Source organism: Marmota marmota, unplaced genomic scaffold (genome assembly GCF_001458135.2).
Source record: "Marmota marmota marmota unplaced genomic scaffold, marMar, whole genome shotgun sequence".
In the NCBI taxonomy this organism is placed as follows: Eukaryota; Metazoa; Chordata; class Mammalia; order Rodentia; family Sciuridae; genus Marmota; species Marmota marmota.
In genome coordinates this window covers 28,727,039-28,870,339 of record NW_026000082.1, presented here as the reverse complement: position 1 = coordinate 28,870,339, position 143,301 = coordinate 28,727,039, and the positions used below count along the sequence as shown (strand labels likewise).

At 50.1% G+C, this 143,301-nt stretch overlaps 2 protein-coding genes and 2 long non-coding RNA genes across 8 annotated transcripts; 3 read left to right on the top strand and 1 right to left on the bottom strand.

The window, feature by feature from the left end:
• The first annotated feature begins 35,595 nt into the window (after positions 1-35,595).
• LOC125620439 lies at positions 35,596-55,450 on the top strand. 2 transcript variants are annotated; one of them, XR_007352110.1, is made up of 3 exons: positions 35,596-36,730; positions 53,814-54,099; positions 55,032-55,450. It is a non-coding gene; the product is annotated as an uncharacterized LOC125620439 (long non-coding RNA). The 2 variants fall into 2 exon arrangements; XR_007352109.1 differs by having other exon boundaries at positions 35,609-36,730; positions 53,853-54,099.
• On the bottom strand, positions 42,758-119,423 carry LOC125620440. Of its 4 annotated transcripts, none has more exons than XR_007352111.1 (9): positions 119,268-119,423; positions 118,244-118,454; positions 108,020-108,189; positions 85,733-88,070; positions 68,144-68,237; positions 67,777-67,937; positions 65,787-65,862; positions 63,717-63,851; positions 42,758-44,441 (listed from the first exon to the last, which is right to left on the bottom strand). It is a non-coding gene; the product is annotated as an uncharacterized LOC125620440 (long non-coding RNA). The 4 variants fall into 4 exon arrangements; XR_007352112.1 differs by lacking the exon at positions 42,758-44,441 and adding an exon at positions 55,965-57,331; XR_007352113.1 differs by lacking the exon at positions 63,717-63,851.
• Positions 119,424-128,684: 9,261 nt separating this feature from the next.
• Positions 128,685-131,732, top strand: Gjb5 (gap junction protein beta 5). Its single transcript, XM_015484862.2, has 2 exons — positions 128,685-128,840; positions 130,605-131,732. The coding sequence occupies exon 2, from the start codon at positions 130,629-130,631 to the stop codon at positions 131,436-131,438; it is 810 nt and encodes a 269-aa protein (XP_015340348.1). The 5' UTR covers positions 128,685-128,840; positions 130,605-130,628; the 3' UTR covers positions 131,439-131,732.
• Positions 131,733-131,989: 257 nt separating this feature from the next.
• Positions 131,990-135,396, top strand: Gjb4 (gap junction protein beta 4). The gene is made up of 2 exons (XM_015485296.2): positions 131,990-132,990; positions 134,036-135,396. Exon 2 carries the CDS (start codon positions 134,341-134,343, stop codon positions 135,139-135,141), a length of 801 nt encoding a protein of 266 aa, XP_015340782.1. The 5' UTR covers positions 131,990-132,990; positions 134,036-134,340; the 3' UTR covers positions 135,142-135,396.
• Positions 135,397-143,301: the final 7,905 nt, after the last annotated feature.

Below are 143,301 nucleotides of genomic sequence, written 5' to 3'. Positions count from 1 at the left end.
CATCTCTCCCACTCTCTGCCTTCACGTTCGCCTTTCTTACTGTCTTACACACTTCAAGTCACCACTTACACCTCCACTTTTCCTGGAAACCTTCTTTGACTCCATGGACCTAGTTGATCCCATTTGACATCCTCAACAGTCCCTGCAATCCCTCCCTCGTAGCACTCATCATCCCCCGGGGGGGGGCGGGGGAACAACTTGTCCAAGTATCTATCTTCCCCACTGCACAATAGGCAGCAAGAAGGCAGTAGCCCACACACCCTGGAAGTATTCATTGAATAAATGAATGAATTTCTCTCTGAAACACAGGCATTGATTAGGACCTTGCTCTCCAAAACGCTCAGTCAGACTGCCTAGCCACAGAACACCAAAGGGAACTCCAGTCTGCATCTGCCTGTCCAGAAGTCAGCCTACCTTGTCCCCAGTTTGTCATGCTTAACTCACCCACGAGGTCTTGTTGGTCTCTTGGGGACTCCTATTTATGTCCTCTTATATCCTGTGTTGACTGCAGCAGGTTGCTCTTACCCTTTCTCTATCTTCTTTTCCTTGTGTCATTTTTAGCCTATTTTATTCCTTCTTATTATATTTTATTTATTACTATTTAGAAGAAAGTTCTATCGTAAGAAGGAATAACTAAGCAGCTGATTTGGCCTAAACAGGAACATTAAATGTCACTCACTCCCCATCTTCTCCCATTTGTCCCTACAAGCTAGCATCAAAGATCCATCTCCCCTGTCCACAGGCGTCAGTCTGGTCCAGTCCTGGGAGGTCCTGAGACTGCAATGCTTTTCCACAAGGGTGGTGAGATCTTTACCACCAAAGGTCACCACATCTGATCCCAAAGGAGAACAAGGTGCCAGGATTCCTGGCCCCACATAGTGAACAGGTTCAGTTTCAAACCCAACCCTGCAGTTAGGTGCGTCTGTCTGTACTTCCCCACAGGCAGGCTTAAGAACCTTCATCTCTAGAAAACATCTGGAAAGTGGATAAATTAAAAGAATGAATGAATGAGCGAGTGACAGAGTAGTTGGGAGAACGAGTAAGTGAATGGATGGACGATAGATGGAGGAACTCGTGAGCCACTGAATAAATAAATGAATGAATCAGTGAATGAATTGACGGGTGGCAGATGATGAATAAACAAATGGAGGGGAAGTGAAGGATGAAGAAGTGAATGAATGAACAAGTGGGGGAGTGAAGGAGTGAATTAGTGGGTGAGTGAAGCGATAGATCAATTAATAACTGAGCTAGAGCGAGCCCAGTAACCCCAGCGTCCACCAGGCCTGCTCTTGGGACTGGAAAATGGAGCTCAATATTAAAAATACAATAAAGTAATTAAAAACAAAAACCTGTGACATCAGAGCTTATTGATTAGCGTCCCCAAATCAATAGTCTCCTGGACCAGTCTTCGGCGTGGCTTCTTGACACGGCCCCCCTCTGCCCACGTGGACTGTCACTGGAGCTGTGCACAGTCTGGAAAAGACGGACTGAGGGAAAGCCTGCTGGATGTTGAGAGGTTTGTATGTTTGGCTCTTTTCCTTAGCTGTGCTTTGGAATCACCAGGGGAGCTTTTACGAGATAGTTCTGATTTACCTGGATTGGGAGCAGGTGGGGGGCAGAAGGCAGAAGGGAGGCAGGCAGGGTTTAGTTGTTTTGTTTTGTTTGTTTTTCAAATCTTTGTAAAGTTTCTCCCACGATTCCAATGTGCAGCCAGGATTGGAAACCACTAATTCCACCATAAGTGAAATGTGGATGTGGGTCCTTGGGCATCAGCATTTCCATACCAGTTATATCATCAGGTAACCAAACAAAAAATTAGAATTAGCCTTTCTGTTTTTCTTTTAACCAAGGAATATGTGGAATGAACACCCTCGGTCTACAGGGTTGATTTCATTGCCTACCCTACCTACAGAGGAGGGCTCATCCTCCTGCCTCAGCCCATACTCTGGCTGATTTTTCAGGACTGGACAGTAGGCCCAAGGGGCAGAGAGTTGGAGTAGGGCAAGACTCAGGAATATAGCCCAATCCCAAGAAAGAGTGAAACACAGGAGGAAAGAAACTTAAAGTCTAAAATACACATGACTTGGTTATTTAAAAAATTTTTTCTTACATTTTGATATAGTCCACATTGACATAGTAGTATCAGGGGCTGGGGGATAACTCAGTGGTAGAACGTGCTTAGCATGTTCAAGGCCCTCGGTTCAGTCCCCAGCATACACACTCACACACACAAAATAGTCAACATAAAATACCCCATCTGCCAAAATGTCACACTTAGAAGACAAGATCACAGACGAGTCTTTGCTAGGCAAGGAAACAACAAGATCCCTAACAGCCACCTGGCCAAAAGGCAGGCAGGAAATCAGGTGGCGAGCAAGCCAGCCACTTGGAAAAGGAATGTGGTGTTCTCGGGGCCTAGAAACCAGAGATCTGGGAGGAGCTGCTCTGCTTCCGTGGAGGGGCTTGAGCTTGGACACCTGACAATTTGTATTTGGTTTCTTTCTTGTCCGGGTTGCCCTCATTTTTAGGAAAGCTTTTCTTGGAAGGTCATTCTACTTCATACACTGTGCCAAGAAGAGATGAAAGGAAAGGCTTGGAGCCAAATGAGAACAGAGAAAACCAACAGGTCTCTTGGGATGAGGAAAACAGAGAAGCAGGACGGGGGTGGAACACGGGGAGCTGCTCACCCATTCCTGGGTGCTTGTTCCAGAGGAAGAGAAAGGAATGGGAAGGAGAGAGGCTGTGAATTTGACATTGGTAGGAGGTAAACTCGGGATCAATAAAAGGAAGTGTCCCTTCACTCGGCAGAGAACACGCTTGTAGAACTTCATGCCAAGGAGGGATGCAGATGAAAAAATAAAAATAAGATCCTAAAAGTCGCAGATAAGTGTTGGGTTATTGAAAGGAGATGAAGATGTTAAGGTGACATCTATTGCTCTCCCCTTCCTTGTCGATAGCCCTCTAGAATACGACCGGACGCTGGCTGTGGGCACCAAGGGGTGCTCCTAGAGGCCATGCAGGGGTCTCATGTTGATCTAGGGTTGCCAACTGCCACTAACTTCCTTGCTTCCTTCTTCCTCCCTAAGAAGCACCAGTGACAGGTTCCATCTGTTAAACACCTTCTATCTTCCAGACACCATTATTTTACACTCACTGTCTAATTTAAATCAAGCATCCAAAAACCACCCGTGAACACTGTTTTTCGGTACTCGCCACTTTACAAGATTCTATGGGTAGTGGAGAATTTATGCCTCCATCCAGGTCTTCAAGGAGTCAAAGAGACATTTGAGAAGCCCGAAGACATATGCATAACTTATTAAATAATTGATAGGCATTAAAAAAACCACTAGAAATGATTGACAGATATAGGAAAATACTGCACGTTTGAGATGACAAGATAAGGGAATCATGGGGGCTGAGGACTTAGCAATCCTGTGTTCAGGGCAGTGATGGTAAGTGACATCGGGTAAGGCCCTGGCTGAAGACACCCTACTTTCAAATCCCAGCTTTTCCAGCTATAAGCTGTGGAATCTGGGTAAGTTACCGCATCTCTCTAGACCTCAGTTTCTTTTATCTATAAAAGATGAATGACAATGTCTTTCTCATGGAGTTGTTGAAGGATTCGATGAATTGATGCATGCAAAATACTGACGACAGGACCTGAGACATGGTACATGCTCAGTAAGCATTAATTGTCAGTACTGTTATCTCTGGTAGGGGCCACCCTGAGGAGACAGGTGACCAGGAAGGCAGGCCATTGACCTCCCCTGCTGGGCGGCTACCTGGGGAATGAGACCCAGATTCCTTACCCAGCCTGCAGAGCTCCAGCCACACTGCCCAACTCACTCCCCGCTCTCTTCTCCTGCCATCCCTCCTGCCCACTGCCCTTCTCGCTGTTCCTTGACTATGACAACGAGCTCTTCTCCACCCGGAGTTTTCATGCGCCACTTCCTCCTGCCTGGAGTGTCTCTCCTCCCCCGTTCTTCACATGGCTGGCTCCCTCTCATCCCACAAGTCTCGCTTAAATGTCACTTCCTCAGAAAGGCTTCCCATTGCCATCTGTATTCATGGGGTCCTGGCGGGAAACAATGGCACTTTCACATTTGGATAATTCAAGGAGGCTGGATAAAAGGAGGATTCAAACAGGCAGGCAGCAAGAGGCAGGGAGACCACAAGGGACAGGGCCACCCCAAGGCAGGAGGGATTAAGCAAGACAATGAATGCAGCCATCCAAGGTGACCTGTATGGAGAGAGCTAGAATAAAGACCCCAGCCTCATCGCGTCTCGCCCTGCAATCTCCTGCAGGGGACTCTCTTTGGATGAACACTAGGGGAGCCAGATGACAAGAGGACCCATCTATGGGTTCTAACTAGTTCAGACCATCAGGGAAGAGATCCGGTAAAGAAGGGAAAGGAGACCTGGAGGAGTCAAATAAAGACACCTGGCCCACCATCCCACCCAGTGTGTGCTCCCTGTGCTACCCCCACAGAATCTCATTCTTTTTCATCACAGTTACCACAAATTACCTGTATTAAAGGTGCATCCCTCATAATTGCCACAGCACTGACCTATGATGGCCACACTAACACTGGGTCCCCAGGACCTAGTGGGCCACTGGGAACATAGTAGATACTTAGTAAATGTTTGAGACAAATGATTGAGTGACTAAGCTCACTGCTACCCGAGAAGTGATAGCCAAAGGTCCAAACTGGATTGTCCCAAGATGTGTTGCGATCTTAACCTTGGCCCAAACCAGTAGTCAAGGATATCAGTACACAAGTCCAGATCACATGGACAGGTGTGCCCTATAGGCACAGACTGTCCCTAGAGGGACAGAATACTTGTTCCAGGTCACTTGTCCACTTTTAACAAAGCCTCAGTCAACAGCTGAGAATAAAAGACCATCCAACCCCCCGGGAGGGAACCTGAAAAGAACCAAGAAGGGCGGCTGGAGTTCAAGCCCAGCCAGGAACTGGACTGCATGGGGAAAGAACCAAGTCCGCTTCTGCTACAAAGACTAACAAACCAGCCTCCTTCCATTCTTTACACCCAGCCAGGATGATTTGCAATTATAAATCTATCTGATCCTGCCATTCCCCAATGAGACAGTCCCACTCACTTTCTTAACAAACATTTATCCCATGCCTGTGATGTGCAAGTTTAAACTCCTTAATGTGGTTTATGAGTCCCTGCATATCCTGGCCCCTGATGGCTTCTCCAGCCTCATCTCATGGACACCCATGCACACACCTACATATTCAAATGCAGGCATGCACTCCTCTCCGCCCCCATCTCTCTCTCCATCTAAGTGTCTTTCTCCCTACTAGAAAATGACTTCATGAAGTTGGGACCTAGTCTGTCTTGTCCACCATATTATTAACACTTAGCCCAGGGCATAGCAGGGGCTCCAAATATTGCTGAATAATTGAGTGGATGGATGGATGGATGGGTGGGTGGATGGATGCTACGTGACTGATGTCAAGAGAAATATTTGATTCAGGGCAGTTCAGCAGAAAAATTAATAAAACATATTGAATAGTGGACCAAAGAGAGACAGAGAGAACTTGTCATCCCAGGTTCATCCATGGGATCAGATACTGAAAGGACCCCTGTCCTGATGGGACCCACCAGGGGAAATTGTATTGCCTATGGGTGCAGAGGGTCAGGGAGGGCCAGGCTGCTGTACTCAGGAAAGACTCTGCGAAAAAAGTGAATACCAGGAGTCAAAGGAAGTGAGGCACGGTGGTAATAATGCTGTCACTGCGTACATTATTAAACATTTATCTATGTCAGGCTCCAAGCTAAGAGTTTTATATATTTTATTTCGTGTAACTGACAGAGGCAGAATATGAACCCAAAGAGTCAGATTCCAGGGCTACATGCTTAATGAATATATTATAAAGTCTCTAAAGGCGTGGGCAGAGATGAAACAGGAAGATGTCCCAAGCAGAGACATCCAACAAAGACAAAAATGGCAATAGGCTGGTCCTGGACCAGCAGGGTGTCAGCTCTAGCAAGTATGGAGAAGCAGAGAGCAGAAGACAAGGGAAAAGATTGAAGGAGACGACTAGAAAGCAAGATTTTAGAGATGGCTGCGTGGGCCTTCAGAGGTGGGATGGAGTCACGGTTACCTGGCGCCTGAGATGGAGCTCTCCATGGGTAACGTTCTGGGTGGGTGAAAAGGGTCAGAAAGACAGGAGACCAGTTGGGAGGCTTCAGGGTGACCCAGGTGACAAATGACAAGTAACAACTTGGAAGATTTCCGGGGGAATAAAGGAGCCCTGGCAGAAGAACACAGCACCGTATCTGAGGAAGGGAGAGGAGTAGGCAGCCCCGTTCGGCCCAGTGGTTCTGTTTTTATTCTCAATGCAAACTGAAGTATTGACTCAGTTCTGGCTTCTGCCCCGGACCCAAAAGCTGCTTCTGTTTCCATTTGTCAACACAAGCAGAACGAAAGTCACCAACATTGGTTAATTGCCGTGCTGCCGCATGGAGGGTCCAGGGATCCCAAAGTCATTAGCCAGCGCTGGGTTTAGAGTCACCGACCTCCCGTCTCTCCAGGATACTGAGGGGGAAGCTTAATTTAATTGACCTGATTGAAAAAAACAATTTCTGTGATGACTTTCATGGAAATAGGCCACTAGCAGAGAGACCTTGGGGACAAATGAAAATTCAAATGCCTGAAGAGTTCCAACAGTCAACAGGTCTACCACTGTGAGCCTGATTCCCTTGCATTGGCTCCCTGGGGTACTAACCCTTCCCCCAAGTGAGCTCCTTGACCAAGGAGGGCCCACTCAGTAAGGAGACCACTTGGACTCAGAGGTGAAGGGCAGTGCTATATGGAAGGGCCTGGGAATCCTGTCCTCAGAGTCCAACTCCTGTCTGGCTCTCAACCTGAATTGCTCGGAGACACCACTCATTGTTTCATTGAGTTCTTCTCCAGGGATTCTGGAGGCCCTGGAGGTGAATTCAAAATCCTAAATGGAGCATACAGGGATTTGGGATAAAGGCCCAGGCTACCTCTGTAGCCCCATATAACCCTAACCCTCTGTGCGTCAGCACGGCGAGTGGCCCCCACATGACTCCCAGAGCACCCTTGATGCCCCCTCACTGCATCTGGGGGAGGAGGTCCCGGGTGTACCAGGCCTCCTATCAATGGGGCGAATGGGGCAGGAGCAAACTCCCATAGCTCCACGCTCCACCTTCTGTCCCATCCTTCTGTACTTATTGTCTGGGGCTGCTGTAGCCAATGACCACAAACTAGGGGCTGAAAGCAACAGAATTTTATTGGTGACCAGTTCTAGAAGCCAGAAGTCTGAAATCAAGGTGTCAGCAGGGTCCCGCACCCAACAAAGGTCCTAAGGAGGAAACTCCCTTGTCCCAACAGGCCTCGGTGTGTGACCGTATCACTCTGTTGTCCACCTCCACGTCCACATGGCCTCCGCCTCTCCTATCCCTGTGTCTTCCCTTCTTTTGTCTTTAATAAAGTCACTGATCATTGGACTTAAGGCCCACCCTGACAGTCCAAGATGATCTCATCCTGAGATTTTTAACTTAATCACATCTACAAAGCTCCTTTTTTTTTTTTTTTTTTTTCCCCAAATAAGGCCAGATTCACGGGTTGTGGGCTTAGGACATGAGTGTGTCTTTTGGGAACCTGATCAGAGAAGGGTGAGTTGGGTTAACTCTCCAACAGAAGATCTTCCTGGAAATACAAGCTCTGATGAGGTTAGGCAGTGCTCCACAGAGGGGACAGAGAGGGCAAAAGCACCAACCAAATTGTTCTCTAAAATGCACCCTAATTTTTCACTAAAACCCTGACAATCCCCAACCCCCAAGGAAACATGGAAGGCACCAGAAGTGGACCAGATCCTGAGGCCCGAGCAACCTGCCTCTGCTTCCTCTTGAACCGGAGCCCACATCACAGCCTGCTCATCATTCGCCCTGCTCTAAATGCTCTGAGATCCCACATCCTTCAGCCTATCCTAAAAACCTAAGGGAAGGAGCTTGGAGAGGGGAGAGACCCTACGCCTTGGAGTCTGCAGACTGGGTTTGAATCCTGGCCCTGTCATTCCCTGGTTGTTGTCCCCCAGGGCCATCAGGGCAAATGAAACATGAGCCTCTTGCCCAGCACATCATGGGAATTCTGAAAACAGCGGATCCTCTCATGGCCACCTATTCCTTCTGTCCACATCCAGGAAGGTTCCAAGCCCCCCCCCCACCCATCCTGCAGGTATCCTCTGATGGGGAGGCCTAAAAAGATCAGTGATCATAAAGAGAGGGAACTGTAACGGACCCTCCGCTTCAACAGCACCAAACAAGCCTGGATGAGACTCCTCCTTTGTTCTCCAGGACCCAGCGATGCTTCAGCCCTGCCGTCCTGCATTAAGCCATGTCTCGACTCTCTGTCATTCTTCTTCTACTCAACGGGGCTCCTGGGTGGAAGCCAGCACTCCCTGGGTCCCTCAGCCTGCTTTCCACTCCCCCCGCCTTCATGGTGGACCAGGACAGAGCTGTCTAGGTCCTACCCTTGGTATGAAAAAGTCTAGCAAGTCTCATATCCTTCGGGTATGACAGGTTCCAAAGATCACATAAGGTATTTGTGAACGAAGAGACAGAAGGGGACCCACCCGTGAGAAAAAAACATGACCAAATTGGGGGTGCAAACCCTCTGACCATCCACTTCCACGGTTCACTGCTCTGTACTGGGAAAGGTCACAGAATGAGGAGGTGGCTGACATTAGGAGGGCCTGTGCCATGTTGGACCATAGCTAAACAGCATCGCTTGGCAGGAGAGATGGATCCTGAACCCTATGGAACTCCTGGGGCAGATCATTCCCCTCTGGACTGGAGATGTCACATTGCCTACTGGCTCTTTGGTCCCACCAGCATCGTACCAGTTGCCAAGATACCATAAGCCAGAAAGTCTTTGTCATCATTACGCACTCCAGTGTCCCAGGGGCCATGGTGACTGAAAGGCAACCTAGCCCCAGTGATATAATGCGTGTTTACTGAGGGAACTCTAGACTGGACCCGTCAGACACGCCGGAGCCATTGGGGGTTGTTGGAGGGCGCTGCTACTGGGTACAGACCAAGGATGAAGCTAAATATCCCATAACACTTGGGACAGCCCCCACATCAAAGCAGCATCCAGCCCAAACTATCCATAGGCTGTGAGGTTAGAAAACTCCAGGCAAAACCCTTTACCACGACAACGCGGCAAGGAGGCTCTGAGGGGGCTGAACTCCCTCCCGCAGACAGGGTCATGCCATGCCATCTCAGGCTTATTGGGTGAGCTGGTTTCCCTCCTAGCACCAGGCCCACCCCTCTCCTGCCGGCAGCCCCACCCCCTGGGGACAGCATTCATGTGGCTAAGATGAAAGATTGGTGCCGCAGGCCCCCATGCCAACTCGCCACTTGATTGCTTTTAATTAATTCTCCTTGATTACAGCACATGGGAGTCGCATCGGAGAGATAAGACAGGCTCTTTATATTCTGTCTTCATTAAAAAGTTTGGATCTGGAAGCTTTTTCAAAGAGCTCTGTGTCTCCTTTACTTTTGTGTCATTTTTAATTGAAGAGGGCACAGGGAGATGCACTGAGCTGAGACTTTGCAAATGAAAGATGGAACATCTGAGGTCCCCTTTGGGGGACAAGGCAGTTAGACTGGGGTCCATTGATCCAGCGGAGATAGCCAGGACAGAGCCAGTCCACTATGGTGGGAAGAGAGGTGTGGGGAGGGAAGGGCGACCGCCAGCATCTCTTTTAGAACCTTACCAACAGCACATGGCATGGAGGAACAGGCTCAGAGTCCACGCCAGGTGTGAAGGACTGTGGGGGATGAGCCGGGAGATCGTGCAGTGGAGATAACAGAGAAGGGCAGGGGAGGTGGAGTCCCATCAATCATCTGTAGCCCTCTTCTCTGGCCAGGACCACCCCCTCCTTAGGGAACCTTGCCCGACTTCTCTCACTGCCGCCTCTACTCCTACGATAGAAAGCATCTTGTCTTTGCTGTCTGATGCTGCATAATAAGGTACCCCAAAACTTGGTGGCTTAAAACAACAAACATTTAAGATCTCAGAATTCCAGAGCATCAGGAATCCAGGTGGGCTGAACTCAGAGCATCTGCTTAGAGTCCCACACATCACTGTGAACGAGCACAGGACCCGGTTTTACTGGCGCAGCTGTTGGTGGGCCTCAGAAGATCCACTCCCACACTCATTCATGTGGCTATTGGCAGGCCGCAGGTCCACACTGGCTACTGGGCAGAGATAGCAGTTCATTGCCACATGGTCTCTCCATGGAAGAGTTCACAATATGGCAGCCCAGCTTCCTTCCAACCAAGGGAGCGAGGGAGAGAGGACAGTCCAAGTCAGGAGACAGAGTCCTATGGCCTTGGCTGTATTCTCTTTGTTTGAAGTGACTCCCTGGGACCAGCCTGCATACAACAGGGAGCTATCCCATTGGGTGTGAATACAGGGAGGTGGGGACCGTGGGGGGCTATCACAGAGGCTGGTTTGAGCATTGTCATAATCTGTCTCTTCTTCTAGAACAGTTGCTCCTTGAGGCTGGAACCCCTGTTTATTTACCTTGGAGTCTTCAGCACCTAACCTACTATCTGGGATGTGCTGGGCACCCACAGGGTGTTTGGTAGAATGAAAAAAATGCCTAAAGTCCGTGTCTGCATGCATGAATGGATGAGTGTACAAATGCAATAATTACTTTTTAAACCTTCTTTACTTGTCAAGCCAGCCTTCAACAACAAAAATAAAAAAAGAAAACTTGTTTGTCTCCAAAAATGCTATAGCAGGAGCCAATATATCCAGGTCAGCTAAAAGCCAATAGGTTATTTCGATGTAAATGTGAAATAACAGTACGCATTCATATTTTATTCTGTTTAACATGGGGCCATTACTATCCTCTCCTATTATGGTTGAATCCGAGTCCACTCTTAAAATATTTTCTCCTTGGAGACTAATGACTGATAGTAAATCGATAATGCTGAAAAAACTATGCTTTTCATTATTTTGAGCTGCTATCCGGGTGACACTAAACAGGATAGCAATGATCAGGAGCAGAGTAGTGGTGTCTAAACCTAGTTAGTGTTCCTGCAAGATCGATTGGGAGAGAAGCTTGAAACTCAGGAGCGGGGGTTTCAGAGGGACCTGGAGGGCTGGAACTGGAGGCCCAGCACACTGTTGGAGTGAGGGAAGAGCTGGCAGCTTAGTGTAGCCGAAGCTCATTGAGATAGGCCAGTCCACAGCCTGGGCGCCCTGGATCTAGAGACAGGCTAGCAAGTGGTCAATAAAGGAACAACTGTCCAAGGAAGCCCAGTCACAGGAAGGGTTAAGGGGCACTGAGAGCGTCTGCAGGTGAGTGGAACCTGCAAATGCCAAGAATCCAGCAGGGAGCAAGGACGCTTCAGGTTCCAGGACACTGGGGTCACAAGGATAGTCTGAACGAAAAGCCCTCGTGTTAGAAGGACTAGGGCACCAGGTCAGGGCATAAAAAAAGGAGGGGGGACACATAAAATAAGCTCCAGACATCAGGGTTACAAAGTTAGGCCTTGGCTTCAGGATTAAGCAGAGGAATCCTCATCAAGACCAGACTAAGTCCTTGAAGTCCCACAACAGGATTTTATATTTCCATTTCCTCAGAACTACATTGGTCCTCGAATCTGAAGACAGTGGGGAAGGGGATGCTCAGTGCTGGGGAGATCAGGGAACCGGTGCCTTCCGTCCACCTTGCTCCCCGTCTCCTGAAGCAAGGGGAATGCTCTGTCTAGGACCAGCATTGTGGACCACAGTCCCACTGAATGGGCTTCCAAGGGTCCAAGCCAACACTGTGGCCATTTAGTAGCCTATAACCCCAGCAGCTCAGGAGGCTGAGGCAGGAGGAGAGCAAGTTCAAAGCCAGCCTCAGCAAAAGCAAAGCACTAAGCAACTCAGGGAGACCCTGTCTCTAAATAAAACCCAAAATAAACTAGATTGTCTAAATAAAAAACAAAGTAAACTAGATTGCCAAACAAAATAGGGCTGGGGATGCGGCTCAGGGGTCAAGTGCCTCTGGGTTCAATCCCTGGTATGCCGCAGTCCGGCTGCAGCAAAATAATCGGGGGGTGACGAATAACTTGTGTACGTTGATACAGCAGGAGTAGGAGCCGTTTATTGCAGGACAGGAACAGTATTTATACATTCCACACAGCTTATCTAATTAGCATAAACTAGATACATCAGTCAACCAATAAGGAATCTCCACACTTAATGGCTCGCTTTTGTTACTTCTCAAACCACTCCCTCTGGCATTTTGCCAGGCACCATCCAGACTTGTTTACGAACTCTAACATTCCCCTGGCAAAATGCCAGGTGTTATTTTGACTTATTTACAGACTCTAACACTGGTACACCCCCCCCCAAAAAAAAACCTCTGGGCCAATCTGTCCTCACACTGAAATGGTTCAAGGTTGAGGTTGAAGACTTAAAGTGGAAGAAGATAAAGCACCAAAACATTTTAGGCTACTGATGCCAACATTGCTAAGGCAAAAGTGCCCCCCAACAGGTCAAGGCCAACTGACTGGTGCACAATATTGGGCTCCTGCACACAGAATGCCCTTGGGTTGTCCTGGGATCCCAGCCTAGGATCATCACACTCTCATATCTCAGGCACACCACGGTATTACATCCAGGAATCAAAGATACCTAACCCGTGTGCCCAGGAACCAATGTGGGAGGTAAGGAGGGCTCTGGAGTATGGAGTGAAATTGGCCATTATGGATTTAGATGGAGAGAGGCAGTTTATACAGAAGATCAAGAGCATAGAAGCCCACATGACCATCGTGTGGTATAAATAAAGGGTAAATCTTTTACAAGATGAGATAAACCCCATATATTGAATCCATCCCAAGGGAATTACTTTGGAGAAGTTAATTAGGATAGATCTTTGGGTGTGGGTTATTTATTTATTTATTTAACAACCCTCTATCGATGCCTGCCTGCAATATGGCGGACACAGCAGGGAATCTAAACATACTGAAGGTATGCTATGTGGCCTCAAAGGGGCATGTAATCCGGCAGGGGAGAGGAGCACCTATACAGTTGACCCAAGAGAGGAGGAGAGTAGGGACAGGAGGTGAGCATGTACCCAGCCAGCTGCAGGTTCCAGTTAGGGCCCTTGGGCTCAGATGTCAGCAACCAATTTCAAATTCCAACTCGGTAGCAGAGTTGATAAAACTCTTGCAGGTCTGCGGGTAGGGGAGCATCTGAGTATATGAGGAGCTTGGAAGCAAAGTGCCACATGGTTCCTGTCTGAACCTAGTTGCTCCCTGTAGATTCCGAGGTCATGTTGTACTGATGTGTGTAATATGTCTAAACGTCATTTTTGGCCAGAGAGGCGGTGAGTAAACTAGATTGTCAAACTACCTTGAAAACTGGGAACGGGGTCGGCATGCAGGAATGGAGAGCAAGGGGAAAGGATATTCAATCATCCATCCCTACAATATTTCTTACCTGGCAAAGTGAAAAAGATGGAAGAGATGGATATCGGTGATGGTCGCCCAATAATATGAATTACTTACTATCATAGAAATGTACTGTTAAAATGGTGAAGATGGTAAATTTTCTGCTGTATGTATTCCATCACAATAAAAAACTAGAAAAGTTTTTCTTGAGAAAATATGTTGCCAAGTGCTACATTATGTACTGGCCAGAGAAAAGTAGGTATAAGAGATGATGCTTGCCCTCAAGAAGCGCACACTCACCATCCAAATGAGGAAGGCAGGAAATAAGTCAGTCTTGCCTCTCCCACGAAGACAGTCACCACAAACCAAACAATCCTAAATTCATATCCCCATGACCTCTTTTATCTAACTCATACACACCATGGACAGAATTCCCCCTCCCTAAATCAACCTAGGGCCAGGTACCAACCAGACAACTAGGATAACTAACCAGACACGGGATAAGGGCTAAGTCGGTTTCTGATTCTCCCTCAGTAGTCTGTGATTGTTTGTTCCATAATTATCTTCATTTATTCAGCAAACATTTATTAAGTGAGGGGGTTAGGGTTATAAAACTAAAGGAGGCTCTCAAGGTAAAAGAGGAAACAGATATGCAGATGAATAGATGAAACGCACACACGTGCACACACATGGGCACACACACGTGCACACAACTCCTGCACCTCTCTGACCCACAGACTGAGCTTCTGAAGGTTGGGTGAGTGAGTGTTTGCTGCATGGGTAAATGGATGCATGAATAAAGAAATGAGTGTCTGTGGCATAGAGAAGGGAGTTCCAGACTGCATGGCCATTGTGTTAGTCAGCTTTCCAGCCCTGTGACAAAATACTCAAGAAAAACAAGGAGAGATTTATTTTGGCTTGTGGTCTCCGAGGTATTCGGTCCACGGTTGGCTGGCTCTATTGCTTTAGGCCTGAGGTGAGGCACAGCCTCATGGCAGAAGGGTGTGGGGAGACGGAGCTGCTCACCTCATGGCGGCTGGGAAAGAGAGAGGGAGGGGGAGGGGGGAGGGCACCAGGGGGGAGGTCAAGGGAGAGACTGGGGGACAAAATATACCTTTCAAAGGCCCATTCTTGATAACCTACTCCCTCCAACTACCCCCCACCTGCTAGAGTTTCCACCACCTCCAGTAGGGCCATCAGCTGGGGAGCAAGTTGATGACCCATGAGACTTGGGGTCACATTTTAAGATCTAAGCCTTCAGTGTCCAATGAGGATCCACAGGGGTGGTTTAAACTGGGCTTCGAAGGTGAAATAGAGGTGTGCATGGGAGGGGGATGGGAAAGCAATGCCAGGCAAGGGCATGGAAGTGGGAAGAACCGCAAGCCGGGGGATCTGATGACGAGGCAGAGGGAGTCTGAGGAGGAAGGTCACTGGTCAGTCCAACGAGTTTGTGTCTCTCATCATGGTCATTGGGAGCCGTTGGGGCTTCTGAGCAGAAGAAGTGGCCTTTTTAATTCAGTACGTTCACACTGCCATGGGTTGGAAGGAGCAAGAATGTGTCTGGAGAGGACAGTATTGGCTGAAAGGAAGAGCTGCTTAGGAAGTGTGGCCAAGGGGATTTGACAGCAAATTAGCCTGGAATTTATATTCATTTATGCAACAGATACTGATGGAAACTCAGCTATGGACGGCATCATTCTAGACACGGAGACTCTAATACTGAACAGGAAATGCCGCGTCTCTGCCCCTGTTGAACTTACATCATGGTGGGGGTGGTCAGGTAAATAGCACACACAAAGAAACGTGACAGAACCGCAAGCAAGGCGGGTGAGCCTGGGCAAACCGCTCAATTTTTCCTCACCTCCGTTTCCCCAACTGTAAAATGGGGACGTCATTGTACCCGCCCCACAGTCTCACTGCGAGAACTCGATGCGTGAATGGATGTGAAGCACTCTTCCCTAGAACTTGGGTTTGGGGCTCCTTCAACCATCATTAAGGTTGTAGCTCAAGAGAAAGGCACCCAGTTACATAAGGAAGGAGGACCATGCCTTTGCGGGCAGGGATGATGTCATATTCATCTCTAGTCCTGCTAATGCCCGGCTCAAGCCTCTGTACACATAATAGTTTCTCAATAAACAGCCATTGAATGAAGTTGCACAAACTGGGGCAAAAGGGTGAGCGTTGGGTCTGGGGCAGCCAGAATGAAAACCAGGCTTAGAACAGAGCCCAGGCCACAGTGAGCTGTAGGTAAGCATGAGCTATTAGATCAGCAAAAGCAACGGCAAAACACATTAGAGAGGAACTTCAGTAGCAGAGCTAGGGGGAAATTACCTTAGTTAGTAGAATAAGGAAAGGATTTCCAGGTTTTTTACTCTTTGAGCTGGAACCTAAATGATGGATGAAGGAGCCCAGAATACCAAGTCCTGGGGAAGAGCACTGGAGACAAGGGGAAGGTCCTGGGGCTGGGATCAGCTAGGAGCATGGAGAAAAAGCTGGAAGCAGTGAACAAGGGGTGGGGCAGAGGGATACCAGAGGTGGGCTGGGGCCAGACCGTGGAGAATGTGTGGGCCACAGAAGTAGAAAGGAAACCGCCGTGGGTTCTACATAGGTCGGATATCCTCTGATTCCAGCTTCTAAAACAACCCTCTGGATTCTGGTAGCAGCCTGAAAAAATATGGCTACCACTCTCTCCAGTCCCTGTATCACAACCTTTGCCAAATTGCCAGGCCCTCATCAAGAGGAAGAATCTGCTTCTCCACGCCCTGGGGTCCAAGTTGGACTTATGAGATTACTCTGACCAGCAGAAGACAGTGAGGTGATTTCGGGAGTTCCAAAGCTGGCCCTCAGCCCACACCCCACTCTTCCCCTCTTGCTTCTCTGTGCATTACTACTTTTTTAAACTTTCTCTATTTTATGAAGTTTGGGCATCGTCAGGAGACCTGGCAAGCTGGGGAGAGACCAGCCCTCCCAGGGCTGCCTAATCCCTAAAGACGGTCATCACAAACCAAACGATCCTAAATTCATATCCCCAAGGACCTCTTTTATCTAACTCACACACCACTGACAAAATCCCCCCACCCTAAATCAACCTAGGACCAGGTACTAACTAGGAACAACTCCAATGCCCCAAAGCCCACCAGAATCATTCCAACCTGCCAGTCCTACACTGTGGGCCCCACCTGCCCTGCCTTGCTCTTCTGCAGAAACCCAAGTAAAGCTGTGCTCTGTCCCTTCCCTGGCTTCTTGTTACCTCCTGGCCAACCTGGAGCCCTGTTGGCGCACCAGGCTGCTCGTCTCTAGGGGAAGTATAACATTCGACTGGTTTCAGTGGCAGTGACTTCTCCATGTCATCACCCTTCATAAACTAAAAGCTGGCATATGTCCCCTGCCATGTAAAGAAACCCAAGCTAGCTAACTGGAGGGTGACAGAATGCAGAAGAGACAAGCTGTCCCAGCTAAGGGTCCCTGGACCAATCAGTCCCAACTGATCTGTCAACTGATACAGCTAATTGAGTGGCCTAGAAAATAAGTCACCAAGCTGAACCTGGACCAAACTAGACCCACAGAACTCTGAGCAAATCAAAAAGTCATTGTTTTATACCAATTAAGTTTATGGAGCTTTGTTACACAGCAGTAGATAGCTGATACACCCCTCTATGGAGAAAGAGCTCTAGGGGAATAACAGGGAAGCCAGTGTTAGAAGGCACTGATCCAGGAAAGAACTGATGGGACTTGGCATGAGATGGTAGCAGTGGAGATGGAGAGAGGTGGCCTGAATCCATGTAAGGTTTGGAGATAACTATCCATAGTTGCTGATTAGATATGGGTGTGAGAGGAAAAGAGGATTCAAGAAAGAGGGCACATTTTTAGCCTGAGCAATCAAACTATGGTGGCATTAAAAACTTGCAGGGGAGTGGATGTGAGTTAGGTGTGGAGGGACACCATTCACTCTTGAGTGGGTTTAGTTGGAAATGTCTACCAAATACCCAAGTGGGAGGGCTGAGTTCTGAGTCAGACACCCACCTCAGAGCTAAGGGAGAGGTCGAGGCTGGAGATTTGTCTGTGAGTCGTTCCACTTATAGAAGGAATTGAAAGCCACGAACCCAATAGGATCACCTAAAAAGAGAACAGAAAGGGGAGCCAAAGGGGCCCAGGACCTGCAGGGTGTAGACGTGGACTGAGGAGTCGCAGCAGGCAAGGGAGAGAAAAAATCCGACTGGCGTGACAGATTGAGGCACTTGAAGGAGAAACTGGGAGGGGTTAGGTGGGATGAGAAAAGAGAAACTCTGGGCCAGGCAACCGGTGGGCTGCTGTTGACTGAGACTAGAGCAGTTGCAGTGGTATCGCGAAGACAGAGGCCAAGTTCAAGAATGTGGAGATGAGCACAGGAGAGATGCAAGTGAAGACGGTGAGCCCAGACACATCCTAGGAGTGTGTGAAAGACGGGCGACACCAGGGCAGGGCGCGGGGGTCAAGGGAAGGAACTTTTGCTTTACAGTTTCCTGAATGTGAAATGCAGTTGACATTGAAAAGAATAACTAGAGCAGATAAGCGCTCCTCCAAGGAAGCCATTCCTTGTCTTTTTTTCAGATGAGAGGGACCCTGGCATTTCGTATGCTAATGGGAACCAGCGAGCAGAGAAGAGAGGGCCTGTGCTGCAGGTAGGAGAACAAAGTCCTTGAGAAGGTGAGAGAGTATGGGATCCGGTTGCCTCTGTTAAGAGGAGGGGTGCGCATCCTCCATTGTCATAGGAGGTTTGTATTCGTGATGGGAAGACACGGGATTCCTTGTCTGACTGCTTCTCCGGCTCAATGAAGAATAAGGCAAGGTCATCGGCTGACGGCGAGGGAGGGGGTTTGAGCTGAGAGACTGCTGCCTCCGAGTGGGGAAGGAGCACAGGGAAGAAATGTCCTGGCACTGCTGGGCAGTGTCAAATGTCCATCTGAGGTCTGTGGTCATGAATTCAAAGTGAGATGGTCTGCAGCACACCAAGCTTGGTGCAGAGTCGGGGAAGACCCAGGGATGCGTTCCACGGGATTGGGCTTTACTAGGAAGGGAGTTTAGGGCATTTGTAAGGAAATGAGCAGGATGCCATAACGGGAGTGGTGACGACACAGGGGCCTCCAGGGAACTGAGAGCAAATCCCAGGTCTCTGCCACGCACCTCCAGCTGCCATGGACCAAAATACTATTCCCCTCTGGGAGAAAGTCCCGATCTGGGGAAGGAGAGCCCTGAGCTGTGATTCGAATCAGTGTCTCTGGCGATGTGGGTGCACAGGCTGCCTCTCCTCCCTTCGCCAGCTCCCCCCCTCACCTGCCCTGGGCCCCCACCTGGGCAGGTGGGAACCGGCCTCCACAGCCTTGGCGCCCACTGCCCCACCTGGGCAGCACGGCTTCCCTCCTTCTGCAGGAACCTGTCAGGGCCTGTTTGCTGGTCTTTTTGGTTTAATACATTTTAATCAGAAAATTAATCAGGAAACACCAGTTCAGCAGATAATTGAACAATGAGGAGACACGATAATTGCTGTTTAGTCTAATTAACTTTGTTAAGTCTTTATTGGTAACAGAGACTTCCTGAGTGAAACTTATTAAACGTGCTTCCATGGAAAACTCAATTCCTATTCTAAGGAAAAGCTGGACACCCTCTCTGCATGTGATTTCCAGAGTAAGGAGCAGCAGCCCGTGGGCGAAGGAGACCCATAAATCTTCCGTTGCCTCTGCCCGGTTCCCTTCTCCTTGGAATCATGGGCACTTCCTCAGGGAGGGACAGGGCTCACCGTCATCCATCCTGGAAACAATGTCTGCCTCTGCTCTCTCCAACCCCGTGACTCGCAGCCTATACATGCTGTTCTCCTTTAAGGTTCGGGGTCTTCTTGAATAGAGCTATTCAGAGTCACAGGCAGAGCCCACCTGGGCAAGTCACCTGTAGGTGTGAGCGGGCACACCTTACGTACCAACAGGCATCTGGCCCCCCGATGTTGACCTGAATTACCCAAATGAAATGCTGCTCCGTCCACGCAGCCCCCCCACCAAGACGATGGCGCCTTTGAGGGCTCTGAAAGTGCGTGAAGTGGTTGGTTCGTGCACTGTGGGTTTTCCTCCAGAGCGTCTCTTGCACTCTTCTCTGTGATCAGTTCTTATCGGTCCTCAGAGAGAATTTGCCTTTATTTGCTGCCTCTGTGCACACAGCTAACTCCAGCCCAAGAGCAGCGCCCCTGTCCCCCCATGGAGGACATTCCTGGGACCAGCTCTGGTGGACACAGTGGGGCATCGGGCACAGGGAGAGATTTACTGAGTGACTCACCATGGGATGCTGAAGACACATATCACCTGCCAAGCTCAAAAGTGGACATTCAGCATATACTTGGGTAAGAACAAGAAACACCAGATTCTACCATGGTGACAACCTCCTTTCATCCCCATGACAACAAATTCCTAGAGGACCTCAGGCCATCCTGCCCATTGCCCTGTTTTAGGGATGCTTGTTCTGGGAAGTCCCCTCCCATATCCCTCATGTGGGCTCTTGGCACCTGTGACTTTCAGCACCTGTTCATAAGAACTGAAGGGTCTGGGCTGTTGGAGAAAGTCTCTCGAGTGGTCTTGTTTCAGTGTTCTCTGTCATGTCCAACATCAACAGGCCAGACAGACGTTAAATTTACATAGATCCCAAATATCATTGGGGGAAAGGTGACAGTGAATTATTCCAGGACCAAAGGAACTAGGGACCATGACTGTGCAGTTTTGTTTAACAGGCAGAGAAATGCAGGATGACAGGAGGCTGGTTTTGCCTAATCCAGGAGAACCTCCCCTAAGGGCTGGAGGTTTGCCCTTCAACTGCCCTCCAGCTACTTCCAAGAGTTTCCAAAGACAGCCTTGAGTGCTCCAGAATGGGTCCCCTCCCCCCTCAAAGGTCTCAGCGAGGTCACCAAGCTGCTGACCCCAGCTGTCCTCTCCTGATGCACCACTGATGTCCACCTCCGGTGTCCTCCCTCAGAATTGGCTGCTCCTTTTAAACCTTGGGTTACCTCTCTCTCTCTCTTCACCAGTCCCTCACCCCCGTTCATGGCTGCTGAGAACCACTGTGACTGGAGCAAGATTCACAGAAGGCTTGGGACTCATGAAAGGAAAAGTGTGACATAAAGCAGAGTTTAGAGCTGCCACTCTCGGAACTCCCCGGCCTGAGCCCAACCCCAGACCGTCTTATCAGACAGCTTCCCTAACTGGTTGCCAGCCAGCCTGCCCTGCCTGGAGTCCAGACCTGCCTCCCAGATCCTCAAACCCGACCTCCCCACGCAGTGAAACTGACCCCCACCGACCCTCAAGGATGGGATCTTCCAACGGAGCAATAACTGCAGGAATCCCATGGTGGTATCCTTTCTGAAACCTGGGTCTCCAAAAGTACAGCCAGGGACAACTGCTCCCAGAATTTCTGCAACCTCGTACAAATGCAGCAATTTACAGGCACTGGGCAGTCTCGATCCAGAATTAGAAAGGAAACATTTCTCTAAAGGAAACATAATTTGCAGAGTCAGGGTTCCGCTGAAATACCTCCTGATTTACATTACTAAGCAGCACATCTGACACTCAGTCTGAAGCAATCGCATGCAGGTCCTCTCCGAGAACCTGGGCCAGCACTTGCTTCTCATTTACATAACTACAAGGGCCCACTCGAGAGGTTCTGCCAAGAACAAAGGGACATTCTGCCCTCAAGGTAAATTCCAGCCTCCACCCTGGAGATAGGCACTGCACACAATTTTTTCAAGTTTTTCAGCTTCAAAAATGATAAGGTCCAAGTCTTTACCAGGCACCCAGTTATGTAAGGGATGGAAGGAGCTCGTGCGATAAGGGCAGGGACTGTGTTGTTTTTATCTCTAGCCCCGTGGATGCTCAGCTCAAGCCTCTGCACACCTAATGGGTTCTCAATTAATAGTCACTGAATGAGATGGTATAGGCTGGGGCGAGGGTGACAGCTGGGGCTGGGGCAGCTGGAAGGAAAGCCAGAGAGGCTCTGCACAGCTATCCATGCAAGCCAGAAGTGGCCTGGGGAGGTCTTCTGGGGCAGGATGAGGGTATAGGTTTAAAGAGGCCAAGTTGCAAGGGTCTTTGGTCCTGATTACACCCCAGGTGAGAGCATGTGGCTCTGAGTCCATGGAGCTTGGCCGTGACTTGTGTAATAATGTTAATCGCTGATGTAGCCAGGTAAGGTGGCACACGCCTGTAATCCCAGCCTCTCGGAAGGCTGAGACAGGAGGGTTACAAGTTTGAGGTCAGCCTCAGCGATTTAGTGAGACCCTTAGCAACCTGATGAATCCCTGTCTCAAAATTTTCAAAGGACTGGGGACATGGCTGAGTTATAAAGCACCCCTGGGTTTAATCCCCCATACCAAAACAAGAAAAAGAAAAACGAAAAGCCAATGTGGCACTATATTATTGGCTCATTTAATCATCACAAAACCCTCATGAGAAATTTGCCAACGCCATCTCTAATGAATAAATGGGGTTTGCAGGGTGCACAGAGAGGTTAAGATATTTACCCAAGATCATAGAGCTAGTTTTGTGGGATTTGCAAGCAGAGAGAGGTGGGCACCGGGGCAACAGGAAGTGGTGTTTATTTTGTGCCAACATGCACAGCAGTTTATTATCCAAAGGCCAAGCCCCAAACGCAGGGAGGCATCTCCTTATATACCTCTGGTAAGCTCTCCGGCTCCCATATAAGGTAATACACATTTTGTTTGGGTATTCTTATGCTACGCAGTTGGAACAAAGTTGCAACAGCATCACGCATAACTGAATTATGACAGAGTCAGAACAGATTTATGGCAGAGTTGGCACGCACATAAACTGTGGCACATAGCCTTTTCTTCGTTCAGGGAGAGCCCCTGCCACATTAGGACAGGAGTCAGCAATCTTTTTCTGTAAGGGGCCAGATACTTTCAGTTTTGCAGGTCACGTGGTTGATCTCTGTTGCACCCACCCAATGCTGCAGATGTAGGATGAAAGCCACTTTGGACAGTATGTAAATGGATGGACATAACTGTCCCACAAAAACAACCACGAGGCAGCAGGCCGGATGGCACCCACAGGCTGCAGTTTTCCCATCCTTAAGCTAAGAGTAATGGACCTCAAGGTCTAAATTCTGAGCTACCACCTCTGTCTTTCACTAGAAGATAGGGTAAGCAAGTCCCAGAGCATTCCACCAAAGGGGCAGGAGTCAAGCTGCAGATAATCAGCCAGGACTAGCCTCAGAGCAGCGGCCTGGACATGCAATTCCCAAGCCCAATGATCTCCGCCTTTGTTACACCATTCCCAGCAACCCTTTCCCATCTTGAGGGTGGTGATGGAATCCACAGGCCAGGGAGGATAGAAAATAAAGTTCAAGGTGGGAGGAACAGAGCAGAAAGCAACTAGGGAACAGGTGGATACTGGGGTGGAAATGGGGGCTGGAGACGAGGGCTGAGAGATCACGTCAACAGCAGTGATGGTGGTTTACAATGTGCTTACCCTGTGCCCACACTGAGTGTGCTGCATGCAGTATTTCTGTTGTAGCTTAAATTGTGCACCTCCACCCTCAAAACTTCACATGTTGGATCCTGACCCCTAGTACCTCAGAATGTGACCCTACCTAGAGACAGGGTCTTTACAGAGATGATCAAGGCTAAATCAGGTCTTTAGGTTGGGCCCTAATCCAATGTGACAGTGTCCCTATAATAAAGGGGAAGTTTGAAGACAGTCATGCATACAGGGAGAATGTGCCACGTGGTGTGAAGATGACCATCTACAAGCCAAGGAGAGAGACCTGGAGCTGATCCTTCCCTCCCAGCCCTCAGAAGGAAAAACCCTGTTCTTAGGGTTTAGATATGAGGTGTCCCCAAAAAACTCATTTGTGAGACAATGCAACAAAACTTAGAGGTTAAATGACTGGGTTAGGAGAGCCTTGATCTAATTGGTGCATTCATCCACTAACAGGTGGTAACTACTGCAGGCAGGTAGGGTGTGGCTGGAGGAGGTGGCCGAGGGGGTGGGCTTTAGGTTATCTATTTGTCCGTGGTGAACAGACCTCTCTCTCTTTTTGCCACATCCTGAGCTGCTTCCCTCTGCCGTGCCCTTCGGCCATGGTGGTCCACCTACCCCAGGCCCAGAGCTATGGAGCCAAGTGTCTTTGGAGTCGGACTTCTGAAACCATGAGCACCAAGTACTTTTCCTCCTCTGAAATTGTTCTTGTCAGGGCTTTTGGTTATGGCCGCGATAACACTGAAACACCTACTATGGTCTCCGACTTTAAGCCTCCTCAGAAGGGTGCCATCATCCATTCCTGTTATGTAAACCACCCATCGCTGGTTCTTTGATCCATCAGCCCTAGCAAACCAGGACGATCTCATCAAGCCATCGGCACCGTTCTGGAAGGTCCATTCTGGCCTTATCCCCATTTTCCACAAAGCGTGTAGCAGCTGAGTAACTTGCCTGCCCTGGCACAGTTAGGAGGAAGCCGAGCTGGGATTTGAGCCAAGGTCAGCCTATTATTGAGAGACATTAACCACTAATCTGCACCACACTGTAATCAGGTGCTGGCGTGGGGACGGGGCACGGGGAGAGGGTTGAGTGGCTCTTATGACCTCTCACCTGTATCTAGTACCCAAACCTCCACCCTGGGGGGGACAGACCCTGAATTTGCACACCTCTTAAAACCCTCACACATACACCTGAGCTGTCTTGGAGGGAAACCAGAGTTGGTCCTGGGAGATGGGGAGCTTATGACCCCAACAGAGAGCTCTGTCCACTTAAAAGGAAGCCAATTTCTCTTCCAGCACTGAGGAACTAGTGGGGCCGTCAGCCTGTGCAGAGAAGGGCCTGCTGGACCCCAAGGAGCTCCCTACACCTCCCCCAGCAGGCGCCGAGGTGGGCCTGTCTCTTCTCATTAGGCCTGAGGGGACAGGAGGCAGCTGCAGCGTCTTCTACCGGTGAGCGCCAGGGCTCTACCTGGGTGTCTGCAGCTCCAAGTCACCTTGGCTCTGCCTGGAGCCTCACCCTCCCCGGCTCATTATCCCGGGAATCTGCTGCGCTGTCCAGAGGCCATCTGCACAGACAGTCGCACTCTTGGTCTTTCGTGGATGGGAGGGGCCCACGGGGGCTGCTTTAAGAAAGTACAATTGTCAGAGCCCACAAAGTCATTAGTATTTAAGAGGTTGCCCAAGTTGGCAAGGTTAAAAGCTGAGAAATAAACATACACACTACGCACTCTCTCTCTCTCTCCCTCCCTTCCCCTCCACCCCCCCCACACACACACCCCATTTCAAATGATTCCTAAAAACTAAACAGGAAAATGTGAGCCCCGTCTGGGCAGCCCTTAGGAAACACAGGATTCCAACCAAAAAAGACCTGGGTCCTCTCAGGCTTTGCTGTGGGCGCCCAGAGGCCCTTCCGTGGCTCCAGGACAGGGCCACCTCCAGGCCACAGAGCTCTCCTCTGTCCCCTAGCCCTGCTCACTTGCCACTCTTCTTTGTCCCTGCCAATGGCTCCATGTGCTGCCAGCCATGGACACCCTCAGAGTCTCCCACCACTCTGTGCACCCAGACCCCACATTCGGGAGATTGGCCCTGGACCCTGTGCTCATGCCTGACCCAGTCTCTCCAGCCCATGGCCTCTGCCTAGCTCCAGCCTCGCCCCAACCTGCATTAGAACACCTTCTGTCTGGTAGCTCCCGTGCAGTCCACCCCCCTGCAGGAGTCTGTTGGCGTCACCTTTCTACTTAGAATCCTTTCCCGGTGCCCCACTGCCAAGATGCCCCCTGGGAGAGTGCACTCGCACTGGATGTAAAATGCAGCGCCACCTCGTTTCCTCGTGACCCTGAGTGAGCTACTAAATCTCCCAAGCTCAGCTTCCGCGTCTGTAAAATGGGAATAATATGTTTACCCCAAAGCTAAGCTGTTAAAGTGATCAGCCACTTGAACCTGTCAGAGGCTCAACTAAGCATGGCCTCATCCTAGGAGGAGGTGTTTGTCCACGGTTGCCCCGTACAGACGGCAGCAAGTCTGAGGCCTGTGACTCTCACAGCTAGGCTCTGGATCACAATCTATTGGACAAATCACTGTGAATCCATCGATCCATCCACCCCAGCCTCCTGGACCGTGCCTGTAGGTACATGAGTCTGTTACGCGCACTCCGGACCAAGGTAAGCAAAGCCCACTTCCTTTCTTGACCCAAGACCATCTTTCTCAAGACTCAAGAGGGCCCCCTGTTGCCTGTGTCCCACATTGTACCACCCAGCCCAGACCCTCTTTCCAGACCTCCCCACCGCCTTGCAGACAGGGATGGCTGGTTTCCCACAGGACAGTGCCCTTCTCCACACGAAAGACCACCTTCGATACCTGAGCTCCTATAGCTGACCCAGGTGGACCAGCTGAACTTCTCTCTATAACAGAATACATCCCCCCAGTTGAGGACGGCACTGGGGGAAGCCACTGAGCCCTGGAACTCGGGCAGGATGAGAAGCTGAGGCCTGTGGGAACTGGGCCTTACCCATCCCTATGAACCACTTGGACCAACAACAGTCCTGCTCAAAATGCCAGCCTGGGAGAAAGTCTGAAATCCTTAGCTGGGTTTAATGACCCATCCCTCACCTTGCAGTTCAGTCTGGCCACATTCCTGACATTCCTGCCCTCTCTCCTCTGGGCTTTTGTAAATATTATTTCCTGTGCCTAGAACTCTTGTCCCCCTCTTCACTTGCTGAGTTTATTTATTTAAAAAAAGAAACAAAGAAAGAAAAGAAAAGAAAACTCATCCAACAAGCATTTGTGAGGGACAGAGCATGTCAGGCTGTGACCTCACAGGGTTTAGAGTCTCTTGGAGGAATCACAGATTAATCAAATCACACACAGGTATATAGAATTAAAAAATGAAGGCAGGCACAGGGACAGATGCTTTTAATCCCAGCTACTTGGGAGGCTGAGGCAGGAGGACTGTGAGTTCAAGACCAGCCTCAGCAACTTAGTGAGACCCTGCCTCAAAATCAAATGAGAAGGGCTGGAGATGTGGCTCCTTGGTAGAGTGTGAGGATCCCCAATACTGGGACAAAGAAAGAAAGAAACCAAGATCCGTGCCATGGAGAAGAGCCGACTCCTGACCTGGGAGTCTAGGAAGACTTCCTGGAGGAAGGGCCTCTAAACTGGGAGGCAAGGGGTTGTTTCAGAACAGGCAGGAGGCAAATCCTGTTCCCCACCAAGTGAAAAAGGACTGTCCGCCCCAAGGATCCAGGAAGCAAGCAAGAAAGGGTCCTAAAAGTGAGTGTTCCCCTGGGCCCCAGTCTGAGGCTCCCCGAGCTGCCATTCTTCCTCTGACTCCCCAAGTCACCCCACTTTTCTTTCATGGTCTTAATGAGCAAATCCTAACAAAATCACGAGGCTTCCTTCCAGCACACGGTGATGTGGCCTCTGGACTCCCGCTGTGTGGCCCAGGGACAGATACCACCTCTGCGTCAGTCACCCCATCTGCAAGAGGACATGAGCATCCCTGACTCAGCAGTGTCCCCTTGAGGATGACACAGGGTGGAGGCCTGTCCCTGTGATCGTGAGCTGCGAAGGGATTAACGGCTCCTGCAATTTGCTCTCGAACTCTGGGCCAGGATCCACCCACGGAGGCTGGGTGGGCTCCGAGCAAAGCTAGAGAACACCAAGTTTCCTACCGTGGAGAACAGTCAGCACTACTTTAAATCGCTGGTGTGTTCCATTAACACTGGCTGACCGTCAGGCCAAGAAAAGTGGAAGCAAGTCACCATCCTCCAATATTAAAGTGATTCCCGGACACCTTTCCCCAGCCCCCAGCCCACTGACCATGAAAGAAAAACAGAGATGGTATTAAAATTAACAACGTGAGGTGGATCACCCTCCAAACTAAAAAACACCCGAATCTGGCCCCTGGAAACATGGAGGACTAGCACGTGGCTGGGAAGACCTTGCAAGATCTGGCCCTTCCCATGGGGCCCCATAAGTGACTCCCTTTTCTTACCTGCCTGAATGTAAACTCTGTGGAGTCCAGAAGATTAAGATCAAAACCCCAGCTGCATGGTCAGGTATGTCCTGTAAGGGATGGTGGCTTATGTGTCGACACTGGGCTTCCTAACTCCACAGCATTGAGCAGCCTACACAGCCAGCCCCAGGGGACATAGGACTACAGTCTTCACCCCAGAGGGGCCAACCTTAACTGCCAAGAGATCCCTGAGGGAGACTAAGGCTGTAGCTGAGCTTCGACCCCTTTCCCAAACTCACTAGACAGAATAATCATTTGTCTTCTCTGGGACAAGGGACAGAGAGAGGACAGGAAATGCCAGGAACGGGAAATAAGCCCTTCCCTCTAAGGTCATTCACCCCACATTATGCCCTGTCTACACTGGTCTCCCTTTCAGTTCTGCAAAACCGTCATGCTTCTTCCCACCTCAGGATATTTGTACATGCTTTGGTTTGTTTTTGTAAACTTGGAACACTCTCTTGTCACTTGTCTGGTGACTCCCTGGTTCATTGTTCAGATTTTATCTTAAACTGATCTTCTTCCTGTTTGTCCTTACAAGGTCACATGACCATTATGTGTGCTCCTAGCTTCTATATTTCTTCTGTGTAGTCTTCATCATGATTTTAAGTGATGCTGTGTTTGTGAAGGGGACACTGTCACCCCAGTATCTGTCCCAGCATAGGCACATAGTAGGTGCTCAGTATATAAACTGATAAGAGTGACTACCAACAAATCACCAAGTTGTTGAAGCACTTTATACACATCGACTCCTTTATGTGAGGACCCTGAAATGAACACTTTCGGTACCCACATTTTACAAGGCAAAACACAGAGAGGTTAGCCAATTTGCTCAGGTCACACAGCTAACAAGTGGAGATGGGATTTGAAGGGTAGCTCTCAAACCCCAGCAGGAGTGCTATTCATCACTGAGGAACGGGCAAGGTGAACGGTGTTCTGGAGGGGAGGGTGGCAGTGTAGAAGGCATTGCTTCTACCAGAGATTAGCCAGGGGACATGGGAGAGGAAGATACCGGCTGCTGTACCGAGGTAAGAAGCCAGCCATGATCTATGATGTGGGGGTGAAACACAAGGCCACCCAAAGTCCCAAAGCTCACTTTGGCCCCTGGATCGGAAGCCAGGACTTCGACTCCCGTGGTGATTCCAGGCGCAGGGGCATGGGTGTGACTGGTTACCATGGCAACCGTCTCTCTAGGCCCTTGGGGTGGTCCAGCTGTGGGAGCCCCTGCCTCGCTGAGATCCTCTCTGAGCACATCTGAGAGGTAAGACCTGCCTCGGGTCATGCAATAATCTACACAAAACACTTAGCCTGGTGCCCGCTACAGGAAAGGTTTGATCAATGTTTTTTAAAACCTTTCAAAGGGCCCTGGTGAGAGGCATTGGCCTGACTGTGGGTGCCTGTCCCTGGAGGGGACAGCCCTGGGGGACTGATCTTTAATTAACTTTGCCAAGGAAGTCCTGTAGAGAGGGACTGTCTCGGCCCCACGTGCCCATGCCTGCGTGGTCAGCATGTGGCAGGCTCATTGTTTTAAGAGATGAGCAATTGTCATTTCCCAGCGCCTCCGTGATAAATCACTGGAAGAACTCCCTTCTCTCGACAGCATAAGTAATTACAGCCCTGGTGTCTGGGGCCCTGGCACCGATTAGGAGGCGAGCAAACTTCGCAGGAGCAGATGCTGACTCATTTTTCTTTTTTCAAAAGGGTCTGGAGGCCACAGGGTCAGGACCAGTTGGCTGGACGCTTCCTGGCAGAGAGCTGACCCTTCCCACCCCAATCCCTGGGCACCCCCAGAGCTAAAGACGGGGAGCCCTCGCCCTCCACTCTCCGCCCTGCAAAACCCCTCACCCTCTGTTCCCAAGGTGCCTTCCAGACGAGCTTCCCAAATGGACCAGTGATTAGGAGGAAAATGCATTGCTGGGTGGAGGGGAGAAATAATGAGGTTAGATAATAAGGGAGGAAGCAGCCTCTCGAGGGCTTCCGCGTGCGACTACACATGCCTGGGAATATCTATCTATCGTGTTTTCTTGGTAGACATGGGTTGCATTAAATCAGTAGAATAAACAAACATCTTGGTCAGCAAGAAAAACACCGCGGTCAGGAAGAATCTTGGTGACCCAGAAACGACAAGGAGGAGAGGGATGGATGGTTTTGACATTCTCGTAGCCTGGGAAGGAGATCCAGGACCGGTCCTGGGAGACGCTGTGCTCAGGGCGGGGAAGGAATGCTCACAGGTCCCCGCTGGGGTGGCATAGACACATAACAACCGTGTGTTCCAGAATGTCTTGGGCTCAGTCCCTGCTGTCACTTCTACTGCTGGAGTTGCCACCAGCATGAATAGCCAGGTGTCCGTGCATTCACATCAAGCACCTGCTTGTTACCTGCCGCAGCACAGAGGGGAGGGCCGGACTCCCAGGGGCTCCAGGATTCCACCCACCCACGTGGGTGCTGGCCATCATGACAGCCTATCTGGAATTTTCTCCCAACCCTCTACCCATAGCCAGAGAGGCATGAGCTTTCCCAGAAGTTATTGACCAGAGAGTCAGCGCACAGTCCCAGACAATGATATGGACAAGGCTGGAGAGACGTTTGTGATTAAATATATTTGGGAAATGCTGCCTACTGTAACCTTCTCTAGGAGACACACCATGATATTAGCATCTTAAAGCTCAAAGTCCTGCAATAAATAAACCCGTTTGGCCTTTTTAACCCATTGCTTCCCAAACCACTTTGACCATGGGATCTTTTTCAAGACTCCTACTCCCATTGGGCCGAACTCTCTTTTTTTTTTTTTTTTAAAGAGAGAAAGAGAGAGAGAATTTTTTTTAATATTTTTATTTTATTTTTTTAAAGAGAGAGAGAGAGGCAGAGAGAGAGGGAGAGAGAAACTTTAACATTTATTTTTCAGTTATTGGCGGACACAACATCTTTGTTTGTATGTGGTGCTGAGGATCGAACCCGGGCCGCACGCATGCCAGGCGAGCGCGCTACCGCTTGAGCCACATCCCCAGCCCGGGCCGAACTCTCTTTGAGAAGCACAGTGACACATGCCTGTCATCCCAGGGGCTCGGAAGGCTGAGGCAGGAGGATCGTGAGTTCAAAGCCAGCCTCAGCAACTTAGCAAGGCCCTAAGCCCCTCAGGGAGACCCTGGCTCAAATTTTTAAAAAGAGGCTGGGGGATGGGGCTCAGCGGTTGAGAGCCCTAGGTTCAATCCTGGTGCAAAAAAAAGAAAAGAAAAAGGACTCTCTGAGGAAAGGTTCCTTGGCACAGCCAGGTCTTTGGATGACAGGTAGGAGAAGGGACTGGCGCCTGACAACCCAGCACCACGGAGAGCTGACCAGAGAGAAGACCGCAGTCTGCTGAGTTCACCTGACAGAAGCCCCCGGTGGAGCAACACACTCCTGTCTACGGGGCACTTGGAGCGCATCGATTTTCAGGTGCAGGAACTTAACGGAATCGAATGCAACTCACCCAGCGATTTATAGTAAGTGAACCAGCCAGGATGGAAGGCTGGCCTGCCTGACCTGGGCACGTCACCTGAGCCCTCTGGGCTCTAACCTCTTTATTTATATAAAAGGGAAATGATCATTTTTACCTACCTTTAAAAAGTTACGCTGAAGATTAAGCGAGATAATAAAAGGCTGAAATCAGGGCTTAGCACGTGGTAAGCTCTTAAGAGTTTTATCAACATGACAGACCCCACACATGGCTGCAGTCAGCCTCTCCAGTGACAGAGCGCTCGTCACCTGACCAAGCCCCTAACACTTTGGGCAGCTCTAGGTATAGAACAGCCACCCCATTACTGAACCAAAAACGGGTCTCCCCCTCCCCTGGGTCCTCGCTCTGTCCTGGAGGCAGCCCTTAGCCCTCCTCCCCTGGCAGTTCTGCAGAGACCCCAGATAGGGCCAGCATCCTGAGTCAGTCACCAGCCTCCACACACGTCCCCTCCCCCGGGACAGTGAGTGCAGAGGCAAGGTACTTTGTCACCAAGCTAGGACTTCCGAACACTCCTTTGTCCTCCACCCCTGCTCTGACAGGGCCCCTGGAGTTAATGGGACCCTTGAGCAGTGAAGAGGCCTGTCTGTCTGTCTGCAAGAGCCAGTGTCTGCTAGAGCAGATGATGGAGGACATGGGCCTCCTGACCTCCTGACCCCCTGACCTCCTGACCCCCTGACCTCCCAGCTCCTGCTTCACTCAGCCCCAGGGAAAGCCGAATGTGTAGCCAGTAACCAGTGGGTGCAGGACGGAGTGCGCATCCCCAGCAGTGCCCCAAAGCAGAAAAGGCCCCAAAAGCCTGGGGAAGGAGGGCAAGATCAGCAGCAGGGTGGCTCAACCCTCAGATCACACATGCCTCATATTTTACCTGTGGATGAACACATTTGTCCTCCCAAGACCCTTGGAGCAATGAGCCAACCAGACCAAAGAGAGGTTAAGTAACTTGCCCAAGATCACACAGCAGATAAGCAACACAAGTGGAGTCTGAACCCAGGCCATCTGGCTCCAGAGCCCGTGCCCTTGACCTCTGGAAAACACTGTGTCCAATACCATGCCCAGGGAAGAAAGGGACAGAGGAAGGAAGGTTAGAACTAGGGTGAGAGAATTCAGAGTAGCCAGAGAGAGACGGCATCGTCCTGCAGAACAGCGTGGGCCAAGGTGGGCCTGGCACGGCACAGGGGGCGGGGAGGGTGTCAGCTGGCCGAAGCCTAGGCTGTGGCTGGAGGAGAGGGTAGACTGTGCTCCCCGTCTCGAGCTGAAAATTACCACCACCCAAACGAGGTGGGAGGCAAAGTTCCACACACGCCTGGGTCAGAGACACAGAAATGGAGAACAAAATAAAGTCCCCACCCCAAGGAGCTCGGGATGGCACGAAAGCCATGGCAGCAGCCATTGCAGGAGGACGGGCTTGCGAGGGTCCCTTCCCCAGCTGGGTCCTCGTGATTCTGAAAGGCAGCACCTCCCAGCAAGCGAGGTTGGTCGCCGCTCAGCGGCACCCACAAGGCAAGTCAGACTCCAGGGGGAAGCTTCTAGAGCCCCGTTAGTGCCAGAACGGCCCCGTGACGCCTCCCCTCCTTCTCAGTGAATTATCCCAGGACAGAGATGGAAGAGATGCCAGCGTCTCCCATCCTCTTCCCTAACCTTGGGACAAATTAAATCAGATTCCACTGCACGGCCGGGAGGCATAAACTTTGTTAGCTGCACCAATATATCCTGCCAGGCAGGCAGGCTCCCAGGTACTAATTACTTTATTCAGCAAGTTAAACAAATGATATGATATCTAAATTCAAGGGAGAGGCACCCAAGAGTTACAGAGCTCGCACGGAGCGGAACAGAACGGCTAGACTCGCAGCTCCTCGCTGGGGGCTCTGCTCCCTGCTCCTGCAGGAAGCCTTCCCTCAGGACTCCACCTCCGGGGACCTTTCCCAGTGCCGTAAAAGCAAGGGCTTCAGAGCGTGGCTTTGTCCTGGCCAGACTGGTCCTGTCACAGAGCAGCTGTGTGACTTGGGCAGGTTGCTTAATATGGAAGGGACTCCAGGCGCCTGTTTCCTCTGTTGTAAGGTGCAGATAAAACAGCACCTCCCTCCGGAGATGTTTGCAAGGGGACAACAGTCTCAAGACCGACTTTGTAAGGATACCAGCCCAAAATGAAACCTCCATAAATGGGAACTGTTTCCATTGCTATGGTTATTATTACTGTTTATGCTGTAGTAACCATCGCACTACAGCTGGGGTCTCCAGGGTTTGCAGTAAGTAGCAACCCTCCACTTGGCTCAGCCCCGAAGAGTTGTTTTTTTTTTTTTTTAAGTAAAACAAATATGGGAGGCTGAGGCAGGAGGATCACGAGTTCAAAGCCAGCCTCAGCAAATTAGCAAGGCACTAAGCAACTCAGTGAGACCCTGTCTCTAAATAGAGTGCAAAAAAGGGCTGGGGATGTGGCTCAGTAGTTGAGTGCCCCTGAGTTCAATCCTCAGAACCAAAATTAAACAAATAATTTTTTTAAAAAAATACAACAAGTAGCTGGAGATCTGCTACTGACAGAGGCTGAGTTGGCGGCTGTAGCTAAGCTTGGGAGACGATGGCTAGAGAGCGAATCCCGGGTGTTAGGAGCCGGCTACACCAAATAGGGCTGACTTCTGCATGGGAGGGGACCCAGTTGAGACACTCAGGGTGGCAGGCCCTCAGGGTCTCCCCAGTCACTGCAACCCCAGGAGAGGAGGTGCAGTCCCGGTCAGCCCCACAGTCTTTCCTGAACTCACCAGTCAGACAGGAAGCCGGCCCCTCTCCCCAGGGTAGTGAAAGCAAACATGGTGGACAGGGACCCGAGTATCGCATGCACCTCCCCCTGGAAAAGGATCCAGAGTCAGGGTGAGAGGGAGGAGCCGGGGAGGCAGGTGGCCTGGGTGTTGAATGGGATGGATTTGAATCTCCTCTCCCCCGGGGCTGTGTGATTTAGGGAGAGGAACTTAATCTCTTTGATGAAGCTTCCAGCAAGGTCTGCTTCACGGCACCCGGACCATTCAGAAGTCACCTCTCCTGCCCTGAGCTTCGTCTCCTCTTCTCCATTCCTCAAACCCAGGCATTTTTACAGCTTCTGAGCCCACGTCACCAGGGAGCTCCAGCATCCTGTTCTTCCTCCCTGACGCCCACTTCTAGAGCTTCAGAGCCAGGACAGGGCCACACTGACCCAAGGATGCCCACAAGCAGCGCAGCCACCCCCAGATGGAGCTCCTCCGGCTCCTGGTCAAAAGCCGCCCATTAGACTCCACGCTGGGAGTTAAAGGCCCAGCCCTCTGGACCCTCCAGCTGCCGGGCACCTGCCTCAGCACTGGAGTCAGGGACAGCAAGTGTCTCCAGTCCCCGGGGGAAACAGGAGGGGAGGGAGCATTTGTACTAAGTGCGATGGAGTTCACAAGGAACTTCCACATCTGTCAACGCCTTTCACTTTCGTGGGGACAGTCGGGAGGTAAGAGGGAGACCTGGGGCTCAGGATAATAGACCTTTCCACTGGATGCCCTCCAGGGAGGACATGGCAGGTAGCTCCACTGGAGGGCGGTGGTCACATGGCTAGAGCTGACCCGGTCAGCCTCCCAGGGCTGAGCGCAAGGAGTGGTGCCCACGGCCAGGGAAGTTGGAAACTGGGACAGCCACCTGAGGGCCTTCTGCCGAAGAAGCAGAGGACCCTGGGAGGGAGGGGGTGACACAATCAGAGGAACGCAAAGATGAAAGGCCTCCGCTTCCAGAGACAGCAGACAGGGCGACCATTTGGCTCTGGGTGGGCTGATTGCCCTCCTGAGATGCATCTGTATCCCTGGGGTGGATGGGGGTGGGGAGTTTCTCTTTTTGTTTAAGCTGGGTTCGTCCCTGATACTTGCAAACAAAAGAATCTTAATTAAAATGTTCAGAGTGGTTAAGAATCTTGTCCCAACTGGGGAGCCTAGAGCACAGAGTCTTCCCTAACTCCAGATGCCACCCTCTTGGCTGGCTGTGGGGATGGTGGGGGTCTGGAAGAAGCTAGGGATCCTTCCCAGGAGGGAGAAGCCAAGTCCTCAGTGCAAAGCCTGCGTGTGTTGAGATGTGCAGACCCAGAGCCAACTCTGTGTCCCAGACCCCTGAGTCTGAAATCCCAAGGCAGGTGTCAGTCCCTTTTCATGAGCCCCTCCTACAGCAATCCGGAGAGAAGCAGCCCAGCAAGGGAACGGAGATTCTCAGCTCTCCTGGGAACTGTCTTCTAACTGGTTTTATTGGGTTGGGACTTTTCATGGGATGCCCCACCCGGGATCTGAAGACCTCTCCCTCAGCTACCATGAAAGAGAAAACTGCTTTTTCTTTCACTGAATTCAGCACCCAGCACACTGGAGGTCCCAGTGCCACTGAATGAGAAGGTGATAGGGCTGTTGAGTCATAGGCAGCTGGGAACCAGAGACCAGGGGCACTCACCTGCTCCCCAGTTCGCCCACCATGGGGCAGGTGTAAGAAGTCTTCAAGGTGTTAGTGGAATAAAATCAGAGACTGTGGGAGAATTCTGCCCCTGGTGGAAGGATCCAGGACTCCTGAGCAAACCTAGACAGATGCTTCTCAATAAATGTTTGATGAATGCATTAATCCTGTCAATCACTCAGGCCCTCACCGCCCCACCAAGCTCCATGGGCCCTATCAACCTGCACACCCCCCCCCAAACAGCCCTCGGATCCAGTCTTGCTTCTGTGGGCACCACCCCTGCCATTGATCAGATCCTTAATCCTTCACCAGCCAAATATAATTCTCTGGGCTTCCCGTCAACCCCCCCTCTGTCCCGGTCTGGCTCCTACACCAGTGACCGCCCAGGAGTGTTCCAGAAGCAACCTTCTCACTCCACAGATTCCAACCCTGCAGGAGTTCCATGGACTGTCCCCGTGCCCTGCTCCCTGCCCGCCGTGACAGCTTCGAGTCCTTCCTTACTTGCTCTCCACCTGGAGGGGAAGTGGACTTGGACCCCCTCCACCCTTTGCCAGCCCCTCGAAGCCTGTCCCCCTCACCCTGGCCTGCACCTCCTGCCCCTGCCCCCCACCCCGTGTCCTCCCACTAGTCTCACTTGCTGTCCCCTCCAGCTCTGCTCACCTCTGTCTCCACCATCAGCCACCGGAGCACCTGGAGGGCAAGGACACCTCTCAGTCCTCTGTGCTACCAGGAAGCCACACTGGTCGCCAGTCAACAGGGGATCAGCCTGGAGCTGCTTCCACCTCCTGAAGCCGTGGAAAACTCCCACCGGAGAAGATGTGTTCTTAGTTAGGAGAGCAAGCTGAGGTCCCTTTTTGGAATGAAACATGACTCTTCCTGGGTGTCCGAGAAGAGAGAGAGACAGGACCGCACACGAGGTGGGGAAAACATCTCTGCAAACTCTGGACAGATCTTGGGGGAGCGGTGGTGTGTAGAAGGCAAGTAGGGGATGGTGGGCCCGTGAGGGGGCTGAGGGCACAGGAGGGAAGGGCAGCGGGTAGCTCTGGGCAGTGCAGGCTGAGGAACCTGGAGGAGCAGGGGGGGCGGGCAGGGTGAGAGTGCTTCTCGTCCTGTGCTGTCACTCACACGCACACACAAGCACACACAAGCACACACCCTGCCCCGCCCTCACCCATTGTGCCAAACCTTCTAGAACAGTCTCTGAAAGCCGCTCAGTGGTGGAGTTGGGGAAGACGGAGGGAAGAGACCATATGCAGAGGGACACGGGAGCAGAGCCAAGGGGGTGGCTGAGGAGTCCAAGGGAGGCCAAAGTCGGAATTGAAAGGTAAGTCTGAGAACCAGCCCGGGCCAGAGATTTGCAGAAACCCAGGGGGAAGGCTGTGAAGGAAGAATTGGGTTCCAGTTGTTTTCTTTAAATATTAAAGTGAGGCTTAGGGCTCAAGGCTGGCTCCAATGAATTGAATTGAAATCCTGATCCGTTTGGGGACCTCGGGGACTGGCCTGCATATGTGTGGAGGGGAGGTGGCTCTCTCCACCCAAGGGAGAGGAACAGAATGTCAAAAATGCTTAGCAGAGAGTATTTCCCGTGGTCGAGATGGAGGCTGCAAGGCCAGAGGCTTCTGAGAGCAGGGAACACGGACCAGGCTTCCCTCAGAAAGGCTGGGAGAACCGCAGAAGAGACAGAATCTTGACACACCTGAGCAGCAGGCCTCAGGGAACATCTGGTCCTCAGATGGCAGGTGGAGTTGAACCCAAGTGCCAACTCCCATCAACGGGTACTGGCTGCCTGCAGCACTGCCTTAGGAGGAATTCCGAGGCTCTGCCTGGCTTCAGCAGGAAAGAAACGATCAATTAATAATGTCTGTCATGGATCCCAGAGCAGGAAGGAGAGGGTGCGTGCTGCCCGGTCGCTGTCCTTGATCTAGCCCAACTTGCCTTTTTATAGATGGAAAATAAAAAGAAAGAACGTCTCCAAAGTGACCTTGTGGCTGGAGTCAAGTCGAATGTCCAACTGGGGGCTCTTCTCTGCACTGCGATCCCTCCCTACACACCCATCGCAAGGCGAGGAAACGGGAAGGTCAATATTGGCCGCGTAGCTGGTGAAACAAAGCACAGAAGCACAGACCTCGCCGGAGGAAGCGGAGGGGAAGCGCTTTAGGTCTATTTCAGGAGCAGATTTTGGCCAATCTCTTTGTTCATGTTGCGGACATGTAGCTTCCAGGGACATCAGGAAGACTGCAGGGTGCCGGGAGCAGTGGCACGTGCCTGTAATCCCAGCAACTCGAGAGGCTGAGGCAGGAGGATCAGAGGTTCAAAGCCAACCTGAGCAACTTAGTGAGGCCTGTGTCAAAAGAAAGATGAAAAGGACCACAGTGCGGGTCACGGTACCCTTGTAGCCTGGGCCCACGCCCAGGGAGTGGGAAACTCCTCCGACAGGGGAGCAGAGGCCGGGCTGGCCCTGTGATCCTTGGCTGGTGTCTTTGCGGTCTCTTTCATTCAGCCCACAAATGTTTTTTTTTTTTTGGTTTTTTTTTTTTGGTTTTTTTTTTGAGCACCTGTGAGCAAACGAGTGAACCAGGAGCCGGGGCTGCAGATCTCCAGGCACCTACATCAAAGAGAGGGCCGAGCCAGGCCCAGAAGAGCTAATTATGCAATTAGTTATTTAATGATAAACGGAGCTAAATGCCACGAAGGGGTACAAGGAGCTGTGGAGTCAAACACCCAGGGAGCTGATGTCATCTAGAGAAGGAGGGGAAGTTTCCGGGGGAAGTGACATTTAAGCTGAAACTGGCAGGATTAAACGGGAGGTGGTGATGGACGGGGGCCGAGGGAGGCAGCGAGAGGAAGATGGAGGGAAGACAGAGGGCAGAGAGAGAACCTGCTCGAGGGCCCAGGGAGCAAAGAAACACGACGTACCTGAAGAAATGAAAGAAGGCCAGAAGGTCGTGAACACAAAGTGTGCATATTTTTTCAGGTCTTTAGAAGGCATCCTCTCTGGACTAACAGCTCACATAAACCTCTTGGCCTTCAGGTTGGCTTTTGGCCCCCACTCAGCCCCTCCGCCAGGTACATTTGTGCAGTATAGAACTTGCACAGCTGTACACGGCCATCCTGTTTCCCCCACTATCCCAGCCCTCAGCAAATAGGCTAGAGCAATGCCCATAGGAGTCAATCAGACTTCCTGTTAAAATGCAGTTTCTGATTCAGTAGCCTGGGGTGGGGCCTGGGCTTTTGCATTTCTAACACACTCCCTGTTGCTGCAGTGGCTGGTGTCTGGACCACACTATGAATTAGCAGGTGAGTTGTGGGCAAGAACAAACAGAGCAAACTGAGAGGGGAAAAAAAAATCCATGGGAGATGATTTTGTTTGATTCAATGCAATCGTTTTGGATCATTCCCCACAGTGTGCATTGGCTTATCATACGAGAGACAGATAAACACAGTCCCTGTCCACAAGGAGAAGGTACTCAGGACCTGGAGACAGGTGAGCCCACACCTAGTCCCCGAGGTCAGCCATCAGTCCCACAAAGAGAGGACAGCTGTGAGCCAGGTCGCCCAGAAGGAGTAGCACAGGGCAGACTCCCTGGGAGAGGTGACAGTCGCAGGAGGAGGAAGATTTCCACACTTGGGAAGTGGGAACAGGTGAGCCAAAGAGCCAGGGTGTACCTCAACCAATCAACAGAGAGATCAGACTTTTAAAAATCAACAAATAAACGACAAGACCTTCAATGCGATCAGGCACACAGATCGAAACCTGGAGGATGGCGGAGAGCAGGGATTAACAGGAGGTAGAACCAGAAAACTCATCCAGCCTTGGATTATCCTGGCTCTTCGATGCCAGGCCAAGAGAGGACAAATAGGAAACTGTAGGTTTTACCAAGAAAAAAAAAGAAAAAAACGAAACCTCGTCAGGGCAGAGCCTGGGCCAAGTGCCCGAGCTCCGGCTCTGCGGGTCCCAATAGGGTGCCCGGGGCTGGTGAGCCCGACAGGGTCCGTGGAGGCAGGAGGCCCCAGCAGGATAGACGCACAACAGCTTTCTGGTGTCTGGGTTTATGTTGTCAACACAGGAAGGTGGGGACAACAATGTGGAGGGCAGACATCAAACTCCACCTGCAGGGACAGCCGGCTGGCAGGGAGGCCACTGGAGGACGAGGTTTCAGAGACGCACTCGATGAGGTGTGGAGCTCCACGGCAATTAGAAAGAAAGCCGTGCCATCATATTTACCCTCTCCAAGACGAAGGCCAGACACAGATGGTTCTATAGGGAGGAGACCCCGAAAGTGCTTTAAGAGGCTGCGGGAAGTGAAACTGCTAATGCACAGGACCCCAGGATCCCTGCACCCCCCGGGGTGCACGTTAGGACAGCCGGCAGCCCCAGACTCCAGTGTCTACCCTGCCCCACCCGGAGGGACCCAGTGGGATCAAGCCTATCCCCAGGGGCACCCAGCGATGACCCCGACTGGCTGTCCTCTCCCCAAACTGGGACCTCGTTACCAGTTATTCCTGAGACGGACAAACACAGGCATCTGGACCAACCCTGTCCAGTGCCCAGATGCTGAATGGGGGTCCAGGGCTTTTCCTAATGTCACCGTTAGACTGGACTCGGAGCCGGAGCTGTGGAAAGGTGGCCCGTCCTGAGTTTCCCTGCTTCCTGCCTCCTTGGGTGCTTGGGGACACTCAGTCCCTCCTCGAGTACCTGCCGTGCTCCCTCAGGGCCGATGCTGAAGCGAGGACACAGGGGTGAGGCAGGTGTGGTCCTCAACAAGAACTTGGCAATACTGTGGGCCTCCCAGTCCCTGGCTCCTAACCTCAGGCATCTCCTCCTCTGCCTTCTGGTGGCTTCCCTCTGCCAGACGCACGGTCTCTCTGCTGCTATCAGGGCTGCAGAGCTCCTGGGAGGTGATGGTGCTGGCCCCATGCCCCCCACCACTGCCCCCCCCCACCATCGAGCTGCAACAGGAGCTGGGGGAGGACGAGGAGGTGGAGGGGAGCCTGCTGCACGGAGCCCTGAGCCCCAGAGCGCTCGAATGCTTTCTCCAATCACCCCACCATCGGCTGCCCAGATGGCTGGGGTGCTGGTGGGCTTCCTGAGCAGCCCCAGCCACAGCCAGCCCTGCTCAGACCTCCTCCCCTAAGTCCAAGTACAGCGTCAGGCTTCTGGGTACTTGAGAGACCTCGCTTTGTCTTCCTGCAGATCCCAAGGCAGACAAGGTCCCCTGCTGTCCTCGATCACAGCCATTTCCGGCGGTTGAGACCGCATCCCTGACAGTCTCTGTCCCAGCAGGATAGACAGCAGTTACAGCTCCAGCACCTGTGGTCACTGAGTGGGCACCTGTCAGGGCTTCCAAAATGTTGGCCATGGAAAAGGGACGGCTGCGGAAAGCCCAGGGCATGGGTGGTACGGGGTGAGCCATTGTTTGTGAGGAAGACAGGCAGGCTCAGACTTCACTGGAGAAGAGTGTGTGCCCGCACGTATGTGTACAGGTACGCACGCATGTGTATTACACACAAAAACATAACGTCTGTCTCCCGGCCCTGCCTGCCGTGAGCGCCTACAAGCACAGAAATCCCCATAGTGACTGGCACCCTGAGCACCCACACCCTGGTTTCAATACCATCCTCCAATAGAAAGAACCAGAAATGGTGGATCCCAGGACTTCAGCTGCCCTTGCCCAGCTGCTCTCTCTTCCAGTCCTTCTCGTTCCTTTCTGACACCTCATCAGACAGCAGCACCCATGCACCGTCAGCCCCCAGTCCTCTGCTGCGGTGCGGAGACACGAGGAAGTATGGCCGGCTACAGCAACCCCTTCGGAAACCCGACGGCCAAGTGTGCAGACTCCAGCTCCGTCTGACTCTGGTCACTTACTCTTTCTGAGGCCCAGATTCTTCCTCTGTAAAATGGGGCAAGTGGTCCATGCAGATCCCCTGGGCTCAGCAGACCTTAAATGGCAGTGTTCACTCATGGCAAGGTGTCGCCCACCCCGTCAGGAGCAGGACTGCCTCATCCATCTCTTCCAGTCCCGACACCCAGCACCATGCCTGGCCCCTAAGGGTGACCGGTCTGTGTTTGCTGACTGTCTAACTGAATTGCTAGTGGACATCTACCACCAGCCCTTCTTAGCCAGTGTGTGCTGACGGCACCTCCCTCTGACATTGGCTTAGAGCCACAGGGATGGACTGAGCTCTCAATACCCCCGACTGATACCCATTGGGGACTGTCCTTCCTAGGACCTGTCCCAGCTTCCTAAGTAAAAGCCCTCAGGAGGAGCACTCCCCCGTTCCCATCTTCTCTGGCTGGCCGCCTGCTCCTGCTCTCGGGACACCCCCTTTCTCTGTGCTTTCATCTCCTCTCTGCCCCTCGTCAGCACCGCCACGTCCGGGCTTCCCGTGTGCAGCGGTGTCTGCCCACCTTGACTCCCTCCTCTCTGCAGCTGCTTCTCCCCGACACCGTGCTTCCCTCCCTGGGAAAACCCCCCCCACCCCCTTGCCGACAGGCACAGGCCCTCAGTCACATCGACGCACGTCATTGTCACCTCTCTGTTGTTCTGGTGACAGACCATCTCTGCCTGCTTACTCTTTGGGAACTGGGGACAGATGATCTCCCTTAGGTCCTCCATCAAGGGTGGCTGCTCTTCCCTCCCGTCCTTTCCCCTAAACTAGAAGCTCTGGTGGGAGGCGAGGCCTGGAGATGGAGTGAGGATGCTCCAGACCCGGGCAGGAGAGGACCTCAAGGCCCAGGAGAGGATGGCCAGAAGCAGCCTGAGACCCCCTTCCAAGGGATCTGGAGCCTGCAGGGAGGGGACAGCCAGGCCAGCACGTGCCATTCACGCAGGGAGACGCGCTGTGTGGGAGAAACACAGGCTCAGCTTCCAAAGGCCTGGAGAACGTTCCTACACCACGTATCAGGGACGCCTGTCACCAGGAGGGCCACTTACCTGACAGCATGGTGGGCCCATAGGTGGAGGGCACACCCAGTGACTGTTGGCGTTGGGGGATGCAGACAAGCCTGTGAGGAAGGAGCATGTGCATGGTGTTCAGTCCTTTGTTCCCATGAGGTCAGCTCTTTGCTGCCCTCCTGGACTGTTCCATGTGACCTGAGTCCCCCCACCATACCCTGCTGGAGGAGTTGCGGTCCCCCATTCCATTGACATCAGGCTTGGTCCGAGGACATTAGGCTTCAGTGAATGGAGTGTGCACACAAGTGACATGGGCCACATCTGAACAAGACCTTCCAGGAATAGCACATGTTCTGTCTTTGCTTTTTCCTGTGCCTTACAACCACATGGCCTAGTCAGAGAGGTAGGTCCCTCTATTTGGCTGTCGAAATAAAAAAGACATACAGAGCAGGGACTCGGCTTCGCCCTGCATATAATAAGTAAAGTGAGAGGAACGTAAACACATATTGCTTATATACCACTGGGATTTGTGAGTATTGGGGGATTGTTTGTTACTGCAGCACAACCTACTGAGAGCTGACTACAACATCTCATATCATCCCATGGTCCTGAGTACTATTCGTATGCTGGTGTCTCCAATATGTCTGTCCCCAGGCAAATCTCTTCTCTGAGCTTCAGACTCATCTATCCAACTGCCAGTTCCAGTCTTCACTAGGGCATCTTGTATGGAAATCCAAGATAACATTCAGCAGGTAACACTTGATTTTACTACTGACCACCCTTGCAAATCTGCTCCTCAAATCTCCTCCACATGATTTATCCAATTTACCTCCAGAGCCCCTAGCCTAAGCCCATTATCTCTTATCTATCCTGCTGCAATCACCTCTTCACAGGCCTCCCCACCTCTACAGCTGCCAGAGGGGTCTTTCTTCACTGTGAACCTGCTTACATCATCCTCTTGCTTGAAGTCTTCCTGTGGCAACTGCAATTAAAACAAATTCTCACCAAGGCCAACCCTTGATCTGGTACTTAAGAGATCTTTGGCAAGGATGAGGATGAGGATGATGATGATTGTGGATGGTTAATTTTGTATGTCAAATTGACTGGGCTGCAGGGTGCCCAGATATTTGGTTAAATGTTATTATGGGTGTGTCTGTGAAGTGTTTCTGGGTGAGATTAGCATTTGAATCAGTAGACTGACTAAAGCAGATAACCTCATCCAATCCATTAAAGAACCAGGTTAGAACAAAAGCAAAGGAGAATCCATTCTCTCTGCCTGTCTTCCAGCTGGGACACCAGTATCTTCCCCTGACTTCAGACTCAGACTGCAATGACACCATCAGCTCGGATTTCTCGGTCTTCATAATCTGAGCCAATTCCTTGTTTTATATACTTAATTGGTTCTGTCTCTCTGAAGAATCAATCAAGAAGAGAAAGAAGGAGGAGGAGAAAGAAGAGAGTGAGTGTTGGGGCCTGTTGGAGATGCTCCCTCTGAGCAGATGCTGAGCACAGACCTGACAGTAGATACCTACACGAGGGCTGGTCCAAGACTGAGCTACCCCCTGCACCATGCTTCTCAGATTCAGGCCCATCTTCACAAGTCAGATGAGGAGCTCAGAGAGCCCACCCCCTCTTCCTCGCTGCATTTCCCAGGGCATAGCTGAGCTCTGGGATAGCATATGAGTCCCTTGACAAAGGTTTTAAACCTCAAGAGATTTCTGCTCCATTGAGTCACCAGCACAATGTCCAGAGATCCTGAGAACTGACACCAGGCCTCCAGTCTCCAAGCCCAGCTTTAGATGGAGCCACCAGCTTCACGTTCAGGTGGAGAGAAGGTGCTCTGATTTTAACAGGTCCCCTTCAAATTTCAGAAGCCAAAACTTATTGTCCAATGTGACAGTATTAAGAGGCAGGGCTTCAAGAGGGGACTAAATTGTGAGTGTTGACTCTGGTGAATGAGATCAGGTGCCCCATGACAGGGCTTAAGTTTGTTCCTCTTGCCTTCTGCCTGCCAGATGAGGGCACAGTGCTCCTTCCCTCCAGGGGGCACAACGCTCAGGCGCCATCTTGAATCAGACCACAGCGCACCAGACAGCCAGACCTGCCACGTCTCCACCTTGAGTTTTCCAGCCTTCGGAACTGTGACAAAATAAATTTATAGTCTGTTATTTTTCATAGCAGCAGAAAATGACTGAGATATGATAACAAAGCCACTTGGGCCGCATGCAGAGAGCACCGTCCCCTGTATTAAGTAAGCCCTGTACAGGGCATTGCTGGGGACGCATAGGGAACCAATGGCTTCCTTCACTCATTTTGATAGTGGAGCCCAGGACTAGCCACAGGTGCTCTTGCTGTGATGTCCTGGGGAGCTACCAGTGGGACGAGGGGACCTCACAATTCTCTGTGGAGGCATGAATCTAGGTCACTTCCCTCTGGCTCAGACAGCCCTCAAGCCACACTCTGTTCCAACCCTGTCTAACGGTGTCAGCCTGCCAATCTGAGATGACTCAGGGTGTTAGGACATGTCAAGCTGAAACACACACCCCTTGTCCCATCCCGAGGCGCTGGCTCTGTTAGAGAAACAGGCCTCACCCACACCTTCTCTTCTGTGTTCCATGAGGTTCGGAAGACAACCACTGATCCAGCTAGTGTTCAAGCCTGTTCTCCCCCATAGAGAAGCTTGACTCTTCCTCATTAGTGAGGACAGACACCTCGGACTCATCCCCACAGCCCACCCGACAGACACAAAGGCAGGAATGAGAGAACGCAAGTAACCCATCAGTGTGAGAGCCCATTCCTTGCTGTCGATTATTAAATGGCTATTTAATTTCTACATCAGCCTGCACATTTCATTAGTAGGAGTGCGCCCTAACCAATTTTCAATCTCTGCCTAAAATGACAGGCTTCTTCCAGGGTTTGCTACTACATTCCATCCCACATGGCAAAAGATGTCAAACGGTGGTTTTTAGGGGCCTAAGGTTCTGTGGTGGTCTCCCAAGGGATGCTGGAAATGGATGGTATTGGAACCAGAATCTCAGCTGTGGGACCCTGAGGCCCCGGGGATGTTTGTAATTTCATCCAGATTAGCTTTCCTCATATCACTATTATATACTGGTGTCCTGTGTGTCATTTAAGTAGATTCTCCAGCCAAACAAAGATGTGAGAGCCACTGCTCTCCCACTTCTACATACACAAGTCCTGTGCCATCACTTAAAACACCGTGTGACATTATAGATGTCTGTTGTCATCTTGCTGTCACCCCTCCATACATCATGCCACATGACATTGTATCTAGGCAGACATATCTTTTGATTTTATATTCAGGCTGTTTACAGGGTATTTTTCAAATTACAAGACCAATCCATGCTGATTGTGGCCATGGAAAGATTTATGAATTACCAGCTTTCTCAGGTTACCTCCCACTCTCTCTCCTCTGATGAAAGCAACACTAACATCTCCGCCTGTAACCTTCAAATGTGCACCTCTGAGGAATAATTGTAGCTATCCCTAAAATCATGAACACAAAAACCTCCCATGAAAATATATTTCTTGATTTTCATCTACAAGTTAAACCCAAAGGTTGTCTGGGTCTCTAGCAAGGAAAGAGCAACCAGAGTTGGCTGGTGACCAGTTTAAGTGACCAGCAAATGGCAGACCCTGCCTCTAAGAGGCACGCTCAGGGTCAGAGGTAACAGGGTGCGCTGGTGCTGCGGTGGAGCAAGCACGAGGCTCCGAGCGGTCGGAGCCTTGCAATTAAGAAGTGCAACAGGCCAACCTGGGAATAAATCCCACCTGGCTGTCTTCTGTGTGTGCTTAGGCAACACACCCTCTAAACCCCAGCTTGCTCTTCTGCAAAAAAAATAAAAACAGAAAGAAGAATAATGCTGCTATACGTAGTGAAAGGAAAAAGAGCCCACACAGACGTGCTAGGAGACTCCACCTAGCACCCAGGAGGGCTGGGAAAGCCACAATTGGGGAAGCTACCACCAAGCACCTCAGTTACGTTGTAACAGCAGGGATTTCCCAAAGCCTTACCCTGGGAATCTCCACTGACCTTCCCAGGCTGCGGCAATGAGGCAGGTGATTCTCCTGACACTCAGGTGGAAGGTCCTTCAACATCACATCTACCTACTTACTTTTGTAAGACTGCTTTCCAAGAATAATGGCCTCCCTGCCTTCTCCACTCTCCAACTCTCCCTAGAGCACCTCTCTTGACAGGAACCACATGGAGAAGGGCATTCTGGGAAATGTAGTTCCCCAGCTCCTCTTCCCCAGTGCAAAGGATACCTAGCAACAGGTGCCCGTGATGCCAGGTGGACAGCCAACAGCCCAGTGCTACCTGCCACATTGGGCTTCTTAAATGAAGGGATGTAGACAAATTCTTAGCAAAGTGCTTGGCACCCGACTAATGCTCAGGAAGTAGCAGTAGTCATGATTCTTTTTATAATTTTGATCCTGGAACGGGTGGCTTTCCACCCAGCCGAGCACACCCACTCCTTTTTTAATGTTACAGAAAATGCTAGGCTTTGGGGTTTCTGTCAAAGATACATTCCCCATCACAGTATCACTCAGCAGGTCCTACTCATTTCTCTTTCAGATCCGATTATAATGGCAACATTTGTAAATTGCTGATCCTTTAATTCCCCATAAGCACACATTCTGGCTGGAGGTATTCAAATCGATTACACTGAAACACATGAGCTAAATTCTCTACTTCTGTATCTCCCAGTTTTATATTCCATGATGATTGTACCCAAAATCACTACAAGAAGGAGGAAGAAGAGGAGGAGGAGGAGGAGGAGAAATAATAATAATACTATGCTACAGGTGTATCTCTACTATCTGTCAATCAAGACACGAGGAAATCCAATAATGGCCCCATTTATGAGCAAGCAGCTCTAGCTTCACAATTGCTATTAATTGCTATCACCAAACATTTCAGAATAATGAGATGTTTTCAATCCAAATTAATTTTAAAAACGCAAATTACACACAAACTTACTTCCCTGAAATTTAAATTCAAACTATTCTGCAGGTAAGAAAAAAATATATATGCTTGTAAAGAAATCAAACTTATTGGACTTCAAAATTCAAAATTCAATTGCAGAAATAAAATAGCTTATGAACCGCAAAGGCTTTGCCCAGTCGGCCCCTGCTCTGGAGCGCAATCCAAACATCACATGGTCACAGGTCAGCGCTTCCTGCAAAGAAATCCATTTGACAAACAAACCTGGAGTAATAGCACCCAGATCTGTAATGCCTTATCCTGATTAATGATGGGCCCCACACTGTCACATCCAGGGTGACGAAGGGTAAAGCTAACATTTTTGGGAGCAGCATTACCTGTAAAATTGCAATAATCTCTAGGGAAAATGACCCAATTTAAACTTATTCTCTCTTTAGCTTGAATTTGTTTAGCTCTTTGAAACTTGTTCTGTGTTGTTACCTGTGTCCTTCAAAGACAGGCTCCTTGATATTCTATATACCTGGCCTCTTCCATCAGATGTCTTCAGAGATTTTAAAAGCAATTTAACCCCTGGTTTACCATAGTATCATTGAAGGGCACATCAGTATCCCAAACAAAATCTTTGGAAGCCGACGCTTTTAATTGGCATGTATTTTTAAAATTAATTAATTAATTAATTAATCAATGTGCACAAAGACCTATTTGTTCTATCAACCCTGGTCTAGATGCTAGGGTGAATGAACCAGAAGTAGTCTCTGATGTCAGGAAGTTCACATTCTAGCCACAAGAGTGAGATAAATGAATATACATATAGAATCACTTCTAGATGTTTAAGTGTTTATCTGAAAGTCTCTTCACTTCATTTGTCTGGGATGAGGTGGGACCAAGTCTATGAAGAACCAGAGGAAGAGTTCTCAACAGAGGTTATAGCAAACACAAAGATCCTGTGGCAGGAAAGAACTTGCCAGTGTCCAGAGGTAGAACTACATTGCCAGACACCAACATACTGACAACATACACACCAATAGGCACCAAAGTCTTTCTAAAATGTTTTGCTAAATACATTTTAGAGTCGATACAAAAGTATTTATAAATATGGCTACTATACCAAAAATAACAGTATCTCACCATCCAGTTTCAAAAATTAAATATAACCATTAAATTTGAAACCCCCAGATGCTCCTCCTCCATCCCATCCTATCTCCCCAGAGAATCCCTAATTCCTAAACTGAATTCTGCTTATTACCTTTACGTCTTTTTGTTTTGTTTTGTTCTTGTTTGGTGAATTTTGGGGAGTGGGGGGTACTAGAGATTGAACCCAGGGGTACTTTACCACTGAGCTACACCACAAGCCCGTTTTGTTGTTGTTATTGTTTTTGTTTAGTTTGTTTTGTTTTGTTTTTGAGACAGGGTCTCCCTAAATTACCCAGGCTGGTCTCAAACTTGTGATCCTCCTGCCTCAGACTCCCAAGTTGCTGGGATTATAGACAACTACGCTTTCTATCTTTCTGACCTTATATCTGATTACCATACTGTTTCATATGTCTTTGATCTTTCAAATTAGAACCGCCACGTTCCAGTATGCTTCCACGGCCTATATTTGCCAGCAGGTCAAAGCTAGAATCAATTTATTTTTTTAATTATGGGGGAAAGGATTCATGGGTGTTAATTGAATTTTTTATTGATATCATTGTAAATTCACACGCAGTCGTAAGAAAAAATACAGAGAGATTCTGTGGACCTTGCATGCAGCTTCCTCCAGCAGGGACATGTTTAAAAGCTTAGTGCAATATCACGATTAGGATATTGACATGATATAATTCCCAGTCAATTCTGATCGCCCCAGTTTACTTATACTGGTGTGTGTGTTTAGTTCTATCACCTTTTCGCATGTGTAGGTTTGTGTATTTATCACCCATCGAGATACTGGCCAAGCCCATTCATCCTGAGGACCCTCCACGTTGCCCTATATAACCATCCATATCTCCCTCCCACCCCACCCCTTCAGTACCCTCCAACAGTCACTAATCTGTTCTCCATTTCCGTTTACTTTTGTCACTTCAAAATATGATGGAAATGGAATCATAGAGTATCTAGCCTTTTTTTCACTCATAATAAGTCTCCTGAAGATTCATGCATGTTGTGTGTGTCTATAGCATGTTCCTTTTTATAGCTGAGTGCTATTCCATTGTATGGATATACCACAGTTTGTTTCACCAATCACCTGTTGAAGGTTATCTGGGCCTTTTCCAAAGCTGCTATGAACATTTGATTCCTTCAAATAAAGCCTCCCAGGATTTTGTGTAGGCATAAGCTTTATATCCCTGGGATAAATGCCTGAGAGTACAATTTCTGGTCACATGTCATTTTAACAGAACTGACAAATCATTTTCTATACTAACTCTACTATTGTACATTTCACCAGCAATTTATGAGTGATCCAGTTTTTTCACATCCATGGCAACATTTGGTGTTCTCACTACTTTTAATTTTAGCAATTCTAAAAAATGTAGAGAGATACAGAATCATGATTTTAATTTGTATTACTTTGATGTCAAATATTAGTTTGTTGCTTACCTGTCTTCTGAGCAGCCTCTTCAGTGAAATATTTGTTCATGTCTTTTGTCCATGTTCTAATTGAATCATTTGGGTTTTGTTGTTGTTAATGTTTGTTTGTTTACTACTGAGTTTGGGGAGTTTTTTATATAATTTAGATACTAGTCCTTTGTCAGATATTGGTTTGAAAATATTTTCTCTGTAATCCATCTCATGGCTTGCTTTTTCATTCAACATTGTTGTTCTCAACTTCACTTAAAATAGACTAATTTTTTTCATTTTTTATTGTTATATAGTACTCCAGGGTACATTCCACTGTTGATAGACGTTGGTGTTATAATGCTGTCTTGTTTTATTTGATTTTCCCAGATTACAAATATTTGCAATTATTTTGTATGCAAAATTAAGCTTGGATATTCAGGTTTGCTTTTTGATTAAGTATCTATATAAATTCTTAGTCCATTCGGGGGTGGGGGGGTATTCTCCATTTTCTCATTGATTTGAGGGAGTCCTGTTGTTTGTTTGTTGTTTACTTGCTTGCTTACTCATTTTACATATTCTCAACATGAATCTTTTTCTACTTATGTGTGTTCCAAATCTCTTCTTCCAGTTTGTGGGCTTGTCCTTTGACATCTGTTGGGATGTCTTTTGATGAACAAACATTTGAATGCAGTCAAACTTTTCAGACTTTTCTGAATGATTGCAATTCTTAGACTTGAAGAACTCCTTCCCTGTCCTGAAGTCGTAAATACCTCCCGTGTCGTCACAGTATTTAAGAACATAGTCGCCCCCACCAAACTGCCTAGATTCAAATCCTAGACAACTCGTTTAACTTCTTTATGCCTCAATTTACTCAGTCACCAAATGGCAATGATATCAGTACCTAGATCACACAGTTGTTCTCAGGCCTAAATAAAGTAATATGCTGGGGCTGGGGATGTGGCTCAAGTGGTAGCACGCTCACCTGGCATGCGTGCGGCCGGGGTTCGATCCTCAGCACCACATACAAACAAAGATGTTGTGTCCGCCAATAACTAAAAAATTAATATTAAAATTCTCTCTCTCTCTCTTTAAAAAAAAATAAAGTAATATGCTGAAGCAGCTGAAGATTGGTGTATGTAAATGTTAGAGCCTGTATCCTCACCATCTTCACCAGGTTTTGAAATATTAACTCTGACATTTAAATCTCTAACTACTTAATATTTATTTTTATATATAGTGTGAGGTATGGGTCCAACTTTTTAAATAAATATGAGTCATCGATTTACACAGCACACTTTTTTAAGTCTCACCAAACTGCAAGACCAACGATGGTAAATCAAATTTTCACCCATGTGTGGAATTTGTTTTGAGATTTCTCTTATCTTCCAAGGGTCTCTGCCTAAGGCAGTGGGCCACTGTGTCTTAACTGCTGTAATGATATTCAAGAAGACTGACTCTCCACCTTACTTCTTTGGCAAATTTTGGCTATTCTTGGCCACACACATACACACACACACGCACACACGCACGCACACACACACGCATATGTATATATATATATATATGCATATATATACATATGCATATCAATTAATGAATATATATTCATATATATGAATACATCTAGAGAGAGAGTTTGGGGGCCAGGATTATACCCAGGGTCTCTCGCGTGCTAGGCAAGGGCTCTACCACTGAGCTCCACCCCAGATGACTTAATACTTACATATTTAAGTCAGTTTGTTCAGATCCCTACAAAAGAAACCTGCTGGATTTCAATGGGAATTGCATTGAATCTATAAATCAATTGGGGAGAACAGTTTTCACATCATTACTTTCCCCTCCATGAAGTTGGTGTGTTATGACTTCACCATTTTTAGTGGTTTTCAGTAGTTTTACATTTTCTCCCTTCAGTTCCTGCACATGTGTTTGAGATTTATGCCTGGGTATTTTGTGTGACTTGGAGGCATTGTACTTGGTTAAGAACAATTTTAACTATTCATTGTTGATGTAGAAAAATGCAATTAATTTTTTTTGCTCCAGTTTTACATTCAGAGACCTTTTATTAATTCTAATAATGTATCTGCATATTCTTTGGAGATTTCTGTGTTTATACTCGATCCTCTCAAAATAATGAAAGTAGAGATTTTCTTCCCAATCCTTATTTCTTCTTTTTTATTGTATGTGATATTTGCTGCGTGCCATTGGCTGGGACCCTCGGTACCCTGAAGAGATGCGGCGATAGCACACATTTGGTTTCTCATCTTCAAGAGGGTGCTTTTGACGCCTCACCTTTAAATGCCACGTTTGGCATAGGGTTTTTGTTAAGAGGTCTTTATCAGATGGGGACATTTTATTTTGTCCCTGGTTTGCAAAAACTTTTTAGAAACATTATAGGTGGATATTGAATTTTATTAAATTTTTTGTATCTATTGAAAAGATCCTATTACTTTCCTTCCTTGTCTTGTTAATGTAAGGAATCACATTGATTTTTTCCATGTTTTAATGTTTACCCAATCTTATATACCTTGGGTAAATTGGCTCATGGCCGTATTATCATTTTTCTGTCTTGCAGGACTGTGTTTACCAATATTTGCCTTAGAATTATGTGTCTATATTCTTGAGTGAGATTTGTCTCTACCGTTTTCCTTTCTCATACTGTTCTTGTCAGGATTTAGCATCAAGATTATACCAGCCTTGTTAGAGAAATGCGAATCAAAACTACTCTAAGATTTCATCTCACTCCAGTCAGAATAGCAATTATCAAGAATACAAGCCACAATAAATGTATGAGTCCCATTCACCCACTGCTGATGGGACTGCACATTGGTGCAACCACTATGGAAAGCAGCAAGAAGATTCCTCAGAAAACTTGGAATGGAACCACCATTTGACCCAGCTATCCCACTCCTCAGCATGTACCCAAAGGACTTAAAATTGGCATACTACAGGGACCCAGTCACATCAATGTTTATAGCAGCTTAACTCACAATAGCTAAACTATGGAACCAACCTAGGTGTCCTTCAACAGATGAATGGATAAAGAAAATGTGGTACATATACGCAATGGAATATTACTCAGACTTAAAGAAGAATGAAATTATGGCATTTGCTGGTAAATGGATGGAGCTGGAGAATACTATGCTAAGCCGAATATGTCAATCCAAAAAAACTAAAGGCCGAATGTCTTCTCTGACATGCGGATGCTAATTCACAACAAAGTGGGGTGGCTAGGGAAAAATAGTTACTTTGGATTAGACAGAGGGGAGTGAAGGGAGGGGAAGGTATATGGGAAGAGGAAGGATAGCAGAATGACTCAGACATTATTGCCTTTGTGCATATGACTGGTGTGATTCTACATCATGTACACCCAGAAAAATGAGTTATACTCCATTTATGTATAACATGTCAAAATGCATTCTACTGTCATTTATAACCAATTAGAGCAAATAAAAAAAATTTTTTTGAAGATTTAGCTAGCCTTATAAAATAGGTTGGGTCATGCCTCCTCCTTTTCTGTTTTATAGACTAGTTTGTGTAAACTTGAAACACCAGTATTTTGAATATTTGTAGAACTCACAAGTAACATGATTTAGAAGGATCTGGTATTTTTCCTAGTGTGCGTCTTAAATCTAATAATCCTATCTATTTGGTTGTCTTCAATTCCACTTATTTGAATCAACTTTATAGTTTGCATTTTCTAGAAATCTTCCCATTTCATCTATTTTCCAGAGCCGTGTCCCGTCAGGCTGTCTGTAACCCTCTCTTGTCTTCTGAGTCGGGGCATCTGTGAACACACTCCTTTTTTCATTCCTCGCCCTGTTTATCTTCTGGATTTTTTTTTCCTTGATCAATGTCACCGGAGAGTTTTCAATTTTGTTAGTTTTCTTGAAGAAACGACTTGGAGCCGGGCCTTCCTGAGGTGTGTGTGATTTCTCCCCACACACGTTTGCTCTCCTTTGTAGTTTTTCACTATTGCTTTCCTTCTGCCTTTCTTGGATCACTTTTAGGTCTTCATTTTTAAACGGCTAATTGGGCTGTTTCCTTAGTGGGAGGCTCTCAGCAGAGGCCACCGCAGGCGCTGAGACCTGCAGGAGCATCGGCAGACATGGTCGGCTCCGGACCCGGGGAGAGGGTGACAGTGAGCGACAGGGGGCTGCGGTGAACACCCCACTCGGAGCAAGGCGACCCCGACAGCCAGAATCGTCCAGCGTGCCAAGTCAGCAGCCGAGGGGGTTGGGACCCTGCCCGGGCTCATTGTCGCAGCCTCTGTTCTCGCCTCCCAAGCGCTAAATGGTAAGTGTCATGCTGGGCGCTGCTTTCCATCGTCCCTTCAATATTTTTTAAATTTAAATACAGAACGATCGACCTCTTTTCGTGGGCAGTTCTGTGCGCTGTAACGTGTGTACAGAGACGTGTGACCACCGCCACCACCGGGGTGCAGAACTGTGCGACTCCCCCGGGGGACACCCACACTCCACTCCAGCCCCTTGGGCTCACTCTCCCCCCCCCCCACTGACCGTCACTGAGCCACTCTCTGTCGTCTCCCAGGAGGGCACCTGCTACTGTTTGATTGGGTCGCTCAAAGAACTAAGTAGTGGAAACTTAATCTCAAGGCCACAGGGCTGGGAGGTGGGGCCTCGTGGGAGGTGCTTAGGTCAAGAGGTGTAGCCTTCATGAAGGGATCAGTGCCAATCATAAAGGGGTGGAGTTCCATCTGGAGTTCCCTCTCACCTTCCACCCTGGGATAACAACCAGGAGGCCCTCCCCAGATGTTGGCACCTTGATATTGGACTTCTCAGCCTCAGAACTGGAATTTCTCTTCTTTATAAATTACCCAGTCTGTGGCATTCTGTTACAGCAACACAAAACAGACTAATACTTCATATAAACAGAATCAGACAGTACATAACATTTGAAAATGGCTTCTTTCGCACAACATAGAGCTTTGAGATTCTATTCTGTGAACCCACAGCTTATTCATTTTTCATTGCTGTGTAGTATTTTGTTGTAGGTTTGTCCTGAAGCGGGTTTATCCATGCACACTTTTAAGGACTTCTGGGTGGTTTCCATTCTTTGAGCAATAATGAATGAATGGATCTGCTATTTGTGCCCAGAGTTTTGTGTGAAATAGGTTGTAATTTCTCTGAATACCCAAGAGTGAGATGGTTGGATCATAGGGTAAGTATAGGAATAATTTTATGAAAATTGATCAAACTGTTTTCCAGAGGGGCTGCACCATGTTCATCTCCACCAGCCAAACCTGAAGTTCAAGTTCACCAAGCTTCCTGCACCAGCATTTGCAGTAGCCAGAGGCTTTTTGTCTATGTGAGAGTTTTCCCCTCATTATTTTATTTTAGCCATTCTAATAACCATATAGACATTTTTGTTTTAATTTATGTTTATTTTATGTTTCTCTAATGGCTAATGTTGAGCTCCTTTCTTGTGTTTATATGCCATTTGTATAGGTCCTTCAGTGAGCTCTCTGCTCAAACCTTTGTCAGTTCTTTTATGAGATTATTTTCTTGCTGTGGAATTTTTCAGTGATTTGAGCAAGGTCTCACTGACACATAATAAACATAATACAAAATGTGCAATTTGATAAGTTTTGACCACTCATGAAATAAAACCAAGATAGCAAACATAACTGTTACCCCCAGAGTTTTCTTAGGAATACCCCCCTTCTTCTTCCCTGCCCCAGTTCCCGGGCAACCATTGCTCTTTCACCACAAATGTTTGCATTTTCTAGAAATGTAAAAAATTTGTGAAATTCTAGAAAAAGTACTGTTTTGCTTGCCTTTTTTATTTAGCAAATTCTTTTCTGGATTCATCCAGGTTGTTGTATCAGTAGTCCATTCCTTTTCATTGCTCAGTATTATTTCATTGTGTGAATTTACCGCTGTTTACTTATCCATTCACAATTTAATGGACAATCGGGTTTTCCTAATTTTCCTAGCCTCTAGAACCATGACTCAAACCTTTGTCCTTTATGAATTTCCCAGTCTCAGGCTAGGGATAGAGCTCAGTTGGTAGAGTGCTTGCCTCGCATACACAGGCCCTAAGTTCAATACCCAGCACCACCAAAAAAAAAAAAAAAAAAATCCAACCTCATGTAACATTAACAGAAAATGAATTAAGTTACTCAATCACTTACTGTGCTTTGGAGGTTTTATTATAAGTAAATTTTTAAAAATAACAATGACTTTTGGTGACCTTTAATAACTCACTCTGTAAGCAGCCCTTACAAAACATTGCAGACGGCACACATTTATCTGGTTAGGGGGAAAAGAAAAGAAGTTGGATTTTTGGACCCTTTTGCAGCCCACAAAGAGGTCCTGTGCAGCCAAGGACCACATCTGGGGAATCCTCAGTCTGAGAAGATTTTAAGGGTCTCTAAGTACAGAGAAAGAGTTCAGGTGTCTCTAAACACAGCCCAAGGGTTTGAAGCCACAAAGGGCAAGACAACCTCAGCTCTACTCCTTGATGCTATAACTCACAAAAATTATTCTGAGAAAACGAGGAAAGTTGCCATGAACAGTTGGTGGTTAGTTCATCTTTCCCACTGAGGGTGAAGGGCGAGTCTTAGGATTCGGCTCGGAGCCTCACGCCTGTTGTATCATTTAATTCTCATGCCAACATGGTGAGGGGACACTATTGTCATTTCTTCTTCAGGGATAAGGAAATTGAGGCTTGGAGAGCTCTGTTTTCCAGGTCAGACAGAGTGGCAGAACCTGCGAGATTGGGATATTTGTGGCTGTTCCTGGAACCACTCCCACAGGGTTGGTTTTGGCAGGATTTGAGCCGTCTGTGCATCCCACTCCCCCTCCCCACTGGCATATCTGTTTTGTACCAAATTTACGGGGCAGCTGAGTTGTTTGGCCTCCTGCACTCTTGGTGGCCCACGGGGCCTGCTGTATAATGAACACACGTGGGCTCCTCCTCTAGAACCCCGCACTTGTTGCCCTGTGTTTCCATCGACCTCGAGGTTGACAGTTACTGCATGTTGCTTGCTGGTGTGGGTGATCTCTGCCATGACCGCCTGGCTCCCGGGAGGGGCCGAGCGAGCTTCTCTTCACAGACAGCTCAACACTGTAGGGGCAGGGGACATCGCCTGCAGAGACCCCCGTGGGACTCACAGGGGGCAGGTCTGATAGGGAGGCCAGGGAGGATGCATCAGGGAGTCTGCGCTTTATCTTACAGATAAGGGATGTTTTCATCTTGGCGGTGCTGGAAACACACCTGTGTCTAGTGTTGGGACCATCCAGGGCCACCACAAGGACGGACCTTTGCATGCTGGAGATCCGCCAGGGTAAAGCGTGTCTATCATCAGGTGGAGACGTGGCTGAGGAGGCTCTCTGGCCTTGTTCTGCCCAGGGTCTCCTCTCTCTTGCCTCCTGTCTCCTTCTCTAACTAGTGCCCCTTGGTATCTCCCGCTGGTCCACAGCAGCCAACACGCCTGGGTCCAGGCCCTCTGGCATTTGCCAGCTGCGTCCCATGGCCTGCTTCTTCTGTGCCTCGGTGTCTTCATCTGTAAAAGGGGACAGCAAAGGAACTCACCCTATGACTGCTGTGAGGACTAAAGGAAGCAAGCACTGCCACCCCCCGCCGCCCCCAGAACCCTTAGAAGGGCACCTGACCCCAAGCAAGCATTGTGTAAGCTCGGCTCTGATCCCTGTGCACTTGATGCAGACCCGACGGCCCAGAATTGCAGTTGACGCCATCCTTAGGCCCTCCAACGGCTCCTGACCAAAGGCTGGACTCTGAGGCAACTGATGCTTCTGCCACCCTCTTTGTCTCCCTTTAGTCCTCCTGACGCCAAAAGGCATTCATAGGAGAACCAGGGATGTTCCTCTGCTTGGGATTCTGCCCTGAAACCTGCGCAGCTGCCTGGAAACTCCTGGGGAGCCCTTTGTCTGAGTCCTCCTCTCTTTACGCTGCAGGAGAGGGCTTGCAAGCCTTCTGAGCTTGGGCGAAACAAGACTTTTGTAACCAAGGGGCCTCTCCAAAGCCAGCCATTCAGGCCTCTGCTCTCTCTGGCCTCATGGGTCCCTCCCAAGACATTGGCAGGTTAATTAAAAGAAAGGAAAGACCCTGTCCCTCCACAGCGTCACTGGGTGACTCCTTGTAACTGTCCTGTCCACATCCGGTGAGTCATACAGGCCTCCCAGATGCTCCCTTCTCTGCACCCTGGCTTCTTCCAATCAGAGAGCGGTTGCCAAGGGAACCACAGGTACCAGTCTCTCTCCATCCCCTGAATCAAGGCCTAATCTACATTGAAAGAAATTTCCATTCCAGAGCTCAGCAGATTTCAACATTTTACAACCTGCTAAGACTACTTCCTTAAAGGGGTGGCCCTGCCTCCACAGTGCTTAAAGCTTGCTCTTTTGCCTAAAATATTCATGGTGCTACTGAGATTTTCTTACAGGATTAATTTGGTTAATCCATCCCTACTGAGATGTGAATGATAGAGTAAAAAGACAATAAAAATCCTTCAGCAGAATCATTGGCAGAATTGAATGAGATAATGTAGGTAAAGTGCTTGGCACAGAGAAGGGATTCAATCAAAAGCCTTTGGGCCAAGCAAAATGGCACAGGCCATAATCCCAGCAACTGGGGAGGCTGAGACAGGAAGATCTCAAATTCAAGGCCAAACTCAGCAACTTAGAGGGACCCTCCGACAATTGGGGAGACTTTGTCTCAAAATAAAAAAAATAAAAAGAGCTGAGAATGTAGCGCAGTGGTAAAACACCTCTGGGTTCAAACCCCAGTACCAAAAAATTTTTTAAAAATTAAAAAAGGTGTCGAGCCTGAGTGAAGGCTCATAGGAGGTGCAGGGAGCAGGAGGAGGTTGTGGAGGAGCAGAGGAGATGTCTGGGGAATTAACTTGGCCTCTGTGATGTGGCCAATCACTCTGCAGCCCTGCAAGAAGGACCCTCCCATCCCCTGACCCTTCTTCAGAGTCTGGACTGTCCACAGTTACTGATTTCCTTGAGAAAGAGAGCCAGTCATCTAACTGCAATTGCCTTTCTTCATTCCTCATCAGGAGCGCCATTGTGTCTAATTAATTTTTGAGCGGACTCAAGAGGGATTCCAAAGAGAGCCGACCCCTGGTTGCCTTTCAGGGTCTCCCAACTTCCTGCCATCCCAGGCTGCTTCTCAGCTCCTACACCCCCCCTCTCCCATCCATAGCAGTTCAGTTGCCTCCCACATACTGACACCCGCAGGCACCCAGGAAGTCAGATGCGTGCGTGGAGGCATCAAGAACAAGTATCCTGACAAGCCAGGAGGAAGCCTCATCTCCTTTTATGACCTGGCCTCAAAAGTCACCATGTCCATCCTGCACTCCTCTACCTGCTGAAACAGTCACAAAACACCCAATTGCAAGAAGAGGGATGTAGACCTGTCTCCACATGAAAGTGGCGTCAAGGTCAAGGTCAAGGTCATGGGTCTGTGGAGCTACGGTAACACAGTCCCACGAACTGGCCAGTTCCAACAGCAGAAACGTATCGTCTCAAAGTTCTGGAGGCTGGAAGTCCAAGACCAAGGTACTGGCAGGGTTGGTTCTGTTGGGGATCGAAAATCAATACCCAAGCCCCACACTATGGTGGTGACTTTGAACAGAAGGAGCCACCTCGAGGCTTCTCTCCCACCTCCGCACCCTCTGCCCTGTCTCAGATCCTCATTCTCTTCCAAGTGCAGGGCAGGGCTTCCTCTGAGGCTCCCATCCCAGAGGCAATGCAGATGCTCTGAAATCTCATTAACAAGGAAATCACAAACACCTGAGACCAGAAATTAACCTTCTCCCGCCTTAGGACATCTGCCTGGACAGAGCTTTCATTTATACTCAGGGCAGCTCTGAAAAATTCCCTGAGAAACTTTATCTATCTGATAAGACAAACTGTGCTCGGTGCTTTGCTCCCCTCGAGCCCCATAGCCTGTCATCACCACCCTCCAGGATCCCCAACGCCACCACCATCCAAACCCCCTTCCTCCCTGAAATTGGAAGTTATTGAAGCCTCAACCATCTGGCCCTTCAGAGAGGCTCCAGCTTTGCATACAGCTCCTGTGCTGCGGTTTTCCCCGTGCGTGTTAACACGCTGTGTGTCCTCTCTTCCCTGTAGTGTGGGTATTGTCAGCTCCCTGGAGCAAACTTTCAGAGAGTGAAGACAAGACTGTGCCTATAGTTCCTTCTGAGGGTGAGGGAGAATCTCTTCCCTAACTACTGAGGTCTGCTATCCATCCTTGGCCTACAGAAGCTTTATCTCCACATGGTGTTCTCTTTCTGTATCCAGATTCCCCCCTTTTATAACAACACCAGTCATATTAAATCAGGCGCAGAGTCTAGCCTGAGAGCCCCCCGAGGCTGTCTCCAGCAGAGGGCTCCCCACCACCCCACTTTTTGCTCTGCAACAGTGGGCCCTATGATCTATCAAGCCCCATCTCTTCCCACCCCCAACACCAAAACCAAGTAAACGGTTATGGTTTGGGTCTGGATGTCCCCCCCGAAGGTTCGTGTGTGGAAGGCTTAGTCCCCAGTGCAGTAGTGTTAACCAAGGGGTTGATCCATTGATGAGTTTATAGCTGAATGAGCTTTTAGGAGGCGGGGTCCAGATGGAGAAAGTAGACCACGGGGGTATGCCTTTGAAGGGTATATTTCATTCCAGAACATCTCTCTCTCCCCCGCCCCTCACTATTTCCTCCCTGGCTACTGTGAACTGCATGAACTGAGCAGCCTTCATCCGCCATACCTTTCCTCCATGATGTTTCGTCTCGCCTTGGGCCCAAAGCAACAAAACCAACTGAGCATGAACCAAAACCATGAGCCAAAATAAATCTTTCCTCCTCTTCTAAGTTGATTTTCTCAGGTATTTTGTCACAGCAATGAAAAGCTAACTAACACACAAACCAGAAAACATTGGGAGTTAAAGTGGGATTACCAATCCATTTGAGCGTTGCATGATTCACTTACCTGTGATACCTTGAACAGGCGGATTCATAGGAACATAAATAAAATAGGGGTTATCAGAGACTGGGAGCCAGAGTGAGGGAGTAGGAGTAAGTATTTAATGAGTACAGTAGAATTTCTGTTTGGAATAATAAAAATAAGTTCTAGAAATGGATAGTGGTGATGGCATACAACATTGCAAATGTCCCTAATGCCACACTTCTAAGGAACTAAAATACTACATTTTCTGTTATGTATATTTTATCACAATTTTTTAAACAGGTTCCATCTGAGGCAGACAGGGAGCCAGGGAATACAAAGACAGTCAAACTTCTTAGGGCCCATCATTTTCCAAAGCACAAATTAGTTCTAGCTGTTGCCATTTTGCAGACGAGGAAATAAAGATCCAAAGCATTAAGTATTCAAGGCCACCAGAAAGGCAAAGCGCAGACCCATTATCTCTAAAACACAGGCAAAGGAATCCACCCAGGCAGCTGGCCTTTCAGGGGATGGAGCTGTTTAATTTCACAAACTCATTACACACCAGAGCTGGCGGGACCCTTAGAGATCTGGCTTAATCTGTTTGGAGGACAAGGGATCTATAGTCCTAGCTGGCCGGCTCTTGGACCCTGACCAAAGCCCGCGGAAGCTGTCTGGGCTTGCTGTTCCCTTGTCCTCTTGCTGAGGAAGTGGTGAAGGATGGAGGTCCACCCTTCTCCCTTGTCCCACCCATGTGACCTCAAGCCTGTCACTTACCTTCTTCATTTCACATCATATAATGGCTATAAGCGGACAAGAATTGCTGAAGATTATTGAAAAAGAGGGTTAAATTACTTAAATTTACAGAATAGGGTGCCGTTATCATCCACCAAGCACAGACGCATCGCCAGCCTGCTCTGAAAGTCAGCTTCAAAATACCACGGTGGAGGTAAGAGCCCCAGCTCACAGACAGACTGCTGCCTGGGTTCTTTTTTATCATCATCATCATCATCATCATCATCATTAATAGTTATTTTATTGAGGCCTAATTGACATACAATAAACCATGCATACTTAAAAGTTTAACATTTGACAAGTTAGGACCAAGCCATTCACCCCCAAAACCGTCACCTCCATCAAAGTAATTAAAATCTCTGTCCCCCAAAGTGTACTCTCTTTTCTGTGCCCTTTGCAATCCCTTCCTCTGGCCCTGCCCATTTCCCACCCCTCCATCTCTGGGCTATACTGATGAGCTTCCAGTCATTGTAGTTTGGCTTATATTTTCTAAGGTTTTTGTATAAATGGAATCCTGCGGTGCCCATTCCATACCTGGCTTCTTGCACTCGGCATCATTATTTTGAGACACACCCATGTGGTTGCACGTATCAATAGTTCATTCCTTTTTATTGTCCAGTACTAGTGTATTTGCCATGATTTATGAGTTCACCCATTGATGGGCATTTAAGTTGTTTCCATTTTGAGTCCATGATAAAGCTGCTAGGAATATGCATGTACCAGCCTTTGCACTGATCTACACTTCCTTTTTTCCTTGGGTAAACATTTGGGCATGGAATGGCCCGTCCTAGGATAGGTATATGTTGAACTTTTTGAGAAAATGCCAATCTGTTTTCCAAAGTGGCTGTACTGTTTTGCATCCTACCCACTGTGTGTGGGAATTCCAGCTCCTCGGCATCCTTGCCAACACTGGATACAGTCAGTTTTTTAACACTGGACCCTGACCCTGGCCATTCTAGTGGGACCAGTACTATGGTGGTAGCTCACGGTGGCTTTAATATGCATACCCCTGGTGACTAATAGTGCTGAGCTTATTTGCCACCCCTGCACCTTCGTTGGTGAAGTGTCTGTTCAAATCTCACCAGTGCCACTCACCAGCTGCATAACTTCAAGCAAGTACCTCAACCACTCTGCCCCGGATTCCAGATTCTGGAGGATAAAGACAGCGCTTCCCCGTGGGATGATTGTGAGAGCCTCTCCAATCCCAGTGCCCTGTGTGCCTACCCCCACTTACCCACAGATCCCCCCACAAGGCAGGAGCTCTACACCAGTGTCTGAGCTTCCTCCTGTAGGGAGGACGCCTCTCCCCTCTGCACACACCCACACTCACCCCCACTTCCAGCCGTGGAGGTGAGAGACAGGCGCCAGCAGTGGAGGCGTATTCGTCCAGATATCCAGGGACTGCTTTTGACAGTCTGTCTCTGGGGCCTTTAAGCCACTGTCAAAAGACACTTGATACATTAAGATATTTCTCTTTCTGTTTGGAATTTCAACCTGTCTCCCAGGTAAAAGCTGGCTATGTAAGGTAGGCAGAGAGGGGGTACAGCCGAGGCCAGTTCAGTCCCTCAGACAGCTCAGCCCCCTGCCACATGCACCTGTCCTCCACCAAGGTTCCAAGGTCCTACCTCACCACCCTCCAGAGCCTCAGGGCTTAGAATTAACCAGAAGCCCTGGCCATAGGAGGTAGGCATGTCCCCAGGAGGAGGAAGGGAGAGTCCCGGGCACCAGACCAAGCCAGGCCCAGATAGGCAGCTGACCAGGATGACAGGGACAGCAAGCAAGCCCAGTCTGAGAGGGTGGCACGCTGAAGTCCGACCAGCTTGGGTCCCTTGGCTGTGGACGTAGGGCAGGGCACACCATGGGATTTGGGGACAATGGTAATCTCACCAAACACAGTGCTTCTCAAGTGTGATCTTCAGAGGGTTTCGAAGGTGCTAGAAATGCAAATTCTCAGCCATCCCCTCCCCCAAACTCTCGGGGCAGGGCCCAGCAGTGTGCTTCAAGGAACCCTCCTGAGGAGCCTGAGCTCCGAGTGGGGCAGAGGGGACAGGACGATCTAAGACCTTCCAATCTGTCTCAGGACAGAGGCAGAAGCCACACACTGATGAATCCAGGCTCATGTTCTGCTGCTGCCACTTCCCAGCTGTGACTCGAGGAGGTCATCAGCCTCTCAGCCTTTCTGAGCCTCACTTACCCGTAGGGTTGCCTCAGGGTGACACGCATCAGGACAGGGCTCGTGGAGCAGCTGAACACGCCTGCCCCGAGCCTGAAGGCTGACTCCTGGCAAATGAGACACAGTAGTCCCTTCCTCGCCCCGCATTACTGCCACCTGTGGGAAACGATCATCACTGACGCGTCACATCTAACAGGAGGACTTTGAGAAGGGCGCCTAGCTGTGCCACGGAGCCTGGATATGGGCACAATAGACCCACAAGTGGAAACGGCTGTGCTTATCTGTACGAAGCACTCGCCCTGGCAGAACAGCCCAGGCAGAGCCAGACGTGGAGCAGGAAGCCAGCTTCCCAGAAGGTAACCCACGGTATGTTCTGGACCACTCTTTCTTCTTGTATCCACAAAAGTAACCTCAGCCTCCATCCCTGCTACCTGAGAAGAGACTTCCCTAATATTCCTTAACCTCCACTCTGCCAGTCCCCTCCTGCTCCCAGCCCCTGCTCCCCTCCCAGCTCTCCAGCCCTCTCACCTGGCACTTCCCATCCCAAGCATCCTCCTTCCCTACCCCTGCTCCTTCCCGGGAACCCAGGGCCTCCAGCTCTGGGCACCAAGGCAGCACATCTGAGCCTGCTCTGAGCTGCTGACCTTGCTGAGAGCAAAGCTTACGAAACAGCACACATGGGAGCACACTGATACTGGAATAGTCCTCATCTCACCGTCCCTCGTCCACTCCAACACAGGAAATTTCTCATAGGGCCATCTGGCTATCACTCTTCTGGGGACCCCAGTCTGGTGCCCTGTTCTGGGGCACTTAATTTCCCTACCGCAGCTCGCTTTAATCTCCTCTTTTTCCTGCATCTTGCAGACGCCCAAGACTCCCTCCCTTTAGAGCTGCGGTGGACAGTTCTTAAATTCCCGCTAGTTTGTTCTGTAGAGCCATTTAATTTGGAGCCTCCTCCTCCTTCCAGATTATTCGAGGTGGGGGCAGAGAGTGAGCCTGCCCTTGATTAATCCAAAAAAAAAAAAAAAAAAAAGGCTGCTGATAGCATTTTCTCAAACAAAAGAGCTGTCTTCCTTCTGTCAGGTAGCCCCTCATCCCCACCTGGAGTTTAAAAGTGGCTGCAGGCATTTCTGTTTTTAAACATCAGTTTTCCCCTTGCTATTACACATATGCAATGTGCAGGAACCCCTGGAAATTCCTCAAGTTTTTATTAAAAATTCCAGATGGTGCAGCAGAGATTTCAGACACTATAGCTTCTGTTAACAACAGGAAATTAATAACCAAACTGACTCCAAGTCAACATCATTTGGATTGGTGACAATAACATGAAAAGAAGAAAGCAGAGTTGCACAGCATTTGAGGCACAAGTTGCAGAATCAGCGAGACCTGGGTTCAAATCCTGAATGTCCCACTTATTAGCTGGCAATTGAGGGAGTCACCTAACCACTCGGCACCTTAGCTTCCTTGTGTGCAAAATCGAAAAAGTACAGTTCCGCTGTCATTCCACTTAGGCAGTCCCCAAATTCATCAGGATAGGGAGAAACAAAATTTTGGTTCTCTACCGACAATCGAATATTATTCAGCGTTTAAAAAAAGGACATTCTGACACCCGAGGCAATGTGGATAAAACTTGAGGATGTGAGGTACACAGCAGAACCAAACACAGAGAGACAGAAAGTTGAATGGAGGTTGCCAAGAGCAGTGGGGAGAGGAAATGAGAGCTGTTGTTTAAAGGGTACTCGGTTTAGAAAGATGAAGAGAATTCTGCAGATGGACAGTAGAACAACAATGTGAATGGACTTTGTCCCACCAAGCTGTCTTCCTAAAAATGGTTAAAATGGTCCATTTTAGGTTCTGCATATTTTATCAAAATTGGGGGAAATTTTTAAATAAGATAAAATAAATCACCATGCTGTACAAAAACCACAGGGCTTATGGAAACAGTGGATTGGGAACTACTCAAAAATCTCTTCGGGAACATTTCTTTAAAGAGGAACCTGATTTTTTAAAAATGGCAGCATGGTTTTACACACATTAAATGATTAAGATGTAAAAATTACATATAAATGTATAATAAGCACAATGGGTTACCGTGCAAAGGACCTTTTGTTTGCTTGCAGAAGTGAGCAGCTTGTGAGTCACTGTCAAGAGAAGGGAGGAGGAGGATCTGAAATCAGAAGGAAAGTTACGGCACCAGGTCAGCGTCTCCTAAAACACATGATGAAGGAAGGAAGCCCGTAGATTCTGAGGTGTGTGCACCTGTGCTTTCTGGGTATTTCCACTCAGCCCAGTTCAACTGGGTACAGTTTTCTATGCCCGTCTAGTGTTCCTCGCCCAGGATACCAGGTGGAAGCAATTGCAAAATTAACATGATGCTCCGATGATTCCCTAATACATGGATCATGACGAAACAAATGCACATTTTCAAAATAAGTGCAATAGCAGAACTGACTGTCTCTACCTGATGGAATGATTACAAATATTGTGTGATATATTGTGTATGTGTTAGTCAGCTTTGCATCCATATGACCAAAATACCTGACAAGAATAATTTAGAGGAGGGAGAGTTTATGTCAACTCGTGGTTTCACAGGTTCAGTTCCTGGCTGGCTGGCTCCATGGCTGTGGGCCTGAGGTGAAGCAGACCGTCATGGCGGGAGGGCACCATGGAGGACCACTGCTCAGCTCATGGTGGCCAGGAAGTAAGGAGGGAGAAGGCGAAGGGAAGATGAACCCTTCCAGGTGTGATCCCAGTGACCCGCCTCCTGGAGCCAAGCCCTATCTACCTACAGTTACCACCCAGTCAGTCTATATCGAATTAGAAAGGGCTGATTGGGTTACAACTCTCATAGCCTAACCATTTCACTCTGGATATTCCTGCATTAACGCAGGATGCAGGATGTTTTGGTGACACCTCATACTCAAACCATAAAAACATATGAAGTTTTCAATCGTGCCCAGCACAGAGTAACTGCTCAAGAATGACACTATTGGGGATGTGGCTCAGAGGCAGAGTACTTGCCTAACACTTGCCAGCACCAAAAAAAGAAAAAATAATGCTAGTGATGATTTGCTGGGACCGTGGCAGCGGTTGTTGGGGACTGTGGTTATTGTTCGTGCCACTGCTCCAAAGGACATGGCCCAGTGCAGGACCGAGGGAGGCTAAATGCCCATCTTATAGATGGTAGAACTGAGACCCAGAGAAACTGAGAAGTCTGTCACGATCACAGGAAAGTCTGGAACAAGATGACTGATGTGATACCACACACACACACACACACACACACACACACTCTACCTGATACAGAAGTTGCACAGTGTCCCCTGGGTACCTGTTGGTTAATTACTTTGCTCAGGTCCCTAAATCTATGAGGAAAAGGCCCTCCACCTTCAGGGAATTTGAGCCCTTTTTAAAAGGCAAAGGAAACGGGTAAAACTTTCAGTTCTGTCTGAAAAAGCAAGACTGATTTTTCTGGAGGTTCCTATTGACTTGGAAAGAGCAGATCTGCCCATCAAATGGCATTTTACCAGCTGATCAATTTGGTGTCATTCTCATTGAATTAAATCAAATTGAAATGTAATTCCCTTCCCGGAACAAATCCCCCTGCAGGGATTCTCTGTGCAGAAGTATTTGACCTTGTGCTGGCTGCCTAGAGGGCTTTCCAGAAACCTGGGGGCACCGGAGGGGTCTGCAGAGCTCGTGTCCTTCTGTCGACAATCCACCTAGATGACTTCTGGGCTGGATTGCCACCCACTCCTGGGTCAATGGGAGTATCCAGATGGCTTCTGATGACCCCTGCCGAGGACATGGTGGAGTACCTGAATGTGTGCTTACACCTCAGAATGTGAGCAGAATATGCAAAGGAACAAGGACCAGTGAGAGCCTCCAGCACACAGGGAGGCTCAAGGGAATTAGGAAGAGACTCCCCACCCCAGTGGTAGAATTACAAAATGGCACCCTCTTCTGGATGGGAGAAGCTGCTCCTTCCTTCAGCTATGCCAGCTCCAAACCAGGTTGCAAAGGTTGGTGAGTGGAAAGTGGGCTGGAATTCAACCCTTCCCATCCCCCAGCCTCAACCTACCCAAACACATTCAGCAGCACTACCCAGTTCCCACAATGGCCACCATAGTTGTCCTTGCTCTGAGAGCGGTGGTCCAGCTCTGGCCAAGCATGCACATGACTCAAAGGACCCAGTAGCTTTGGGATGAACTGACTGCAATTGTGGACCAAGTCTTGGGGACCCTAAAAAGAAGAACACAACACATTCTCTGCCCAGAACTTCCCATTCCCCGAGGTTGTGCAATGCTGACCTTCCTGCCCTTTATCTACCCCTCCACCTCCAGCCTTGGGAGCCAGAAGACCTGGCTCCAAAATCCTGGCTCTACTGGGCCAGTGACTTAACCTCTCTGAGCTTTAGCCCCTCATCTGCAAAGCAATGAAAACAATACCTGTCAGCCATAGGTGGGAGTGACCGTTAAGCTGGAAGACTGCCCTCTGAGAGTTAGGTGGACAAAATCCATGCAGAATGAGGAGATATGCCATCTGTTGGCACAAACCAAGAGAAAAAAAAAACTGAAAATGTGACCAAAGAGTTTGGGAAGACCCCAAACGCCAGTCATGGTGGCCTGGGTATAGTCACAGGGAGGGAGGCGGGCTGGGCTGGGGGTTGGGGTGATGGTAATGGAGTAAGCAGAAACCTAATTAACTAAATCAGTTGGCAAAAGCTGATGTGAACACAGAAAGCATGCCTAGCCTGGAGCAGAGACAAGGGAGCCCAAGGAGCAGAGCTGGCCATATTTATTCTACGATAAATTCACCAACTTCATGCCAAGCTCAGAGCCCTCTTAGCAGCCAACCACTCAGCCTCCTCTTAAAGATGTCCAACCCTCATCAACCTTTCTCAAGCTGCAACAATCCTTGGTCCCAGGGCTGTTATAAGGATTAAATGGGAAAGCGCCTGGCACGTAGCAGGCGGCAAATGAGCTAACACTCCCCTCCCACCCCGTTCCCGTTTCTCCTGCAAAAATAACCAATGTCAAGTCTTTCCCAGACACGCAGCATCTCCTCCTAGATTTTCCTGAAATCCTGCTCTTCACTTTCCTGGTCCAGCTACCCTCCCTGCATCGGGGTGTTCACCATGTTTCTTTCCTCTGTGCCCAATGGAGCGTCACTTCTACCACCCAGGAACGCCCCTCTGCTCCACACCCAGCAGGAAAAGCCAACTTAAGGAAGGAATCCTAGAAATTCCTACCTACAACCAGTGCGATAAATTCACCAACTTCTGGATGTGAGCAACCTGGGTGTCTCTGTGTCCAAATTTCCTCTTCTTACGAGGACACCAGTCAGATTAGACTGAGGCCCACAGAGCTGGCCCCACTTTAACGTAAACCCATCTTTACAAAGTCAGCCCTGCAGCCACGCGGTGAGCACTGGGTTTCAGACTTCAACATGGGAGTTTTGGAGAGAAGCCTCAACCTACCCAACCTGAGTTGTAACTCAGCCCATTACAGGGATGCTATCTGTAAGTAAGAGCCTGTAAGAGTATAAAAGAGTGAATCCCAACGAATTAAACTACCTTTGTGGAAAATGGAAAATAGCCTCCTATTGGACCAGCCCGAGGAAAACCAAAGCACATGGCTGGGTAGGCACAGACGGCGTTTCACCCCGTCCCCCTCCCCCCGAACCTGGAGGCCCAATGCCCACCGTCATTCGCGGGTTCTTCCTTCCTCTCTCTCCCATCCCAGGCCAGGGATCTGCCAAGTACTGCTGCAGAAAACCTGACACAGTGTTGACCCCCTCCATTATGAACTCAGGGCCTCCACCTTCCTTCAGGGGGTTCAGCAGCTCTGCCCTCCTCCTGGCCACTCCTGGGCTTGTGCATGACCTGTTGGCTCTGCATCTGGGCCAGCGTCTCTGACCCCGGCTGGGCCTATGGACCCTCCCTCCCCGTTACTCCCAGAAGGTCATCTGTCCACTTTGCAGGAGGAAGGGTCACAAGCTGCTGCCCATTTTCTTTTCTTACCGCCCCCCTTTCTCCAAAGCTTACTAGAAGGAGGTGCATTATATGGGAGAAAGAAAACAAGGTGACTCCAAAGTGATGGTTTCACCATAGAAGACTGACCTTCCTTCCTTCCTTCCTAGGAAAGTCAACTTCATCTCACTGCAGCTCAATTTATCTCTGAGAAGAAGGTCATCCCTTCAAGATGGCATCTGATCACACTTAGAACAACATCCAAACTCTTACCATGGCCCTGTCTACTCTAACCCTGTCTGACACCCTGCCCTCCCTGACTCATGATGCACCCACCACAGTGCCTTTTGGCTATTCCCAGAACACACCAAGCTCGTTCACCACCTCAGGGCCTTTGCACGTTCTTTTCCCTCTGCCAGATCTTGGCATGAGTCAAGTCAGTCAGACAGTTCTCCACTTGAGCTGCCTCCTCAGCTGGGAGGAGGGCCAGCGTTTCTGTCCCCTGATGACACCCATTAAAACCAGCACCCACGCTTCCTGATCTCTTGACGTTGTTTCTCTGTGTTTCACTTATCAGGGAATGCCCCATGAAATTATATCACTCTACTTGTTTATTCCCCATCTCCCTCGAAAAGTAAGTTTCCAGGCAGCAGGGAGATCCCAGGCTGTCTTGGGGTGAAGCAATCCCCAGCCTGTGGCTGGAATTCATTAGATCTTGTGAAATGAATAAAAAACACTAAGACTGAAATGGCTATCCAGAGCCATCTCTGTGCTACCAAAGTGACCACCACATCCCCTACAAATGGGCAAGATTTCATCTCAGTGAATTAAAAATGTAAGTAACCATCTCTGTTGAAAATAAAAAAAAAAAAAATAACATCATGTTGGACCTAGAAACTGACAACTGCATCCCCACATCCCCATTCTAGCTCAGGTTAGGTGGGAGCCACCAGCCACCTGCTGTCCTGATCCTTGCCTTAGGCCACAGGGACAGAGTGATTCAGGGGACAGGCACAGGTCTGAACCCATCAGGGTCCTTCCCTGGGATCCTTAAAACCACAGCCGAGAAAAGAAGAAAATGTCCCCATCCCCCAAGGCAAAAGGGTGAGGCTGGGAGCGGCTGACAGCCTGTCCCCCCACCCAGAGTGAAAAAGTGACCCTGAATGCTCTGTCAACACAGCCCTTCCTGTAATCCGGGCACCTGAGACAATAATCATCTTTTTGTCCCAGCTGGTGAGCATTGTGGTTCTGTCGCTCGCTACCGAAAGAATTCTGCTGTGATGAATGAATCCATGGGCACCAGATGCCTGGCCCGGTGCCTGGGTCCCCGCAGATGCACAGTCGCTGTCAGTGTCCTTTGCACCACCCCTGTAGCTCCATCCTCTGCCTCCTCCCCTCCCGTCTCAGGAGGGGCATCCCTGCCCAAGGCCACCTCCACTGTCCCCGCACGCCCACGCAGAGCCCTCCTTCTCCTCCTCGGCTGGAGAAGGCAAGGTCGTGCTCATCTTCCAGGGGTATTCAGAGCTCCTAAAGGCAAGAGCCAATGTGGCTCGTCTCCTGCCCCTCTGTGCCCGGCACACAGCGTATGACCAAAGGCCTGTCACCAGGCAGAGGCGGAGCTGCATAGAACCAAGCCTCTGGCGCCCTATAAACTGAAGAGGGCTCCATAAAACGTGCGGAAAGGGAAGGGCTGTCGCATGTAAGGGATTGTGATCGTGGTTTTATTAGCCAAATAGATAACCCTCATCATGAAAGGAGCCTTTCCGAATGATGGATGGCTCCCAGGCCCTGAGGGGACATGGGTATTTCTCAAGGCCGCCAGTCAAACAAGTTAACAGCATAACATTTCTCTCTCCATAGCAACCGGCCTGGCCTCCTCTGCCTGGCCCCGGCACCTGCGCCTCTGGAAGTGCCTCAGCTCTGTGGCCGCTGTCTTCTGCAGCCCACCATCAGCGAGGGACACACATCCCAGCCCCCAGCAGGGAAAAAGGCTCAGGGCTGGGGTGCAGGAATCTGGGGTCCAGAAATGGGTCTCTCCTCTGAGCTCCTGAGTCATTCTGGTCAGCACCGTGTGCCTCTTGTCCTTCTGTAGTTCTTAGAGGAATGAGTACCCACCCCAGGTCCTGAGGAAGGGGTGGGAAGGAGGCCCTAGCTCCCAGGTGAATGGCCCCTCTCCATTTCCAGGGGCTCCTTTCTCTCTGCGTCTATATTCTACAAAGCCTCTGTCTCTGTTCAGACAAGAAGCAGGTGCTGGGCAGCTTCACTGTCACCATGATCCAGAAGCAGGTAGCTCACGCCCTGCAGAGATGAGAAAGCTGAGAGAATGGACCAGGTGAGAGACCAACCCACCATCATCATTTAGCAAGTGACAGCATCGCCCCACAGCTGTCAGAAGCCCCCAGCCTGCTCCCCACATCATCACTGAGCACAGCCAGAGGGGACTCAAGAGTGGCAATAAGGAACACCCTGCAGGCAGGTCCCTTGCAAGACTGTGCGGTACCCTCCCAGGCCCCAGCAGGACGGCCATCAGTGCCTGGGGAGACAGACCCCCTCGGCCTCTCAGGTGGACCAAAGAGAACGGAGCCCATGGAAATGGACAGCAACAATTCTCAGCCTGAGATCTTGGAGAACGGGGAGGCAGGACAGTGGGGGGTCTACAGCAGGGATCCCCAGCCTTTCTCTGTAAAGGCCAGAGGGTAAATATTTTCAGTTTTGCAGTCCCTATCACAGACACTAAACCTCCATCCCAGTGTAAAACCTGTGATGGACGAGGCATAAACAAACAAGCGTGACTGTGTCCCAACAAAACTTTATTTACAAAGACAGGTGGCAGACCAGATTCGGCCCATGGGCTCTAGATTCCCAATCCTGTTCTGGTGCAAAGGATGCTCAGGTGCTTGGGCAGGAGCAGCAGGGGAGGATAAACTTTGGAGGGAGGGAAGATCTCATCCACTGAGTGCCGACCACACTGCCGACATACAGTAGGTGCTTATTGAACACGGACCTGAACAACTGTGCTCTGAAGCAAAAGGGAAGAAAAAGGTAAGGGGTAGACTTGCAGAGAAATATCAAGATAGGGAGCTCAGGTCTGACGGTCTTCACACTCTGAAGAGGATAAATTAGGCAGTGCAGCGATGTGCCCACAAACATGGTCAAGGCTCTCAGAGTCCTGTAACTCCAACAGCTGGGTCCATGGACTCATTAACACCACCCGCCAACCCCAAAAGAGAGATCTCTAGCAGTGAGTGGAACACAGAGAGGAGAGGCAGATTTGAAATCTGCTGATAACACCCGGCCAAGTTAGTTACAAATGTGTACAACAGGCCAGTGCTCTGGACCAAACCGCCCAGGCAGAAGCCAGCTCCTTCCCCAGGCCAGCGCTCTCCAATCACTGCACCTGCGGACATGGTGAGTAACTCCACCCACCACCACCCAGAAAGTGCCCAGCTGGGCTGCTGTGTAACTCCAGCAGGGTTTGGACAGAAGGGTACCAAGGTCAGTTTCCAAGCTGCATGCCACCTGAGGCCTTGCTCCTGAGATCCACAGGGAAATCCACAGACAAGGGCCCCAGTACTCGGGGGAGAAGGATGGAGAAGAGGGAAAGCAATGGCTGATGGCTTAGCCCACGAGGGCCCCTGGAGTAGAGGAGACAGGGGAGGCCGAGGGATACAGTATTGCAGGGAAGCATATCTCTGTGACAGATGACCTCCTCTCTACCACACACATTTCTTACCTGTAATGAGTGCCACGTGCCAATGTCCTCTCTGCCCCCATGGTTCCCCAGGGGCCTCTTGGAGAGACAGGGGCTGTGCTTGTTGCCCCCTCGCACTTTGGAATTCCCATAGCTCCCACCGGTCTCCAACTCAGTCTCCAGCTCAGTCCCCCAGCTGAGGTCACCGTGGGTGGCCATTAGGCAGCACAAGCCCATTGAACACCAACCTAGAGCCACAGCAAACATGGCTTTTGCAATCACCCATTATCATGCTAGTCTCATAGGAGAGGAACTTGAACTTGAGGCCCTGAGGGGTCACACAGGGCTGAGCAATCTAACGCCTGCGCCTGGGTGATGAGCTCCAGCGCCCAGGCCTGTCAGGTAAGCAGGTCACGCTGCTGAGCCCAGACGCGTGCTGTGTGAGTGGCAGAGACCACAGCCATTGGAATGGATGCCTGTCTAAGGGGGACAGTCCTTAATGGACCCCTATATTGCTGCCATGTGCAAAAAGCTGGAAAAGAAGGCCTAACATTGCCAAATCTTCCAATTCTTCGAGAGAAATCCAGATCCAAAATATTAAGGGAAACCTCTTGGCTTTTGAAAACTGGCTTAATTTTTTTTAATGCTATAATGCCAGATAAAACACATTTGCTGGCAACTTGTCCCCTATATACACCCTCTCTACCTTATCTCATGAAATTCAAGTCCCTAAAAGGTCAATAGTATTTATCCCCATTTAACAGATGAGGAGACTGAGACTAAGAGAAGGAAAGGGACCTTGTGGAGTGACACAGCTAAGTACTCAAACCAGAGCCTGGGTCCTAGCCACCCTAGCGCTCCAGGTTGCCCCCCATGTGGTGAGACCCTGGATGCGTGGTTCCCATATCCTGGTGCCTGTCTCTCCGAGCTACACGTGGGGTGAGGCCTGGGGTGTGGCTCCCAGCTGAGTTCCTTCAGCATCAGACGTCACTCCCGCTTGGGCTCAGCTGGCATTGTCAGCCGTTTCCCCTGGACTGTCACTGACTGATGGGGGGACAGTGACCCCAGGGAGCCCTCAGCCTGGGTCACTGAGATAGCAGTGAGCAGAGCAGGTGGCCAAGTGCCCCAGTTAAAACAGAAACAACGGGAGCCCATGCTTCATCCAAACCTGCGCCTCGGCTTCTGAGGATGGTTCCCCTCGGCTGAGCCTGGGCGTTGAAACCATCTGGTCCGACTTTGTTTTATGAACTTTGCAATAAACTTATAGGAAGATGTGAGCCAAATGCTGGTTCACGTAGGAGAATTTGTAACTTGTCAAACGCAGAGGGTGTCCATCAAACCTGGAGGAAGTCCTCTGGGGACCTGCCACACAGTTCTGGCCTTAATTTTGACCTGCACGACATTTTTATTAATGACTTAGTTGAAAACATAAAGGGCCTGTTTACCAAATTTGTAGTTGATCTTAAAAGAAAAAAAAAAAAAGGCCTAGGCAGATTGCAAAAACAGCGACAGAATCCAGATGGCTCTAGACAGGCTGGACTGATGGGCTGAATCTAATAAGATAAAATAAAACAGAGATAAATGTCAGGTCCTGAACTTGGCTTCGAAACTCTTACTGTTCAAGGACGGGATTGAGGTGGGCGGGACGGTAATGAGACTTCGCAGTGGCAGGTTTTAATAAAACTCAGAGCTTTGAGTCCACATGATCAGCATGGTTATAACACTTAAGAAAAAGATAATGATAATAATTGAGGATGTTCATCACAGCATTGTTTATAATAGCATAACACTGGGAGCAATCTAGACATCCAGTAGCTGGAGTTCACCCGGACAGCTGAAAATAATAAGTTCATTAAAAATAGCAACAGCCCAAGAATATATTTAATGATCTGAGAAAAGCATATTAAAGAAAAATCAATAGCTTATGAAGCAATATGTACAGTGTGAGTCGATTTCTACTTTTTAAAAAAAAGGTATGGAAAGATACAATGCAAAATGTAAACTTGACAGTTTCTGGGTGGCACTAGGGGTGATCTGGGGACAGGGGGCTGTCTCAGTGTATAAAGTTCTTGAAGCTTTGAGAAAGTTAATAAGACTCTCAATCATATAGAATCTTAGTTTCTAAGTCGGTGAAAGAACACTGTGCTTTGGCACAACCAAGACTAGGGTCTTGAGTCTAGTTGCAGGTGCTTTGCTTGACGACGTAGTGATGGATGGTGTCAGCAAACACTCTGAGGGCTTACAGCATGCCTGGAAGCATACAGTTCTTGAAATCATTATCTCACTCAGTAATGCCGAAATCTCATGGCTCCTCAAGATACCAGTGCTTTCTCCCTGTTAGAGGAGGTACAGAGAGACCAAGAGACCTGCCCAAGACCACACAGCACCAGGATTTGCTGGAAGCATAAGACCCAGGTAAAGGAGACTAGAAAGAGATGGCTTCCCTGCAAATATTGTAAGTTTAGCAGAGTGTGAAGCATCCCCAGCAGACCCACATTGGGAGTCCTCTGCATTCAGCTGGACACCGGTCGTTCTAACTGATCAACAGTCCCTAGTCTTCTTGGGAGAAACTGGGAAGGCACCATTGGAACTCAATGTTGGGGCCATCTGGACTGAATTACAGCCCTTGGACTCTGGAATTAAAACCATCTCTAATAGATGACTCTCAGGCTTGGGAAGACCAAAGCACATGATATTGAGATGGGGGAAGAAGATTAGGAATGTTTAGCAGAGAGTGATATAAAAAACTGGTACAATCCTCCCCACCCCAACTCGGCCCAGCCTCGAGGAGACTTGGTTACAGCTCCTTCTCATCAAGAACTGAACAAAATAAAATATCTGCAACTCTTTAGGTGCAAGTAAACCAAAGGGTTTGCCAGACCTCAGGCAAATCTCCACTGGGAAGCAAAGCCCACCTGGGATCCAGGGTGGCAGCTCCCTGGTGGCACACCCACCAGCTGTGACTATGGCTGAGCAAGGGGACTGGCACTTTAAAATTCTCTTCCCAAATCTTGTGGAACACCCAGACTTAATCTGGAGGAGGAGATCTGTCCATTGTGAACCAGAGGACAGGGCTAACTCTGTTGTTGAAGGAACAAGACAAGTCAGCTCCCAGTTGGTGACTCCCTGCTATGGAGGGACATTGGCCCCAGAAAGCAATGGCCTCCGGCAGATGTCAGATGGTCACTGATTATAAGAAGCAATGTAGACGGTGTTTGTGCCCTACACCTGGAAGGCTGGGAGGGTCAGGACTTTGGGTTTTCTCAACATTATTTCCCCAGGTCTTTGGCACATACCTGGATTATAATAGGTGCTCAAAAAAAACTGTGTTGAATTAATAATTAGTGAAATGAAGAGTTAGACAAGATTACCACCAAGGGCCTTTCTGGAACTGAGTTTCTGATCTTGGTGACTTTTATAATCAATGTCCGTGAAGTGTGTTCATCATGGCTCATTTCTTCTGACGATCCTGCCCTCAATAATCCCAGCTGAAGCCCCAGATCACTGTGTGCCTCTCAGCCCATATCATCTCACCCTAGTGGCTATACCATGTGGCCCCACATAGCACCCCATGACACCACTGTGCCACTTAACAGAGCCCCAGAAGTTACACATTGGTTTGTTTGCAGTATTTTACATTTACGAAGCAAGCAGCTACATACTCGGGTCTGCAAATATTTGTTTTCCTCTTGGTTATTTCCTCAGAGTCTACTTTGCAAAAGGAATTTGTTCAAAACCTCCCCCAGTTGGTGACTATCTACTCTGGCAGATTTAGAGCCTTAAACCCAAGTTTTTCCAGCTGCTGTGGATGGTAATGATGTTCAGTCCCACTGCGAGCAGACAATGGGCCAAGAACCTTCCAACTCAGACACTTAGTTGTTCCAAAACTTTCCAGAGACCACTTAGGAGGGGGGACCCACAGGCGTGTTCTTGCATCCATTTGTATTATCTCTAAGTCACAAAAGTTAGGATAAATATCCTCCCCACTCATACTCCCCTTCTAGAAGCCTCTCAGTCTGGGATCTAGGTCCCCAGAGGATACCTCCTGCCACAAAATGGTCCCCCTGAAATTCGTTGTTTATGTCCCCTCTTACAGTTTTTCCGTGGTGGGGCCAGGGGGAGCTGTAAAATAAAGTACTCAGACATTTGGGCTTCTGACAGCCTGTTCACTAAGGTTTGCCTCAGATACATCATCATGAAAAGTGAGCAGAAACTGTCACGTCTGGGATTCCTAACCTGGCAGGAATGGTCACATCTGATTCTGCCCAGCAGCGTAGCCTGGCCAAAAATCCAAACAATTTCCCAGCATTGCCTGCCCACAAAATACGAGCCCTCTGACCAGTTGAACTGTTTTCCAGCGCCACCAGCAGGGTACAAGGGTGCCCTTCCCTCCCAACTGTCCCAAAGTCAGCTCAGAGCGCTTGGCCATTCCCTCCTGCTTAGTTTAATGGCTGAAGTCAGGACTTCGGGTGCCGGAATGGACTGTGTGTGTGTCCCTGTGGTGATGGAGTGTATTTCCCAGGGTGGGAGAGTTCCACACTGAGGCAGCGGGCTTCAGGGTGGTCTGACTGTCCCCTGCACTCCCCATAGCGACACCTTCCCTGGGTATTTGCTTTATTACTATTTGTTGTGCAGAAGGTTTTTCTTGCAGTATATTCCAGGCTAATTTTAGAAATTTGTTTTCACCTTCTGACATTGATTCCGGGGGCAGCTTGCAAGCTGCTTGGAACGAAAAATCAATGGTGACAGCCTCGGAGTGGGCTCCCATTCTTCATTAACCCCGAGCTCCCAGCAGCCCCAACCCCGTCTCCTCCTTCAGGGCTGGCCCTGGGCAAAAATGGGCAGTCAGGAAGTTTTCCTTTGTTGTCCTCAGCCTTTCTGTCCTGAGCCCTTTTGGTCCTCACTCTCTCCTCCTCTACCAATGCCTACTCCTCACCAAGTGTGGAGAGAGGGTTGGGAAGTGGGGCAAGATCCACTGAGCGTCTCCCATGTGCCTGGCTCTAGATGGGCAGCTCATATGAATAATCCCATGTCAGTCTATCAGTAATTCCCAGAAGGTGTGATTGCCTCCATTTCACAGAAAAGAAGACAAGAGGCACAGAGGAATCTAGAAACGAGCCCAATGTCTCACAGCTAGTAGAGCTGTGCAGTTGTGATCAGAACCTCTCAAACTCCAAAGCCTGCATCCCCACCATCATACTGATAAGTACCACAATGCAGAAATCTAAGAGGCATTTAGGGTGAAGCATCCCCCAGGGACACCCAGAGAGTACTTGGCCCTGCACCCAGCCACCCCCGCTCAGCCGTAGGATCTGCTGAGTTCTACACACAGGGACTAGCCCTAATGACGTCTCCAGGGACATCAGACTGTGCTCCTGGGCCTCAGCTCCACCCATGGTGGGTTGCAGAATGGGCCAAGGAAGTTCTAATTGAGAACTTACAGAACTCCTAAGCAGATCGTAGCCCTCAGGCCAAAGGTCACTCACAAGATGTGCGGAGCAAAAAGTGAACGCAGGAGACCTTTGAACACGTGAACAGGCAAAGCAGAACAGGGGACACTGGAACACAAGGTAGAGAAGGAGGCGAGGCTACAGGGGTCTGCACCAGCCCTACTCCGTAGAAATGCAGTGCAAAGCCACATACAATTCTGTAGTAACCACATCAAAAAGGTAAAAAGAAACAGGTGGATATAAAAATAGATTCATTTAACCCAATGTATCTCAAATATATCCCAAATATTATTTCAACAATCAATATGAAAACTTGTTCAAGCTGAGTGTGGTGGTGCATGCCTGTAGTCCCAGCTACTTGGAAGACTGAGGCAGAAGGTCAAGACCAACCTGGGCAATGTAGCAAGACCCTGTCTCAAAAATATAAATAAATAAATAAATAAATAAAGCAAGCCAGGCACAATGGGGCATGCCTATAATCCCAGCAGCTGGGGAGGCTGAGACAGGAGGACTACATGTTCAAAGCCAGCCTCAGCAACAGTGAGACACTAAGCAACTCAGGGAGACCCTGTCTCTAAATAAAATATAAAACAGGGCTGGGGATGTGGTCCAGTGGTTGAGTACCCCTGAGTTCAATCCCTGGTACCCAAAAAATAAATTAAGTAATTGATTTTTGAAAACTTTTAAGAAACACATTATTTTATTGTAATTTTTATCCCCAAAAGGCTTAGGTCTTTAAGGTCCTTATACACATCTCAGTGTAGACTGGCCAAATTCACTTGCTCAATAGCTCAATATGGTCAAGGGCTGCCCTATCATACTGCAAGGTGAGATCTGTGGTTTTTAAAATTGTGTTTCACTGCACCCAGCCTTCCTTGGAAGCATTCCAAGAGTTCCCTGGATGCTCAGTTTCAATTTCATTTATTTTTACAATTTAATTTTTTTTACAATTTAAAATCTAATATTAAAAAAATCACACTTAAAGATATTCCATCCCAAATTTTAACACATTAAGGACAATCGGTAGGAAAAGTTGGGTTTGCATTTGAGAGGAAAGATGACTGAATTCATCATCTCATAGGATGAGCTTGTACTAGCAAAACACTTCAATCTGTTTTGGATATTGGTAATTTATATTAGCTTTCGATTAAGCAAACTCAACAGCCCATGTTTACCATGTGCTTGTTATTTTTGAGCCTCATCTCATCAAACTCTCAAAGAAATCTTCAAGGTGGTACCATTATTGTCCTTATTTGCAGAGGAAGATCTTGAGGCTGGGGAGTTTGACAACCTGCCCAGGGTGCAAGAGCAATGTCAAAATTCAAACCCAAGCCGGGCCGTCCAACTTCTGAACTAAACCTCTTAAGCACCAAACTACACTTAAAAAAAAAAAAAAGTAAAAAGAAAGAAAAGAACAATCCATTATGCCAGTATAAATCTAAAAAGCCCTGTCAAACTTCAGGCTGCCTGGTACTGGCTCCTCCCTGCACCCCGGCTCACAGCCTCTCATCGGGCCCTCCCCACACACATGCACACCACCCAGCATTCTGTTCAGACCACAGTGTGTCAGCATTAGCTGTGGTCCCTTTGTTCCCAAGATAAAGCATTTTAAATCCTACTTAGCTCCCAACCACCTAGGAAGAGGTTGGATTTTTATCCTATAAATGTTATGAAGCCAATGAGTAGTTTAAGCAAAGGGAGTGACAGAGAAGATCAGATTTGCATTTTAGAAAGCTCATTCTGGAAGCAGCAGGGAGGGTAAATTGGAGGGTGTTGGGACTGGGGAAAGGAAACCAATTTAAAAGCCATTAGAGAGGAGATGTCAGATATGAGAGGGGCACCCACAAGATGAAATTGCTGGTTCTTGGTGATGGAGTCATCACTGAGTGGGAGCAACGGAGAGCAAGTCAAGGATGACGCTGGTTTTTGGTTTAAGTAGCTGAGTTAACGGTGGGATCATGAGCTGAAATAGACATATAAGGGGAAGCCGGGCGTGGTGGCATGCATCTTGGGAGGCTGAGGCAGGGGGATCGCAAATTCAAAACCAGCCTCAGCAATTTAGCAAGACTCTGTCTCAAAATAAAAAGGGATGGGGATGTACCTTGGTGGTACAGCGTCCCTGGTTTGATTCCCAGTACCACAAAAATAAAAATAAATTAATTAAATACAAGAGAAAGTATGGGTTGAGTGAAACAAGTAGACAGGATGAGTTTAGATTTTAAGATTGGAGCTGACATAGTAATTGATTGCCCAACATCCATTCATCCCCTCGGCCATCTGTCACAGAAATGCAATCTGAGGAATTCACTCCAGATCCAGGGTGGGCCCTGATCCATGTACCATACCCATCATGGCAACCCATTCCATGACAACGCCCCTTGCCACCTGCCATTTCGCCGGTGACTCTATTGGTGTAGAGACCATAAGTGGACTCACTGGGAACAAAGAAAACTGCCCGGCTCCAACAATTGTGGGAGAGGAGCCTCTCCTAATGAGAACAAAGAAGCAGGCGTCCTGTTGGCTACCACAGCAATCCTCCAATTCAGAAGGCTCAGGATAAGGCAATTCTGGAAGAAGAGTATGACGGAGAGAGGGAGACGTGGCCCTTGATGACTTCCACTGAAGCGCTGGGTGAAGCCACCCAAAAAGTCAGCCTTTCCCTCCATGGAAGCCAAAAAATTTCCTTACTGTCACTCTTGCAGTGCTGGGAATTAAAGCTAGGGTCTCCCGCATGCTAGACAAGTGCTCTACCACTGAGCTACACCCCCGCCCCAATTTCCTTATTAAGAGTTGGCGTTTTGCTACATGCAGCCCAGATGGCCTGACACAGATATGTTGAATTGAGGTGACAGTGAATGGAGCCCCTTGGAGTTACACAATGCAGCAACCCCAGGGTGACCTATGGGACCTAAAAGAGAAGTGCCCATCAGACACATGGCTGTTAAATCTGAAGTTCAGGGTAGAGGTCAAGCTGGAGAGGTGGGGCTGATGTCATCACATGGAATTGAACCTGAGGGGGTACAAGGCCAACTGAGCAAAGAACACAGAGTAAACATAAAGGAAGAGGGGCATCGAGGAATGACCCCCCAGGAAGCACTGATACTGGGAGGGCAGGAGGCTAAATTGCTCTGTAGAAGACAAAGGCAGAGAAGTGACAGAGGGGCTGGGTATGCTGGCACACACCTGTAATCCCAGCAACATGGGAGGCTGAGGCAGGAGAGTCACAAGTTCAAGGCCAGCCTCAGCAATATAGGGAGACTCTCAGAAAGTTAGAAAGACCCCTGTCTCAAAATAAAAAGGACTGGGGGTGTTGCTCAGTGGTTAAGCACCCCTCACTACAAAAAAAAAAAAATGTGACATAGGAGTCCAGGTATGGGATGGAGACTGAAAGATTGCAGCCATGGAGGTGGGGAGAGAAAAAGAAGGGAAGAAATGAGAGAGGAGGGATTGGAGCGGCTGCTGAGGGGCCAAGAGCACTGTGGAAAGAGACCTTGGCATGGACGGGAAACAGTAATTAAGGTACAGGCCAAGCTGCTTTAACAAGATCCTTAAGCACAATGGCTTAAATAAAAGACATCATTTTCCTTCCCACACAACAGGCCAGAAGGAGAGATGGCCTGGGGCAGGGGTGGCTCTTTTCTACAAGGTCTCAAGGATCCTGCTATCCAATGGCCTGACCATGCCATAGGGTCTCTGTACATTCACAGCTGCTTGTCACCAGCATGACCAGATCCTAGCCCTTGGTCAGGGGAAAGAGACGATGCTCAGTGTTTTAGTCAGCTTTTTCACTACTGTGACTAAAGGACCCACCAGCACAACTGTAGAGGAGGAAAGGTTTATCTCAGGGCTCACAGTTTCAGAGGTCTCAGTCCATAGGCAGCAGGCTCCATTCATCAGGGCACAAGGTGAGGCAGAATATCATGGTGGAAGAGAGTGGCAGAGGGAAGCAGCTCACATGGTGATCAGAAAGCAAGGGGGGCGGGGGCTGGGATTGCGGCTCAGCGGTAGAGTGCGAGTGGGACCAGGGTTCAAGTCTCAGCACCACATAAAAATAAAGGCATTGTGTTGTGTCCATCTACACCTAAAAAATAAATAAATATTTAAAAAGAAAAAAAGAAAGCAGAGAGAGAGACTCCACTCTACAGATACAAAATATATACGCCACACCCCCATGAACCACTTCCTCCAGCCACACCCCACCTGCCTCCAGTTACCACTCGGTTAATCCCATCAGGGATCAATTCACTGATTGGTCTAAGGCTATAACCCAATCATTTCTCCTCCAGACCTTCTTGCATTATCTCACACGTGACCTTTTGAGGGACATCTCACATCCAAACCATAACACTCAGTGAGGACAGCTTCCATGTACGGATGCGATCTGAAGTCCCAAGCTTCCTTTTGATAAGAATGAAGACATGGTCACACCCAGCTGCAAGGAGCCTGGGAACTGTGGTCCCAAGCCAAGTACTCGTACTTTCCTAAAACTCAAGGGGCTTTGGCTAAAGGACACTTTGAGAGCCCAGCTGCTGGTTTCTAGGAAGTCATGGGAAGTGTTCCACAGGTGACAATCCCCTCTGCTCCCTGGTGAACCATCTAAGCCTCTCTGAATTAATTTCCTTACCCCAGTCAAATGGATAACATTAGAAGGCCCCAAAGAATTCCAGGCTCTTCGATCACAGCCTGTCATCTGAGACCACTCTGTCCACACAGGAGACGACCTTGCAGCCTGGTGAACGTGGCACGGCCCATTGACTCAGTCCAACTCCCCCTCTTTCTTGGCCACTCCGTCAGCCTGACTTCACGAATGCCCATCAGAACCAAGCAGAGGGCGAGAGCCTCCCATGCAGGGGCTGCATTGTGCAGATCGTGATTCCCCTTCTCATTTTTAATCTTCCCCCAACCACTGGCTCCCTGCTCAAGACGCTTTCTCTCAGACTAGCTTCCACATAAGGCTCTCCCTCCCTTCCCCAGCACCATCCCTGACTTGTTCCCCAAACCTCTTCCCAGCCTCTTCCTCCTCTGCCTGCCCAGGTCTCCTTAGACACAGTTGGCCACCCCTTCCTTGAAGCTCCGCCTCCCTTCCCTGCTGTGAAGCGCCACTCCACACGCCTGCCCCCCCCCCCGCAGCACCCTGCTTCCCTATCTTTTAGTTCTGCTCCAGGTCTTTCCTTCTGTGACTCCTCAAGAGACAGACAAAGGCCAACGCAACATCTGTACAGGAGCAGCCATCTAGTTAGCCTGGTGGAGTGGAAAAGACGTAACCTGAGCTCAAAACCAGATTTGTCACCCATGTGCTCTGTGAGCTTGGCAGGGTTTTTTTTAGTGTCTCTGAGTCATTGTATCAAAAACAATGATACAAATACCTCTGCTTTAGGTGAGGCAACTTCCTAATAAACACCTCCCCCTAAGTCTCAGTGACTAAACAAACTTAATATTTCAGTCCAATGAAGCTGAGCAGAGGCCAGGGGACTATTACCTATGATTATACAGAAATTCAGTCCAGTGGCTGAGTCCATCATTAGATTTTCTATTTCAGCATCCCACAAGGGAAGAGTGAGTGTGGGTGTGTAAAAAAGATTGCACATGATATTCTTTAGAAGCCAGACATGCGAGACATGCATCTATTACTCCTGCCCACATTCCATTGGCCAGAACCTTCATGTGATGCAACCCAATAGCATAGGATGCTGGGAAATGTAGTTCCAGGAGAAAAAGAGGATTTGATGAGCACCTAGTGTCCCCTCTACCACAGGGTTGCTGTGAAAATGGAAATCATAGTTATAAATCCTATCACTTTTCTGGAATGGAGTAGTTACTATATGAATAGTGAAAAATAGAAACAACAACAACTTTTGTTTAACTGTTTTTCAACTTTCCCAAGTATTTAAGTCTGTTCAGGCTGAGATAAATAATAAGACTGAAGAAAGAAAGATGGCAGCCATGGAAGTGTGGCCAAGTCTGGAGGCACAGGGGTAGGAGCAGCAGCAAGCAGAGTTCGGGGGCGGGGGGGTCTCATGAAGGACAGAGGGGCCACTGGAACCCAGTACAACCTCTGGTTTTCCAGCCAGCCCTGGCTCCCACCTGAGCCAGAAGGGGTTTAGAGAGATCCGAGTTTCCTTGGAAACCGTTTCCCTGGCCCTCTCTGCATGTTATCAGCCAAGTTGGTTGTAATCAAACCCCCACGGGGCAGAGAATGAGCTCTCAAACTGCCGTCCTGGGGTTCCATCCAAATTGCTTGCATTTCCTATTTAAATTGGTAATTTCCCTGCAAGTGTTCCCCCTGCCCATCTAGAGGCTGGTTGGGAAGGGGAAGCTCTGGACACAGCCCAGGGTCCCCGAAGTGCCTCCAACCAGACCCAGGTCCTCAGCCAAGGCTGAAGGCCTCAGGCAAACCCAAGCCTCAGGAACAACAATGTCAGGTCAGGGGCCCCTTCTGTGGGCCCCTCCGCTCTACGAAGGGGAACAGCCCAGATGTCAGTGATGGAGAAAGACGCCCACAGGCCACAGTGGGTGTCTCCAGAATGGCGGGCATCATTGTCCATGGTGAATGTAGGGGGACTTTGGTCCCTTTTTCAGGTACACACCTTCCAAGTGAAGGGTTGGATGCTGGACCAAAGGCTTGTAGTCCTGAAGTACTCAGAGCTGAGACCACGGGAGTAGGAACAGATGGGAAAGCCCTAGAGTGCTGGCAGGGAAATTCCAGAAGGCTCCGGAGTCCCTCACCTCCACTCCTTCAGCTAGCCCAGTCCCCCGGTGGTCTACAGGAAGGGACGCTCCACCCACCTCTTTTCCTTTCAGAATGGGTAGGAGGCCCGTCTCTCTCTCTCTCTCTCTCTCTCACACACACACACACAGATATGGACACATACATGCGTGCACATTGGAGAAATTCGTTCATGTGTATGGATAAATAAACACACACCTGTTTTCTTGAAGACATGCAAGCTGATCCCCCTCAAGGCACACAGGCATGTTCACGGTAGACCTAGGCATGTTCACAAATACACACCCAAGTCAGACTGGGCACACGGTGCACAGCAGCGTGAGACAGCATTAATGAACATGCGTGCGCCCAACACAAGTCCAGCCAGCTGTTGCAGCTTGATCCCTGACCAGCACCTGTACTTAGACACACATATCTGAGACTAAGAAAGAGGCTGGGATGGGAGATGGACCCTGAGTCACAGGTGGCTAAGCAGGGCACAGTCTGGATTCCAAACTGCTAATAGAACCAAGGAGAGGTGGCTAAATTGGGTTTAACCCAAGGTCACACCCAGAGTCCAATATGATGGGTCAGAACATGGAGCCTCTTAGTGGAGTGGGAGAGGGGCCTTCATCAGTGAAGCAGGTACCCCGACTGTAGTAGGGAACCTGGACTAGGAAGAGCCATTGGGAAGAGGCCTCCCTCCCAAAGGAGAACCTGTAGGTCAGGGCCTTAGCCCAGCACAGAATCCGTCAAATGAGGAACCTGCCATTTGGCTAGATACACAGTGAGAAAAGGTTCTGGACTCATGGGTGAGGTGCTCAGGGCCCCGAGCTCTCAGAGCCTGTGTACAGAGAAGCACAAGTGATACCAGCCTCCCCGCCCCATCCCCTATGGCTCCCCACCCAGAGCCAGGCTGAGTCAGGTGAGCAGCCTCTAGGCAGGGGACGCTGCAGGGATGGAGATAAGCCGGGCACTCCTCCCTGAGCCAATCAGACCCTGGACTCTATTATTCCCTCAGTGTCCAGGAAGACACCCAGAAGACTCACTCTCCACCTGCAGAAGCTTCCCTCAGGGCCCTGCCCGCACGGCAGCCCTAGGGGTCTTAGTCAGGGGAGCTGGGGGCACTGGAGAGCCAGGCCTGTCCTCCTGAGCCAGGGAAGCTGGGAGACAGGCTGTGCACCTTGGGGATGGGGAGCAGGTGTTGGATTCCAGGGCCCAGGGCCACCGCCCCCACGTTTCCCCTCCTACCCAGCACCGAGAAGAATCCCACAGAGTCTCACAGCCCTCCTGCTCCTTTCTAACAGACAGGTGTGAGAGAAGAAGCGCAACTCCAGCAGGGCGTCGCGGCCAGCTGTCTGCAGCTGCGATTGTGCGCCTATCTAGCAGAGAGACTGCTGGGAGGAGGATGGACAGGGTGACATTTCCAAATACTCAGTTTCTCTGCCACCCAGTATCTGTCTCTCTCTCTCCCTCTCCCTCTCTCTCTCTCTCTCTCTCTCTCTCTCTCTCAGCTACTACATAGGTCTGGTCTCCTTCCACCTCCTTGTCTCCTGGAAGACTCTTATTTAACCTTCAAAACCCTGTTCATGTATCGCCTCTACAATGAAATCCTTCCCCACTCTCTGATGGATTATTCACCCCTTCCTCCTGGCTACGTTGTAAGTTATGAGTATCTATTCGTGTTGGGATGTCTGTCTCTACACGTGACTGGGAGCTACTTGAGGGCAGGAGCTCCATGACACTTGTCTCTGTGGTCCAGCGCCACCAAAGGATCTTGAGTGTTCCAGTGAGGCTCTGTGATATCGCAGTTCAAAGAGGGGGTTCTGGGGCCAGACGGAGCTGGGTTTGAGTCCCAGTACTGCCTCGTCAAGCTGCGGGACTAGACAAGTTGCTTCAAGTCTCTGAGCCTCAGTTGACCCAAATGCAAAATGGGAATATTAATCACAATCACATCTCACAGTTGCATCATCAATAATGAATAATAAATATAGAAAGGATAGCCCAGTAACAGGCATATTAATTAACATGATTATTATCCCATGAGCATCTAACCTGTTGATTCATCCATACACTGACTTCTAGAAATCGCACCAACAAATGAATCATTACAATCAGGTATGATGAGGTCCGTGGCAGAGCAGGAGTGATATGGGAGCCCAAAAAAGGAGCCACAGACTTTGTGGTCACATGATACAGTGGTTAAGTGCATTGGCTTTGTTATCAGGAAGTCCAAATTCAATTCCTACCTGAGTCCAAATACTCAGGAATTGACTAGCTGTGTGAACTTTGAAAAGTTATACAAATACTTAGAAACTCAAAAATATAATAGAAATTTAAAAATGCAAATATACAAGTTAAGCAAGCAAGGAAGACTTCCCTGAGAAGGTGATGTCAGGCCTTGATAAATGAATCGGAGCTTTCCAGGTGAAGAGCGGAAACCAGGGCGATCCCAGGAGGAGGAGGAGCAGGGTCAAGGGCTGGTGAAGCCAGAGGACCACCTGGTGACCCCAGGTCCTGTGTGTGAAGCAGGATAGCAGAAGAAGATCTGCAAAGACTGGGGAAGACATGGGACATCATGCTCAGATACATTTCCAACAGCCTCCAAGTCCCTCTTCTAGAATGTACTGGGTCCATACTTAGGAGCTCAATAAATACTTCTAGGAAATGAATGAGAAACACTAAGTCCCTGACCCATGAGCCTTTCTGCCTGCTGGATTTCCAGTTCTGCCATGAATTGGCTGCAAGGCCCTGGGCAAGTCACTTAACCTCTCTGAACCCTGTTTCCTCCTCTGAAAAGTGGAAAGGGGACAGGGCAGCAGCAGCATGCCCTGTCGAGGGGTTGTTGGGAGGGATGAGCGAGAACATGGTGTGGTTCTTGTCACGCGAGGGGCTCTCAAGATCTGGGTTGCAGTTACTCTCTCTGAAAATGAATGACTCCTCCAACACACACACCTTCATGCCAAACCCTGCTCTAGAAACTTTGTTACCTTGCTCTGTCTTCTGAAGCATCCCACTGAGAAGGCTTTATCATCCCGCGCCGCAGACAACAAGTCCCAAGAGGCTAAGTGAGAGTTTACGACTGTGCCTTGGATGCACAGCTAGTCAGAGTCAAAGCTGGGATCCAGATTCCCACTTTACTTATGCCAAACTCCTGCCACCTCATGGAGGATTTCTTCTTTTTTTTTTTTTTTCTTTTCTTTCTTTCTTTCACTCCATTCCCCATTGAAACATAACATATGCCCTGAACATCTCCCAAAATTCATGGGCTAAAATTCAATCACCAGTGTGATAGTACAAAAAGGTGGGACTGTGAAGAGGTAATTAATAGGATTCACAACCTTATAAAAAGAGGTGGGAGAGAGCTCTTTGCCTCTTTGGCCCTGATGCCCTTCTTCCTTGTCCGAACACAGTGCTTGTACCTGCTAGAGGACACCAAGGTGCCATCTTGGAAGCAGAGAGAACCAGCCCTCACCAGACACGGAACCTGCCTGAGCCTTGATCTGGACTCCCCAGCCTCCAGAACTGTGAGCAATATTTTTTTTTTCTGTTGTTGACAAATTTCCCAGTCTGTGTTATTTTGCTATTGTAGCACAAATGGATTAAAATAGATGGACGCCCCAATTTATGTAACAATTAAGACCAGAGCTTCTCTCCCTGAGGAAGCAGGAGTGGGGAGCAGCATGCCCTGCTGGTTTTACAGCCCCCATTCACTCCCCCAGTCACCCGCCCCCACTGACTCAAGGCTCCAAGGAGCACAGGCCAAAACTCTGCACTCCTCTCCCTCCCAGGCAAGCCTCAGAGCCAAGAAACTTGCACAAAAGTTAGATCCATCAATAGGACTGACATGAGAGGAATGACTCCTGAGCCCAGTGGCTCACAGAATAAAAACGTATTCGTTCCTTCTGATCCCTATCCAGTCTCCTGATAAGCCCAGCCTGCCACATCTCAATATTCCTCTGCTAAGATTTCTACAGGTCCCTCAGATGCCTGGTTCCAGCCTGCTAGCCTTTGAACTTGAGATATTCTGAGCATCTAGTAGTTAACTTAATAATTTGGGGAGATTTGAAAGGCAGACCGGGCAGTGGTCAGCCAGCTCTCACCTGCACAGAAAATTTGGTAACCTGGCTGTCCTCCCTAAGGGCTCCTCTCCAGGGAAGGCTGATGGAATCAAAGAGCCAGGGATCATGGGAAATTCATTTGCAGCCACAACAGGATCCTGTTAGCAAGCTGTCCTGGGGATGGGCAGCTCACCCACGTCTCTATCAGAAGCTGCGTCCTTGGACATTTAATAACCAGCTCTGCTTGGTTTAGCACTATCGGAGCCTGGAATTGGGTTTCTATCACAAGGTCCCATGGCCTCAAAACTGTGCCACAGACAGGCCAACTCTGTCTGAAGATAAACCACCACCTTCTAAGCATCAGTCAGTCCCTACCACCCCTGTCTCCCCTCCTGAAGAGATGGAGATGCCCTGGGAGGCCCCAACTGCCTCCCCCCATCTCTCTGACCAAGGTCAAACTTGAAGTCCATTTTCACCCTCACACAGGCCCTCAAAGGTTTGTACCTAAATTTCTCCTTTTTCCCCAGTAGGAGCAGTCCCCAGATCCTCTGGGCTTGAGCTGGGTTTTCCAGGATGGCCTCAGCACAGGATCAGACAGATCTGATTCAAGTTCAGCCTCCGTCCCTCACCAGCTCTGTGACCTTGAGCCTGTTATCTCATCTCTGTCTCAGTTTCTAGATCTATAAAGTAGAAATACCAGGATCTCTGTGAAACGAGGTGGAGATGCTGAGAAGGGCTGGTCCGGTGTGTCTGCCCTGTCCTTACTCAAGGACCTGGGCGTGGTTATGAGTATTAGCTCACCATGTGGTCAAGCCTGCAGCCTCTCAGCTTTCTTTTGCTACCAGTCTTCTTAAACCTCCTGAGACCCTCAACCCCTCTTAGCCCATTCCAAATCCGACCATGTCCTTGTGCCTCTCACCTGAACCCCTGGATGGTCTGACTGTCCTCTCTAAGGGCGCCTCTCCAGGGAAGGCTGCTTGAATCAAAGAGTCAGGGATCACAACTGTAGTCAGAAAACTACAGCCTTGGATAAAGAATATGCCCTTGACCTTTGTGTTCATTAAGTTCGGGTACACAGAAAAAGAAAGAAAATACCAGTTACTTAGATAAGGCAGGAAGGAGTCCGTGTCTCTTGTAAGTATGGACTCTGGAGATGCAGGTTAGTTTGTTCCACCATGATCAGGGACAGAGTACTACTGCCTCATGGTGCAAAATGGCTGCTTGAGCTTCACATCCTTATTCCAGTTTATAGGAAGGAGAAAGGAGCAGAGAATGGCAAAGGTGTGCAGAACACACCACCCCTCACTCCTCAGAAACCACAACATGGACACCCCTAGCCTCACAGGAAGTTGAGAAACAGTCTTTATTCCAGATAGCTGTGTCCAGCTAAAACTTGGGAAATCTGAATACTTAGGAAGAGGAGAGCAGTCTCTATTGTGTACCCTTCTCTCCCCACACCCTACGGTGTAGCAATCCTAAACCGGAACCCTGGCACTTGAGCATTCCCTCCAGCCATCCCATAGGCCCTTCAAATGTAGGACATCCAAACCTGGATTGAGTCCATCTTACCAGGACCCAGAAGGCAGCAAGGGTCTTGGAGACTTTGGGTTGGGTCCTGACCACGAACGTGTGCATTAGCTTCTATGAACAATAGTTTTCTCATCTGTGAAATAGGAAACATATCTTCTAATCTGTTGGGGAGATCAAATTGTTGGCTTACACAGAAACATCTCATTAGCTTCTATGAACAATAGTTTTCTCATCTGTGAAATAGGAAACATATCTTCTAATCTGTTGGGGAGATCAAATTGTTGGCTTACACAGAAACATCTGGTGTGGTGCCTTGTACACAGTAGGAGCTCAATACATGTTGGTTTCCTTTATATTGTGCCTTTTCTAGTCTAGCATAACCATTCCCTTTCTCCATTCCATGCTGCCTCCTCCCAAACTGATACAGATTTGGCCACCCAGCTCCATGAAGACCCCCAGAGGTGGCTCTGGCCATCCAGCTCTTTATTAGGAATATATCTGAAATAGTGAAGTGGGTGGTGAGAAGGAGAAATTATCTCTACATAAAAAAAGAGATGACTCTCCTGTCTAAAGACTTCCCACAAGGTAAGTTGAGAACTAGCCAAATCTGAGGGCTCCAAATCCTTCCCCCATCTGCCTCATGTCTCCCCTTTACCCCGAAGGAAGTATCTCCTGTCTCCTTCACTCTTCTGTTGTCTTTTAATATGGCTCATGGCTGTAGGTTAAGCAGATTCAGTGTTGATCTAAGTTAAAACTCTGGTCAACTTCAAAATTCTCTAATGAGAGACTGGCCCAACCCCGCAAGTGTAGACTCATCCTGGATCCTGGCCAGGAATCACCCTAAATCCTGAAGCCCTCAGAATTTTGAAGTTGGCCAGACTTTTGACTTAAAGCAACACTGCAACTGCCCTCGTCAGAATGATACCTCACATGTTGATTAGGAGGATTAGAAAAGGAACCTGTAAGATGCGTACATAGTAGAGGGCCTGGAACATGGAGGACACCCAAGGAGTGGTCGTGTTATTTATGCCAAGTGCATGACCTTGACCATCACTGAATGTACCAAAGCCAGAGTTTCATCTCAGCAACCAACACAGTGGGTCTTGGGAGTAGCTTTGCTCTAATTCTCAGTGCAGTGGAAAGAGATATGATCAAACACAAGATTGGCCAAGAAGACTGGAGATTACAGACAGGGAGCTATCCCAGATGTGAGGACAGGTAACCAGGCATGGGTTTGAGAAATAAGAAGGAGACCAGCTTGGCAGGAACAGGAGAAGAGGAGAATCAGGATACAGAAGATCAGACAGAAGGGCAGGGGAAGCCAGTTCTGAAGTTCAAGAAGGCCAAACTGAGGAGTCTGCATTTGACACCAAAGGCAGTAGGGAGTCTTAGACAGGAAATAGTGGGGTGGCACCAGGAGAGGAAAGTGGCATAAACTGGGGGGGTCTGTAGTGGTGAAGAGGAGGAGTGGATTTGAGGCACCCAGCGGGGTGGAGGCCGTGGGATGTGGTGTCCAGAGATGGAAACGCTTGCAAGTGGAAATGTTGTGTTTTGAACTCTGTTTCTTCACCCAGATTGAGAAATACTCAATGTCAAACCCACAGGGCTCCTGCTCCCGTGGGAAGTACAGCCTGGTACAGGAAGATGGCTAAGGCAGCTATGGGATATCCAGGAGGCAATTCGGGGCAGGGGACAGTCTTGGAATCATTTCTCTCAATGACTGGATGTGTATTTCAGAAGGTGTCAAAACTGGAGAAATCTGTAGGAACCTTGGTCATGGCCCAGACTTCAACCCTTCATTTCCTACCACACCCCCCCTCCCAAGGCCCATGTCCTCCCACAAGGCACTGCTACCAGGCAAGCGTGGCAGAGGCAGCTCCCTTGGAGATCACACCTGGCACACTGGACAGGGGCTCTGGCCTCTTGATTACCTGCTGGTGGGGAGTCTCAGTGATTGCAATCATTTGATTAAGGATACATGCTCTCAACCGAGCTGAGCCGAGACACAGGCCAAAGAATCTGGATCAGGTAGAGGAGTTCTTACCTGTACTGTGATGTACGTGAGATTTTTCTGCAACAGTGTCTATGGGTACCCAGGCCTTCCTCTCCACACTTCCTCCTTCCCACACATACAGTACCACCCAACCTCCAGAGTTCCCAGTGTGCCCCAACTGGGCCCCACTTCCTCCACCCTCCCAAACTTAGACCCTCATCCCTCCTTACCTTCCCCCCAGACCCATGCACACTCTTGGTCCTTGTACGCCCAAGGTAGCCGATGCATGCGTGGTTAACTTAATACTGAGTAAGAGTCCATCACTGGGAGGTAGATTACATGCATGATACTGTAGAGTTGTATCTTCACCTGCTCTACTTGTGTGGGGACCCTTTATAACTCACCGTGGCTTTTTTGTGGTCAACAGGCAATAGATACATAAATCTCTTATATAGAATTCAGAGGCTAATATCCTTCATATAAATGATGCAGAAGCTTAAGGTCATCGGACACAGGATGGTCAGAATTACAACTTCTGGTCCTCATTCCATGTGCAGGAAGTCGTCCCCAGGTAAGTGCACTTCAGTGCAAAAGGACACCCTTCCTTCCCTATTGCTGTCTGCTCTCTGATGTGGTTTCCAGGATCACACTGGGAGGGACTCCCTTTCTTTCAAAAATTACTCCTCCAGCAAATTTCTCAGCCTGGACCAAAAGCCTTAAATATACACATTTTCTCTGACTCTATAATTCTGCTTCCAGAAACTTATTCTAAAGAAAATGTGTGTGCAAGGATGTTGGTAGAGCACCATTTAAAATAGCTACCCATAAAAAAAGAACCTAGACTATATATGTGGCTATCCAGGTTATTTCCCCATGTCTCCCAGCTGGAATCCACCCTTCCCCGTTCTGCCGTTGCTGGGGCCAGGACTCCACACATGACGCTTCCCAGACTTGGGACCAGCTGGTTTCCTGTGAGGTTCCAACCGTAGGAGGCACTTGAGGAAGACTGGAAGGCGAGCAGAGAAGGGGTTCAGTTCCTATTTCTTCCTTTCCTGCCAACATCATCCCAGGCGCAGCAGTTGGCTCCAGCCTCCAATTTCCTTCTGCACCCCTCGCAGCCTCATCCTACTCGCACTCCCCCCAAAAACTAACAGCAGCTGGCTGGCCCCCTTCCAAGGTCCCCAGCTCTGCAGGAACCAGGCTCTGCACTCCTCTGTCCCAATGCCCATTTACCTTTGCTTTTGTTCCTCTAGCCCTAAGGACAGGACTGGCTTTCTATAGTTACTATCCCTGAGTTACCTCGCCTTCCTTTCTGGTTCTATCAGAAACCTACACACCCAATTCCCTGCACTAAATTCTGCCTGTCCAAAATACCTTGTGTCATGTCTGGTTTCCTAACTGAGTTCTGGTTAATGTACATGCCATTTCACACCCATGAGAGTATATATATATAAAGGTAACTATACCAAGGTTGGTTCAGATAGGTACTTTTATGCATTGTTGACAGGACTGCAAATTTATAGTAATTTTAGAGAATAATTTGACAGGGAATAACTCTAGTAAAATTAAATTGCTTGTGCTGCAGTTCTTATCCTGGGCATGAATGCTAAAGAATTCACTTAAAATTTACACAAGAAAAAGAGCATCCTTCCTTTCTTTGCCTCTGACTAGGAAATGGGTAAGTCCACTGCGAATATAATGGAATGCTATACTGTGGTTAAAAATGAAGAAGTGGAAGTTACCTATAGCAAAACAGATAAAACTTAGAAGCATAATTTTGAGTGAAGAAAGCAATCTACAAAAAGATGTGTACAGCAGCATATCATTTATATATGTTAAGTTTTAAAGCCTACAAAGCAATACTGCGTGTTGTTAACGGGTCCACTTGAATATCAAAGAAGTGTACACCATGCATGGCAAATTAAATTAGTTAGAAGCACTAACTCTAGAATAATGGTGAGTCAGGGGACAGAAAAGGAAATGGAACTAGGAAAGGGAACCACAGGCATTTGGTTTTATTTCTGAAGCTTGGTGGTGGGTAACATTAAAAAGAGGGGTGTTGTGGAAGGCAGGGGCTTGCAGACAGGGTTAAGAATTTGTATTTAGGAGGGTGGAGGATGGGCAGGCTGGTCAGCACACCATGCTTAGGCATCCATTAGAACTATTATGTAAAAATGTGACTTATTGACATGAAGAGTGGTTAAGAAAATATTAAGTAAAAATCAAGGATGCAGCAAAGAAATGTATTTTATTAACCCCTTTAAAAATAATGCATGTTTTTGTATATGAGAAAAAACAGCTGGAAAGAAATATACCACCCTGGTGATAGTATTTACCTCTGGGTAAGAGGGTTAGAAGTGGCTTTTTATATTTATCTGCATTCTCTGTTGTTTCTCAAAACAAAAATTAACTTCTTACATAATAAATTCCTAAGGATTTTTTTTTCATTTATACCTACAGAAAATCTTCCCCTATCCACTGCTGTGACCTCTGCATCTCGCCAAGGATTTCCTCAAGTGTGGTCTGTAAGATGATTTTAGGTGATGTAATGCAGATTAAGTATTTTTTTTATTTTCACAAGCACAAATCTGTTTTAATATATTGTACAAAAATAAATTAGCACATTAAACTCATGATTCAATTGATACTTCATTTTAAAAAAAAAAGAGAGAGAAACACCAAAGTACATTGGGAAACATTGTCTTTTCAATAAACAGTGCTAGGCCTGAGCAATACTCATATGGGGAAATAATCTGATTTAGACCCCCCCTACCTCACCATGTATAAAAATCAATTCCAGGCACGGTGGCGCACACCTGCAATCCCAGAGGCCCAGGAGGCTGAGGCAGGAGGATCGCAAGTTCCAAGCCAGCCTCAGCAAAATTGAGGCACTAAGCAAGAAAAGGACACTCATCCCTATTGCTGTCTGCTCTCTGATGTGGTTTCTAGGATCACACTGGGAGGGACTCCCTTTCTTTCAAAACCTACTCCTCCAGCAAATTTGTCAGGGTTGGGGATGTGGCTCAGTGGTCGAGTGCCCCTGAGTTCAGTCTCTGGTACCAAAAAAAAAAAAAAAAACAAATTCCAAATATCCTAAGTGTGTTAAAAGATAAAACAACAAAGCTCCTAACAATAAGCAGAGGGGAATCTCTTCAAGAATTTGAGGTGCAAAGATTTCTTCAATGAAATAAAAACTCACTCATCACATAGGGAAAGACTGATTAACTACACTACTTTAAAATTAAGAATCTCTGTGTATCAAAGGAGACCACTGAGAGAGTAAATTAACCGCAGAATAGATGGTGACAAGTTTTATAATCAGCAATAGACTCACAACCAAAATATATAAAGAGGCCATACAAACCAATTGTCAAAAGACAGACAATGGAATTGAAAAATGAGCCAAAGACTTAAAAAGGCACTTCACAAAACAAGATGCTCAAACATCTAATAAGCAGGTGAGCCTGAGGGGCACTTGGGGAAACCTGACAGTGTTCTCGTGCTTAGTCTGAGAGATGATTAGATGGACCCATTCACTCCTAAGAGTTTCCAAATTTTCAATTCACAGAGCTGCGCACTGAAGATGTGTGCACTTCCCAGCAAATACTTTATACCACAATGAAGAGATTATTTTCACGAGGAAAATTGAGTAAGAAAAAGTAAATCATGTTTTGGCACCTTTATTGATCTAAAGACAGTTTAGAAAGATAACAGTGTATTATGTAACTTTCAAAAGAAACAACGGGAAGAAAAAACAAACGTAAATAAAACCCATTACCTTTTGGAGGAAAAGCAAAACAAGAAGAAGGGAATAAGAATAAAAACCAGACTTCCCGGCCTGTCTGGTTCATCACGGTCGGGATCCACAATCGTGTAAGTCATCAGCCTAATATCAAAATAAATTAATTTTTAAGAAATGTTAACGGAATGAAGTTAGTAATCAAGTTGGTGTTCAGATATGGCAAAACCGTGACCATGTTAACCTGAGCGGGGATGCCGTACGAACACAAGATTGCCGTCCACCTGGGTGTGAGAAGACAGGCCGCACCCAGCACAAACAGGGCCCCCAAATTAACACTTTCTTGTCACCCCTGTGCTATGACAGCAGAGGAGGCCAAGCCATCTTCTGACCTCACACAATGCTAAGGAGAAAACTGAGACCAAGAGAGGAGTGCCTCTTGGTCAAGGACAAGAGGACACATGCAAGGACACACCAAGAGTTTGATTTTCTCTCTGCTACACCACCAGCCAGGCCTTAGCAGCCCAGCCTAAAGAATGGACCCCTTTGCTCTTCCCCCAACTGTGCAGGAAGCAGTGAGCTGTGACCAGCTCCTCAAGAACTCCCAGGGAGCAAGAGCCAGCATCCAGAGCTCTCCCCTGGCCTTGACCGCCAAGCCAGGTTCTCCCCTGAGCACCAGCACAGAGGCACCTTGCTGAGGCACAGTGGGGACCTGCCACTTTGCTGCTCGGAGATGCTCATTGGCTCCTAACTCCCTAGCCTGGCATTCTAAATAGTTCGCGAGAGATCCCAGACTGCTTCTCTTTCTTGACATCGGGTCATGGCCCCTGTGAACTCCAGCTCTTCCTCCTCCAGATCACCGTCCACACTATGCTAACCATCTCACGCTTTCACTGAGTCCCCAAGAGTGAACCTGGGAGGCCTTCGGGTCTTCCGTCCATGCTATGGAATGAGGGTGACCCATTTGGGTGTGGTCAGGAGGCTCCTACTAAGAAGAAAAGGGAAAAGGGACCCTGGGCCTGGAATCGGATGGAACAGCAAACATGTTCTCTCGAGCATGCTCGAACATCTCAAGGTAAAGGACCCTTGGAGAATCTGATTAAAACTATGGACCCTGTTCCTGGTTAAAGATAGGGAAACACAACATAGCTCCATGATGCTAGCTAGGATGGAAGTCACCGATTCTTCCATACTCTTTTTTTTTTTAATATTTATTTTTTAGTTGTAGTTGGACTTAATATCTTTATTTATTTTTATGTGGTGCTGAGGATCGAACCCAGGGCCTCGCACATGCTAGGTGAGCATTCCACCACTGAGCCACAACCTTAGCCCTCTTCCATACTCTTTGTCAGGATTTTGCCAAGCACTACAGGCATTATCTCACTTAACCCCCTCAGTGCCACCATGAAGTAGGAACTGTGGTTGCCTGCACTTCACAGATAAGGAATCAAAGGCAGAGAATGGGTAGTCGCTGGATGAAAATTCAAATCTAGGTCTTTCTGACTTCTCTTAAATGACTCACCAAACGTTCGGATTCAATAGCAACTATGGTCAGAATTTCCTGAAGTTTTCATTTTAAGATGCAGATTCCCCAGCCCTATAGTAGGAAACAGATCTTCTGGAGGTGGGGCCTGGGAATCTGCATCATTAAGGAGAGCACCAGTGGATTCTCAGGTACCCTAAGTATGACAACGGCTGCAGCCACTGGACTGCCTTCCCCAGTAAGCAGTAGCTAAATATTCCAGTTATTCTGGTGGTGCAACAAATTACACACAATTTTGTTTTGCTGTCTAAGGTGTGATCAAGAATTAGGGAAGGGCATCACTGCCATCAGAGTCTATTGGTCCAAGAAGCTATCCCCAATTCAAGAGGAAGGGGATCAGACTCCACCTCCTGACGGGGCCCAGAGAGATCACATTGCACACATGCATGGAGATGGGACCATCTCTGAAGGGGATGTTGCCGCCATCTTTGAAAAGGGCAATCTGTCACTCGTAGCTTCTACTTGCACACAAAATCCAGTAAAATCAACCTGGCTGCTTCAATCTGCAGCCTGGAGAGAACAATGCTTAACATTCATCAAAGTCACTTTTCAACAGGCTTCCTCATGCTTCATGGTTCGCCCTTCCGGCTTCAGAAAAAAATCCCCTGCAGCTGCACCATGTACCTCTGAGGCCACACTCAGGAAGTGCCCTCGGTGGCAACACTTTCCCCGGCAGCTCATGATCTCATGGATTGATAAAGAAAATATGTGTTCACCCAGCTTCCTTCTGCATTCAGGTGGCCTCATCTCAGGGCACAGAGGAGAGACCCAGAAGCAAAATGAAAAAGGTTCACATGAAGACGTCATTGATAGAGGACAGAGAGTGTAAATTGGTACAACCTTTCCAAAGGGCAGCTTGGCTATGTGTATCAAAGTGTAAAATGTGCAGGCTCTTTGGCCCCAGCATTCCCACTTCTCGAATTTAGCCCAAGGAGATATTCCAAATGCAAGACAATATATGCACAACATATGCCCATAATGTTGTTTATCATAGTGAAAAATTGAAAACTGTCTTTATGCCCACAAGATAGTGATAGATTAGGCCAATAACTGTAGCTCATTAATACTAATTTTCAAAGAAGGAAGTAGATCTATATAGACTGATGGTGGAAAATTTCCAACACATATGGTTAAGTAAAAAAAAAAAAAAGTATCTGAACAATGCATACTATAAATCACATTTATATAAAACAATGTGTACTTCCCGCCCAAAAAGAGATATCTGAAAGAAGGTTCCCTACGTGGTAGATGTTGGTATGAATTTTGCTTATTTCTGTATTGTTTGAAAGTGTTTAACAACAATAATGATGATGATGCCTACACCCTGGCTACACTGCTGAGGGTAGTTGCAAATCCCCTACATGCATTGATTCCCTATTCTCATGAAGACCATGTGAAGTGGATACTCTCATTACCACCATTGTAGGTGGGACTACTAAGACAGACGGCTCCCCACGATCACACAGCCAGCAAAGAGCAATGACAGAAGCCAAACCCAGGCAGTTGGCTCTGGAGCCCAACTGCCATTAAGCCATCCTGCCACTCCACCATGATTAGACACAGTATTTTTACCAAAATGATGAAGCTGTTCTCTTAAAAGAGAAAAATAAGTCACCAAATTGGCCTTAAGGTGGCTGGAGCTTCCAGAAGGAGCACCCACAGATCCTCACTGGGGATTTTCCAGCCCTTTCGCTTGCTGGGTGGATAGTGGAGATCCCCTTGGGATGAGTCTGAGGGCAGTGACAAGGTCTGATCTTGGAAGCCCCATGATGAAATGGGATGAGAAGGAGACCCAGATTGGTGATTTAGCTGAGCGTGGGGTCCTTCAAGCCTACAGCTCCCAAGAGTCAAAAAAGAGACCCACCCCGACCCCCAGAGCATGTAGACCCAAACCTCAGCTCCTGGCCCAGGCCGCACCCAGGCTAGAAACAGCTATTATGGTCAATAGCTGTTTCTAGCCTGGTCAAAACTCCAAGGGCCAGAGCACGAAAGCCCCAGGGAGGCAGCACGGATGGACGCAGAGGTCCCAGCCGAGCCCAGTGCATGTGTGTCCCTGGACTCCAGCATGTCTATAGAGAGAATGAAAGGAGGCCCTGGGAGATGGTCCCTAGGAAGGGAGAACGGAGGTCCAAGCACGGTCCAAGATCAGGTAGAGGAGATCCCCAGGTGTCCCAGCGCAACCCCAGCAGCCTCATGCTTGAGACCTGGTACAAGGGGCTCCAAATACACAAGCTAAAGTTCGAGGAGCCTTGTCTGTCTCCCACCTCTAGGGATCCATGCAAGCCGCTGAGTCTGCACACGCTGTCCAGCGAGGGTTGTTGCTCCTCCTGTCTCAGAGCACAGCGGACACTTCAGGCTTTGCCGCAGTCCGGCTGGCTGGGCAAAATAACTGGGGGGGGTGACGAATAACTTGTGTACGTTGATACAGCAGGAGTGGGAGCCGTTTATTGCAGGACAGGAGCAGTATTTATACATTCCACACAGCTTATCTAATTAGCATAAACTAGATACATCAGTCAACCAATAAAGAATTTCCACACTTAATGGCTTGTTTGTGTTACTTCTCAAACCACTCCCTCTGGCATTTTGCCAGGCACCATCCAGACTTGTTTACGAACTCTAACATTCCCCTGGCAAAATGCCAGGTGTTATTTTGACTTGTTTACAGACTCTAACATTTCCCCCTTTTGTTTAATTTAAATAACGACCATAGTGGTTTTTACAGAAACACCATAAATAACCTGATACAAGCAGAAAGGGAGGATACAAAATGCCACAATACCAAGCCAATTGATGGCTCCATGCAAGAAGCCCTTGGAAAAATTATACCAGCAATGACACCGTTTGCAAAGATACCGAGTTACAATTTGTTATAGATTACAGTTTGTTGTCTCAGTCCAGGTAAAGCAGTGTCTCAATAGATTAACTCACAGTCCAGGTAAATCACAATCCAGGTAAGTTCTGTAGGCAGCTAGCTTAAATCACAGTCCAGGTAAGTTCTGCAGGCAGCTAGCTTGATCCGAAGTCTCGTCTGTTTCTCAGCCAAAGTCTTGTCCGGTTTTCAGCNAATCTTCTCCATTTTCTTAAAATGGCCATTTTTCCTCTTGCCCTATCTGCCTAGGGACAAGCAGATTGCTCCCGTCCTATCTATGGACGGGCAGCTTTTTTTTCGTCACTTACCCCTGAGTGTCCCGGGGCTCCCCGTAACGGGCCACCATCTGCCGCAGTCCGGCTGCAGCAGAATAATCAGGGGGGGTGACGAATAACTTGTGTACGTTGATACAGCAGGAGTGGGAGCCGTTTATTGCAGGACAGGAGCAGTATTTATACATTCCACACAGCTTATCTAATTAGCATAAACTAGATACATCAGTCAACCAATAAAGAATTTCCACACTTAATGGCTTGTTTGTGTTACTTCTCAAACCACTCCCTCTGGCATTTTGCCAGGCACCATCCAGACTTGTTTACGAACTCTAACATTCCCCTGGCAAAATGCCAGGTGTTATTTTGACTTGTTTACAGACTCTAACAAGGCTTCAGCAGGGAGAGGAGACACCATGGCAGCAACTTGAAGTGGGTCAGGAGGGAAGTGGTGGACACCGAGGTGGCCAGAGGCTCAGTGAGGAGCCCCCAGGGGTGCTCAGAAGCTTAGAAAGACATTCATGGTACCTGGAGTTGCCTTGGGCACCCAGGGTCAGGTTTCCCAGGATGTGTGTGTATTGTGAGAAGCAGAGAACAAGCGCAAATCCTCGGGAGACCGAGAAGGTATGCAAAGGAGCCTGGGCCTCCATGTCTGTGGCCTGCCCCAGAGACCTCTCCTCACCTCTTGGTTCCCATTATGACTGCAGCCTCCTCCTCCACACTCCAAGACCCCTCCCACCTCCCTCTCAGTGCCCCCACCCACATTGCTCTGGGACCCGCATCCGGGTCCTCCTCCCAGCTGCATCCTGAAGGACCAGGTGGCACTGCCAGGCTGGAGGCAGAAGGGACCTCACTCTGGAAACTTTCTTTTTAAATCAGAGCAAGAAACAAATGGCTGCGCAATCCACTGGGATCGCCCTGGGTTGGAAATTTAAAATGCATTAAGGTTGAGAGACCTATAAACATGTCATAACACGCTCTGCGAGCTGCTGCCTCTGTGACTTGCAGGCACAGGAGCCCCAAAGGGCACAGGCAGGCATGTTCACTGCACACAGATGGGCACACACACCCATACATGCCCATCTCTGGAACTCCCTCCCTCCACACCTATGCACAAACACACATGATCTCCTCCCACCTATGGACACACAGAGATCTGTCCGTGCACACATGCCCCAATAGACGTGCAAACACAGACCTTGCACACACATGACATGTGCACCCACATGCAGTCCCACTCTGTGCAGAAAACTGTGCACTTACTAAACCTACACATGCACACAGATTCACACACGTTACCCTATAAATATACACACGCCTTCCCCCTGCACACGCATACATGCACACACAATTATCTCCACTTGTAGACACATGGCACAGAAATAAACTCAGCCCTAGGCTCACCCTTGATCAGAGACAGACACCCTCACCCCACGCAGATGCACACACTCACACACGCTGATTCCAACCACAGCGACGTGGATGTGCATACACATTCACACACACTCATGTAAAATATGGACATTCATATGCAAACACCGTACTCCCAAGCCAGATGTGTGCAGTTTACTTTACCCAAAGCAGAGATTCAGTGCACACTGGCCCACCCGGAGTGTGCTCACAGACGGCCCAGAGATACAACATCATCAAATAAACATCCAGCATCCCCCGCTCCCACCCCCCGACTTGAGCAACCATCTGGTTGCCCATCCAACAGCCTGTATTGGTTTTCCTTTAACATTCTCTTCTCTGGAACCAGTGCACCATTGCCCACTGGCTCAGGTCATGCACCTTGACTCCACCGTCTCTCTTGCCCCCCCACATCCAGTCTGTCTGTAAAGCCCGCCATGACGGCCTTCAAAGTGCATTGCATCTCCACACTAGTTACTTCTCCCCTCTCCATGCCATCGTCCTCCTGCATGCCATAATCTGCCACCTGGACGTTGCTCTCACTGCCCCTCATGCCCCACTTCCACTGTGTCACCTAGAATCTGTGCTCCACGTTTAGCCAGCGCTAAAGAACCCTCCATGTCTTCCACTGCACTTTACATGTAGACTCCTTATCCAACCAAGCCCACGAGTCTCCACACTCAGACCCTGTTCCTCTCTCTCCCCTCACTCCAAGCTCTCTCAGGACATGGACCCTCTCACCGCCTCAGGCACACTCATCCCTCCCCCACACCAGGGCCTCTCCACCATTCACTGTCACCCCTGCCTGGTGCCCTTCCCCTGACCCTTGCTATGGCCACACTCATCCTCCAGGTCTCTGTTGAAATGTCACCTCCTTGGAGAGGTCTTCCCTGATCATCCAACCTAAAGAGGACACTCCCCATTCCTCTCCTCCACGGCCCCCTGTTTCCTGGGTCGCACGTATCACCAGAAGCATTTCTCGATGTTCCTTATCTCCCTCTAAACCTGCAGTGTCCCAGAGTGGCCACTAGCCACATGCAACTATTTGAATTAAATAAAATTAGGAATTCAGCTGATGGTTGCATTAACCATACCCCAAGTGCTCAAGAGCTGCAGGTGGACAGTGGCTACTCATCAGCATGGACATTTCCATCATCCAGAAGGTTCTCTGGGATGGTCGCCTGGGGAGGACAAGACAATGTCTCTTCTACTCGCTCTGTGTACTCTGTGCCTGCATGGTGTCTGGCTCAGCAGGGGCTCAGGAAATAGTTACTGAATGAACTCACATGTGTGCAGGCCCATCAGGAGAGAAGATGCGGCATGTTAAGGACCCATTCAAATGCCACCTCTTTCTTGAAGGCTCCTTGTCATCTCTGCCTTCCTCTTTCTCCCATCATGATGCTTGTGCCTCTGTGACAGACAGGCCTTTATTGGCCCTTATTGGCCACAGACCTCAGTTTACTGCAGAGCGTTTTACCCCACTTCCACCAGGAGATGGAAAGGGGAATGGAAGAAATATCAGGAGCCTTATCCTCATTGTGTCCCCAGACCTCCATCCAGTTCTCCACCCCCCACCCCTCTCTCTCTCAGTGCTGGGGATTGAACTCAGGGGTGTTTAACCACTAAGCCACATTCCCCAGCCCCCTTTTTTATTTATTTTTTTTTTATTTTGAGACTGGGTCCTGCTTAGTTGCTGAGGCTGTCCTCAAACTTGCCATCCTCCTGCCTCAGCCTCCCAAGCCCCTGGGATTACAGCTTTGCATCACTGCACCCAGCTCCATCCATCTCTTTGGAGGCAACAAAGCAGCTCCATTGAGAGTGCAAATCCTGGACACAGGTAATCTCAGGTCCTCACACCCGTTCCGCCTCCTACTAGATGTGACTTTGAAGAGACTGCCCAGTGTCCTCAGGTCTCAATTTCCTCATCTGTAAAATGTGCGTGACAATGAATACTTCACAGACCTGCTTTTCAAAGTAAAATATAATATGTAAAATAATGTATGTCCAAGATGTTGTGCAGTGTTCCCTCTGAGGATGTCACGTCCCTAGCAGAAGTGAGACTCATTGACATTCTACACGCTATACACAGTCTTGTATGGAAACCTCGGTTTGTTCTAAATTTATTCCAAAGGTGTCTGAAAGTCCTCATAGATGGGAGCCCCGGGTCACTGTCCACATAGCCTAATCACTAGCTGGGCTCTGTTTCTGATCCAGTGACTGCAGTTCTTAAGTAAAATAATTAATGGTTGCATTTTGGTAATTAATTTCGTTGATATTAAAATGCTAATATTTTGTTAAAAGCAAGCTATGATCAGCACAGAACCCGCACATGGCCAGCATGTATGGTGAGCTTCCTCCATTCTTCTTGTAGCAGGGACAGACGAGGCAAGGCACCAAAGATAGCAGGAAACAGTTTTATTTGGCTGCAGCCAGGCTCAGAGAGCACAGCTTTTGCTATAATCAATCAATCCCCTGAACCCCGAATTCAGGTAGTTTCAGAGTTTTATACCCAGCATGTAAGGGGAGGGGCTCAGAAGTTCACATTCTGCAGAAGTTCACATAAAAGCAGCTTTTTCTTTCACTGTTTTGGGCAAGTTAACCCTTCAAGGACAACACCTGAGAAGGGGAGAGCTTCTTCTCCCCTCTCTTTCCTCCCCCTGCCAGCTGTTACCATGGAGCCCATTTGTAACTTATCTTATAAATGTAGACATCTCTGTGAAGCCCATCTCAAAGCCAGAGGCCTTGTTTGCACATTTCTACAAACTACTCTACTGGATACATGTTTATGAAAAACCAGTAAGGGGGTGTCCAGCACCTGGAGAGCTGGTGTCTTCCCAGCCAGTGGCCAAGTAAAACAGGGCGACACGAAAATAGGAAGTTTATCTACATTGAACTCCTTTGCAGAGACTGTTTTGCTGACAGTCCTAAAGTCAGCCATGGTGAAGATTACTGGAGAAACCCAGGTCAGTCTTTTCTGTGGAGAAAGGGGGTGCCACTTCATTCTGGCTAGAGTGCCTGCAGGTAGGATGAGAGAGAAGAAGGTCCTGACCCAAATATATTATCAGAAAGGAAGGAGCAGACCCCAAAAGGAGGCAACTGGCTGTGGAGAAAGAGGAGCAGGGAGCAGAGGGAATCTAGCCATCAAGGAAAATGCAGCATTGCGCAGTGGAAAATTCATGGGATCTGGGTCCAATCCCAGCTCTGCTTCTCACTAGCTGTGTGACCTTGAATGAGTTGCTTATCCTCTCTGTGCTCACGTGTGTGAAGCAGGGATAATGACAGCACCTACTTCAATGGGTTGTTCTGAGGCGTAAATGTGCTTGTAGTTATGGAGTGCTCAGGACGGTACCTGGCACATGTTCGTTTGTGTAATAAATTGGTGAAGAAATTGGAGAAGGGCTGAGAACTGGGTCTGGGAATCTCCCCCAAACCTCCCTCCCCTCTTCTAAGTCCACCTACCAAAACTTCTTCCTATTTTCTTTAAACTCCTCCCCATTTCCACCCACTCCCCCCTTCCAATTTGAAGCAGATTCCATCAAAGACACAAAAGGACTCTCAAGGAAATATAAAGTGACCCAAATGGGGGAAACGCTCAGCCACTGGTCCTCATTATGACTCAGGGTGTGGGAATTAAAACCACACGACAGGCCTCGGAGGGTCTCGCTCAGGACCAGGAGGCGCTCAGAACTCTTTCCAATCGAGTGCACCTTTGTTCAATTGGAAATCTTAATGCAGCGTGTAACTCCTGGGTGGACTGCAGACATCCCTGATTCAGAGTCGTTTTAAATACTGAAATAACACTGATCAGCTAACAAAAACTGCCTGCCTTTCAGCACTTAACGACAATGCAGTGTGCCAGAACATCAGAATATGATTTATTTTTTTAAGTCTTAGAGTCCCCCATCCCTCCCCGATTTCAGGGTGAAGAGCCAGGAGGGAAGAGAACCCATGGTCCAGTGAGGCAGACCCGGGAGGTTTTGAGACCTGGGAGCCAAGGATGCAAGGGTGTGGGGTGGAAGGAAAAAGAGAAGAGACAGACAGACAGACAGACAGATGGACTACAGTCTACAACAGGTAGAGTAACAGACCCCCCAACAAAGATATCCACAGTTTAATCCCAGAATTTATGAATGTTTACTTCTAAGGCAAAAGAGATCTGCAGATGTGATTAAGTGAAGGATCTCGAGATGCAAAGGTTATCCTGGATCACCTGGGGGCTCCAATGTCATCATAACCATCCTGATAAGAGGAAGGCAGGATGCCCAGAGTAGAGTACAGAAATAGAGGCCCAAGTGATGCTGGACCACAATCCAAGGAATGTGGGAAAATTCTAGAAGCTAGAAAAGGTAAGGAAACAGATTCTTTCCTGGAGCCTCAGGAAGGAACACAGCCTGCTGACTCATTTCAGACGCCTGTCATACAGAACGGTAAGACAACACATTTGTTATTGCATTGAACCACATTTGTGGTAATTGGTTGCAACACCAATGAGAAACTAATGAAGGGTCCATAATAGGCAATGAGGGTGATCGATTCAACAACAGATACTTCCTGGAGGCCTACTGAGCACAGGTACTGCTCAGGGCCCGGAGAAACAGCAAAGCCCGCTCCCCAGAGCTCTCATTCTGGTGGAAGGAGACGGTAAATAAATGAGTTAAACAGATGGGACAATTTCAAATAGCTAAAAGCACATGAAAAGAATAAGAGAGGTGACATGGGGGAAAGCTATAGCAGTAGGAAGTGAGCCCCTGTGATTAGATGGGGGAAAAAATCTTCCTGAGGAGGTAGCCAAGAAATGAAGAGTTAGCCAGGCAAAGACTGGAGAGAAGTGTATCTTGGACTGTATGGTTGAAACGTTGCTGCGTAACAAGCCACCCCAAAATTCAACAGCTTACAACAGCCATTCTTTGCTCCCAAGGTTACAGTTCGGGCAGAGTTCAGTGAGAACCCTTCACCTGTGCATCATGCAGCATCAGCTGGGATAGCTAAACTAGGGTAGGATGGTACCCACTCACACGGTCCACTAGTTGGTCTCAATGCCAGCTGGAAACTCATCCGGGGCTGTCAATTAGGAAAGTCAACTCACCTCCACATGGACCTCCATGAGGCTGCTTGAGCTTCCTCAGAGTATGGTAACTGAGTTCCAACAGGAAGGAGGCAGAACTGCCAATCCACGGTATCATTTCTACCACATTTGATTGGTCCATAGTACAATCAAAGCTCAGATTGAAGGGAGTGGATGAGTAGACACTCTCTCTGTGTGGGGAGAGGGACAAATAATCAGTGGTCATCTTTCTTCCATCATATATACCCAGAGGCATTGCAGTTGCAAAAGCCCTGAAGTGGAAATGACATTGATGGGCTTGAGGAGAGAAGTGAGGCTGCCTAAGAGAAATGAGCGAAGAGGAGACAGCGAAGATGGGGCCAGGGAGGAGGGCAGCCTCTGGATCACGCAGGGCCTGTAGGCCATGCTAATGGGTTTAGGTATTACTCCGAGGTAATGGGAAGCCACTGGAGCAAGGAAGGGACATAATCTGATAGCAGCTTTTAAAATACAGCTCTTGACACTGTGTGGAGAGAGGGAAGTGAAGGGGCAGGTTATTGCGATGAGACCGTTGATTGACATGGGAGCTAAGAGAAGGCCCAAGGTCTGGTTTCCGTTGCTCAGTTTTTCAATTTGGGGGGAACAGTAATGAAAGGGAGAGGGGGAAGAGAAGATGGTGGGCCCATTCTAGACTAGCAGAGTTTGGGAACCAAAGGAAAGAAGTTGTTAAAAACAGGGGCCTTGGCATCGACTCTGCTGTTGCTAACTCGTGACCTTGAGCAAGAAACTTGTCCTTTCTCACCTTTAGTTTTCATAAAATGAGGATAATAATATTTATCTTATAAAGTTAGTGGGGAAGATTAAATAAGGTCATTAATTCATTCAACAAATGTACATTGAATGCCAACTATGTGCTTGAAAAAGACAACAAACGACTCTACCTCCGTGGAGCTTATAGCTAAAGGCAGAACGATATTGATCTATAAATAATTTAGTGCCTGGCACATAATACCACTCCATAGCTATTTTTATTGCTGCATTGGAGGAGCTTATGGCACCCCCACGTGGAGAGTTTCAATAGTCAATTCCATATTCAGTCTGGCTGTCCCAGGAGTGGCTCTCATTTCACTGAACACCTACTAAGGGCCAGGCACTGAATTAGGCTTTTTCATATCTGCTAAGCTCCTAGAGCTTCCGAACAGTGGAGCTGCCAAGAGTTTGATTCCTCAGATGCCGGGATGAATAATTTATACCAGGCACTCAAAGGGCTGCAGACTCTGGCCTCTGATGTGTCACAGGCGCAAGTGGGAAGGATCAAAGCAGTTTGTCACACCCGCTTCCTCTATAATTTATATTGAATGTGGTGCCCACATGCAGGCCACCATTTTAAACAGTCCGTGTGTATCAGCTCCTTATATCCTCACAAAAACCTTATGAAATATGCACTCCTGTCATCCCCAAATTACAGATGAGAACAATGAGGCCCAGCCAGAGGCACAAAGCTAGTTAGTAATTGGCCCACCTGGAATGTAAGCCCAGACGGGGGGTACTCCAGGCTCTGCTAGCCTACATTGCCATCCCTCGGATACCTGAGGATTGCAGAAGACCCAGTGGCCTTCCCTATCATGCAGGCCTCTCTGAGCCCAAGGCTGCCACTGGCCAGAGACAGCACGATGTCTTAGAGGAAGAAAGCCAGCCTGGGAGTGACATCAACTGGGAGCCAAGGTCTGGCCCTATCGCTCAGCCACAGACCTCAGGGAAGAACCTGAGCCTCCCTGGGCTTCAGCTTCCTCTTGATGAAACAGAAGGCCCATTCATTCATTCACTCGACCAATATGCACTGAGAGACTTCATGTCCTAGGAAGAGTGCCACCAGTGAGACACACACTGTCCCCAGTCCCCAAGAATCTGACATTCTAGCAAGGAAGACAGAGGAGAAAACAAGGAAATAAGCAAAGTGAGATGAGCCATAAGGAGCCCCTTGGGAGAAAGCACAAGGGCTGAGGGGGAGAGCAGGGGTGCACACCTATTTTGAAGGGGACATATTTTGGACGAATCTGGAGTAGTCACCTGACCCCTGAGAAGGAGCCAGCCACACCCCGGGGAGGAGCGAGAGCACTCCAGGCAGATGGAAGGTGTTTGGGCACGGAGGGAAGCCCAGGGGGGCCCAGGGGGGCTGGTCTCTCTTCCTAGCTTGGGCCTAGGACTGCTGGTCTCTCTTCCTAGCTTGTGGCAGCACCAAAGAGGACTGTGCCTACAAAGCAGCAGACAGGATGCCTGACATGTGGCAGACACTTGACAAATGTGAGCTCTCTTCCTCCTCCCTCCCCCAGCTGGGTGCCATGGTGCCAGAATGGGGCTCCTTCCAGGGGGACCCACATCCCCGGAGTCCCAGCCGACAAGCTCCAACGACGGCAGGGGTCTCCGAGCTCCCAGCCCGACTCTGCCACCATGGAAATGCACACTTTCTCCCTTTGTCTAATTATTCCTAATTGGAAGAAAAATTGTTTGGTAAATCAACTGGCATCTCCTTGGCTCCCGTGTCCTAGCAACCCGACTCTGGGGGTGGGGGGGGGGTGGTGACACTGGAGAGGAGGCGACTTGCCGCCTCCGCGCTGCACGGAGTGCCAGGGAAGGGCAGAAGCGACAGCTACACCCCCAGACTGGCGTGTCCCCTCCCTGTGGCCCCTGGCTGCCGCCGCACCCAGTCAGCACCCAGGAGCACGCGAGCACACGGACATGCGCACACGCTCCGCGGAGGCCACCGAGCTCGCCGTGCCTGCGACGCCACCTCGGCCTTTCTGGAAAGCAGAAGGTGTCTCAGAAATAGATTTCTAATTTTCCAGCCACCTGCTCGGCTGAAAGATATTCTGGAGTTTATAATTACTTTTCAGGCACTTAACTAGAATCTAGTTTCTAGGGCAACTTGATGCATCTCCTAATGTGTTGATGGGTAAATTTCAGCTTCCTGCGCAGCCCAGGGTGGCGGGAGACTGGTCCAGCCAGGTCTCAGGGGAGGCCACCGCTTCCCTGGTTTGTTTTTTGAGGCTAGTAATCCTCATCTGACAGCATCGGGGAAGAAGTAAATGAGATAATAGGGCTTTGACTCCTGGCCCAGGCCCCGGACGTTTCCTGAGAATTTTTCATCAGCAGATTTATAGTTCTAAGGTACACAGAGGGCATGACCTTCACCTTCCAGGGGCTCTCGGTTCCCCGGCCATGCCTCAGAGGCAGAAACTCCCTCCTCCCCCTCTAACAAATGGCTAGAGTTTGGTGGTTGGCCAGAGTTTAAATCCTACCCACACCAACTCTGGGCTGGGTAATAATGGGCAAGTTATCCACCATCTCTGGGCCTCAGTCTCCCGAACTGGAAAGTAGAGGTGATAGTGGTTCCCACCTCAGAGGCTGGTTAAGGGGATTAAAAGAGTTCATCCATAGCTGGGTATGGTGGCACACACCTGTGATCCAAGCAACTTGGGAAGCTGAGGCAAGAGGATCGCAAATTCAAGGCCAGCCTCAGCACCTTAACAAGGCCCTGTCTCAAAATAAAAAATAAAATGTGGGGCTGGAGACTTAGCTCCGTGGTAAAGCACCCCTGGATTGAATTCTCAGTACAATAAAAGAGAGAGAGAGAGAAAGATAATTCACATAAGCACTTGGCATGAGGCCCAGTTCATAACAAGCACTGATTCTATCACTGTTGTTAGGGAATAATCCAAGAGCAGTTGCCCAGGGTCAAACAAGTCTGGTTAGGGATACAGGAAGCAGGAGGCAGTTCAGGGCACTTACCAACTAGGACAGAGGTCTCCCAGGAAAGGAGGGTGTGTATACATTATAACTTCTATTTGTATTTCTACCTCGTCCTTTTTGATTTCAATTTCTGTATGTCTGACCATGTGTGTATTTTATAAATATATATTGAGAGGCTCCACTCAAGAAAGTTTCATGGACAGGGGATTATCGTCCAAAAGACGGCAGGAGAGAGAGAGAGAGTAGAACAAATGATTTGAGATGGAAGAGGGCTGAGATGCCATTTTACCCATCCCCACCCTTATCATTACACAGGGGGATACTGAGGGTCAGAAGGGGCTCATGATTAACCCAGAATCACATCAGAAACAAAGAGCCAAGCCCTGAGAGACCCACAGAAAGTCCAAGAAGCTGGAGCCACAGAGTTCCCAGGCTACAGGAGCCCCATGGGTGAAACAGTCCTGGAAACCTTCCTGGAGGAGGTGACAGGACCTGACCTTTGAGCAGAAGAACAAAGTCACATCTGGGCCAAACCCAGAAAAGATGAGCCATTGCTTGCAAACCTAGTCCCACACCACCGCCGCCCAGGGTCTTGACATGAGCTGAGGACTCGCTCTGGGCCAATTTCAAATCCTCTAGGGCTGGCAGATTTCCTGAATTACCTAAGAGCCGAGCAGGCGTGAACAGGTGTCAGCTCACCTGGGAGAGCTGTCTGTCCTCACACTGGCTCCTGGTTGCTCCCTCTGGATTTCCACCTGCCTCTCTGTCGTCCACTCCGTCCGTTTCTTTCTCTGTGTTTCTGGTGGCTTTCCGGTCGTCCTTGGTCAGTCCATCTCCCTCTTGCCTGAGGGACCTGGGCGGTGTCACTGTCTCTGGCCTTCAGTGGGCTCCTCCCTGGATGTGTAATTGGGGTCCCTGCTCCCCCAACTGGGCTTCTCGCCTCCTCTGTGACTGACTCATAGCGTGTCTCTGGGTTTGCCTGCCGTCTTCTTTCTGGGCCTGTTTCTCTCTCCCTCTCTCTCCCTGGCTCTGGGCGTGTGTGAATGGAGGTGGTACAGATCTGGGTTTCTGTCTCGGGTCCTGTCTGCCTGCTGCCCGCCTTCTTCCTGGGCCTCTCTCTCAGCCAGTGGTTCTGAGTGTAAACCCCAGGGGCTGGTAGCATTGCCTGGGCATTCGGTACAAATGCACATTCTCAGCACCACCCCAGACCCGCGTCAGAAACTCCATCCAGGGCTGGGGGCCCCACGATCTGTGTTTCAACAAACCCTCTCCCTGGGGGCTTCTGATCAAGTTCAAGCACTAGTTTAGTCTCTCTTCTTGGATCTGCCTGTGGCAAGGGAAGAAAGGTAGAAATGTCCCTTGGCTCTGGTGTGACTTCGTCCCTTTCATTCTCCCTGTGGGTCACACCTAAGGCCACTGGACCTAAAGCAGCTGTATCACCCTGGGCACACTTCACCCTGACTGCTGGGACCCAGACCAAGAGCAGAGAGGCTAGGAGAGGAGTCCAGTTAGAAGCACCGAGGCAGCATGGGCACCAAGGAGGCTGGGGGAGGCTGTTGGTGGATTAACGGGGACACACACTGTTCCTCAGCTGGAGTCTGTCACCAGGCTGTAGATGTGTTACCAATCACGGGGCCTGTCCCTCCACTGCACCAAGAATCTTCTGGGTCACTGGAAAGCATCCTGGATGCTGGGGATGCACTCTCAGGGATCGTGATTCCTCAGGATATTTCAAACACTACCCTAGAGATTCTGATGAGCAGAAAGCAAAGTCCTAACGTAACCTTGACAACCTCTTTACAGATGGTGATCAGGATGCACCTTTTGCAGATGGAGAAACTGGCACTCAGAGAGTCACATAACTTCAAACGTTAGGGTCAGGATTTGAACCCAGATCTGTGAGGACACAGGTCCACCCTTCTCATTTGGCTCCGTGTGCGTTTTGCACCTGACACTATCATTCTCCAGTGTCTTCCAGAATGGCTGTGTCTTGCCCACCCACCCCCAACCTAAAGGCATCCCCTACCCTGTTTCCTCTGTGCAGCTCTGAAACCCTGGTCCTGGGCAGCCAGCTCCGCCCCTCTGAAATGGCTGGCCTGTTACTGCACCTCTCTCCTGGCGAAGAAGCTCTCACATCCCCCAGAAAGATTCCTATATTCCATCACACTCCCAGGTCTCCCCTGGACCCTGCCCAAAGTCCAGCCAGCAGTCTTCTGGTCACATATGACAAGCTGGAACTTGCTTTCTCTCCAAATCCAGCCAGTGCCCTTGTTTTGCAGCCACAACACCAAAAACAGAGCCATGGGTGGGCAAGAGTTTTCCAGACCCTCTCACAGAAGCGCCTCACCCACAGGAGCAGCCTGGCCCCTGCAGGAGCCTGAGCATTAGGGCTTTGAGGCCTTGTGTGTTCTCTTTAACCTTGGGGATAACTTTACATTCTACCCCATGATGTGTGGAGGTTTGTTTCAATATAAAAATAATGCCTATTGATTGAATTTTGACAAGGAACATGTATTACTTTTGCAATGTAAAATATTCAATTAATAAGTGACTATAACCCTTCTAATTCCTCACTATCACGAACAATTGATGATCCCGAGAGACGCCGGGCTTCCTCCGTGGCTTTATGCATCCCAACACCTAGCATATTCCTGGGGTGTCTGTAATTCTTTCTTCTTTTCCTTCCTTTCCTTCTCTCATTCAACAGATATTTTTGGATTGCCTCCAGTGCCCCGGGCATGGGGCTAGAGTCTAGGAATGATGAGGAAAACAGACATGCTTCCTGCCTCCAGGGAGCTTCCAATCTAATCAGGGGATCGAGGGATTAAAATACACACAGTAAAGGTGTAACGACAAGAGGCAGGAAATGCACAACAGGAAAGCAAAGGGCATGTTGAGCAAGAATAATGCGGGTATTAAAACTGTTCCCAAGGAAGTGACATTTCGAGGGAGACTTGAGGATGAGTTGGCCAGGTAAAGACGAGCAGCAGGAAGGAGAGGCGCACAGACCTTCTGGAGGCCCAGCCATGAACCTATCATCTTCAGCAAGAGCTGGAGGCCAGAAGCAGGCGCAGGCCCTCTTCCGAGCCCTGGGAGGCAGCCAGCGATCTGCTAGACCCAGCCCAACTGCAGTCTCTGGGCACGGGGCCACCTGTGATCACACAGCCAGCTTCCAGGCTGACACCAGGAGGAGGACCTGGAGCCGGGCGGGGCGGGGACTGGCAGGCAGCAGATGCAAAGGCCCATAGGCTCTGGATCAGCCCATGGTGGCCAAGCATGGAACTCTGGTCAGGCCAAGCCCAAACCAGTCCTCTGGGGCTTCCACGCAGGTTCCCATGATGCCTGGTGGCAGCACCTGTGGGGCACCTGGGCATGGGGGAACGGCTTGTAGGTATCTAGGGCCCATCTGGCAGGCCAGGTCTGTCACAGATGCCACCTGGGTCCCTGGCCCTTGACACTCTTCCTGTCAAGCCTGTCCGTCTAGGACTGGTCCCTCCTCTCTGGCCTGCCGCCACCCCAACAAACCAAAGCCCATTCAGCCTGGGCCCTGTGTCCTGAGCCCTCAGCCACCACGGCTTGTTCTAGGACTGACACCAGCCCCCTGCTTGCCCAGCTGCTCCCCAGGATGGCATCTGTCCTCCATGGGGCCTCGCTGGTGTGCACCCCGATGCCTAGCTGCTGCCCCTCCCCTCCTGGGCCACTGGGCCAGCTTCCTGGCTGCAGTCTCCCCCGCGCTCATTCCACTGCCCGTCACCAAAGAGACCATTCCAAAACCACGAATCTCTATCGTTGATTCCCTGCTTCGTGCATTCCAGGGAGTTTCTATTGCCCTTGAGAAAGAGACCAAGTGCCTCTTAAAAGGGCGACAAGTGTCCCTACCCCAACTCCCCCCTTTCCCCTCTCACCTTCCAGGAAGACTTATAGAGGAGGAAAGGGCATGATGGGAAGGTCAGAAGAGAGTGGACAGAAGAACTCAGGAGCAGAAGCACAGCGTGGAGCACCCCAAACCTTTGGCCTGGGTGCCCCACCAGCAGAGGCAAGCTCTGGTGGCAAGAGCAGAGAAAGCTCTGGGCTCTCATGGCGGAGGCTGCAGGAGCCCAGCAGCAGGTGAGCCCGGGCCTCTGCTGCCACCCAGAGGCTGGATGGGGAAGCACAGGCGGTGAGCCAGCGAAGCAACCCACCTCCCCCAACAGCCCCGCAGATCAGCAAGGTCTCACCAAGTGTCAGGCCAACAGCAAGGGCCTCTGTGGGCAATGACAGCGGCAGGTCCAGCCTAAGGGGTCCTGAACACACTTCTAGTATGCGCCTGGCATAATATGTTTTCAGTTACCTATTCCCCCCTCTGCCTCCCCCACTTGCCCCTCCTCTTCCCTCCAGGACCTCCTTCCCAAGCCCCTGTGTCCCCGGGAACTATCCCAGGGCAACAACCCCCCTTATAGCCTCAGCCCCTCTGCATGCCCTGCCCCCAGAATACACCTGTCTGGAGTGAGGGGGGCTCCCACTCAGGCTGGCACTCACTCCCCAGGTGCTTACTGGGAGCCCAGTGGGTGCAGGCTGTATGCTGGACCCCGGGGCCACCGCTGTGGACAGACGGGTCCTCTCTCGAGCTTACCTTCTTCTTGGGACAGAGAGCCAGCCAGATTAGCGAACAAGGTGATTTCAGACAGTGATAAACAGAACGATGTCAGAGGGGACCAGAAAGGTGTCAATGAGGGACGAAACTGCCTGACCTGACAAGGCCTTTCTAAAGCTGGGTGTGGTGGTTTTAGAAAATCACAGGTTCTTTAAAATAAGTCCACTGCTCTCAAAACGGAAAATCTAACTGTCCCCCCAGTAAGTGCCTTAAGTGCAGGGGGTGCTTACTGATTCAACTTTCAATCAAAAGAACATAGCGGAAGCATGGTATGTTGATACGGAGGACTTACACGGTAGGGTGGAAAGGCACCATGGAGTCCTCTCTCCCCTGACCCCCATGTCACTCACTCCACGAAGGTAGCTGCCACCTCATGAGGACACAAAGGTGCTTCCCTGTGGAGACACCCAATGACTCAGAGCCGAAGCCTCCTCCAACCACCATGTGAAGGAGCCAGCCTGGAGGTGGCCCTCCAGACCACTGCAGCCCGTGCCAACCCACATGAGAGACCCCAAGCCAAAGCCACCAGGCCAGGCCACTCAGGGCCAGCTCATCCACTGGACGCCCGGTGCCCGCGCCACAGCACTTCAGAGCTGGTGAAAATGGTATAGTTTCTTTTCAAATTAGAAGACATAAAGAGCTTTTAAATCTAAAATGTTTTAATATGTAATAGTAATACATGTATCTTTATACCAAAACAATCATAAATTGTAATTTTTTAATTCCCTCAAGAGGAAGGGGCCAAAAAGACATTAGTGTATAATTTCCATGAAAATCATCATGTGGCCCTGAAGCTGCTACTGAATTTCCTGGCCCACAGAAACTTTGAGATAGTAAGTATTTGTGTTTGTAAATTGGGGGTGATTTGTTATGTGGCAAGAGAGCACGAATATCTCAGCCTTGTGAAAATTCTAGGGCAGAGCTCTGAGGACAGGGAAGCACAAGGGCAAAGGCCCTGGAGTAGAAGTGCAGAAGTAGTGTGTCCAAAGTGCCCAGAAAAATAGTCATTCAGCCTCTTTTAGCCTCAATTTCCCCACGTGTAAAATGGTGAAGACGAACGTCACAGCTTCTCCCTGGGCTGCTGCGGGGGAGTTCAGGCACAGTGTGTAGCACGACGCGAGCCCTGTGTTTGCTGTTCTTATCCAGCCCCTCCACCCCACCCCACCCCGCCCCACCCCCGCCCCGCCTTTCTTTCCCTCTCAGTCTGCCCAGACCTCATGCCTGGAGGTCTGAGTCATCCTCTCACCAGCCTCCTCAGCCTTCTCCTGCCTGCAATCTCCACACTGCGCCCAGCAGTTAGGTCCAAAGAGGCTCCTGTGAGATTCAGAGCTGGAGAAACGGGCATCCCACAGACCGGGAGGCGCAGGGGGCTCACAGCTCAGCCTTCTCAGGGCCCCTGAAGGTGCCCCAGCCTTTCCCATCGCCCCCTCGCGGATGTGCCCACGTTCAGCAAGATTCTCCTGTCCTGCAAGACTCCTGGATATCCTGGAAAGGCCCCTACTTTTCCCCTAAAAACCTATCATTTGCACACACACACCCACGTGCTCTGCTGAGGCGGGCCCAGCCACAGCAGGGGGGAGGGTCACAGATACACACACACTTACACCCACGATCACACACGTGACGCCTAACCCCCAGGGTGGGCGCTTCCCCAGGACCACGCACAGGTGAGGAGCGGGCTGGGTGGAGTCGATCTGTCCATCACTCCTTGCCCCGCCCCATCCCTCTCCGCAGACGCCCCCTGATCTCTGATGGTGGTAATAACCTTGCTCAGTGGGAGCAGGGTCCACAGCCCAGCGCTCCGCAGGCGTCCGTGCGCACTGCGGGGCGGATCCTCTTCCCTCTGGTGATGCGCACAGGGCCCCAGAGGCGAAGTGACCTACCTGGAGCCACTCAGGCAGAGTGAGATGCAGACCCGAGCCGTTCCTTGGCAGGGTCCAGGCTCTCGGCGCTGAGCCACACTGACCAGTGTGTGCTGCCCACCCTGGTCACAGCAGCCAGGAGCCGGGGGGTAGCCGATCCACAGAGGAGGAGCTGGCCCAATCCGTCACTTCTCAGCTAGATCAGGAGCCGCGGCACAAGGCCAAAACTTCACTGCAAGCAGAGGGGGCAGAGGGGACAAGCAGCCTGCCGGGGGAGTGTGGCAGAGGACAGACAGGATGGGGAGACCAAGAAGCTCCAGGACCACTGAGAGCCGATCTCCATCCAACTGGCTCCCAAGCTCCAGGCTGCCAAGAGCCTGGTGGGCCCCTGGTTCTTGCCCTGGGAGACCAGGAGGTATTGCTGCATCTACAGCCAGCCCTCTTTGGGGGGACAGGATTTCAACAGTCCCTGTCCTGACTATCAGAAAAGCTCTGGCCAAAATATAGTCTGATCTTGGGCAAGTTACTTAATCTCTCTCAGCCCCCAGACTCCTCCGTGAAATGGAATGTTATGAGAATTCAAATCAGTGCTGAACGTGAAACCGCTTAGGAGATTTGCCAGTATGTGACAGTACACTCAACTCCACTGTGGTGTGGCTCCAGGAAAGTAACTGAACCTCTCTGGACTTCGATTTCTCTGTTCTTTGCCTCCCTCTCTGTTTCAGACCTTGCATCTCTGACTCTTTCCGTCAGACATCCTCTCTGCCTGTGTCTAGTTCCCAGCCTCTCAGCTTTGGCCCTCCCCCATCCCAAACCCCTTGGAGTCCCATTAATTTTGAGAGGTTGTCTGTATGGGTTGCTGCCCAACCCAGTCCTGGGGCTCGGAGAGCCGTGTAATTATCCACTTGGAGCCAAGGGGAAGCGATAACCAGTCCTCCCTCCTCCTTCCCCGCCGGCCTCACACTCTTCCATTTCGCTCAAACATCCCCAGGGAAGCCGATTATGGAGGGGCCCGCTGGGTAAGGAGGGGAGGGATCCTCATTACCTTGCAGAAGGTCAGAGAGAGGGAATGGGGGGCAGCCCTCCAGCCTCCATCAAAGACGAGGCTGCAGTTGGGACAGCCCGTCCTGGGCCCCGCTCTCTGTGCCCGGCAGTGCGGCCTGATCTCTGGGTCCTCATCTCCAGGCAGAGCCTCCTCCTGTGCCCAGCCTCCCAGTGCAGCCGGCTCCCCTTCCCCTCCCCGGCACCTCCCATGGGCCTCCAATCCTGGATGCACGCCCCCCACACCATCCCTCCCTCCGCCCTTCAAACCCATCTCCTCAACACCAGCCACCCAGGCTCTCCCTGGGCTTAGCAGCCACCAAGTCCCCCAAACCTCTTCAGCCATGACATCCAGTGCTCTTTGACCTCTGAGCTCCCTGGAGCAGGGCCAGGGCTCTTCACCTGGTCGGCCTATGGGTCCTTCACAGGAGCAACGCCAGATCTGACTGCATGCTGTTCCCTGCTCACCCCACCTCTGTCCACACACCATGCCGCCTTCGAATCTTCTCCCCACCCCCTGCATACAGTGGAGGAACAGGGAGCCGAGGGGTCAGGAAGAGCCAAGCCTTACTCTGTCATCCCCTAACCATGTGCACGGAGCAGCTCCCAGCACCTCTGACCCACAGCATTGTCATCTATAAAATGGGACTACCTATCCAGGGTTGTCAGGAAGTCCTTTGAGCACGTCCAGGGTTACACTATCAAAGGACTTCAGTGGCCAGGCCAGGGGCCGACACCAGGAGGGCTCCCTGGAGGCCCGTGGAAAACCAGAGAGCAGATGCCCCCTACAAGGGGACCTGCTTGTCAGCTCCAACTGTGGGCAGGACAGGGAACAGAGGCCCATGTCGCTGATATTCCAGTTTTTCAAGATCATCCCCCCAAACGTGTTTTGCTGAGGAATCCCCAGATTTGAATATGCTGGCGATTAATTGAAATGCTTCTCTAGCATGGTGAAGCCCAAACAAAACATTTGCCTCCAGGTCACCAGTCTGTACTCTCTGATGTATGCTAGGCGTTGGGCCCAGCCCAGGCTCCAGAACAGAGAGTCAATAAACACTAATTCCCTTCTCTGCCCTCCTTATTGATTCTCTCAAAGGGGAAAAAAAAAAGTCTCTGAAGTCACACCATCATCTGCATGCAGGAGTTGAGGAGGCCCCCCTTGTTGAGATCCAGAGGTGTCCCCCAAATTCAGCTGTTGAGATCTTAATCCTGAATGCAGCAGTGCAGGTGGGAGGGCCTCTCCAGAGACATTTAGGTCAGAAGGTCATTATCAAAGGGCAAAATGGAGGGAAGCTGTCCTTTTTTTCCCTTCTGCCTTCCGCCATGTGAAGACCCAGTGCTCCTCCTCTCCAGAGGACACAGCATTTGAGGCACCGTCTAGGAAGCAGGAAGCAGGAAGCAGGCCTTCGCCAGCTCCCACACCTTGATGTTGGACTCCTCAGCCTCCAGAACCTTGAGAAGTAAATCCCCATTCTCTATAAATCACCCAGTCTATGGTATTTTTTATATCAGAGAACCAAGACAGCCTTCTCCCTTTCGTGTTCTCATTCTGCCCGTGCATCAGCCCCACAAGGTAGTTATTATGAACTCTGACGCCAAATGGGGAAGTGAAGTCAGAGAGCATAAGTCAGTCGACAAACATTATTCCACTCCAGCTCTGCGCCTGTCAGTGGTAAATGGCAAACCCAAGGTCACGCAGAATATTTTTGGTTGCAAATGACAGAAACTGAAATTCTCCAGGCTGAGGCAAAGGGTGGTGTGGTGGCTTCCATGCTTGCAGGAAGGAAAAGGGTCACCTGGGCTCTGAAGATGAATAAAGTGGGGGACTCAATGTCCCCTGGGGTTCACTTGTCCATCCCTGTAGCAGACTCCCTTCCTTTATCAAAATCATCATCTCGTTCAGCATTTTCCCACCCAGGCCACCTGCAGGGGGAGAGCCTCACCTCCCACCACCAGACACTCTCTCTTTCCTGGGTTCAAAAGTGCCACAGAAGGTCTCAGAGGGTCCCTGAGCATTAAGTTGTCATTCTGGACCAGTCAAGTGAGGAGCAAGGAGAGCAAGACTGATTAGCTCAGTTTGGAGTCAGTTCCACCCCCAGGGCCAATCAACAAGAAAGGAAGCTCTGTGTGAAGAGGTGAGAGCAGGGAGAGAGAAGTCCCCAGGAAATGAGATTGCTGCTCTGTGCAAACAAGAGATGTCTTAGTTTCGGCTTTCCCCAAAGCCAAGCCTGAGACAAAGATTTGCATGCAAATTGTTTATTTGGGAGGAATATCGACAGGGGAACTGCGAACAGGAAGTGAGCAGAGAAGGGAGAGAAGTTAATGAGGGCTGTGCGGGGGGACACGGTGACTTCCATGGGCAACTGAGCTGAATCCTGCTGGGGGCCTCTGGGGGACAGTAGAACAGGGCCTCTTGGTTGTGTCAGCCCAAGAGTGAGGAGGCTGGAGAATCTGTCCCCTCATTTTATCACTCACAACTCGATGGCTCTTCCCAATGGGGCATCAATTTGCTGACAGGCAGAGAAGTCCCGGAAGGCCAGATAGCCCCAGGCAGTGTGGCAGGTGGTGGTCATTGGACACGGGGCCTGCCTGCTGTCAATCAGCAGGCTGGCATAGTTCCTGTCAATCATCGAAAGGAGCACCTGCGCCACGGACGGACACAGGTTTTTTTGTTGTTGTTGTTGTTGTTGTTTTAATATTTATTTTTTAATTTTCGGCAGACACAACATCTTTATTTGTATGTGGTGCTGAGGATCGAACCCAGGCCGCACGCATGGCAGGCGAGCGCGCTACTGCTTGAGCCACATCCCCAGCCCCGGACACAGGTTTGAAACGAGGTTTCAAATCCAGATCTGAATGTTTGCAGCAAGTCACATGGTCCCCATCCTAAACCACGACTGAGCAGAGTTCTGAGCACCCAGGCCAGAATCCAAAAGGGAAATCCTTGACCCTACAACTTCTGGTCAGCAGAGGGGAATGTGGTGGCCAGAGCCCAAAGCTTCAGGAACTGCCCACAAGCCCCCAGTGTTCTACAAGGAGGTCACTCGCTACAGAGGGCACCCGCTGCCCGAGACCATGGATTCACTGGGCCTCCAGGTTCAAGGACGTGGGTCTGGCTGCTGCCACACTCCAGCCTACCCTGAGCCTCCCGAATGGTAGGAAGAGACCCAGGGGCACTCCCCAGTCCCAGCCCCCTCGAGCTGTGCTGGGAGCATAGGCAGAACTGGAGGGGTCAGCCTCGAGGCCCAGGAAGGGCAGCAGGTCTTCTCCCAGGAGAAGAGCAACAACACCAGTCCCCACCTGTCGCCCTGGGGGCGGGGGCTGCCTGCAGACCAGAGAGCAAACTCCTGGAGCTTGCCAAGTGTCACCCTGCTGTCCAGGGGCCCTGCCCTCACTCCCCACAGCCCCCTGCACCCAACAGAAAAGAAACAAAGCCTCAGAGAGGAAACTGACTTGCCCAGGGACACACAGCCAAGGAGGAGCAATGGGATCGGCCGAGGTCTGTGTGCGGCATCTCTGCACAGGATCCATCCTGGAGCCTCCCGGGGAACACCCCACTCCCACTCGACCATTTCCCAGAAGAAACCAAAGCTGCTTCAGCACAGGCTGAGCCGGTCTCTGTGAGGAGCAGGCTCTGGGGCTCTCCTCTGCCCAGCCCAGGCCCAGCACAGAAGCAGATTATTTACAAACAGAGATCTCAGGAGGCTGGGCCCTGCCCCTCGGCCAGACCCTGCACAGCTGAGCGGCCCCCACTCTGCTCCAGGATGAAAGCAGCTCTGCGGCAGGAGCATCTTCGGCATCTCTGTGTCCTTCAGGGATGGTGGACTGGACTTCTTATGCCAAGGTGGGCATCCCTCTCCTTCCATCCCCTCTTAGTAGAGCTACACAGGCTCACCCAGACCCATCACCTGATAATGACAGAAAGAAAACAGGAAGAGCCGTAGCACAGGCCTGTAATACCAGGGGCTTGTGAGGCTGAGGCAGGAGGATTGTGAGTCCAAAGCCAGCCTCAGCAATTTAGCAAGGCCCTAAGCAACTTAGCAAGACCCTGTGTCTCTAGGTAAAAATATTTTTTTAAAAAAGGACTGGGGAAGTGGCTCGGTGGTTAAGCACCCTGGGTTCAATCCCTTGTGGAGAGCAGTGACAGAGAGTGGAGAGCAGTGTCTGATGACTTCATGGCTGTGGCATGCTTGGTGCCTGGGAAAGTTTCTGTGCAAAGGTGCAGGATCCTAGCTGCTATGATAATGCCCTTCATGAGGAGACTGTGCTAGAGTCTTATCAGCCTCAACCTTGATCTCAGGCACTCAGCTCCTGGGAACAGAGGAAATTTCTTGCTAAACAACTACAATGTTTCACCAGCTCCCCTGCTCCTGAACCTGCCTGCATAACAGTAACTTTAAACAATGGCCTTTCTTGAGAGCTACACAAAGCTCCTAACATTGCATATTGCAACTGTAGAATGTAACTGCAGAATAAGCTGTATAGATGTTTCTAGTTCTGTAACTTTCATCAATACAAAGAATGATGCTGAGGCTGGGGTTATGACTCAGAGCGCTGTCTAGCATGTGATAGAACCTGGGTTCGATCCTCAGCACCACAGAAAAATAAATAAATAAAATAAAGTTATTGTGCCCAATGACAATTAAAAAATAAATATTTTAAAAAAGAATGATGCTTGCATAGTCTTTAATCTGATGAGACATATGTAAATAAAGGTTGCTGGCAGAATTCTTTAGACCTGCTTCTCCATCAGAGAGCAGTGCTCCACCTGACCCTAGCTATATCCTCACAGTCTATGTGTATGAGTCTTTATTTTTCTTATCCCCCTTTGCCCCTTTCTAGAACCTGCTAGATTGACCATGCGGGTCATGGAAATTCCTGGTACCAAGGAAGGAAGGAGAGAGAGAAAGAAGGGAGAGAGAAAGAAAATAGAAATCAGCATAAATTCAGTCTTGCTCTAGATACTATCCCAGCTGCTAATAACAGCTCACATTTATTAGGTACTTATTACCATCCAAGCATATATGTTTTACATATTTCTATTTATCTAATCCTCACAATATTCCTATGGAGTAAGAATTTTAATGGCCCCACATTCCAGATGAAGAAACTGAGGCCCAGAGAAGCTAATAAACTTACCTGGATTGCACAGCCTGCAAGCAGAACTGCTATTAGAATTCAGGCAGCCAGGCTCCAAGGCCCATGCTCTTTACATAGTGATCCTTCAACACTTGGGCCTAAGGATCTGGCAAGGTTCCTGGCTCCTTTACTCTTTTGGGGGGAGGGGGATGGTAATAGGGATTGAACCCAGGGGCACTTAACCTAAGCCACATCCCCAACCCTTTTGATTTTTTTATTTTGAGACAGGATCTCGCTAAGTTGCTTAAGGTCTCACTAAGTTGCTGAAGCTGGTCTCAAAATTGTGATCCTCCTGCCTCAGCCTCCCCAGCAGCAGGGTTTCAGAAGTGTACCATCACTCCCAGCTGGCTCCTTTACTTTTGATAAACAGAATTATTCATTCATTCATCATCAAATATTCATTAAGCACCTACTAGGTGCCCAGTAAAATACCTAACGGTTGAAGGAAACATGATTCCACCTCTGAGCCTGGGCCTCTTAAGATCAGTCTAAAGGAGGAGGAAAGACATTAAGGACACAAGCACACCAATAACTCGGAGAGCCAGGGGATTGTGTAATGGAGAACTAGACTTAGTTTGCAGGGCAGGAAAAGCTCTTCTGAGAGAGCAACATTTAAATTGAGGCCTCAATTCAATGCTGGCTCAGAGAAAATGAGGAAAGCACATCAAAGCATATGCAAAGGCCCTGAGGTAGAAAAGAGATGCTGATATTTAAGTCAGAGAAGGCAGCCAGCGTCGCTGAACCGTGAAGACTAAAAACGGCTGAGGGCAAAGAAGCCAGCTCATGTGCGACTGTCCCACATGAGCAACGCAGAGCCTTGGGGAACCACCAAAAGGCCTTGAACAGATTTTTTAGTACGATTTGCATTTTCGAAAGACGGTTCTGCTGTATGTAGGGAGCTGAATGGAGATGAGCACAGCCGGAGAGAGGTGTTGTTATGTAAGACATCAGGCCTCCTTTGGCACAGGGAAGGTGCTCAACAGTGGGGTTGGTGTTACTCCAGCCCGCCTCTGTTTTCCAGCCTTTCCCCCTGTCTCAGGTGGGGGAAGTGGGCACCACCCTGGCATGCCACCCTAGGCCAACTGCCTCATTCCCCAGGAGCAGAGGGTCACTTTCATTTGGGAACAGGTGCTTTCATGGTGGGCTAGCCAGGAAGAGGCCAGGGAGCACATGCACACCACCCTGGCCTGGTGCATTCACAGGGAGCTCCTGGGGATGGGGCAGACCAATCCCCACCCACAAGGGAGGAACAGGGAGGACCACCAGGGTGCGCTTGCCCTGCCCCCGCCTGAGGCTGACCCTGGGGGTGGGGAAGCCAGGGTCACTTTTCAGAGCAGAGCCTGGGGGAGTAGGTGGGTCTCATCTTAATGCACCAGCACTTTCTCTGCCCGGCCCTCGTCCCCGCCCATCTGCTGACACAGCTCTGGTGAAAGTGGTTTCTCTGCGGCCTGCATTCCCTTCCGTGATCTGCTCCCCTCCCCAGAGCAGATCCTCCATCTCTGATCATTCCTTCTCCTCCGCGGGCTCCTCTTTCTTTGCGGCTTCCTCACAGGGCAATGCTCCCCAGAGCTCTGCTGGGGCCCCACCCTTCCAGTCCTGTGTCTCCTCCAGCGCCGAGGTGCTGCCTCCTGCTGGCCGTGGGTGGTCAGTGCGGCTCCCACTGCACCAGAGCTTACCAACTCCACCAGCTTCTGCGGCCGATCTCCGTCTCTCCTGCCCACAGCCGCCTCTGCCCCCCCCCGCCCGCAGTCCTGCTTCCCGCCAGTGGACCCACCACCTGCCCAGTCACCAACACCAGGCCCAAGCCTGCCAGTTGTACTTACCAGCTATTTTCCAAATCTAGCCCTCCTCTCACCTCTGCCTTAAATCACTGCAGCAAGGACAGACGGTGGCTTCCATAGTGACATTCGCAGGTTTCCATACTGTGAATTTGCCCACTCACTCAAGTTTGTTGGTGACCCCAAAATTGATACCCGAGGCACTTTTGTGGCCATGCACCGCAGGAGAAGAGGTGAGGAATTTGAGCACCTCCCCTGCCCCCATGCGATGGACTGTCCCCAGCTGAGGTCACCCAATTGCCTTCTCTCTGCTCTCTCTGCTCTTGTTCTGTAAATACGTATCTTGCCGGAGGTCCGTTTAGTACCACATTTTTCTCATTTTTGTGCTTTTGGTTGGTGATTTTATTGCTTCAAATGGCCCCAAGCACAGAGCCGAAGCACTGTGGGTGTTCCCAAGCCCAGGGAGGCTGGATGCCCCTCGGGGAGGAAACCCGTGGGGTGGATGAGCTCCATCCAGGCCTGAGCTACTGTGGTGCTGGCCTCAGTTAATGTTAATGAATCACCGATCTCTATTAAGTAGGATGTCTTTAAACAGAAACATGGAAGACAAGGCTACGTATTGATCAGCTGGATACCTTGTAAACAGGTTTACAGGAACTTAACCTTGTACTTCCCCCGGGAGCTGTGTTCACTGTGTGCTAACTTGGTACTCACGGTGACTGCCTTGACTGATGAAAACCCATGTTACCAATGTGCCCACGTCGCTTCTTGGCTTGGAACTCCCCATGTCTCTCTTTGCACCCAACGTGAATCCAAATTCCTTGGCATGACATTCCAGGTCCTCCACAGCCCAGAGGCCCCTGCCGACCCACCAGGCACATTGCCAAGTGGTTCCTCCACGGTGGCCCCAGCTCCCTCCTCCCTCACATTTCCCAGAGGCCCTCTACACACTGTCCAGGCCTCGAAGGCCCCTCTTCCTGAGCTCCTCTTGGTGAACTCCTACACAACCTTCAAGACCCAGCCTGAAAGTCACCACTCTGGGTGTCCCTCTGACAGAGACTGACACTCGTTCTTTGTACCTTTGATAGCTCTTCTCACATATTGTAACTGATCTGTTAATGTGTCCTTCCTCCTGTGTGTGGCAGTAGTTTTTTGGGAATGGGGGGGGGGGGATGTATGTGACTCTCCAGGCACTGCTCTGCCACCAGGGGTACAGCAGTGTATCAAAACCAATCCCTGGGAGTGCACCACTGTGCCCGCAGGGTGGCCTGTGTGTGAGAGTGCATATGCACGGGGCTCACCATGCCTGCTGTGGACACTCCGTGGACTTCACTCCAGCCCCGTGTAACATATTGCTGCTGGGCATCTTGGATGTTAATGAGACCAACGGACTGTGCCTGCGCATAAGCCAGGAGCCTCCCCAGATGCTCTGCCCCCTCCCACAGCCCCAGCGGGGCTCCGAGTTGGCCTTTTAAGCCCAAAGACCACATCTGTCCAAATGAGATGATCTCTAGTGAGCACGTCCAGCTGTCCCTCCTTTCTCCTCTGCCTTCCCCACATCTCAGAAGAAAAGGTGTAGACATTTTTAAAAGGAAGAGGAAGTAACATTTTTTGAGTATCCCTCCCCCTGCCACGTGCCAGGCTGGGCAGTTTGGGAGGCAGTTGTGGAAAGGACTTCCTTTGAGTCAGATGCCCTGCTGAGCACTTCCGCTCCCAGGCTGCGTGGATCACTGCGCCCACCCTATGAGGCAGGCGATATTGTCCCTTTTTAGGGTGAAGTGGCTGAGATGCCACAGCAAGAAAGTGGCAGAGCCAGGACTCAGGCCTCACCATCTGTGCATCCAGTCACTGCACGTCACAAAGTCTTCTCAGGACACCCCTCGTGGGAGCAGCACGTCTGTCTGTACAGGGGAGGAACCAGATAAATCACCCAGATCAAAAACCAGGAGTGAGATTTAAAACCTGGGTGTGAGATCCAGACACAGGAGCGTGGACTCCAGAGGAGGAGACGTGAACTCCAGCTGCGGAGACATTGGGCCCAGACTGGACCCCTCCAAGGTTCACAGGAGTTGGCCAGTTAAGGAGGAAGTGGGGAGAATGGCGTCCTGGGGGGGGGGGGACAATTGGGAGAGACCAGAAACAAGAGTCAGAGGCGTAGGATTTCCAAAGCCCCTGAGCCCCTGAGGAAGGAAGGCCACTCAGAAACAACCAGAAAGAGACAAGAACCTGAACAGCAGCCCACAGAAGCCAGAGGAGGCCCAAGAGTCAGCAGTGAAGCATTTCAGAAGAATGAGAGGGTATGACAGGCTTCAGATGCTCCCATACAAGCCCCGGGATACCATGAGCAGAGGGTCATAGTGGACCTATGTTTCTCCCCTGAGAAGCCAGGATTCTGGGTTCAACACCCTCAGAGGAGTGAACCCCTAAGTTTTCTGAGCCTCATGAGAGGCTGTCTGGGAGGCTGAAGCCCATCCAATGGCAGTGCCGGCTGCAGCTCCTCCTCCCGCAGCAAGTCTGCCACACCCAGGCTGCTCTGGAGCTCTGACCCAGGAATGAGCTTCCCAAGAAACCCTCCTGACATGAAGTCAGGCTGCTTGCTGAATCCCACCGCCCGCTGCCAGGAGCAGCTACCAGGAGAGCCCTGAGGAGCAGCCACTCAGGTAGAGACTTCTAAGTCCAGATGTGCCTGTCCCCAGCCCACCTGGCAGGGGAGACTTCTCTGGTGCCGTTAGGGGAGGTGGGCTGAACACATGGGCCACCCGGGTCCTAGTCGCGGGGGAATGAAGGGCTCCTCCCTCTTCCCTAGGCTCTTCCTGATCACCCCAGGCAGGTCTAGGTGGGAGCCAGGAGCTGAGTGGGAGAGGGGCTGAGAGGGGGCCTGGAGCTCAGCTCTGCCTGGGCCTGCAGCGTCCCGCCCACCCCACCCCAAGCCGGCTGGACTGGGAGAGAGCCCCTGGGGGCTCAGGGCTGGGGCCTGTCGGGTGCTCCTGGGAACCTGCCGGGCCCACCCACTTCAGGCAGGACTGAGCAGGATGACTCAGAGCAGGGGCCACACGGCCAAGAAGTAGGTGGTGAGGAGACACGGGGTGCCGAGCAGAGACTGCCCAGCCTCCACCAGGTGGAGGAGGGCTTGCTCATGGCAGGCAGCTCGCAGAAACTTAAGGACAGGCCCAGCCCGAGATAGGGCAGTTCCCAGAGGGTGGGCTCCTGAGCCGGCTGCATGGGTTCAAGTCCCCGCTCCAGGGCTTACTAGTTACAGTGAGCAAACTGATAACACACCCCCACTCCCACCCCCACCCCGCCCTCGGCTTCCCTCCTCAGCAATCATGCAGGGCCCAGGATGGCCCGGGACCTCCCACTGGACCAGCGCCCCTTAGTGCAAGAGGCTGAGCCCACAGGCTCCCTGAGGTCCTGGGTGTGCAGTGGGTGAGACCACAGTGCATGGGTCTCGGGCAGAGGCCTCCTGAGAGAGGAGGGCACCCCTCGCCCTGCACAGCAGTCCCCTTCCTTAACTGCCTCTGTGTGTTTCCTCGTGCCAAATGCACCAGCCGGGTTAACGGGAAAGCATTCCCGTGCCTCCATCAGACACGTGTCGGGAAGGAACGGGGTTCTGCCATCAAAGGAGTTGAGACAATACTATGTATTTTTTGTCCCTCTTTTGGAGACTCACACAGGGGATTTATTAGCATGGTTGAGTAAAGGGACCTCTCTCATGCCGCTGAACCCTGGGTTTCACCGACTTTTCGTGAACACAGAACCCTCTTCTCTGGCTACTCGTATTGCCAATATTGCCAGCGGGTGGGACAGGGTTCCACGGAACACTGGTTTGGGGAACACTGGACTGCCAGGCTACTCTGGTAGGCCCAGGGCATCTCCATGTCAGCTGGCTTGCCACTGCCTGGCTTCCCGAGAGTCACACCTGAGCAGAGGGCACTGCCTGGATGTACTGAAGGCTGGACTAGATGGGGATAGGTTCCCCTTTGGAGGGGGCTCTCTGCAGGGAGAGGGCCGGGCTCAGGGCTCAGCAAAGAAAGAGATCACCCAGGCTGAGGCCCCTGAGGAGGGGTCAGGGTTGGAAGAGAGAGAGGGCAGCAGGTCCCAACCCCGCACGTCTTCACTCTTTACGACCTGAGAGGAGTGAGCAGCCCCTGGACCCACCTTGGCTGCCTTATGGGTAGAGCTGGGTTCTGGCTTAACCACCTGTGCCCACGTCCCAGTTCTGCTCTGACTGGTGTAGTCTTCTCTACCCCTCTCCACCTCAGTTTCCCTCATCTGTAAAATGGGGACGATATCAGACCCCAGCTCTCTCCCGGGTAGAAGGAGTGGAACACGTAGAGGACGGCGATGTCCATGCCGCGTTTCTCTGACAGCCTCCCAGTGAGTAGCCGCAAATGTGGGAAATGACTCTTCTCATTTCCCTGCAGTGGCGTCTGACACGTGGGTCCACCATGAACTGGGGGATCTTCGAGGGAATCCTGAGCGGGGTCAACAAGTACTCCACAGCCTTTGGGCGCATCTGGCTGTCCCTGGTCTTCATCTTCCGCTTGCTGGTCTACCTGGTGACGGCCGAGCGCGTGTGGAGTGATGACCACAAGGACTTCGACTGCAACACCCGCCAGCCCGGTTGCTCCAACGTCTGCTTCGACCAGTTCTTCCCCGTGTCCCACGTGCGCCTCTGGGCCCTGCAGCTCATCCTGGTCACCTGCCCCTCGCTGCTCGTGGTCATGCACGTGGCCTACCGGGAGGCCCGGGAGAAGAAGCACCGGGAGACAGCTGGGGAGGGTGGCGGGCGCCTCTACCTGAACCCCGGCAAGAAGCGGGGCGGGCTGTGGTGGACCTATGTCTGCAGCCTGGTGTTCAAGGCCGGCGTGGACGCCGCCTTCCTCTACGTGTTCCACTCCTTCTACCCCAAATACACCCTCCCTCCCGTGGTCAAGTGCCACGCGGCCCCCTGTCCCAACACGGTGGACTGCTTCATCTCCAAGCCCTCGGAGAAGAACATCTTCACTTTCTTCATGGTGGCCACGGCCGTCGTCTGCATCCTGCTCAATCTCGTGGAGCTGGCCTACCTGGTGAACAAGAGGTGTCGTGAGTGCCTGGCAGCACGCAGAGCAAGGGCCACACACAAGGGTCATCACCCGGACTGTGTCACCTCGAAAGACCTCCTCTCGGACGACCTCATCTATCTGGGCTCAGACCCTCACCCCCCTCTCTTGCCAGACCACCCCCAAGACTACGCAAAGAAAACCATCCTGTAAGGAACGGGCTGGACGGGACTGGCAGGGAGCCCTGGGTCGGAAAGTTCCAGCATCTCTCATGGATGGGGGCAAAGGGAGGATTCAGAAGGCCTGGGATCTGGTCCCTACCCCCCAACTCTGGCCACTGCTCCAGCAGGTGGCCTTAGGCACATCTAAAGATCCTGAGGGCCACCTCCCAGGACCATAGTGAGGAGGGGTGTCAAAGGAGATCAGAAGGGCCAGCCACCCCCACCCCATGCGCATGGCCCACCAACAAGGCTTAATAAAGGTCAATGCATTCATTGATTTAAGGTACCCTTGGTCATTTGGACTTTGTCACCCTCACCAGGTCACTGTCTCAATCTCTGGGATGCACTTGACTGGGTCAGATGAGGAGCCATCCTCTCCTCCAGAGAAGGAGTGCTCCAGCTCTGCTGGAGACCAAGCCACGTGTTCATGCTCAAGGCTGGCCCTCAGCCCCCGAGGGTTGTCTACAGAGGTCATGGAGCTCAGTGTGGGGGTGGCTATGCTGCAATGGGAAGTCCCCGGATTGTAGGTGCGCACACCTGTAGTCAGGCACAAGCACCAACAGGACTCTGGGGAGGTGGCTTCAACCCTTCTCCAAAATGGGTTAATAATGCCCAGCCTGTCGAGTTCTGTGAGCACTCATGAGTTCATGGCTGTGGACGGGGTTAGCTGGCTGTAAAAGGCCACATAAATGTTAATCATTGCTATTAGGAAGCACTCGATAAATGCTTGTGGGAAATGAGGCACAGGGGCCCCTCCCTGGCTGCTCATTAACCTTCACTGTGCCAGCCAGACGCAGGCCCAGGGTCCTCTGCAGCCCCAGTGGGTACCCCACGTCCCTGAAGGCCTTACCCACTTACCCAGAAGCACAGACCCAGGTCCACAGGGAAGGGAGAGTGAGGCTGTGTCTGGGCCCCTGACAACTGGGGCATTTCATGCTGCCAACCTGCATTCCTGGCCTCAAGCAGGGCAGCAGGTGCCCATCTAGAAAGGCCACGGCCAGCCCCTCCCATCCCCCCTGTGCAAGCCAAAGGCAGCTCAAGATCTAATCCCCAGAAAAATCCCCACCAGAGTAGGACGCGGTCCTGGGCTGAATCAAAAGTGCTCCTTTCTGTAGATGTCAGCTGCTGAGGACATCAGAACCAGGCTTCCAGAATAAAGGGCAGGAGAGGGCCCTGGGGACAAGAGGGTGTGGGAAATGAGGCAGAAGGAAGGGGAAGGGTCAGTGCCACTGGTGCCATCCTGGGCCTGGGCATGATGGCACCAGGTCCTGTCCTCTCACTGCAGTCTCACCCACATGCCTCCACGAAGTTAGAGAGAGGGCGTAGGCCAGGAGAGGAGCGCCCGGGTGTTTGGCTCTGAATATGTGCCCGGGGAAGTCCGCCCGCCGACCTGCCCTACCCACCCACCCGGATCACTCTCGACCGGCTCATTGGCTCAGAAAGCCCCACCCCACTCAGAAGCGAGGAACAAAAGCTGCCTCCAGGAGGCCCTTGGGCCTACGGACAAGCCAGGGACAGGAGAGCAGCCACTGGACTCAAGAAGGGTGAGGACCTATTAGGGCAGGAGACAGGGCCAGGAAGATGGGGCAGCAGGGCTGAGGAAACCCCGGGGAAGCTGGGGCTGGGGGCCAGAATACAGGGGTGAGGGTCCCTGGAGAACCCCAGGGGAGCTCCAAGGAGGGGAAGGAATCCCCTGCCAGACCAAAGGGAGGCCAGAGGACCGGAGAAGAGATGAAGAGGGATCGGGAAGGCGCGTGGGGCTTCGCTGCAGTTTAACCAACATGTATTGCGTGTTTGCGGGGCCAGACCCAGAGCTGGATGGTGGGGACAGATGAATGAGATGCGGTCTGACAAGAAAGACAGGTGAACGTGGCCTGCCGTGGAAGGGTGCTCGGCAGGTGTCCCAGGGGTTTGGTGCCTAACAAGGCTGAGATAGAGACAGGAGAGGGCAGGCCGTGGGATGGAATAGGATGAGGACTCCAGATAAGAGGCGGTGGAGGTTGACAGACACAGAACAGGGCCTGGATGAGGAGAGCCCGAGAGGTAGCCAGCCAAGGTCGCCGAGCCGTCAGAGAAGGGGAGTCTCAGAGAAAGAAAAGCAATGGTGGGCTACACACCGTGCCAGGGTCCAGCCGGTGCCCATCCCTGGCCTTCCCTGGAGCTCAAACAGTTGGAATTCCAGAGGAACCCACTTGTGGTCGAGACCGTCAGTGTTCCGGCGCCAAGGCAGGGAGGTGGCAGGGATGATGCCAAGCCACCACAATTTCAAAGGGCTCTGTTTAGTGTAGGAGGGGATGTCTGGGAAGCTTCCTGGAGCCAGGGAGGAGGAGTGAGGATGGAGATTGTCCTGGGATGTCCGTAGGCGCAAGATGCGGACATGCCCGGTGTGGGGCCTGGCACCTGTTGGCATTCAGTCAAAGCTGGATTCATCTGACAACCCTAAAGGATGCACCTCCTGCCTGGTCCAGCCTGGCCAGGGGTCATTCAGGGGAGGGGGTCATTCATTCTCTTCGCCAGTCCTGGGGTAAGAGAGGCTGGCCGGCCTGTGGGGCAGCATGATTACTCTCACGTGTATTTATTACTTTGTAGAATAAAATAATCCCTGATTCCCGAACCTGAAGACAAAGGTTCAAGACCAGCTCTGCTACTTCCAGCTGTGGGACCTAGGCAGGTGCCTCTGGACTCACCTCCCTGTGACATGGGGGTGATGGCCATGCCTCCCCCTCCAAGTCCCTGTGAGTGAGGACACCATGACCCCGCGGTTGTGAACCGGTATTGCCCCCCACATCGTACTCAAGGGTGCCCATTTCCAGGTCTTCCCAGGCTCCCAAGGCCTGAGTGGGTGGCACCCAGGTGTAGACCCCCCTGTGTGAGGTGCCGAGGAAGCCATCAGCATGAACTGGACCTTCCTGCAAAGCCTCCTGAGCGGCGTGAACAAGTACTCCACGGCGCTGGGCCGCATCTGGCTGTCGGTGGTCTTCATCTTCCGCGTGCTGGTGTACGTGGTGGCCGCCGAGGAGGTGTGGGACGATGAGCAGAAGGACTTCATCTGCAACACCAAGCAGCCCGGCTGCCCCAACGTCTGCTACGATGAGTTCTTCCCCGTGTCCCACGTGCGCCTCTGGGCCCTGCAGCTCATCCTGGTCACCTGCCCCTCGCTGCTCGTCGTCATGCACGTGGCCTACCGCGAGGAGCGCGAGCGGAGGCACCGCCTGAGACACGGGCCCGGGGCCGCGCCGCTGTACAGCAACCTGAGCAAGAAGCGCGGCGGGCTGTGGTGGACCTACCTGCTGAGCCTCATCTTCAAGGCCGCCGTGGACGCGGGCTTCCTGTACATCTTCCACCGCCTCTACCAGGATTATGACATGCCGCGCGTGGTGGCCTGCTCGGTGGATCCCTGCCCCCACACCGTGGACTGCTACATCTCCCGGCCCACGGAGAAGAAGGTCTTCACCTACTTCATGGTGGCCACCGCGGCCATCTGCATCCTGCTCAACCTCAGTGAGGTCACCTACCTGGTGAGCAAGAGGTGCATGGAGATCCTCGGCCCCCGGCGCCGGAAGTCTGGTCGCCGAAGTCGTCTACCCGACACGTGCCCACCGTATGTGGTCCCCCAGGGAGGGCACCCCCAAGATGGGAACTCTGTCCTAATAAAGGCAGGGTTCACCCCAATAGATGCAGGTGGGTATCCATAACCTGCAAGATCAGCAGATAGGATCCCCAGATCCCCTGGCTGTCCCCTAAGGAAAATGGACAAGGGCAGTGACATCTTCTGTAGAGCAGGTAGGTGGCTGTGGGGGCTCAAGAAGCTCACCCAGGAGCCAGGATGCAGTGGAGGGGTACGGTTTTGGTGCCGGGTCCCGAGCCTCAGGGGACCTAATGGCTGGTGGGGATTTTATATATGACAACAGGTTATGTCAAACCTGTTAATAAACATGATTTTCCAAGTACTTGCAGCCCCAGTGAAGAGTGGTGGGTAAGGAAGTACCGGAGTTCCGATGGACCTCAGAGCGGGGCCCCAGACGACTCAATGGTCATCTGAGCCCCAGAACCTCAGATCCTCCTGTCACTCCCCACCCCACCCACTCACACACATTGTGCCACCAGAATGTGGAGGGGAATGCCCAAAGGCAGGGGCTAAACCAGGGGCCTCACGACACTGCCACCAGCTGACCAAGGCAGGAGAAGAGGGAGGCATGGGGACCCTGTGCCCACAGGAGCTCCTTCCCAGGGAGTGTCCCTCAGATGAATGCAAAGCGTGTGACCTCAGAGGCCTCTGCCTCCCATGTCTGACCTCCCCAGCTCTGCCCAGTATGGGTCCCTAGTAGGGGAGTTCCTGAGGGTGGGAGTGAAACTGTCCTGGAACAAGGGCAGAATGGAACTTCCCAGGCTGTCCAGGAGATGTGTCCCCAGGTGGATCCTTGGATCTAGGGCAGCTCCCTTCTTCTCACCCCCATGTACTGCCTGAGCAGCCTCATCCTCCCCCACCCCAGTCCTCAGGCCTCCATGATTCAGGACCATGCTTTCAGCCTGAACCTGCCCCTGAGTCCCACCAGTTGCCACTAAACAGCCCTCTAGGGGACCCACAGTCACCTCACACCCCCGGCAACTCCAAAGGGACCCCGTCATCTTCCCCCAAACCTGCCTCCTCTTAAAGTCCCCACTCCACTCATGAAGGGCATTGCCACCCCCCACCCCACTGTCCCAGCCGGGAGCTGTCCTTTCCTGCTGATCCCCCCAGCCTTCACACCTGCATCCCAACACAGCACTCCCAGCTCCAGACAACCCCCAAATCTGCCCCCTTCCACTCCCAGCCTTACCCCCGCCTCTCAGGCCTGCCCTCCTCTCCAGGATGGAGTGATGGATCTCTTCATGAATCTGACCGTGCCATTGTTCTCACTTTAAAAATCCTCCCACCCCGTCCCCGTTGCCCTCAACCTGGCCCCGCAGCCCTCCACCTCGCCAGCTCCCTCTCTTCCCACCCACAATAATACCAAAGGCAGGTGGTTCCCGGGCCCATAGTCATGCTGTGGCAGGCCTCAGGCCTCTACCACGCTCCTCCCCTTCCCTGGGATGTCCTTCCTGCCTCCTCTGTGACCTGTCCTCCAACCCCAAGGACAGCCTCCCCACCTCCCCATGCGCCCGCCCGCCCAGGTGCTGCTCTCCTCTGCCCTTCTCCCCGAATCTGGTGGCCAGTTCCCCCCAGTGTCTCCCATCAGCCTATGAACCCTTGAGGGCAGGATGCTGAGTCACCAGGTCCCTGCTGGCCTTCAATAAATGTTTGTTAAATGAGTAAATGAGCTGTGAGGTGCTTGGGGGAAGGATGGTGTGTCCTGTTTATCTGAACCTTCCACCACACCTAGCCCGGGAGGTCAGCAAAGTGGCTTCGTGTTTGATTGATTTGTTGTTTTACCTAAATCCAGCCTCAAAGTTTCATTTCTAGATGAGGAAACTTGGACCTAGAGAAGAGAGGGGTCCCTCCAGGCCCACTGGGTAGCCTCCATGCCCACCCCGAATATGGGACAAAATCAGAGGTCACCCCCTCTCGAGTCAAGTTCCCAGAGGCAGAGCCAGAGGCAGGGATCTGGTGCATGTGAAAGAAGCTGTAGGGAAGCCAGTCAGAGCAGAGGCTGAACTGAGCAGGAAGGGAGCAGCCCGCGGCCTGATTGGTGCGGTGAGGGGGATTTAGATCATAAATCTCACCACCAACTTGTCTCCCCCTGGAGGCCAGGACACTGGGCTTGTGATAGCGGGATGGCCAGCTGAAAAGAGGGTGGGGATAGCTTTGGCGCAGTTGAGGCTAATTCTCCAGGGTCCGCTATAACCCATGAGCAGTTAATATTCACAGCAGCTGGGAAATGGGTGTCCTCCAGTAAAGGGGACATGGGCAGGGCACCATTTCCATCTATTGTTGCTGAAAGCTCCTGTCCCCATGCCAATCCAATACCGAGGACACAGTGTTGAGAAAAAGGATAAAGAAAAGTTTGTTGCTTTGCTAGCAAAGGAGAAACACAGGGGACCCCTGTCCCAAAGGCTGTGATTCTGCCCATCAGCAGGAACAGGGGGCTTTTAAACAGTGACTCAAAGGCTACATTCCGCATGTTCTCTGTCTAGAGTTGTAATTCACTCGTTAATTTGGGAGACTGTCATTTCTGAGATCACTGGTACCATCCCCAAAGTCTGGATTACTTCATTCCTATGGTGGGTGTGTACTCAGGACAGATAACGCTGTTTACATGGGGAAGAAAGGTAATCTCGGTTCCCCTGAGATGAGATTAGGGAGGAGAGAGATTAGGGAGGAGCAGAGAGAGAGGAAGAGACAGAAACTCATCCATTTTAAAAATCTGCTGCAGTGGCAGAGCAGCAAGGTTATATTCCAAGCGTAAAGTGGACACTGTGACAAGGGCACCACCTGTTAACTCCTGAGCCCAGGAGACAAAGGCAGCTTTCGCCCCCAATTCAAACCAGAGTTGTGACCATCCAACCCAGGAGAGCAGGGCAGCACTCTTGACCAAACCAGCTGGTCACACACTGCTCAGACAAAAATAGCTCCCAAGTCCAGGCCAGAGGCCCAGACGCAACCAACTCGCATGAGAGTTTAGGAGTCCATTCCAGGGGCTGCTGGGGGGTCCTGCCTATGATGAGCTCATCTTCTCCATGGATGCTACTCCCCAGAGGTCTCAAGTCCTAAGCCACAAGCCAGGTGGAGGCAGAACACCACCTGAGACTGGCCAGAAGCTTCCAAAGGGAGCTGAAACTCAACTTGTAGGCCACACTTGGGCCATCGGACTGTCTCATCCTCAACCTCACCCAGGATCTCAAGCCCTGCACACGGCGCTCTCCGCCCCTCAGACCCTGACCCACCCTCATCTTCATGAAGAATCCCCACTTGTTCCTGCTACTGCCATTTTCCTCCGCCACCCCCTTTCCTGTGCCCTTTGCTGCTGTCTACTCCTGACCCATGGCCAAGGGTCTTCTGGTGTCTTCCTGTGATCTGGGACTGTGGTAACCTCCTGTGCATTACTCTGTCCTTTTCATTCTGTGGCCTCCTCTCCTTCCAGAACATTCAGCTGCCCACTCCCAGGACCACAACCCACTCCACCCTACCATCTTCCATTGGATTCGGGTCAACAAATCCTGATTGCTAACTTTCACCTGAGAGTTCTGTGTTGAGTGCTGGGAAGAATCCGACAGGACTCCTGGCCTCATGAAGCTTATATTCTAGAGAAGAGGACAGCTACCAATCTCATGGCACACTGGCGGAAGCACAGGGCACTGGCGGAGAGAGAAAGGAGGCTCTAATAGCCAGGCATCCAGGAAAGGGCTCCCTGGGACCTCTTACACTGATGGCAAGAGAAACAGGAGGGTTTCGCCCAGCGAAGGAGGTGGGATTCCAGACAAGGGGACAGGGTATGCAAAGGAGAGCAAATCTGATGACAAAGATTGAAGGAAACCCAGATGGCTATCAGTCGGGTGAGGGGCTGGAATCAGGGATCATGCAGGATCATGCAAGTTTGGTTTATAAATATCTGTTCATGATATTTTTAGGACTTTAACCTAAAGACAATGACAGGCCCCAGAGAGATTTAGCAGGGAGAGGACATGATCCAATTTGCAGTGTCTCTGGTTACAACGTGGAGGCACAGAGGCAGGGCTACCTGTTTGGAACCTGATGCAATTGTCTGAGAGAGAAAAAACAAGGCCTGAACCAGGCAAGGCGTGTGCCATGGGGATGGAAAGAAGTAGCTGGATTTAAGAAATGTTTACGGAGATAGAATCACAAAGATTGGGTGATTCCTTGGGTGATTCCGTTGGGTGTGGGGATCAAGTCGAGGGAGGAATCAAAGTGTCATCCAGGTTTCTGCCTCGGGGTGGTGGTGCCATTGACTGGAGTCAGAAGCCCCAGAGGAGGAGCAGGTTTGAGGGAGACGCCATGATTTCAGCTTCAAACACATTGAGTTTGAGATTCAAAGGGAAGCATGGTTATTCCCTTCCATTTCTGGGCCATCAGAGCCCTGGCTTGTTGCCTTTCCATGACTACATTGTTATCATCCCTAGGGATCTCATGTCCATCAGCAAGACCTCTCAGTTCCAAGAGAGATTAGACTTCCTCACTCCAACTCCACCCGTCCCACCCTCCCACACCCTAGACCTTGTCTGTACCAGGAGCTGCCTCGTCTCCCATCTGGCTAGCCCACCCAGCCTCGTTCCCACTCCAGCAGTCCTCCTGCCCATCCACTGACCTGCCGGTCACTCCCTCCACAGCCTCCCTCCCCTCCTGTCCAGCTCAGACACCACCGGCCCCCAGACAGGTATGAATCCCTAGCTATCCTCCACTCCTTTGCCTTTGTGTGCTCCTCCTGTGCTCACAAAGACCTGGAAAGACCCTCTCCATGTGGCATTTCCATGTGGCATCACCATACAACCAGACTGACTGGTCTCAACTTAGACTTCTGATCACAAAGCTTAAATGGACACTCAGCATCTCAAAGAAATCCTACATTTTTCTAAAACTTGAATCCGATTCTCCCAGATGACTATATATTCTACCTTCTCCTCTTTCCTCAAACTGCCTTCTCCCGATCTGCCATTCCAGCCGACAGACTGCTTCCTGTGTCCCTGGGGCACAGGAGCAATAGCTGAGTGCTAGCACAGCGCCTCACCTCCACAGCCACCAGGCCACCTCGCCGGCAAGCGTACCTGTCTGCTATGCCTTCTGTGACAGGGACAAAGCATCCCTGCTCCTGTTACAACCCCTTCACCAGGTCGCCAGGCTCCATCGCCTCTCACCGGCTCCAGACTGTACAGCACAGTTGGTACCCTCTCCCCCAACTCACGATTTCCCTTTCTGCAAATATCCTATAATATGTTCATCTCTTTCTCTTTTTAATTCTCTCTTGACATCAATCCCATCCTTCTCCAGCTACTATCCCATTGACAAAACCCAAAATCCTCAAAAATTTATCTACATATGTCTCTATTTCCTCATTACTTCATTCCAATCCATGATCTCCAAGTTACCAAATCCAGTGCCCAGTTCTTCTGCCTCATCTTACCCCTGCAGCGACATCTGGCCATGAGAGCTCCTCCCTCAGCCCTGTCTTCTCCTGGCTCCCGGGCAGCTCAGGGCTTCCTCCCACCTCACCAACAGGCCTTGATGCCCATGGGCGTCTCTTCCTCCTCTCTAAACAAAGACCTCCCTGGGCCCAGTTCTCTGTACTCTTTCTCCTCGCTGATCTCGTCCAGTACATCTGTAAGCGGATGACTCCCACATCTATGAGTTTGGATGTAACCTCTCCATGAGTATCAGACTCATGGATCCGCTTTCATCTAATCCCTGATCCCCCTCACCAAGGACAGATTCATGTTCTCTCCCAGTCTTCCCCACCTTGGAAGATGTCATCTCCAGCCACCCAGCTGCTCCACTCAAAAGCCTAGGAGTCTCTTTCCTCATAACGACACCCACACCATTGCCAAGTCACGTTGGCTGTAATTCCAACATACATTCAAAATGCAGTCACTCCCTACCATCTCCAACCCCAGCCCAAGCCACTTGGTGTTTCAACACCTGGACACCTGCAGCAACTGGTCTCCCTGCCCCGACTCTCGCTCCTTTGAAATTCCTCTTCCACAGAACAGCCTGAAAGACCTTTCTGGCAAGTAAATCAAATCAATCGAGTCACTCCCTTGCTTTAAAACCCTCCAAGTGGCTTCCCATCAAGACCAGAAAAACAAAAAGCAACCAAACCTTTCCAACCGCGGCCTGCAAGACCCTGCGTGGGTGGGCCCTGGCTTCCTCACCAAGCCCACATCCTTGGCTCCCCATTTTGGCCACACTCCCCGCCCAGTGACCTTCTCCTTCTCAGGGTCTTTGCACCTGCTCCTGCTGGCAAGGTCCTTCCCCTAGAGTCTCACACACCTGTCTCCTCGGCATTCACATCGCAGATCAAACAGCCCCACTCCCAGAGCCTGCTTCTGACCGGCCCTCCCCAGAAGCACGCACCACACCAGCACTCTCTATCCCAGGCCTCATTTTGTCTCCTTTGTAGTTCATCCTAGCTGATGAAATTTTCTTATTCGTTTACATGTTTATTCTTTTTACGTCCCCACAGAAGTGAGCTCCTAGAGCGGAAGGACTGACTCTGCTGTGCTCATCACAGGCTCCCCCTAGCACCTTGACAGTGCTTGACATATAGTAAGCACTCAATAAAAAAAGTGTCGACTGACTGACTGACTGATGGGCACACAGGTGGAGACATCTAGCAAAAGGATCAACCAGGAGATATAGAGTTGGGAGTCAGCACAAATGCCTAAACAGAAGGGAAGATTTTGTTCCAAAATTACTCCTCTTGTAGGAAGGGTTTGACTTATAATCAAGTCCCTACGAAGTGTTATGCATTATGGGGCATGATCTCAATTATTGCATTTTGAACAACAAAATGTTCTTTGGGGGAAACTCATTAGCCTGAAATAACCTCAATCAATGAAGTCTGGGATATTCATGGAGGTCACTTGGCAGAATCGGAAAATATGGAGGCAAAGACATTTCACAAAATCTCATCATTATTCCTAGGGTAGAACCTTACAACTGCAAGTTTTGTCTTTGTAAGCAAGCCCTTAAAAAAAAAATAAGACATACTTTAAAAACCATAGAGGAAGTGGTTATGTTGTGGAGAGAACAGACACACCTACTGGATGATTTTTAAAATTTACGCACCTAATATCATGCAGCCTTTTGTGGCCAAGAATAAAACCTCCAGCTTCTCATAGAGAATCAAAAAGCATTATGACACAAATAACTTGGACAGAAATAAAGTTTTTTTTTTTTAAAGAGAGAGAGAATTTCAATATTTATTTTTTAGGTTTTTTTTTTTTTTTGGCGGACACAACATCTTTGTTTGTATGTGGTGCTGAGGATCGAACCCGGGCCGCACGCATGCCAGGCGAGCGCGCTACCGCTTGAGCCACATCCCCAGCCCCAAAATAAAGTTTTTGTACTCTGTAAAATGTCAATGAGAACAAAAGTCTAATATTGACCAGAATTGATGTTAATTGATGTTATTAAATAAAATGGCTCCATAAAATATGACGAGAGGAAAAGCAATACTTCTTAATGTATTTTATACAATATATGACTTTCTAAAATATATATAGCAAATGAAGGTAATAGAGTACCTTCTTATTCTACCCACACTAGAAGGTTTTTTTTGTGTGTGTGGTGTGTGTTTGGTACTGAGGATTGAGCCCAAGGGGGCTTAATCATTGAGCTATATCCCAGCCCTTTTTATTTTTTATTTTCAGTCTTGATAGTTGCTTAGTGCCTTGCTAAATTTCTGAGGCTGGCTCCTCCTGCCTCAACCTCCCACATCCCTGGGATTCCAGGCATGTGCCACCACTCCTGGCCAGAAGTTTACATATTCAGTTAGCCCCAAACTGTCTGCAGCGTCTTCTTATTGGGAGGAGGGAGGGCTGCCCTCTGTGGTGGGAGGTGATGAGCCTGGAGAGCGGGTGACGCTGTACAGAGATGCAGGGAGACCAGAAAAGATGCCCAAGGATGGAGGGTGAAAGGCCAAATGGAATGCAGGAAAGTCAGCCGAGCTTAGGTCAATAGGCGTCAACAAAGCCAAGGGAATATGAGTGTCACAGAGGAGGAAGAAGCCCAAGAGAAAGAAGTTTCTAGAAGGTGAAAGTGATCTTCAGAACCAAAGGCTGATGTGGGTCAAATTCAGTAAGGGTTGAAGTGAACTCAGTAGATTCACACAGTGGTACCTGAGGCAGTAGAGTGGTCTGCAGAGATGGGACACAGGAAGAAGCCAGGTCCCAGTGAAGTGGGGGGACAGTGAGGGCCAAATAAA

Excerpts from the sequence above, each read along its gene's own strand:
- Gjb5 (XM_015484862.2), top strand. The coding sequence starts at position 130,629 with ATGAACTGGGGGATCTTCGAGGGAATCCTGAGCGGGGTCAACAAGTAC.
- Gjb4 (XM_015485296.2), top strand. The coding sequence starts at position 134,341 with ATGAACTGGACCTTCCTGCAAAGCCTCCTGAGCGGCGTGAACAAGTAC.